Genomic DNA, 135,000 nt, shown 5'->3' on the forward strand with positions numbered 1-135,000 from the left:
GGGGGGCGGGGCCTAGAGTGGCGAGTGCGGCGGCCGCGGCGGGGCCACGACCCAGACATCTAGGACTGTTGTTGTTCTCTCTCGGTGGGACCGCCACAGTCTAGTCGCCCAGAGAGACCAGGAGCTGGTCTCGTTGGGAGCGGGGCGGCCGCGTCCCCCCTCTCTCCTGCTTCCTCCAAAGCTGCGGCAGGAGCTGGCACAAACATCCTGCGGTTGGTCTCTGATGCCCTTCAGTGAGGAGGGGGCGTCGGGATCCTGGTGAGCGCACGTCAAGCCCCTCCAGCTACGTGTCTTCGCCGGCCCCCCAGGCCCGCACACCCAAGTCTGGCTGCCATGGCTGAAAACGCCGAGGGGGACCTGAACTCCAACCTACTCCACGCCCCCTATCACACCGGGGACCCTCAGCTAGACACGGCCATCGGGCAGTGGCTCCGTTGGGATAAGGTGGGTATCTGGTCAGCCCGGCATCCTCCCCCTATCACTCCGGGGACCCTCAGCTAGACACGGCCATTGGGCAGTGGCTCCCTTGGGATAAGGTGGGTACCTGGTCAGCCCGGCATCCGCCCCCTACCCAGTGTACGCCCTTTCCCGTCCCCACCCGGTGCTAGGCAGGCTGTGGGGGAGATGGCTCAGGCCATGCTGCAGCGGCTAGCGGAGCCGGGCGTTGCCACCCACCTTTGCCTGGGCTGCCTCCCTGGGACCGTCTGAGCTGGGAAAGAACGCCTGTAGCCCCTTCCTTTTGCAGTGCGCGAAAGTGCAACCTCCCTTCCTCCCATCCTCCCCCCCCCCCCGCTTTAAGTGTATGTCATCCCTCTTAATCCAAAAAATGATAATAAATAATAATTAATCATCATCGTAAGCTATACCCTTAATACAACTGTTTCCTTTCCTCTTTCTTCTCTCTTGACTTCCTTCTCTGCAAATCTGAAAGTGGTTTTTTGCTCTGTTCTTGGACGCTATCTAACCGCTATCCTTTTTAGTTCTGGTCTGGTGTGTTTCCACCTTGCGTCGCTAGGTAGTCTCTGGTCTTTTATCGCTCCCTTGTATTCTCTAATATCACCTTTTGCTCTTGAGAAAGATAAGGGTTCTCTTTCTTTCTCTGGCCGGGAGTTATTTTATGGAAATATCCTATTCCAAAAATCATGTTTTCCAGATTTCATGTGATGCTCCTGATACAGAATTGTTTTTGCTTTACCCATTCCTCCTCTATTCTGCCCCCACCCCCTCCAAATCGTTGCGATGATTTCATCTTGTGCAGGCATATAGGATGGATATGTGAGAGCTAAAATTAAAATGCAGTTATTTCACTTGTAAGAGGCCCTTGGCTCCAACAGAGGAAGATAATCCAGGCTTTTGCTTTGTCGAATGCATTAAATGAATTTGTTGAAATAGAGAAGGCAACATATTTTAAATGGAATTAATAATACTGAATTAAAGAATTAGTGTGGTAATATGTGAAATCATGTTATTCAATTTCCTAAAGGATTATTAGTTTTCTTAAAAAGTTTTATTTTCACTTTGTTCAGTCATTCATGCATTCAGCAAAAAATATCCATTGAGCACTGGGTAGTGCTTCAGGGCCTTTTAGGTCCAGGGTATGCTGGTGGTGAGGAAGCTAGAAAGGGTTCCTGCCCTCGAAAAGCCTTCAGTCAGCAGATGAGGAAGACCAACAAATAAGCAATTATGAGTTATTTAGTATTACTTGATCATATGTATCTTGGACATTCTAATACTTTCTCTGGAGTCTAAACCAGTGCAGCTCAAACTTTGAAGTGCTTACAGATCACCTGGAGATCTTAAAATGCAAGTTGTGATTTAGGACACCTGGGGTGGGGCCTGAGCTTCTGCCTCATAATGAGCTCCCAAGTGATACCAATCCTGCTGGGCTGTGGACCACACTTTGAGTAGCAAGGCTCTAGAGTGTTCTGACTGAGACACTAGAGAGCTAACACCCTTTTTGTGGGATTTGACCATATATATATAAAATATGTATGTATATACATATATATTTTTTCAATCAAGTGTGAAAAATCTGTGGTATCCCATTAATTATCCTAAGGATGTGCAAAATGCAAATAACTTTAAATCCATTAGGTCACCTGGTGAGCTTATGCCACCCAACCCAAAACCTATATGACAGCAGGAGCTGAATAGCAAATTATTAGGTAGTGGAAAAACAATGATTAAAACCTAAAGCTGGCCTCCTTACATCCATAATTATTTTTATTCAGCACATTTGGAAGTGAAACCACATTTTTTTCCCCTGCCTTTTTCATGCTCTCTCTCTTTTTGCTTTTGAGATGTTGATGTATTTTTGTATTTCATCTACTTATTAGCAGTGTGGAAACTCAGTAAGAAAAGCTGAACTTTTAATTTTTAATTGCCTGCTGTGAATATAGTTCCTTGCTGTGGAAGGATACAAAAGAAGTGAAGCTTCAGAGATTGCTCTTCTACTTTTAGTTCATTAGGGAGGAGGAAGCCTAATAGAAATAAAAGAGCTAAGATTTAGCATACTGTGAAATGATATATACTACAAACTGACTGTATAAATATCTTCAGCAGGGATATCTAACTAAATTACAAATGAAAGTTATCCTTATATGTTTAATATAGTTAATTGCTGTTGTTTAAAGCCATCTGCTGTCAGTAAATGGATGTGGTTGCACTTGTGTCTCCCTAAAGTGAAAGGAAGATTTATGAACTTTAAAGACACTTGTAGAATTCCAACACAATTTAATTTACTAGTAACTACTATGGATGTCATAGCCTTTGGCCCTTCAACAATAGGAGTTTGTTTTTCATTGCCATGGGTGAAATCTTTTGTTCTCTTTAGGTGCCAGTTTTGACTACACTTTTCCTAATGGGTCTGTTGATTTGATTTTTTTTAAATGTTACCTGAATGAATTAATATTTATTAATTGTCCAGGCTATACCTAGATATTGTTGGGGTATACTAAAATGTAAAAAGACTATGAAATACATATACATGTAAAAAGATAACGTAAGGGTGGTATTGGTGGCAATTAAATGGTTTATAGGCAGTCAGTTTTTATAGTAGTTTAAAAGTAAGTGACCTGTGGACTGGGTAGTCAAGGAAGACAATAAGAAGATGGGATGCATCTAAAAAGAATAAGAGCCTTCACTGAAAGTCGAAGAGAAATTAATTTATATTTAAAGTGCCCTCTACATACAAGGCACTGGCTGAAAATCTGTGGGAGACACAAAGATGAACTAGATATGGATTGTATCTTCAAAGAAAATAGAAGGGAAAATAAAACAAAAGCTCACAAATATAATACAGGGAGCAAGTAACAAGTGCCTTTAACAGATAAACAGATTTAAATAAGTTTAATCATTATTTAATAAAAATAAGATTTACTTAATTGATCCCTCTCTTAATGAGAAAAATACTTTTAATTAGTAAGCAAAGGTATATCTACTGTAGATAGATAGTGTAGGTAAGCTAGGCTATGATGTCCCAGGGCACTGAAATGTAGAGTGCAGAAATGTAAAATAATAGATCAGACCAACAGCATTTATTGCATTACACGTGGATGGCATATGTGGCCTTCCAGCACAGAGAAACTGAGTTTAATACCTGATGAATACCTATTTATTTTTTTTATGGTGAAAAAAAGAACCTACCAAATGCCCTGATTCTTGATGACTCTGGTGAGGCACATAGTACTAAGACATAAGTTGATCTAAAGGCAACTTGCTACTTGCCCAGGTCACCAGTATTGCTAGTTTTAGCCTTGGTGGGTGGTGTTCTTTGAAATCTCTTCATGAAAGAGGTGTTATCTGTGCTGAACCTTCAGGATTAATTAAAATTTAGACTTGTCAACATTGAGAGGAGGAATATTCCAAGTAGAGATAAAAACATTAATGTGTATACTTAGAACATTTGTTTCTGCTGTAGCTTAGGGTACATAGAGAGAAATTGTTGGAAAGGCATGTAGACCAGGTCATAGAAACGCATTAGTATGTCATTAGTGGCCTTGAATAAATAAAGGTGTATGTAAGTGTTAAAAAGAAATTAGTGCAACAAGACAGGGTGTTTATTGGGGAGGTCCCAGGTACCCATTCCTGTTTCTATGGAGTGGCATTCTGTTGTGCCGATTAGTATAGTCCAGGATCTGACCCTTGTTTCCTATACCTTCAGACTAATTTGTTAGTCTGTCTTGTCTCAGGATGGACTCACCCTGCTCAAGGTTACAGAAACTGATGTCTGAATTCAGAATGCTGTTTTATTAATTTATGGTACAGTGTAATATAAATAGATTCATCTCAGTCAAGCCATTTTCTAGATGCACCATAAGGGAAGTCAAAGAATCAGAAGATTTTTAGTGATTGTGAAATCAAATCACAGGGAGTCAGATATATGGCATAAATGTTTAACAGCATTAGCCTGTAATAAGTAAATGCATCAATCTCTATGATGGGACTGTCCTACCCCTGGAATCCAACAAGTCTGTGGATCAAGGTGTTCCTCCTCCAGGCAATGCACAGATGACTCTTCTACAGTGCTCTCCCCTTCTATCTTTTAGAGCTGACTAAGGCCCCCACTTCCTTCCTACTTCTTTCTTTCACAGCTTTCATACATTCTATCAAATTACAGACAAGTCTTGCTGGCCTAGAAGCCAGGTTCTCTTTAACGTGACAACTCTCCCCTGTTTTTGATATGCTGTAAATTTTAACTTTTTGAAAACAGTCTTATCAAAGATATTAAGCACTGGCCAAATTTGGGTGTGTGAATGTATGGGTGGGGGGTGGGATGGGACCCAGGGCAGAGCTGCTCAGCCAGCTGTAGCAGCAACAGCTACATACATATTGAAAACAATGTGGAGGCAGGAATTGGCTTGGCGTTTTGAGAAATAATGAGTAGAGTACTATGGTCTCAGAATGTAGGTCTATGTTGAGAAAGAGTAGAAGGTAAAGGTAAAGATAAGTTAGTTAGGTTAGGGTTATGAAATGCCTGAAAATAGAAATAAAAGACTTCATTCTAAAGTCAGTGATTTTCAAACATCTAGCAATGAAAGTTTTTCAAGCAAAATACAGCCCAAATTGTTTTAAAAGTGGTGAATGAATGTCCTTTTAAATCATCATCGTGTGATGGAAAACACACCCATGAAGCAGCTCTACAAAGGTTGTCTAGTCCAGTTTCATTGTGCAGAGACCCAAAGAAGTTGTGGAAATTATCAGTTGTGGTGGGTAGAGCCTGGACCAGAACTTGGATCTGCCACCTAGTTCAATCCAATTTTTACAATACTGGTCTATATTACATTTTTTGTTCACATTTTCTAATACTTTACATAATTTGGCATTTAATCAATGAAGAGCACTTATCACCTTATTAATTTTGGAAAATATTAGTGCTTATTACTTGAATTTATTTGTGTAGTGTTTCAAACCTTGATGATCTGAATCATTTGATATTCACAGCAACCGTGTATGGTAGGCAGGCAAGGTAGTAGTTATCCCTATTTTTATAAGTAAAGAAATTTAGTTTCAGACAAGGAAAACGACTTGCTCAAGGACATATGGCTTTTAAGTGGTACACTTGGTACTAAACCTAGGATATCTGACCTTTACTCTCGTTTTCTTATCACTGTACTAGACTCTGTAACCTGAATATTTAGTAAATGTTAGTGACATAATAAACCAAGTTTCAAGGACCTCATTAAAACCATTTTACTGACTTTTGTGAAAGCTGTGGTAGGCTGTAATATTCTGCAGAATAAATTGCCATGGAATATTTTTTAAAAGAGCTAAATTTGCTGCTCAACAGTTGCTTTGGTTTCCTTGGCAACAACATTCTCCCTCTGTCCAAGAGATTTAGTACATATAAATAAGGGTTTGGAGATACACACACACGCACACACACATTTTTTTTTCTTTTTATTTCCAAATTTCTTACATTTGCTCTTCAGTTTCTACCATTTTATTTTTTAATTTATTTTTATTTATTTCAAAGAAATACATGCTTATGATTTTTAAAAATTAGTACAAAGGGATTATAATAGAAAGCGGCGTTCCTAATTGCCTCTTCTCATCCTCAGTTTGCTCCTTAAAAACCATTTTTAACTGTGTGTCTTTAGTTATTCTCATGACTACCATCAAAAGACTAAATAATATGCTAGTACCACTATTCCTTGATTTGTTTTGGATGTTATCTGTCAAATACATACTATGAAAAATGAGAGCTCACTAACACTGTTCTCCACCCTACCTAAACTTTTTTTTTTAAGATTTTTTTCTTTGATGTGGACCATTTTTAAAGTCTTTATTGGATTTGTTACAATATTGCTTCTGTTTTATGTTTTGGTTTTTTGGCCACAAGGCATGTGGGATCTTAGCTCCCTGACCAGGGATCAAACCCGCACCCCCTGCACTGGAAGGCAAAGTCTTAACCACTGGACTGCCAGGGGAGTCCCCACCCTTCCTAAATTTCATTATGCCATTAGTTTTAGTTATTCTTTTGAAAGCTTAAATAATGTAATCAGTGCTAACAAAGTCTCCAGAACAGTAAGCTTAGCTCACAAACACAGAGCTCCCAACTGGCCATTTTATTTGAGAAGAGATTGGCAGAAAACATACCTATGTATACAAAACCAGAGAAAACCCATACCAGCTTCCCAGAAAAATCTGTGGATATCAATGACTAACCAAGGATCAAGTTATGTAAAGAAAACAAGCAGCATGAAAAATAAAAACAAAGCAATGGACCCAGAAAGGAACTGAGGTAAATAAGGGAACATAAGAACTTAAAATCTTAAAATTAAGTTTAAAAAGATAATTATTCCATCAAACAAGGAAAGATGCTAAGGAATGATGAAAGATGAAAGATGAAAAAGGAATAGGAAAGAAGAATGAGCTCTTGGAAGTTAAGGAAAAAAAAAACAACTGTATCCCTCCACCCCCTGCCAAATGCAATAGAAAATATAAAAGCATAAGTTGAAGAAACCTATAGCAAAAGGAAATAGGAGATATGAGGGAAGCTGACATGAAGGAACTACCCCAGGAGTCCAGTGTAAAGAAATCCCAGATGACAACTGTGTAGTAGTTTGACATTGGGCTTCAAAGAAATGTGTCTTGAAAAAGAATGCAATGCCTATGCCGTAAATAATAAAAAGCTGGAAGATGTTAATGATAATGTTGAAGATGGCATGTTACTTCTGGCAACAGCAACATCAAAAAAAGAAAAGCAGTTATCCACAGATGGAAGAAAGGGAGGAAGGGGAAGAGGGAGGGAGGGGAGGAAGGAAGGAAAACAGACCTGGATAAGCAAGTTATGGTTCAAAACTGAAGAAAACTAAAACAGGGCATGATTTTGAACAATTAATTGATGGAGCTTAAGGAAACAAAAAATCCATTTGATCTCAATACCTTCAGAAGACACAAGGTGGGCCTGGTGAGAAGGAAATTTTATCCAAGCCCACTACTAGGGTCTGTAGTGAATAATATTTAGATGATCTTAACCTGGTACTTAACATTATTTTCAATGTTGAGGATCAATCTGAAGACAAAACAGAAAATTTTAATTTTTTATTGTGGTAAAAAACACATAACATAAAATTTACCATCTTAACCATTTTTAAATGTACAGTTCAATAGCGTTAATCATATTCACATTTTTATGAAACAGATCTCCAGAACTTTTTAATCTTGCAAATCTGAAACTCTGTACCCATTAAAGAAGTCCCCTTACCTCCCCTCTTTACAGCCCCAATACGAGATGTTAACAACAGGGGAAACGGGTTGGGTGGGAGGATTTATGGGAACTCCCTGTATTATCTGTTCAATTTTCTGTAAACCTAAAACTTCTAAAAATTAAAGTCCGTGAATTTAAAAAGTACTTATACTTGAAAGGGAAAGCATTCTTATTTGAAAGCACTTTCTTTTTTCCCACCTGAAAATTTCAAAATAGGTAGACTGGCTACTTCTGCTTTTTATTTAGGGGTCTTCTTTGCCCTGTTTTTTCTTTCATAAAGGTTTTTTGTTTAGTTCCTTTAAGTTTTCTACAAGGCCATTAGAAGTCTATTTGGATATATCTTTAATCTGGAATTATTTTTTCCCCATCTCCTCCTTTCCTCCTCTTTGAAAAAGCTAATGAAAAGGAATTTATCTTTATTTGGTTCTTCCGAATTATACTTATAAGATACATTAAATTAACCATAGAATGTAAATGTTATATTCTACTAGCTCAGATTTTCATGGTCCCTCCCCGGATAATCTAAATTTGATTTCTTTTATCTATCTTTGTGGAAAGACAGTATGTTTTGCTTATTTGGTTGTTTTTACCTATTTCATATGTTTAGAAACACTTTTCCCCCAAATAAAAGGTTGGTTAGTAATTTAGTGTAGATTTTACTAAAGGAGTATTTTTTTCTTAAGTCACTTAACTCTCTACATTATTGCTAATTAGTACTGAGGCTGCTGCCCTCTGGTGTTGGGAGTTAATGGAGAAAATGATTAACGCTGGTGGAAAGAATAAACAGACAGGGTAGTGTATCCAATCCTGCATGGGATCTTTTACAGCAAATAATTTAATGAGCACTATACCTTACCAAAAAAAACTATGAAAATGGTCTTACTGAATGCCCAAAAGAATATGAAAATTATAATGTAAATGAAAAATACTATGCTTCTCAGATACAAAGTCATCTTAGCTTTCGGCTCACCAGACTTAACCTTGTTAGAAAATCTCTTCAGTGTAAGTGGTAGTTTTGTTTTGTGGTTTCTGCTTCAGAATTTTCTCATGTCATTTTCCCTCTGAAATATTTCATTATTCATGTAGGTAAAAACTATAAAAAAACCTAAATGCCCACCAATAGGGGAAAGGATAAATAAATAAACTAGAACACTGTGACATTTGAAAAGAATACACATATCTACATGTATTGAGAGGACCTCCAAGATTTATTGAATGAAATGAGCAAGTTCCAGAGCATCGTGTACAATTTGATACCACGTATATAAAATAAAAAGATAAAGCAAAACTACATTTCTGTAAGTATGTAGATGTAGGTAAAGGTCTGGAAAGATACATCACATACAGTATTGGCTCCCCTAAAAGAGGGGTCTGGGAATGATAATAGTCAAAGATCTCTGTAGCTTTATTTGCATTATTAGTATTTTTTAAAACAAGGAAAGTGTATTGATGTACTTATAATTAATAATTAAAAGTAAAAATTCAAACATGAACAAAGAACAGTTAAGTGGTCAACTGTCTGGTACTGGTTTCTAAGAGCAATAGGAGTTCAAAGTCAGGAAGACTTTAAGTAAGAAGTAGAATTTGAGCTGGGCCTTGAAGGTTAAGTAGGATAGGAATAGATGGTGAGTATGGGGGCAGAAAATTTAGAGTGGGAGAAATAGAGTAATAAAATAGAATGAAACTGATCACGGAAATGAAACTGAACAGGGGACATGCAAGAACAATGAAGAGATTTTTTTTAATTGAGGTATAGTTGATTTATAGTATTATATTAGTTTCAGGTGTGAAACAGTGATTCAAAATTTTTATAGATTATACTCCATTTAAAGTTATTATAAAACACTGGTTATATTCCATGTGCTGTACAATATATCCTTGTAGCTTATTTATTTTACACATAGTAGTTTGTACCTCTTAATGCCCTGCTTCTATTTTGCCCCTCCTCCCTTTCCTCTCCCCATAGTTTTTTCTCTATATCTGTGAGTCTGTTTCTGTTTTGTTATATTCATTAGTTTGTTTTATTTTTTGTATTCTACATATAAGTGATTACATACAGTATTTGTCTTTCTCTGTCTGACTTACTTCACTAAGCACAATACCCTCCAGGTCCGTCTATGTTGTTGCAAATGGCAAAATTTCATTATTTGGGGGACTTTCCTGGCGCAGGAAAGTTAAGAATCCACCTGCCAATGCAGGGAACATGGGTTCGAGCCCTGGTCTGGGACGATCCCACATGCCGTGGAGCAGCTAAGCCCATGCACCACAACTATTGAGCCTGTACTCTAGAGCCCACGAGCCACAACTGCTGAGCCCACGTGCCACAACTACTGAAGCCCACGCACCTAGAGCCCGTGCTCCGCAACTAGAGAAAGCCTGCACTCAGCAACAAAGACCCAACGCAGCCATAAATAAATAAATAAATAAAAATTTAAAATTTCATCATTGTGTGTGTGTGTTGTATCTTCTTTATCCATCTGTTGAGGGACACTTGGGTTGCTTCCATAGCTTGGCTATTGTAAATAATGCTGCTATGAACATTGGGTTGCATGTATCTTTTCGAATTAGTGTTTTTGTTTTTTTCAGACATCTACCCAGGGGTGGAATTGCGGGATCATATAGTAGCTCTTTTTTTTTTTTTTTTTGAGGGACCTCCTTAATGTTTTCCTTAAGTGGCCGTACCAATTTACATTCCCACTAGCAGTGTAGGAAGGTTCCCTTTTTTCCATACCCTATCCAGCATTTATTGTTTGTGGACTTTTAAATGATGGCCATTCTGACCGATGTGAGATGATACCTGATTGTAGTTTGGGTTTGCATTTCTCTAATAATTAGCAATGTTGAGTATCTCTTCATGTGCCTGTTGGTCATCTGTATGTTTTCTTTTTTTTTTTTTTAATTAATTATTTTTGTCTGCATTGGGTCTTCATTGCTGTGCGTGGGCCTTCTCTAGTTGGGGTGAGCAGGGGCTACTCTTCGTTGTGGTGCTCGGGCTTCTCATTGCGTTGGCTTCTCTCGTTGTGGAGCACGGGCTCTAGGCGTGCCACCTACAGTAGTTGTGGCACGCAGCCTGAGTAGTTGTGGCACGCAGGCTCAGTAGTTGTGGCTTGTGGGCTGTAGAGCGCAGGTTCAGTAGTTGCAGCGCACAGGCTTAGTTGCTCCGCGGCATGTGGATCTCACCTGACTAGGGCTCGAACCCATGTTCCCTGCATTGGCAGGCAGATTCTTAACCACTGCACCACCAGGGAAGTCCCTGTATGTTTTCTTTGGAAAAATAACTGTTCAGGTGTTCTGCCCATTTTTTTAATGGGTTTTGTTTTTTTTTATATTGAGTTGTATGAGCTGATTATATATTTAGGATCTTAACCCCTTAATGGTCATATCATTTGCAAATATTTTCTCTCATTCAGTAGGTTTTTTTTTTCATTTTGTTGATGGCTTCCTTTGCTGTGCAAAAGCTTTTAAGTTTAATTAGGTCCCATTTATTTATTTTTGCTTTTGTTTCCTTTGCCATAAGAGGCAGATCCAAAAAAATATTGCTATGATTATGTCAAAGAGTGTTTTATGTTTTCTTCTAGGAGTTTTATGGTTTCCAGTCTTACATTTAGGTCTTTAGTCCATTTTAGCTTATTTTTGTATGTGGTGTAAGAAAATGTTCTAATTTCATTCTTTTACGTGTAGCTGTCCAGTTTTCCCAGCACACTGATTGAATAGACTGTCCTTTCCCCATTGTATATTCTTGCCTTCTTTTGCATAGATTAACTGACCATATATGAAGAGATTTTTTAAAAACTCAGGTAGAGCACATGTGTTAGACTCTTGTGGTGATTAAGAATAGGTGAAGGAAAACTAGTATTTATTGAATGCCAATATGCCAAACATGGTACTAGACGCTTTCATATCAAAAGTCTTTTTAAATCCTTCCAAGAATTGTATGAGGTAGTAATTACCTTTTTGTTTAACCTACACACAAACTCAGAGAAATGGAGAGAGTATTTGAATCCAAAAAGTTTTGAACTCCTCTGCCCTTTGAGATCTGATCCCACCCTTCCTAACCTTTACATTTGATGTAATCAGAATTGGACTTTATTGTTGGTTCTTGGTTGATTAATCTGGCTGCAGTATGTAATCAGGATGAGATGGTTTAGAGTAGCAGAGGGTAGCTTGGAGACTCTTCTAGAAATATAGATATAAAAGTTTTATATTAGGATGCTCATAGAATCTTATAAGAAACTTAAGGAAGAAATAATGAGACTTATTAATAAATTGATTTCTGTCTTTTTTAAAAACACAGAGAATGGTAAACAGTTCCCATTTTGTTAAATCACAGCATTTTGCTAACTTTGAATCAGCTCTCCTTTTTAAAGAAATAAGTTATAAAATCAGTTTAAATTTCTGTGTCTACTTCCCTGATCCCACTCTCCTCTCTTCCTCCTTTCCCCAAAGTAACTAAGGCATATTTAGGACTACTAGGGTTTTGTCTAAATTTCCTGTTTCTTTAAAAAATAGTTTTGTTTTTCTTTTCTCTTTTTTAAAATTATTTATTTATTTATTTGCTTATTTATTTTATTTATTTATTTTGGCTGCTCCAGGTCTTAGTTGCAGCATGCAGGCTCTTAGTTTGCAGCATGCAGACTTCTTAGTTGCGGCATGTGGACTCTTAGTTGCGACATGCAGACTCTTAGTTGCAGCATGCATGCGGGATCTAGTTCCCCAACAAGGGATCAAACCCGGGCCCCCTGCACTGGGAGCTCGAAGTCTTACCCTCTGGACCACCAGGGAAGTCCCTGTTTTTCAATTAAATAAAGATAACCCTGGAGGTTAAACAGCTTTAAAAAAAAAAATCCTTAGTCAAAACTATTTCAATGCCTGAAAACACTCAAATCAAAATTGAAGTATTACATTTCTTATAATATATGCTTAGTATATAACTTTTGAAAAAATGGATACTATTAACTTATCCCTAAATAGTACAGTGTAAGATTTTGAGAAGCTACAGTTCTTTAAAAAGAGAAGTCAACAATAACATATGTCAAATACACCCTAAGATGTTCTCTAAATAGAAATGTCACATTTTACAAAGATAGTAATCAGTTGTATTTGTGGTTTCTGTAAAATTAGGTTCATACTTACATAAAATAAATGACTTAAACGTCCTCTCCTCCAAATATCAAGGAACTTTTACATAATTATGAAGGAAAACTTAACAGTAAAAGAGTTGACATTATATCACAACTCACACTGACATGAATTTATTTTTTGTAATTTGCATATCCTTTTTTAAAACTCTGTTTTATAAAGCCACTGAGAATTCAAGCATTTTTCAAGTATTGTATTTTTTTTCTTTTTTGGGGTGGGGTGGGGGTGGGGGCTGTTCTGTGTGGCATGTGGGATCCTAGTTCCCCCACCAGGGATCAAACCTGTGCCCACTGCAGTGGAAGCGCAGAGTTCTAACCACTGGATCACCAGGGAAGTCCCCCAAGTATTGTATTTTTAATGTTAAATTACATTTTCCATATGTTTCGTAAAGGGAAAGGAAAAAACCATCCAATATTGTTTGTCATTAATTCATGCTTTATAAGGTAAAACACTATGCATCTGTCCTTAACCATTTTCCTCTGCTCCAACATCAGTTTTAGAGCTTTTCTATATACTTTTTTAAAAATCAGGCTTATTGAAATATAATTTACATTTACATAATTGACAGTAAATTTCATCCTTTTAAGTGTTCAATTTAAAGAGTTTTGACAAGTGTAAATAGTTGCATAACCAACACCACAATCAAGATATAGAGCATTTCTATCCTGCAGAAAGCTGCCTCATGTCCTTTTGTAGTGAATCTCATCACTCCAACCCCTGGCAACCACTGATCTAATTTAAGTCCAGTAGTTGTTTTTAATTGGGATGTAATTCACATAACATAAAATTATAAAATTCACCACTTTAAAGTATCTAATTCAAGGGGTTCTAGTATATTCAAAAAGTTATGCAATCATGGGCTTCTCTGGTGGCACAGTGGTTGAGAGTCTGCCTGCCGATGCAGGGGACACAGGTTCATGCCCCGGTCCGGGAAGATCCCACATGCTGTGGAGCAGCTGGGCCCATGAGCCATGGTCGCTGAACCTGCGCGTCCGGAGCCTGTGCTCTGCAATGGGAGAGGCCACAACGGTGAGAGGCCCACGTACCGCAAAAAAAAAAAAAAAAAAAAAAAAAAAGTTATGCAATCACCACTAATTTCACAACATTTTAATCACCCTAAAAAGAAACTCTATACCCATAATTAATAGTCACTCCTCTCTTCTCCTAACTCCTGACAGCCACTAATCTGCTGTCTCCATGGATTTGCCTGTTCTGCACCTATTATATAAATGGAACCACACAATATATGGCCTTTTATGTCCCTGTTCTTTCAACTTGGCATGTTTTCAATTTTCATCTGTGTCATAGCATAAATCAGTAATTATAGCTCATTAGCCATTTGTGCATCTTCTTTAGCAAAATGTCTGCTTAAATCCTTTGTCCATTTTTTGGGGGGGTGGTCTTTTTATCATTGAGTCGTCATATTTCTCCACTGTTCCAATAGTTTGCCTTACAGAAATCATAACAGTATATAGACTTTTTGGGTTTAGCTTCCTTCACTTAACAATGCTTGTGAGATTTATTCATTTTGTTGTCCATATTGGTAGTTTATTCCTTTTTATTGCTGAGTAGGATTCCATTGTATGGATGTACAACAATTTGTTTATTCATTCACCAATTGAGAAACATCAGGTTTCAACTATTCTGAATAAATCTACCATTAAAATTCATGTACAGGTCATAGTGTGAACATGTTTCATTTCTCTTGGGTAGATACCTAGGAATGGAATTACTATTCAGAATTTACTGAGAAATTTTAAAATAATTATTGGGTATTGAATTTGTGTCAAATGCTTTTTCTGCATCTACTGAGAAGATCATGTTTTGTTTTTTTTAATTAAAACTTTATTTTTTAAGCAGTTTTAGGTTCACAGCACAATTGAAGTGAAAGTACAGAGATTTCTCATACTCCCCCTGCCCTTAATCATGCACAGCCTCCCTCATTATCAGCATCCACCACCAGTGTGGTACACTTGTTAGAACTGATAAACCTACATTGACACATATTAATCACCCAAAGTCCATCATTTATATTATGTTGTTGGGCTGCACCCCACAGACCTGACAGCCTTATACTTGCCCAGCCTCAAGACCGAAGAAAGAGCCCAGAGTCAGCAACAGAGACATCAGTGATTTAATGGACATGAGGATCTTACATGTCTGAAGCAAGGTCCTGGAGCAACACCCCACCATGTGTGGGAGATGGCAGGCAGGACATGGCAGTAGTCTTTGCTATTGTGGAAAGGAGGGGGCAATTTACCAGTTATAGAGGGAATTGATGTCAGGTTGGCTCATCAGTTATCAGGGAAACCAGCAGAGTAGCATGCCCCTTACTGCCCCTTTGTTAAGCTATCATAGCGGAGATGTTCTAATCTGAAGATTAGAACAATCACTAGCTGGGGCTGGGGGCAAGTATGTCTCTATGATTAGGAGGGAAGGTTAGTCATGTGAGTACGGTGTAGGTGAAGCAGGCACTGGTCGAATAGGGGACGTTCAGAGAGCAAGAGAACAGCCATCTTGGGTGGCCTGGTCATACATATGTTTTAATCTTGGTGGTGTACATTCTGTGGGTTTGGACAAATGTGTAATGACATGTATCTACCATTATATTGTCATACAGAATAATTTCACTGCCCTAAAAATCCTCTATGTTCCACCTATTCATCCCTTCCTCAACCCTCAACCCCTGGAAACCACTGATCTTTTTACTATCTCTGTAGTTTTGCCTTTTACAGAATGTCATATAGCTGGCCTCATACATTATGTAGCCTTTTCAAATTGGCTTCTTTCACTTAGTAATATGCACTTAAGTTTCCTCCATGTCTTTTCATGGCTTGAGATCTCATTTCTTTTTATCACTAAATAATAGTCCATTATCTGGGTGTACCATAGCATTAAGCAATTTTTTTACTTTGAGATGTAATGAATTACATTGATTTTTAGATGTTGATTCAACTGACATTCCTCAGAAAAATACCACTTGTTATTCTTTTTATATATTTTGGTAAGGATCTTTTTGTATATCTGTTAGATTTTTATATTAGGATTATGCTGGCCTTGTAAAATTAGTTGAAGTGTTCCCTGCTCTATTTTCTGAAAGTGTTTTTGTATGATGGTATTTATTTCTTTAAATGTTTGATAGAATTTGCCACCCAAACCATCTGGGCCTGAAGTTTTCTTCATGGAAAGCTTTTTGAGAACAAGTATAATCTCTTTGACAGATAAAGGGCTTTGGGGATTTTGTTTCATTAGTTTCAATTTTGGAAAATTAACTTTTCTCAGTCTATTTAGAGTTAATATTATACCACTCCTTGTAAATTCTTGCAACATTGTTGGCCCATGTTTTATCATCAATACCACCTCCATCCTTTATCATTTATATCACTTTTTATAAAAGTGTTTTAATTTTTGCTTTAATCAGTCCTAAGCATTTTAAACATAAAGAAGGAAAAATAGTCTTTTTATATTTATCCAGCTGTCTACCATATTCTTTCCTAAAAATTCAAATTTCCAAGTAGTATCACTTCCCTTCAACTTGAAGAATTTCCTTTAGCATTTACTGTAATACAGATTCACTGGCAATGAATTATCTTAGTTTTCTTTATACATATGTTAGATTTCTTGGTATTGTCTTTTAGATCTCGGAGGCTCTGTTAAATTTATTTTTAACCTTTTTCTCTCTGTATTTCAGAATAGATAATTTCTATTGATCTGTCTTCTAGTTCATGGACCCTTTTCTCTTTCATCTCCATTCTGCTATTAAGACCATTTAGTGAATTTCTAATCTCAGATATCGTATTTTTCAGTTCAAAAATTTCCATCTGGTTCTTTTGTATAGTTTCTATTTCTTTTCTGAGATATCTCATCTTTTCCTCCATTGCAAGAACATTTTTCTTTAAGTCACTGATAATAGCTGTGTTAAAATCCTTGTCTGCTAATTCTAACATCTGGGTATCTTAGAGTTGATCACCACTAATTATCTTTGCTCTTGAGAATGGGTCACATTCCTCTAGTTCTTCATTTGTCTGGTAATTATGGATTGCATTGTGGACATTATGAGTGTTCTATTATGGAGAGCCTGGAATCCATTATTCCTCAAGAGAGTGTTTATTGTGTTTATTTTAGCATGTAATTAACTTGGTTCAACTCAGACTGCAAACTGTTTCCTGGAAGGCTGCTCAAATCTCAGTTTCTTCTTTTATCCTTAGCTGATGTCTGTCCCACACATGTAGTACAGGAGTCAGCTAGAGTTCTGGACAGAGTTTATGCACAGAATGTGGGGTTCTTCCTCTCTGACTCTCTCCTTTCTGGACATATACTCCAGTGGCTGTGGTTGCCCTGAATTTTGTGCTCTGGTTCTTCAGGCCACAAGGACCGTGGGATTTCCATTGGTATTTCAGCCACTGTTCAGGGCTCTGACTACTGTCTGCTCTCAAAAGCCATAAAAACAGGAAACATCCCATGCTGGTTCCTTCTCCCAAGTGTTAACTCCCTTTTAGAATCAAATCTGCATTTGTTCACTCTCCAGGACCTTAAGGTCTTTGTGGATTTTGGTTTTCTTTCTTTTTTTTTCAAATTTTGTCTAGAGGTTATAGTTGTTACCTGTGGGAAGGTCAGATATGGTTGGAGTTTACTTGGCTATACAGGGAACAGGTGGTACATGATATTTTTTTGCACCATTTAAAATTATTTCTTTTTCTGTTTGCTGGTATAGAAAAATGCAATTGACTTTTGTATATTGACCTTGTATCCAAAAACTCTACTATAGTCTAACATTAATTCTAAAAATTATTTACTCTTTTTTTTTAATATTTCTTTTTTATTTGCATTATTGGTTTTTGTTTTTTGTGTGTTTTTTGGGAGGAGGGGTACGCGGGCCTCTCACTGCTGTGGCCTCTCCCGTTGCGGAGCACAGGCTCGGGACGCGCAGGCTCAGCGGCCATGGCCATGGCCACGGCCCATGGGCCTAGCCGCTCCGCGGCATGTGGGATCTTCCCAGACCAGGGCACGAACCCGTGTCCCCTGAATCGGCAGGCGGACTCTCAACCACTGTGCCACCAGGGAAGCCCTATTTACTCTTTTAGATTTTTTAATGTGTTCAGTCATTTCATCTGCAAATTATGTGAGTTTTGTTTCTTTTTTTTCAATTCTTGTACTTTTTGTCTCTTTTTCTTTTGGCTAGGACTGTAGGATTTTCTTCTCCCCACCCCCACCCCCCCACCCCCGCCTTCCTCCTCCTCATAGCTAGCCATTATCAGATTCAGGAAGTTCCTTTCTATTCCTCATGTGCTAAAAGTTGAAAGGTTAAACACTTTTACTTGTATGTATTTTAGGTTGAGTTCCCTAGAAGCAAAGATAGGAATTTCTGTGCAAATGATTTCTCTCAGGAGAAACCTGTAAAGGAGTGAGGGAATCAAGTTAGGGAAAGGAAAGAACTAAGCAATGATATAGTTTCAGGTGAAGTTTAATCTCAGCTCGATTCTATGCTCTCTGGAGTATTAATCGCATAACAGAGTTATACTCCTGCAGCAGACAGTCATTGGCTATTGGCTGTAGGGGAAAGGTGTGTATAACCCTCAGGTCCTCTGCATAAGCTGCCTTTGATCATCCCAAGGCAGTTCTCCAGAGAAGGTTGCATGTGTGAACTCACAGCAGTAGTACCTATAGCAGCTAGAGAGGGACACAACCATCAGTTAAAACGATCTCTGGAGGATCTTAACAGGATCTTAGCACATGCATCCTGAGTTTGTATATATTCCTTGTTTGCTAAGATTTTATCGTATGTAATAAATGTTTAACTTTATCAGGTACTTTGTCTGTTCAGATTGTCATTTGATTTTTTTTTAAACCTGTCGATGTTGTGGATCACCTTGACTGATTTTCAAATATTACACCAACGTTATATTCTGGTGTAAATTCACCTTTGTCATGATTTATTATCCTTTTTATATATTGCTGGATTTGATTTGATAAATTTTATTTACGATTTTTGCACCTGTGTTCATTAGTGAGGTCGGACTATGATTTTTCTTTCTTATGATATCTTTGGTTGTTGTATCAAGGTTAAGCTAAGCAGAGGAAAAGAGTTGATGGGTGTACCCTCTTTTTATCTTCCCTGGAAGAGTTCTTTTAAGATTTGAGTGATTTATTTCTTAAATATACTTTTCAACTTGCCATTCAAGTCAGCTGGGGCTGGAGCTTTCTTTGCAGGAGCATTTTATTATTTAATCTCTTTCACATTTATAATTCTAATCAGGTTTTTTTTTCCTTGAGCAAAATTGTCCATTTTATCTAAATTTCAAATTTATTGGTACAAAATTGTTCTTAATATCCTTTTATCATTTTAATATCTGTGGTATCTCTAGCACTGACCTGTTTTTCTTTCATGATGTTATTTATTTGTGCCTTCTCTTTTTTCTTTCAGAACAAATTTTTTGCTTTGTATATACTCTTTTATTTATTTATTAAAAATTTTTTGTTTAATTTTTTAATATTTTCTCAGCTGCACTGCACGGCATGTGGGATCTTAGTTCCCTGACCAGGGATCAAACCTGCACCCCTTGCATTGGAAGTGCAGAGTCTTAACCACTGGACTGCCAGGGAAGTCCCTGTATATACTCTTTTTTGATGTTTATTTTCTAGTTCATTAATTTATGCTCTTCTAGTTTAGGGGTTTTCGTTCATTGTCAATTTTATTATTCATTTCATTCTTTTTTCTTTTATTAGTGGTAAGAACACTTAATATGAGATCTACCCTCTTACCACATTTTTAAGTACACAATACAGTATTGTTAACTATAGACACAGTGTGTACAGCGGATCTCTAGAATTTATTCATTTTGCATAACTGAAACTTTATACCCTTCTAAAGGCAACAACCTATTTTCTCCTCCCCCCAGCCCCTGGCAACCATCATCCTACTCTGTTTCTATGAGTTTAACTAATTTAGATACCTCATATAAGTGGAACTATGCAGTATTTGTCCTTCTGTGACTGGCTTATTTCACTTAGCATAATGTCCTCTTAGTCCTTCCATTGTTCATATCATTCTTTTTTTTTCTTTCTTTTTTAATTATTTTTTTGACTGTGTTGGGTCTTCGTTGCTGTGCGCGGGCTTTCTCTAGTTGCGGCCAGCAGGGGCTACTCTTCATTGCTGTGTACAAGCTTCTCATTGCGATGGCTTCTCTTGTTGTGGAGCACGGGCTCTAGGTACATGGGCTTCAGTATTTGCAGCACATGGGCTCAGTAGTTGTGGCTCACGGGCTCTAGAGCGCAGGCTCAATAGTTGTGGTGCACGGGCTTAGTTGCTCCGTGGCATGTGGAATCTTCCTGGACCAGGGCTCGAACCACCCATGTCCCCTGCAAAGTCCTCATTTCATTCTTAAAATGCATGTTTATATCATTAATGTTAAGCCTTTTCTACTATGTACATTTTTCTCCCTCAAACTACTACTTAGTTGTACCCATTCATTTTTCATATGTAGTATTTTCATTACCATTTGATTCAAAATATTCCTAATAGGGCTTCCCTGGTGGCGCAGTGGTTGGGAGTCCGCCTGCCGATGCGGGGGACGCGGGTTCGTGCCCTGGTCCGGGAGGATCCCGTGTGCCGCGGAGCGGCTGGGCCCGTGAGCCGTGGCCGCTGGGCCTGCGCTTCTGGAGCCTGTGCTCCGCGGCGGGAGGGGCCACAGCGGTGAGAGGCCCGCGCACTGCAAAAAAAAAAAAAAAAAAAAAAAAATATTCCTAATAGCTCTTTTCTTTTTTGACCATTGTGTTATTTAGATGTTAATCAATACCTTTATCTAACTCTCAGATAACACAAGGATTTTAGAACACTAACTATATTTACTTTTATTAGTCTATATTTTAAAAGCCCTACCATATGTTCTTTTTATAGTCAATATTTATGTAGAGTAATCTATATATCCTTTTTTCTTCATTTATCAACTCAAACCTTCCATTTGGGATCATTTTACTTCCGTCTGACATTGAGCTCTTAGTTTTTGTCTGAAAATGTCTTTATTTTACAGTGTTTCTTCCAAGATATTTTTGCTGGGTGAAATTAACACTGGCAGTTTTTTCTTTCAGTGCATTAAAGATATAATCCCATTGCCTACCAGTTTACATTGTTACTGTTGAGAAGTCAACTTAGAATGACTATCATTTCTTTGAAGGTAATTTTTTTCTACCTACTTTTATAATTTTCTTTTTGTCTTGATTTCAAAAGATTAGCTATGATGTTTCTAGGTGTTAATCTCTAGAAAACATAGACAAAGAGAAAATTGTGAAGGTAGGTAGAAGAGGAGAACAACAATTTTGCTGTGTTCTGTATCTTTCTCCTCCTTCAGAGAATCTTCTTAAATGTGTTAAACCTTCACCCTGTATCTTCTTTGTCTCTCAGACTCTCTTATCTTTCCATGCTTTACTGTTGGGTAAATACCTTGGGTTTTGGGTATGTATCTTGCCCTGTTCATTTCTTCCCTTTGGCTCTTCCTGAGTTGTGTCCTTCATAATGAACTGGGTAACACAAGTAAAGTGTTTTCCTGAGTTCTGCGAGCTATTCTAGCAAATTATTGAACCTGAGGAGGGGATCATGGCAACCCCTGATTTATAGCCAATCTGTAAGAAGTAAGGGTAGGGCTTCCCTGGTGGTGCAGTGGTTGAGAGTCCACTTGCCGATGCAGGGGACACGGGTTCGTGCCCCAGTCCAGGAAGATCCCACATGCCGCGGAGCAGCTGGGCCCATGAGCCATGGCCGCTGAGCCTGCGTGTCCAGAGCCTGTGCTCCGCAACGGGAGAGGCCCGCGGACTGCAAAAAAAAAAAAAAAAAAAAAGAAGTAAGGGTAGCCTGGGGCTTGGGATTAATGTCTGAAGTGGGGGCAGTCTTGTGGAAAATCATATATCTAGGTCTTTTTCCTTCATCAGTATTTTATATATAAATAATTTTAATATATTAATATAAATTAAACTATAATATGACATCTTTTTTTTTACATTTTTCCCTTTCCCACTTAGTCTTTTTTTTTTAATTTAATTTATTTATTTATATATTTTTGGCTGTGTTGGGTCTTCGTTGCTGCACGCAGGCTTTCTCTAGTTGCGGAGAGCGGGGGCTACTCTTCGTTGCGGTGCACAGGCTTCTCATTGTGGAGCATGGGCTCTAGGTCCGTGGGCTTCAGTAGCTGTGGCATGCAAGCTCAGTAGTTGTGGCTCGTGGGCTCTAGAGCGCAGGCTCAGTAGTTGTGGTGCATGGGCTTAGTTGCTTCGTGGCATATGGGATCTTCCTGGGTTCAAACCCGTGTCCCCTGCATTGGCAGGTGGATTCTTAACCACTGAGCCACTAGGAATTCCCTCCCACTTAATCTTTGTCTGTAAGTGTATCTAGTTTTTCTTTGCCTGTTAGCACAGTGTGCTTAAATTTTTGTTTCTTTTTCTATTTACCACAACATTTCCATGCTCATAGCGTGGAATTCTATCCTATGTAATTTTATATAGTTAAACAAATAGGCCATACATACACAAATTCAAAAGGTACTTGACTAAATACCCTCTCAATTGTTTTCCCATATCCATCTAAGTGTTCCTACCCAGAGACACTACTATTCGCTTTTTTTTTTTTTTTTTTTTGCGGTATGCGGGCCTCTCACTGTTGTGGCCCCTCCCGCTGGGGAGCACAGGCTCCGGACGCGCAGGCTCAGCGGCCATGGCTCACGAGCCCAGCCGCTCCGTGGCATGTGGGATCTTCCTGGACCGGGGCATGAACCCGTGTCCCCGGCATCGGCAGGCGGACTCTGAACCACTGCATCACCAGGGAAGCCCTATTAGCTTTTTGTACATATTTTCACAGATATTTAACCTGTCCCTTAATATAAATACTAGTATACTATCCTGCCAGTGTCCTGCGCTTTGCTTTTTTCCCCCACTTTAAATATTTTTGTCAGTGTATATATAGAACTGCTCCATTCTTTATAAGAGCTAGATAGTATTTCATTAAATTGATATCCAAACTAATTAACCAGTGTCTTACTAATGGACATTTATGGTTTTGTTTTGTTATTTGCTATTGCAGTCAGGGTAATGCTTGTAGTACACACATATTTAGACGTGTGTTTCTCAGTATCTCTGTGACATCAATTCCTAGAAACAGAATATTGAGTCAGGTTATGTGCCTTTAAATTTTGATAGATATTGCCAAATTGCCCTCCAGAGAGGGTGTACCAATTTATTCTTCTACCAGAAATATATAAAAGTGCCTGCTTTCCCAAATTCTTGCACCACAGTGTAGTATCAAATATTTTTCTTTGCCAATGTGAAAAATGAAAGCTATATTTTAATTTTAATTTTTCTTAAAAATGAGCCTGAGTATATTTAAAAGACATCTATCTGTATTTCCTTTTTTATGAACTGTCTTCATATCTTTTGTATATTTTTCTATTGAGTCATTGATCTTTTCTCTTTTTTTTATTTATTTTAAAGAAATAAACCTTTGGTTAACTTACATATTACAGATGGTTTTATTTTATTTTATTTTTTATTCTTATTGAAGTAGTGTTGATTTACAGTGTTGTGTTAACTTTCTGGTGTACAGCATAGTGATTCAATTATACACATATATGTATTCTTTCTCAGATTCTTTTCTATTATAGGTTATTACAAGATATTGAATATAGTTCCCTATGCTATACAGTTAGGACCTTGTTGTTTATCTATTTTATATATAGTAGTGTGTATCTATTAATCCCAAACCCCTAATTTATCCCTCCCCACTTCCCCTTTGGCAACCATAAGTTTGTTCTCTATGCCTGTGCATCTATTTCTGTCTTGTAAATAAGTTCATTCATATCATTTTTTTTAGATTCCATATAAAAATGACATCTATGACATTTGTCTGACTTCACTTAGTATGATAATCTCTAGGTCCATCCATGTTGCTGTAAATGGCATTATTTCATTCTATTTATGGTTCAGTAATATTCCATTGTGTGTATATATGTATACACCACATCTTTATCCATTCATCTGTCGATGGACATTGGTTGCTTCCATGTCTTGGCTACTGTAAATAGTGCTGCTATGAACATTGGAGTGTGTGTATATTTTCAACTTAGAGTTTTCATCTTTTCCAGAAAAGTGGGATTTTATATGCCTGAGAGTGGGATTGCTGGATCGTATGGTAACTATTTTTAGTGTTTTAAGGAACCTCCATACTGTTCTCCATAGTGGCTGCACCAATTTACATTCCCACCAACAGTGTAGGAGGGTTCTTCTTTCTCCACACCCTATCCAACATTTATTATTTGGGGGCTTTTGGATGATGGCCATTCTGACCAGTGTGAAGTGATACTTCATTGTGTCAGTAGTTTTGATTTGCATTTCTCTAATATTAGCTATGTTGAGCATCTTTTCATGTGCCTGTTGGCCACCTGTAGGTCTTCTTTGGAGAAATGTCTGTTTAGGTCCTCTGTCCATTTTTTTAATTGGGTTGTTAGTTGTTTTGATTACAAATGTTTTTTTTTTCAGTTTGTCTTTTGGATTTATTTATGTAATTTTTATCATGCAGAACATAATTATAATTTTATTGACAGATAATACTTGGTAGATATGTCATACTTAACATTTTCTGTTTGTTGAACATCTTAAAGTGTTTCTAGTTTTTTTCCAGTTTTATTGAGAAATAATTGACATACATCACTGTATAAGTTTAAGGTATACAGGACTACCCTGGGGTCCAGTGGTTAAGACTCCATGCTTCCACTGCAGGGGGCACAGGTTTGATCCTTGGTTGGGGAACTAAGACCCCGCATGCTGCATGGTGCAGCCAGAAAAGAAAAAGTTTAAGGTATATGGCATGATGGTTTGATTTACATATATTGTGAAATGATTGCCACAGTAGGTTTAGTAAACATCCATCATCTCATACAGATACAATAAGGTGTTTCTGATTTTTTAAAAGCTATTTTCAAGAATGCTGAGAGCATTATTTTGCATACAGCTTTTTTTTTCTTTTGGATTATTTCTGTGGCATATGTAAAGATGACATATATATGAGATAGAGATATTTAATTTCTGAGAAATGCAGTCAGACCATAATTGTAGCATGAGTTTGGAAGCATATGAAAATTGGGCCTTATTAAAAAAGAAATAAAACCCGTCTTATTGTTTCCTTCATTGATAGTTTTCATGCTGATGGGAAAGTTTCTCCTGATTGTTAGTATTTTCACCATTCCAAAATACGTATTAAACATCAGGCCATGAATCTTTTTCTGGTACAAATTAAATTAAGTACAGAATTACAGAATCTCAGTTGACAGGGACCTAGATGTCATCTTGTTTAAGCTCCTACTCAGAATTAAAATGTCTAAAGTACCCCTAATAGATAACTTCAGTGTCAGAATATCCCTGATATAGTAGGCTCTTGTCTTACTTGGGAGTTAGATTCTAAAGTCAATAAATAACGAAAATTTCATAAAGTAAAAAATTACACTTGGGATATCTTAAATTGCCTATGAACTACAGAATATGTGACTTCAAGTATCTATCTTGGTACAGTTACATTACTGTTTAATAACATATATAGTAATTCACCATATATAATGGAGCACATGCTCAAAATGTAATCTTTAGCAGTGCTTTGGGAGGTAGGGCTAAGTACATATAGTTGAATATGTGTAAGTTAAACGTATATAAAACTATACTATGTAGAACAGTATTGTATAGTAGAAGGACTTCTGGTTCTAGTAATGACAGATGAGGTAGTTTGGACAACTTTCCTCTAACAGCTAGAAAAGACAGACAAAGTATAGATTTATAGGTGTTAATGACTCAGCAGGTTAGTCAGGAATTTCCCATTCAAGATCTGGAAGAAGACAGAAATTCAGAGAGGTTGAGTTTAGCATTTAGGGCCACCTTTGACCTGTACTCATTTTCTGATCCAGGATGGGCAGCCAAGAGGTTTAGCAGTCTTTTTGTTAGCCTTGCTAGAATAGAGGGACAAGTATTGGAATTTAGGGCCTACCATAGGTGGGAACGCTGAAAATACTTCCACTTGAATATTGTGAATACCGTAAATACTTACCTGTGAATACTGGTGAACTTGAACTAAACATGCTGCACACAGACTGCATCCAGCTCTGAGTCGTTTGGAGCCTGAAAAGTGAATTAAGGGAAACCTGGATTACTAGTGTCTTCAGGTGCCTGGAAGAAGCAAAAAAAAAAAAAAAAAAATCTTCCCTAGAGGAAAGTACATTCATCCCAGGTTTCAAATTATTCCTACTAATAATGTTTCAAATATAATATTCAGTACAGAGTCAAAGATAACCAGACACACAGGGAAACAAGTCAACATGAATAAGAACCTGAAGAACCAACAGATAATAGATACTCCTGAAGGGCCTCTTTATACTGCAGTTATCAAATCCAGGCTTTAGTATTATTTTTTTAAATATTTATTTATTTATTTGGCTGCACCAGGTCTTAGTTGCAGCACACGGGATCTTCGTTGCCACATGTGAGATCTTTGTTGCAGCATGCGGGATCTTTAGTTGCAGCATGCAGGCTCTTAGTTGTGGCATGCAGGATCTAGCTCCCTGACCAGGACTCGAACCCGGGCCCCCTGCACTGGGAGAAGGGAGTCTTAACCACTGGACCAGGGAAGTCCCAAATGCAGACTTTAAAATAACTATGCTTGTCAACTTCCCAATTAAAAATTGGGCAGAGAAATGAAAATGATACAAAAAAGACATAGTAGATTTTAATAGAAATTATGGATCTGAAAAAGTGCAATAACTAAAATCAAGAATTCAGTGAATGAATTTATAACATTTCAAACAGAATTGAAGAGAGAATTAGTAAACTAGAAGATAGGTCATGGAAAATGTTCAGAATTGAAGGATGGAATGACAAAAGGATGAAGAGGAAAATAAAGAAGAAGGCATAAGACATAAGACGATACAGTGAAAAAGTTCCAACATACATTTAATTGAAATCTCTTAAGGAGAGGAAAGAAAATGAACTAGAAACAACATTTGAAGAGACAACAGCTGTGAAATTTCCTAAACTGGTGAATGATATCAATCCACAGGTAAATGAGTTTGGGGTTAATTTGTACTTTCTAAACTTTTCTCCCTGATTATATCATCCTTCTATACAAGGAAATAAAGGAATAAAAAGTTTAATGACCACTAATAAAGAACAGTCTGTTTCCTTTTAGTTTTATTTTTCTGTGCATTTGTATGTATCCATTTTATAAATTTGAAATCATATTGCACATATGGTGTATATACTTTCCCCCTTAATATATCAAGAATTTTTTCCCATATCATAGAATTCTAAAGTTATTTTTAATATACTATTCTAATGCACTGTTACATCATACTTTTTATTTAACTGGTTTTCTATTGGATATGTAGTTTGCTTATATACATATTTTACTATTACAGACATAATACAATAACAAATCCTATATACTCATGACTAAATTTTAACATGCATCTATGATTATTTCCTTGGGATAAGTTTCTAAAAATAGAATTGCTGGATCAAAGGCTATTAATATTTAAGTTATTTATGACATTGGCAAATTGTCATCTGAGATATTGTATCAGTTTATACTCCCTCTATGATAGATTGTATTTTTCAAAGATGGCTGCACCCATATATATTGTATATATGCATATATATTATATCGCTATGTATCATTTTTTGGTATCATATGCATTTATCTTTTTCGTATCATATATACATATCCCATCTCACGTGCTATAACTTTGGCACATCTCAGTTGAAAGGTAGGATCTATATCTCCTCCCCTGATACCTGGGTAGATCTTTGTAACTGTCTCCAGAAATGCAGTACAGTGGAAGTGAAGCTTCCTGACTTCCAAGGCTAGGTCATAAAAGGTAATGTGGCTTCCACCTGGCTTGCTTGCTCTTGAGATACCTGCCCTTGGAACCATGTCACAGATAGTGTATTCCTGTTGACAGCCCCAGCTAGCCCCATCCTGGCTGTGCCCTTTCTGAATTCATGACCCACAGAAACTGTGAGAGATAAATGATTATTGATTTAAGCCACTAAGTTTAGAGTGGTTTGTTACCCCTGCCATAGTAATTTATATACCCTCCATTTCCAGCACTGGGCTTATAATTTTGAAAACTCTTAATAAAGTTTCTAAGTGAAAATGGTAATTTTTATTTCCTCGGTTACTAGGAAGAGGCTATCGGGTAGGGAAGTTAATAGTTGGCATGCTGACTGTAGATATCATTTCAAATTTAGTAAATAAGTCTAATGCTGAACTCACTATCAGTCTACCCTCAACTTGTTCCTCACCCTCTACCCTCCAATTTCTACTCATTTTTCACTTCAGATATTACTTCCTCCAGTTAGGTTTCCCTGACTCTGCTCTCTATCTTTCAATCCATTCTGGGTTAGAGACTTATCTTGTGTGCTCCTATAGAACCCTATTACTTACTCCTATTTTAATATTTTTTACATTCAATGTGGTAATTACCCTTTTACTTATCTTTATGCCTCAGTAGATCTTGAGCCTTGTGAGAGCAAAGACAGGTGTCTTCTTCTTCTTCCCTATAGTGTTTCCTGTACCTAGCGCATAGTGTGTGCTTAATAAGTAGATATTTTTGATTAATTCAACAAATATTTGTTGAGTGCCTACTGGGTACCAGGTTCTGTTCTCGGTACTGAAGATATGGTAATAATTAAAACAAAGTAATATATATATATATATTTTTTTTTTTTTTTTTTTTTTTTTGCGGTACGCGGGCCTCTCACTGTTGTGACCTCTCCCGTTGCGGAGCACAGGCTCCGGACGCGCAGGCCCAGCGGCCATGGCTCATGGGCCCAGCCGCTCTGCAGCATGTGGGATCTTCCCAGACTGGGGCATGAACCCGTGTCCCCTGCATCGGCAGGCGGACTCTCAACCACTGCGCCACCAGGGAAGCCCCACAAAGTAATATTTTTGAGTGATCACGTGAAGTATATATTTGTGATTTAATTTAGCCTCAAAGAAAAACATGAAATTATTTTTCCAAAGGCCTTTATCTTAAAAAATATATCCACTTAATTAGAAAATTCATTTCAATTGGGGGTTCTTATGTTTGATTGCATGATAACTTAAACCTGTTCTGATATTTTCTTTCCGTAATATTTATGTTTCCTGAAAGAACATGGCTATTTTGTCACCATTAATGACTCATAGTCAACACATCTTCTGTGTACAAAGTACAGGTTAGGTAATGTGGGGAATATAGAGTTGTTTAAAATATGGTCACGGGGCTTCCCTGGTGGCGCAGTGGTTGAGAGTCTGCCTGCCGATGCAGGGGATGCGGGTTCGTGCCCTGGTCTGGGAGGATCCCGCATGCTGCGCGGAGCAACTGGGCCTGCGCGTCCGGAGCCTGTGCTCCGCAGCGGGAGAGGCCACAGCGGTGAGAGGCCTGCGTACCACAGGGAAAAAAAAAAAATATGGTCACTACTATCAACTGAAGGTACCCCCACCCCCATTATGTAATTGAATACTCTTTTTAAGGAAATGCCGACTATCATCTGTTAACATTTTTCCTAATACTTATTTTTGAGTTACATTGCACTTAGAATTATAGGAAAAATATAGAATAGCAAAAATGTATAGTTATTTCCCTCAAAATATTTGCCAAATAAGGACTTTGATGAATGTTGCTTTAATGTATGAATGGCAAGAAGAATGCTTGGATAGGTAGGAGAAGGAGGAATGATAGGGGATGGAATTCAGTGTTTTGAAGAAGCATTATATTGGGCGTCAAGAAGGCTCAACCTTATTTCCCATTGGGACACAAACATCACTTACTGTATTAGGGTACAGTCTAAGCTGTTATACCAAGGGCTATAAAATGTAATGGCTCAAAGCAGAGAGAAGATAATTTCTCTCGTAACACTCAGAGGTCACTGGCAGTCCAGGGTTGGTATGGGGTACCTGTGCCATCCTCAAAATGTGACTTCCACTATTGATCCAAGATGTCTTCAGCCCATGGGAAGAGGAATAAGACTCAGGAGAGTGTACACTTAATCCTTTTCAGGGAAAGACCTGAAAGTGGAACATGTCATTCCCATTTTCATTCCATTGGCCAGAACTTAGTCACATGGTCACACCTAGCTATAAGGTAGACTGAAGTATAGCCCTTAGCTGGGCGGCCATGTATGTACCCAACTGTATGATTAAAGGAGAGAGAAATATTGGGAGACCTCTAGCAGTTGGGTGCTATTACCAATCTGGGGTCCTAAGATTCCTGACTTATTGTCAAACTTTTAAAACACCTTAGGAAACTTATGTATGTGTCTGTTCATAATCCAATTAAAATTCTAAGTTTTTTTTGCTTTTGATTGGAATTAGGAGTGTGTATGGTAGTACTCAAGATATACTCAGTTCTTAGCAATTGTCCTTGATTGAAAAAAATTTAATAAATTGATGTATTTTACTGGACAAAACAAGTTCCAAGTATGAACTTTATTGGAGAAAAAGTTACATAGAGAGAGACAAGGAGTTTGAACTGTTGACTAGATTCCAAAGTGAGTCTAACAATCAAAATGTTAGGGTTTGAAGAGATCTTTTCTTTCTTCTTCTTTTTTTAAAAAAAATGCACATAGAAAAGCTATATACTAGAGTGAGATCTTTTCAGATTAAATTCCAACCCCTAAATTGTACTGATGAGCCTCAGAGAGAAGTGACCTGTCCAGGGGCTCATAGTTTATTTGATAGAAGAGACTGAGTAAAGAACTCAAGTCTTCTACATCTTAGTCTATTAAAGAAACTAACAACATTATGGAAAGAGTAAGCCCAACCAGGATACTGCATAAGCCCTGAAGATACAAACATAGAAAGTGAAGTGATTTCTTTCAATCTACCATTAAAAAAAAAGTTTTGAGGAGTATGCGAGTATTCCTCTCTGAATACTAATTTTATTAAACAAGTCAGGTTAACTGTGGTAACAAATAGTCCAAAATTTGTTGGAGTATTTGTGAGGTAGGAGGTAGAGGGGAATTTTGCTCTGTGAATCACTTGTTCCATCTTGATGCTACATACTCCTGGAAGTCCTTGGAGCCCTCTCTCTTTCGTGGGTAGATGGGGAAAGAGAGGATTGCGGGGGTAAGGGAGTGTTTAATGGGCTAGGCCTGGAATGCCACACATCTCTTCTACTCAGATCCATTGACCAGAACTCTGTCGCATGATCTCATCTAGCTCTAAGGGAGGCTGGAAAATATATTCTAACTGTGTGCTCAGGAAGAAGAGTTGAACATAGTAGACTCAGTAGACTGTGCTTTGTTAGAAAAAAATCTGTAAGTTAAAAAAAAAACTTTATGCAATCTTATGTTCCTATGACCATTTTCTTAATTGTTTTGGGTTTGTTTTTGTAGGTCCTTTTCTTCTCTTGTGTTTCCCACTTAGAGAAGTTCCTATAGCATTTGTTGTAGAGCTGGTTTGGTGGTGCTGAATTCTCTTAGCTTTTGCTTGTCTGTAAAGCTTTTGATTTCTCCATCGAATCTGAATGAGATCCTTGCCAGGTAGAGTAATCTTGGTTGTAGTTTCTTCCCTTTCATCACTTTAAATATGTCAGGCCACTCCCTTCTGGCTTGTAGAGTTTCTGCTGAGAAATCCGCTGTTAACCGTATGGGAGTTCCCTTGTATGTTATTTGTCGTTTTTCCCTTGCTGCTTTCAATAATTTTTCTTTGTCTTTAATTTTTTCCAATTTGATTACTACGTGTCTCAGCATGCTTCTCCTTGGGTTTATCCTGTATGGGACTTTCTGTGCTTCTTGGACTTGGGTGGCTATTTCATTTCCCATGTTAGGGAAGTTTTCAACTCTAATCTCTTCAAATATTTTTTCACGTCCTTTCTCTCTCTCTTCTTCTGGGACCCCTATAATGCAAATGTTGTTGCGTTCAATGTTGTCCCAGAGGTCTCTTCGGCTGTCTTCATTTCTTTTCATTCTTTTTCTTTATTCTGTTCCGCAGCAGTGAATTCCACCATTCTGTCTTCCAGGTCACTTATGTGTTCTTCTGCCTCAGTTATTCTGCTATTGATTCCTTCTAGTGTAGTTTTCATTTCAGTTATTGTATTGTTCATCTCTGTTTGTTTGTTCTTTAATTCTTCTAGGTCTTTGTTAAACATTTCTTGCATCTTCTTGATCTTTGCCTCCATTCTTTTTCTGAGGTCCTGGATCATCTTCACTATCATTATTCTGAATTCTTTTTCTGGAAGGTTGCCTATCTCCACTTCATTTAGTTGTTTTTCTGGGGTTTTATCTTGTTCCTTCATCTGGTACATAGCCCTCTGCCTTTTCATCTTGTCTATCTTTCTGTGAATGTGGTTTTTGTTCCACAGGCTGCGGGATTGTAGTTCTTCTTGCTTCTGCTGTCTGCCCTCAATGTATTTTATTTTAAAGCTTATTTTCTACTTTTGGAGTAGTTAGCATCTTTTTTTCCTGGATATGATTTTTATATTCACTCAGTGATTATTATTCAGCTTTTATTAAACCAATTATTATTAAGTAAATCTCACTTTATATGACAAGTATAGTCATTCAAGTGTTTTATCTAAGCCAATTTAGCTTATCCTAATTTCTACAATATTTTTAAAGATGGAGAAATTAAATTTAGAATTACACCAAAATCATTTTAAAGGGAAAAAAATTATTGGTTTTAAGAGAGTGTATTTTGGACTCAGGAAGCATCCGGCTTGGATAACATGTTCTGCTTCAGGACTCTAGACTTGGATCTCCAAGCTGGCTGACCCTCAGAAGTAAATGTCAGTTGCATTCACCGTTCAGATTTTCAGATTGCAGTTTCCTATTTTAACTTCTGTCTAGAAATAAACTTAATTTTTTTTCTCTGTAGTTAATATAAAACTGATATTTATTGTTTAGACACCCATCTCTGTCAGAAGCCTTTAAAAGTGTTACAGATTTGTAATTTTAGATATATTTGAGTTACTAAAAAATCAGTTTTATATGTTGTCTCCTCTTTAGATGTTTAACAATATTAAGATTTATGTTATGTTCTTTTAGATATATGTTATGTTCTTTTAGATCTGTTCTAATCTTCTAAACAATGAGATTCATATTTTAGATTGCTTTTAAGCTGTTAGGTTTAGTAGTAGAATATTAATAGAGATTCAGACTGTATAAGAATTATAAAAATACTAGGTTTATAAAAGTAGTAGGAAAGAAGATTTACAGGTGAATTCCTCACTGGCAAACTTGATTTGTTTTATTTAATGACGATTACGTACTTTTTTATATACTTTTATACACATTTATATTTGTTATGCATAAATAATACAGAAGCCCCCTAATTATTAACAGAATAGGTTCAGAAAAGCTTGGGTGAGTCCAAAATGAGCCTTCATAAGTAAACGCTAATACTTTCATTTCATGGCAGGCAGAGTTGGTGTGATTTTGGGTTGATGTGAGCTTTCTTCACAGTTATGAAAGTCTTTAAGAAGTTAAGTTTGTTAGAAGAGGCACTTCTATATATTTAAAGTGTTGCCTTTTTTGTAAATCAGTTCTTTCATGTTTTCTTTGAATTTGGGCCTTACGGACCTACAATATGGGGAAAAAAAAAAAAAAAAAACCTCCACACAGTATTATGTAAGAAGACGCTTTCTTGTCTTCAGTTCAGCCGTATAAAGTTGCAGCAATCCACATGATTAGAACCAAAGGAAAATTTTTGGTATACAGGTAAAATTTGAAAATAATGCATGGCTTTAATTCTGTATTCTTTAGTTTACTGATTCATACTAAACAACCAGCTTCATTTCTGATGAAGTATAGAACATGCTAGTAGTCACTAAAATCTCTTTGGATTTTCTTCAGGGTTACTTTTTTAAGGTACTAAAATTATTAGGATTCTAAAATATGCTAGTTAAGAGCAAATTTAGTTTAGATTGGATACATTTACTTTCTAAATAATTAATTTTCATTTTATATAGTAGGTCAATAAGTACATTTCTAAGAAGTATGTAAATCAACTTTCCTACTGACTTACGTTTTAATTTTAGAGGTGCTTTTTTTTTTTTTAACAGTTGAACAATTTTCTTCTTTTTTGCTGATAAGGCTTCTCCTACTCTCAAGTAATGAGTGAATTGTAAATAAGAGCGCACACTTAGAAAGAAAACAATAATTTGTATTTGAGAAAGCGCCGATATATGTTTTATAGATTCAGGTCTTCTTAATAGCTTTCTGTAGGTAGGAAAAAGAGAGTAGTTTGTGAGGTAAAAAGTATTCATGTAGATACACAAGTAGTAGTTTTTCTCAGCCCCCATGGATATCTATATAATTTTTACCATAAAATAAGTAATACATACATAAAATAGCCCATCAGAACCAAGACTGTACAATAAAAATAATCCTTTCTACCTCAGCATTTGCCCCTGATTTTCCCATCATAGATCATCACTATTTGTAGTGTCTTATATTTGCATGGAGTATTTCTAGAATTATACATAAGTATACATATACATCTTTTTATACAAATTTAAGCACCTTATATACTCTCCTGCTTTTCCTTCCTTTTCATTTAATATATCTTAGTTCCTTGTGGAAATAGTATTTTTTTAAATAAATTTATTTATTTAGTTTTGGCTGTGTTGGGTCTTTGTTGCTGCGTGCAGGCTTTTTCTAGTTGCGGCGAGCAGAGGCTGCTCTTCATTGCGGTGCGCGGGCTTCTCATTGTGGTGGCTTCTCTTGTTGTGGAGCACGGGCTCTAGGCGCACGTACTTCAGTAGTTGTGGCACGTGGGCTCAGTAGTTATGGCTCGTGGGCTCTAGAGCTCAGGCTCAGTAGCTGTGGCGCACGGGTTTAGTTGCTCTACGGCATGTGGGATCTTCCCAGACCAGGGCTTGAACCTGTGTCCCCTGCATTGGCAGGCAGATTCTTAACCACTGCACCACCGGGGAAGCCCGGAAATAGTATTTTTAAAATAATTTTGTAATTCTTGAGAATCTTCACATATTATAGTTTATAAAAATCATGGTTATTTGAAGATTTTAACAGCAAAATACAAATGTAATTTCATCATCCAAATGGAAAATATATGATAATCATGGTTACATAGATAGACTTTTAATTACATTTTAAATGTTTGTAACATCAATATCTAATTTAATGTCTAGCTATGAAATAGTAGAGAAATCTGCCTTTAAGGTAGATTTCAAATGACTGTCACCTAGTCACTTAGCTCTTTTTACCATAAAGATTTGCTTATTTCTAATGCATCATGATTCTTTACCCATTTTTATTTTTCTCCAATTTACAGGCTTTTTCAGAACCAGGAATTAGGTTAGAACTGGTTGTGATGTATAACAGAAAATAGAATTTTTAGGCCCTACTCTAGTAGCTGTGCAATAAATATTAGGAAGTACACTCAGTAACCTAATAGCATTCATGTCTGGTGGATCATTTTTATATTTATACAGCTGTAATAAAAAGGAATATTTTTTGCTTTGTAGCTGGAGTTAAATTATTATTAGAAGCATTATTAACCTGCCCTACATAATTATTTTGTTTATAGTGAGATGGTATAGGCTTTAGAGCCAGACCAAACTGGATTCAAATCCTGTCTAGACCTCCAATATTAGCTCAGTGTTACAAGGCTCCTTCTCTAAATCTTAATCTCTTCATCAATACAGTGGTAATAATACTACTACCAGTAATACTGCAGTGAATATTCTTGTATGAATGAATCTTGTTCATGTGAAGGTATTACTGTGGACAGAGAAATCTATGGGCCAAAAGGCATTTGCAGTTTAAATATTGATAATTGCTGCAAAATCACTCTAAAAAGACTCCCAATTTCAGTGTAACTAACTGTATGACACTGCCTTGTACCCTCTATTGTACTGAAGTTTTTCAGTCTTTTCAGTTTTTGTCTTTCTTATAACCTATTTTTAAATGTTAACTCTCTTCAAGTCTCTGGCCTCTGTATCAAATCTGGCGATATCTTAGACATTGGAATAATATATAGTAGCCCAGATAATCTTATTGTTTAGATTTTTCTCTTAATAGCTATTCATATTTTAATGTAGGCTCTATATTTGTTAGTTTGTGCCATTTATGAAATAGAGACTCCTTGAGTCAAGGCGCTCTCTCTCTATATACACATATGTGTGTGTGTGTGTGTGTGTGTGTGTGTGTGTGTGTGTATATATACTTTTTTTTTTAACATCCATCTAGTTTAAGCAGATTACAATTTCAGTTGATCAAAATTTCCATGGCTTCTCATTAGTTTGTGGCATGTCCTCTGGTTACTTTAATTTCCACTATACCCAGAATACCTTTTTGTTTAAATTATATATTAATATGATTTTATTCCTTTACAAGTACAAATATACTCTAATATTTAGCGTCTTTCAAGTGCCTTGGTTTATCATTCTGAATATTCATTGTCATTATATAGACTGTAGATGTAGACAATCTATGCAGTTAGTATGGACTAAATCCATATTATGTATGGTATGGAAGAGAGAAGTTATGCTTTACCTTCTTTTCTTATTATTTGACTCTTTCTCCTAAAAAGAAAATACTGGAAAATTCCATTTAAGTTTTATTCTTATTGTAATTGCATTTCTATTCAAAACTTGCTACTCATTTGTGAAGCACTGTTTTCAGTTATAGGCACCCTGAGCTTTATGAAAATAAGTTGAAGTATGTGCTAATGAAATACGAACCCTAAAATAAAGATGTTGGCATGTCTTGCTTCACAAACCAAATTTGGACTGAATTTTCATTCTCACTCTTAACCAAGTCCACATTTAACACTTAAGACCTTTTCCTGGTCAACTTTTGCTGTAGATAAACTGAACGGTTTTCTGTGACTTTAAAGAGCAGTAAGGCTTATCTGGCCATTTTGAATTACAGATGTTTAGGAAGTATTTGGTAGGCATGTTTTGATGGCATTTATCTAATAGCTTCCATATTTCTTTTAAAACTTAACATAGACTTTAATTGATATCATTTTTGACTAAGAGGTTTATTTTGGATCCATAGCTCTTGTCAATTTGTTAAAAAAATTCTTGAATATATTATTATTATTATTTTTATAGTGTTTATTTTTACTTGTTGACAGTTTGCATTATTTATTTATTTATTTTTGGCTGTGTTGGGTCTTCGTTTCTGTGCGAGGGCTTTCTCTAGTTGTGGTGAGCGGGGGCCACTCTTCATCGCGGTGCGCGGGCCTCTCACTATCGCGACCTCTCTCGTTGCGGAGCACAGGCTCCAGACGCGCAGGCTCAGTAATTTTGGCTCACGGGCCCAGCCGCTCCGCGGCATGTGGGATCCTCCCAGACCAGGGCACGAACCCGTGTCCCCTGCATCGGCAGGCAGACTCTCAACCACTGCGCCACCAGGGAAGCCCTTGAATATATTATTTTTAAAATATGACAATTAGAGATATGTAAATCACACTCAATAGGGTCTGGCCTCTTTGGGGACTCAATAAATGGCAGGTGTTTTTTTATTATACATACTAATATTAATTTAAAGTAGCATTGTGGAATTTATAGTCAACGTAGAACCTTGTTATGTATGAATAATACTTATTGCTTCCTCAGAAGGGCTTCATATTAGGACTCTACTTGTGATCCTGACTAAGTTTTAATACATCTTTTTTATAGAATCCCAAGACAAAAGAGCAAATTGAAAATCTGTTAAGGAATGGGATGAACAAGGAGCTGCGAGATAGACTTTGTTGCCGAATGACTTTTGGAACTGCAGGACTTCGTTCTGCTATGGGGGCAGGATTTTGCTATATTAATGATCTTACAGTAATACAATCAACACAGGTAAGTATTATAAATTATAATATGTGTACTTTTATTACTCTATTTTTTTGCTTTATAAATTAGTTTCTTTTCTTAAAAAAAAAAGAACAAAAAAAGCTTTATATCCAGCAAGATACTCTCTTGTAAATAAAAAATGTAGAATAAATTCTGACGTTTGGTCTTGCACAAAACTGATCTTAGAGGTCATTTATGTATCTTTAGAGTCACAGACTTGACTTGCTTATTGAGTTATTTTGGTTGCCATTGTCAACTTCGTGACAATGTTACTTTGCATTTGAAACCAGGAAATGGATATTGACATTTCCATTTAATACAAAGAAACAAATTTAGATAGAAAGAAGGTGATTGCTCATTTTGGCATATGGCCATTGATAAAGATTAACCAGAGTATTTGGAAAATTTAGTTGAAAATATTTCCTTTTAACATGGTTTTCCATATATTTTGAGAGTTAAGACAGTATTGATATGATACAATTTGTTTTATTTCTCCCCATTTTTATGCAACTTATTCTAGAAACAGATTACTTTTCTTTCCAGTGAATCATCCTTAGTGTTTCAAGGAACTCCACTTTTGAGGCCAAAATGCATTTAGCATATACTAAAAGTAGTTCTGAACTAGAGAATTGCTCAGTAGATATAATTCTAATTGATACTGCCAAACAGTAAATCACCTTTACCCTTATTCTGAGGGAATTCTCTAAATCCAGGGGCTAATGTAGGGGATCAGGAACAAAGGATGACAAGATGACTGAATAGGTAGGATACTTGCCTCCTCCTGCCCCCATTCCCTTTCTTTTCTTCATCCAGAAACGCTTCAGTTGGATCTTTTTTGTATGTTGGGTTTCCTTATAAGCTTTCATTTTAACTGAAGATTCCTTGACTTCAGAAAAAGGAGTGGAGGAGGTGTTTGAAAATCAATTTCTACAGAAGTGCAAATTTTTACAGGAGTTGAGATTCCATTATTTGAAGTGGAAAAGCCAGATGGAATCTAAGTCTTAAACCCTAGTTTTTTTCAGAACCTATGTATAGATGGATAAGAGAAGATGGATTTTTACACCAGAGAATGAGATTCTGTGAGGTTTTAGGATAGTATCATCATTAGAAATAAATAAGTTGGTGAAACTAGTCAATTTGGGCTATATTGCATGCATGCTTGGGCGCACACACACTTGTAGGGAGTAGGTTAGGAAGAATAATTATACTTGAAAGAACCATGAAAGAATGGTCCAGAAGTCACTGGGGTCTCATTTGGTGCTGCCACATAGTTACTTAGCAGTCCCTGCCATATAGTAGGTCTTCAATAAATCAGTATAATATAGTTTTGGTTGAATGAATGGCTTTGGGTAAGTCATTAAATGGAGCTTCAATCTTATTTTGTTTCATCTTTTTTGGAAGAAATGTTGAAAGACAGAGACAAAAATAGAACTGGTATCTTCATTTCTTTCTTTTGGGGGTTGTTGTGAGGATTAAATGTGGCAACATCCGAGAAAGTAGTTTTAAAAGGACTGTAGCAATATGAAGTGTTATTTTTACAGATGGAAGTGTTTATTAGAGTTAGCAAATCATTCATAAGATAGTTAAATGGTGTTTTGGCTTATTATTGTGATATTTTCAATATTAAATACTTCATTTCATTTTTTTTGTCACCCTTGACTGCAAATTTTCCTTGTTTATGAGATTTTCTTTCTGTGAGATTTTAAAACTAAAGAATGGGATCAGCCATCTTAAGAAATGTTCTAATGAAGGTTTATGTTGCTGATTTTAAATATTTGTGTCATAAATTAGATCAAATCTTCTGGTTAGCTTCAGTCTTATGATTTAGCAAGGCCTAATATGGTCAAAATTTTGTTCTCTAGAGCCTTAAGGCAAGAAACAATTTCTTTTGCCTCTTCTAACCAGTTTTTTTTTTTTTTTTAGCATTCTGACTCTCAGGTCCCATCTTTTTTTCCCTAATGTTTTATGTATCGTATTGGATTTAAGTTACTTAATTGATATTTCTGTGGTATTAAATGTGTCTGAAACTCCAGGAAGTAGGTGTTTATCATCTCACGTCCGAGGACAGAACATTGTTGTTCTCACATTGGTAAACATGGGCAAAAGGAGGAAGCCATTCCCTGAGAGCCAATAAGCTGCACACCACACATAAAAAGAATAGCCCTGGGCTTCCCTGGTGGTGCAGTGGTTGAGAGTCCGCCTGCCGATGCAGGGGACACGGGTTCGTGTCCCGGTCTGGGAAGATCCCACATGCCGCGGAGCTGCTGGGCCCGTGAGCCATGGCCGCTGAGCCTGCGCGTCTGGAGCCTGTGCTCCGCAACGGGAGAGGCCACAACAGTGAGAGGCCCACGTACCGCAAAAAAAAAAAAAAAAAAAAAATAGCCCTTAAGTCGTAGAAAATGCAGGCATTAGTCAGGAACTAATTTTCTGTGTTTATCTGCTTCAGGGGATGTACAAATACCTTGAGAGATGTTTCTCAAACTTCAAGCAAAGAGGTTTTGTCGTGGGGTACGACACCCGGGGTCAAGTAACTAGCAGCTGCAGCAGCCAGAGGTACAGTGTTAATTGTTTCAGAGATTAAGCTGGATTGGAATAAAACCTTGAAAAAAATGTTATGCCCAGTTGTAGGATTTCTGAAATAGGAAGCTGTCCAAAAAAATGTGATCACATGCTAATGTTTATTTTAGAGCTGAAATGGAAGCATTTCAAAGATAACCTTTGGTTTTTACAGAAAGGATTAAATTTCTAAATGTTTAGAGTTAGTGTTTAGAATGACATAGACTGTGTGATGATTTTGGCAGAGGCACTGGGTAGGAGGATTATGTAACTTGCATTCTCTCATTATAGTGCTATTTGATTAGTCTTAGGGTATTTTCACACATAGATAATCATGATGTAGTGATACTTTTTCTTCACGGGGTAAATAGGCATATTGTGTTTATCAAAGTCTCTGGTTTCACTTTCTTCCATGTTTTTTGCCTTTTGCATGTTTTATTTCTTATTAAAAGAGCCATCAGAAGATGAATGAGAAAAAAGGAAGAAATTTAAATGTCAATTCTGTTCCTTGTTACTCCTTTTCAAAAAAAATCTTATTTAACATTTTAAAGTTGGAGCATGAATCTTAAATAACTAGTGATTATAAGAATCGGTTGTATTTGCTACTGTATATTCAGAATAATTGTAATGCATTTATTTTATGGGAGGTTGGTTTTCAAAAAGTATGTAAAGCTAAGGACCAAGTGAAATCTCTTTTTTTTAGGCTTGCTAAACTCACTGCTGCAGTCTTACTGGCCAAAGATGTTCCTGTGTACCTTTTTTCAAGATATGTTCCTACGCCTTTTGTAGTAAGTGCGTTGTATCACTGATTGTACAGAAAAGATTGAAAAGATTGCTCTTGAAAAGATTTCTTAAATCAAGCAGGATTTAAATCTTTGTCATGCATATAGTTCTGTATTAAGTGATATGAGGGACCTAAAGAAAACCAGTTTTGCTCTGAATTTATTTTCATTCAACAAACATGTGTCGAACCACCTAAGAATTTGATCTATAACAAGTTGACAAATCCACAGTCATGGTGGGATATTTTAATACTCTTCTTTCAGAAACTGATTTATCAGGCAGGCAAAAATTATTACGGATAGATTTAAACACACAATTAGCGTGCTTAATCGTGTGTGTGTGTGTCTGTGTGTAAACCCTGTATTCAGTGATGGTAGGATACTCATTCTTACCAAATAGGGTCACAAAGGAAATCTCACAAATACAAGATAATTGCTTATTAAGCCATAGCCCTGGACCCCAATGCAGTAAGATTTAAAATAAAGAAGCCCACAAATCCCCATATGTTTGGAATTTTAAAAACATTCGTAAGTAATTTATGGATTAAGGAAGATATAATGAAGATTAGAAACTATAGCCATCCTTGCTTTGCATGGTAGTGCAGGACTGAAAAGATAACTGTGTAAGCTAAAACCATGCAAAGCAATGTTAGTTATCAATGGGGGAAATTTCGATTGTTCTGTGACCTTTAAAATTTTTTTGTCAAAACCTTAAATATACCTTTTCTCTTGATTAAAAATGTACAGAGAAAAGAAAAAAGTAATAAACTAATATTTATTTGCTACTCTGTAATTTAAAACATTAGAAGTGGTAAAACACTTTAGTGTTTTATTTCTTTGTAATACAATGTATCAAGACTGTGACCAGTGCTTGCTTCTTGTCATATAACTTAACAATATGAGTAAGCATCTTCTCTATGCCTTGCTGAATTATCACACTTCTTTCTAAGTCTGGATCAGCTTCCCACATTTTATCTTTTGTACTTTCTTTCTTTCTTTTTTTGGTTGTGCTGTGCAGCTTGTGGGATCTTAGCTTCCCAACCAGGGATTGAACCCAGGCCCTCGGTAGTGAAAGCGTGGAGTCCTAACCACTGGACCATCAGGGAATTCCCTATCGCTTGTACTTTCAGTATCATAAAATGTCTCTGAGAATTCCTTTTTTTACCAGTATCACTCCCTCTGGGACAGCTTCATCCCTTTCATCACAACCACATCCTTCATTTATATCCATACATTGACCTTCACTAAGCTCATCTGCTTGCACATTTAGAGTCTCTTGAATGACAGCAGTGTCAACGTTCCCGGTTATTTCTTCTATAACTCCATTTATGGTCGATTCAAATGTCACTTCCACTGTTATCACTTTTGTTTCTTTGCTGCACTTTCATCTTTTTTGGCCAGTTCCTTCTTTCAGTTATCCATTTTTGCAAAATTGTCAAATGGGTATATCACTGGGAGATGAGGCAACACAACTACATGCTTTGCTGTCTGTGAGAGAGCTGACTAACAGATGCACAGTGACCAATCACTGACAGACTTGATGACATGATTGGTTACTAATCATGATGGATCTCTTATATACATAATTATTTCAGATGGAAGAGCTAGCAGCCAGGTTTATACTTGATGCAGTTACTCACAGTATAGCATGGTAACTAAAATTTGAGCATGTTGTTGGGAGACTGGTATTATTTAACTAAAATATGGTATCAGAAATTCATGTATACTGGAACTTTGCAAAGCAAGGACTGTCTGTATTTAAAACTGAGCAACAATGAAAACAATAAATAGCAAAAACTATGGGATATAGCTAAAGCCCTACTTAAAGGGAAATTTATAGTCTTAATGAATATATTAGGAAAAAAATTTTTAGAATAACGAGCTAAGACTTTAACTTTGTATGTTAGAACCAAAACAGAATAAATCCAAATAAAATAAAAGAAATAATAAAGATATGAGGAAAAATCAATTAAATAGAAAATAAAGAAAAGAGTGTATCAACAAAAGTGAGAGTTGGCTCTCTGAAGAGACAATTAATAAAATAGACAAAGCCTTTTGGCAAGGATGCTGAAGAAAAAAAAGACAAAGAAAGTAAAAAAGTGAATAATAAATACATAGCTATTAAGAAAATCACAATATTCTGAATAACATAGTGCAAATAAATGTGAAACTTAGGAGAATTGGCCAATTTTCTAGAATAATTAATACATCAAAACTGATAAGAAATAGAAAACCTGAATAGACCTATAACCACTAAAGAAATTGGACTGGTTTTTATTTATCTTCTCAAAATAAAAATGCCAGATTCACATGATTTTGTGGACAAGTTTTACCAAATGTTTGACCATTAGATAATGTCTCTATAAACTGTTACTAGTGATTTATTGGAAATATATGGAGTGGCTCAAAGAATTGAAGGAATTTCTAAACAATTAGCTCTAACGAATGACAGAAACCAGGGAGGGCCCAGAAATGTAGAACATTTATGTAGGAGTCTGCCACTGGGTTACCATTTCCAGCTGTAACTATGTGTTGGCCTTCCTCTCTTATTGCAGGTAGATTTGCTCTAGCTGCTAGGGAAGTTATCTTTAGCACCCTTTATCACCATGTCTTTGAGTCAAAAGACAATCTTCCTTGACTACCTATAGCAGAGACATCTTAGAGAAAGACTCTGACCAGGCTTGGATTGTGAGCCAGTCTCTGAGTTAAATCATTAAGGGAATAGGTTACTCTAGTCAGATCAGGGTCACGTGTCCACCCGCCCACGGCCAGGAGGAGAGAAGTTGGATGTGATGGAAGAAGGAATATGGGGAACATCTTAGGCAAATAAATAATAACTGCAAAGAAAAAGGAAAATTCAACCTGGGAATTAACTTTGGGGGAGATGGTAAATTGACCTTTATATGCTATAGAGGCCACAGAGTATATGTAAAGATCTTCAAATTGGAAGGCAAGAGACCTAAGTTCTTCTCTTATATATTCTCCCTTATGATTATATAATGTTGGATAAACAGTATACAGTGTTTAAAATATGTAAAATATGATACATTAGATGATTTCTTAAATTTACTTCCAGGTCTAATATTTTATGATTATATTCCCCTCTCATATCTCCAGAGTCTTGTGGAGTATCTGGCATATAATAGGTGTTTGTTAAATATTTGTTAAATGAACAAAATAATTATAGGACTAAGTTAAATGAGACTAGAGAGGGAAAAAAACCATTCAGTCTAACAGTTAGGTCGTTACTGATGACCTAATATTTAGGTGGCTTTAGTTATATCCCACCCAAGGAACCTGGAGTTGATTATTGAGGTTTTAGGCTATTTATATCTTAATGTCTTTTCCAGTTATTTAATCAAAGTTATTCTTATGTCAAACGTATGAGTAGCTAAGAAACAAATATTTATTGTTATTGGTTTTTTAGCCATATGCAGTCCAGGAGCTCAAAGCAGTTGCAGGTGTGATGATTACTGCATCTCACAACCGCAAAGAAGACAATGGATACAAGGTAAACCTTGGACTACTCATCTTTGGTCATTTCATAGTTCTTATTTTATTTAAATAATATGTGCTGAGTATATTTTCTACAGTGGAGAGCAGGATTAGACATTGGGAACAGAAAGATAAAAACATTGAGGCTACCCCTCAAAGAATGTGTATCCCTAATGGCCCTTATTACGTTTCAATATGTACTATTACAATAGTCTCTTCAATGGTCTTTTTACTTCTGATATCTTACTGCCTTTGATTTCCCCAACCCATCCCAAATCCACCCTCTCTACCATTTCAGAAATAAAGTCATTTTGTACCAAGAACTTAAAGAATAAATGGGAGTTTGATGGAAGAGAGCCAGAGGAATAGTATCTTGACCTCATTCTCCTCTCCCTCCAACCTTCTGCTGGGACTCCCTATTGGCCACAGGATCTATTTGATGTGTCAGGCTTCATGGCAGAAAGCAGGGTGGGGAAGGGTGAAGAGTGGCTCTGGAGGGGCAAACAGAAGATATGGCACAGTATTGAACCAGTGTTTGGGGCTCCTAGCTGACGAGTCCATGATCTTATATTCTTTGTTCATCTTGTGTAGGGAGACTCCAGGCACACTAAGCTCTGTTTTACTGGGGAAAAGAATATTTAATCCTAATCTAAGATTTTGGCCCTGGCCAGCTAAATGGATAGTGTTACCATTTATAGAGGCAGGGAAGAATCATAATTAATTAGTTTTGGACATAATTAAGTCCGAGGGATTTGTGGGTCAAACAGGCAGCAATGACTTGTAGGCAGTTGAATATGTAGATGTGTTGCTCAGGGGAGAAATCTGCGCTGAAGTTACAGATTTTGGGATCACCGTACATATTGTATTAGAGCATATAAGAATATTTGGAAATTCTTTATTTGGATGAGCAGCCCAGAGACAGTGTAGGTTAGAAAAAGAGGTCAAGAATGGAACCCTAGGGAATATCTACTTCAAGTGAAGGGAGAAAGAAGAGGAGCTGGAGATAGGACAAAGACCGGAAGAGGCTGGTATGATAAAAACGAAAGAGGTGGGCTTCCCTGGTGGCGCAGTGGTTGAGGGTCCGCCTGCCGACGCAGGGGACGCGGGTTCGTGCCCCGGTCCGGGAGGATCCCACATGCGCGGAGCGGCTGGGCCCGTGGGCCGTGGCCGCTGAGCCTGCGCATCCGGAGCCTGTGCTCAGCAGCGGGAGGGGCCACAACAGTGAGAGGCCCGCGTACTGCGGGTTTGAAACCTATCTCTGCCACTCAGAAGCTTTGTAACCTAAGGCAAGTTACTTAATTTCTCTGTGCTTTAGTTTCTCCATCTACAAACTGAGAATAATAATAGAACCAGCATCATAGGGTGAGAGTAAGGATTAAGGGAGATGGTGCATGAAAAATGCTTAGTATAGTGTCTGGCTCCAGTAAATAATAAATGTTACCTATTGTTTTTATTCTTATCTATAGATGCACTGTCCAAGCTGATAGCCACCAGCTACCTATGGCTATCGAACACTTAAAATATGACTAGTCTGAACTGAGATGTGCTGTAAGTGTAAAATACACACCAGATTTCAGACAGTTAATACAATAAAAGAATGTAATGTAAATATGACTTGCATTGTGGCTCACATTATATATCTGTGGCCCTGCTGAGCTATAAAATAAATTTCTAGATGTGAAACTTCTGAGTCAAAGGGACTATGAAATAAAATTTGTCATTCTCTATTCAAGGTGGTGGTTCTAATTGATACTCTCACCACCAATATTAAGGTCTTTATCCCACACGGTCCATTATTGTATTATCAAACTTTTTCATCTTTGCCAATCAGATATGTGGAAATGTTATGTTTAATCTGTACCTGTCTTATGAGTAAGGTTGAGCTTCTTTTCATGCATTTATATGATATTTGTGTTCCCTTTCCTGAAAAGTCTGTTTAAGGTTTTGCCCATTTTTTCTTGGGTAGTTGCTCTTTTCCTTGTTGATTTGTAGGAACTCCAAAGTAGCTCTTGGTCATCTGTTTTTCAGATATTTTCCCCCCATATTATCATTTGCCTTTTGACTTTATTTATGATATTTTTCCATGCATGGTATTATGGTCTTTTTTTTCCATCTGGAAAAATTATTTTGGCATTTTTATTGGTATCATATTTCATTTGTACATTAATTTAGGAAGCTTCAATATTTTTGTCATATTATGGAGTCTCTTTATTCAAGAACAGAATGTATCTTTCTATTCTTCCAAGACTTCTTTTAGACCCTTCAGTAACATTTTATTTTTCTTTTAATTAATTAATTAATTTATTTATTTTTGGCTGTGTTGGGTCTTCGTTTCTGTGCGAGGGCTTCCTCTAGTTGTGGCAAGCGGGGGCCACTCTTCATCGCGGTGCGCGGGCCTCTCACTATTGTGGCCTCTCTTGTTGCGGAGCACAGGCTCCAGACGCGCAGGCTGAGTAGTTGTGGCTCACGGGCCTAGTTGCCCTGCGGCATGTGGGATCTTCCCAGACCAGGGCTCGAACCCGTGTCCCCTGCATTAGCAGGCAGATTCTCAACCACTGCGCCACCAGGGAAGCCCCTTCAGTAACATTTTAAAGATTTTTTATCTTTTACATTTCTTTTTAAGTTTATTCCTGGGTATATTTTGTGGCATGGATTTTTCTGTTACTAAATCAGGTAGGGCTACTTTCTGCTGCAGGTTCAGAAAACCCACAAAAGTGGCTTAAGCTGATAGGAATTTATTTTTCTCACATAACAAAAAATCCAGAAGTATGTGGCTGCTGGCATGGTTCTGTAGCTCAGCGTTGTCGGGTCTGGCACCTCTGCAGTTTTTTTGGCCTTTTCTTCAAGCATGGCCATTATATGTGTTGCTGTTCCTCTAGGCATCACATTCACTTACAAGGCAGGGAGGAAAGGCCAAGATGTTTTTTTCTCATGTTATATAAATTTTCATAAAGAGCTTTCAGGGCCTATTGACAGAGTGTTGTTGGTTGCTTGGAATGTGGGAGCATCCTTTAAGAGCAATTTTTGGTTTTGTTTTTTAAATTTCTGCAGGAAACGCAGGCGTTTCACTGACTGGGAGCAATTTCTGTGTCAATTTAGATCTCAGATTTGAAATTTTTTAATCACCCAGAACTTAGGAAGAAACAGACATGCTTCCTCATCATCTTTCAATAATAGTGGGCAGAACTTTTTCTATTCTACGTTTCCACTAAGAGGGGCATCTCAGTTCCAATTCCCTACCTTCCACATGGGCATTAAAACTCAGGAGCCGATATAAAAAAAAAACAACCAAACAAAAAAAAAACCCCAAAACTCAGGAGTCAGATAAACGAACAGTTCCCAAACCCCAGGTGGCCACAGCGTCAACCCACAGCTTTATCACTCTGGTTTTCTATTCTTTCCTTTTTTCCCACTGCCTGGAGTTTTCCCTTTCCTTCTTGTGAACCAAACTGCATTTTAGATAATACTTTTTCTACTTTAGCTAGCATTTTGAGGTGTTTACAGAGTGAGAATTTTTAGGTCATGTAGTCTACCATATTGCTTGATACAGAGTTTTGTACATAGTATATATTCAAAAGTATTCTTCTTTCCTTCATTCAGGACGCAGTAGAAGGGATTCATGTCAAATACATGGGAGAAGTTGGTATAGATATTCTCTAAGCAGAGTCCCTTCTAACCTTGAGATCCTGTGAATTATAGAAATACATTTTCTTGCTTTTTTGTTAACTGTTCCTACTGTCTTGTTGATCGGGCTACTTGACAAACTGACAACTTAATGAAATGTATTTTCATTAAATACTGAAAATACATATACTGAAATGTGTATGGAATAATTAGCATGTTAACTATCTTTCCTGGAATAGACTTTATTGAGTGTGACATAAATTCTACTTTAATTTATAGCTGAAAAATAATTTCTTCTTTATCATATAAAAGAACCATTTTATAATGCTAAAATTTCATAGTATCAAGTTTCATGGATACTCCATGGTTTCTTAGATCTTCTTTAGTATATATTTAGCTATAGATCTAAGATTATGATTGTACATTATGGTATATGCATATTTTAACATTGTCGTAGTGATGCCCCAATTATATTTTACTTGTATTGTTATTAAAGTATACTTCTAAATGAGAAAATAATACTGGATCATTTTATTGAAAAGTCCCTGTGGAATCATTACTATCAATATCCTTAGGTATTTATTAAGTTAGTCCAGTGTTGACATTTTCTACTTGATTAATTTGGTATGCTTCTTTTTATTTATTTATTTATTTTTGGCTGTGTTGGGTCTTTGTTGCTGTGCACGGGCTTCTCATTGCGGTGGCCTCACCTGTTGCAGAGCATGGGCTCTAGGTGCACAGGCTTCAGTGGTTGTGGCATGTGGGCTCAGTAGTTGTGGCTCGCGGGCTCTAGAGCACAGGCTCAGTAGTTGTGCACGGGCTTAGTTGCTCCGCGGCATGTGGGATCTTCCCGGACCAGGGCTTAAACCCGTGTCCCCTGCATTGGCAGGCGGATTCTTAACCACTGCACCACCAGGGAAGTCCAGGTATGCTTCTTTTTAAAGTCAAATATCTCTACTGTAGCTAAGAAAACATATGGCCAACATTTCAAGTAATTATAGCTGTGTTTACCTATCATCTAGGTTTATTGGGAAAACGGTGCTCAGATCACATCTCCTCATGACAAAGAAATTCTGAAATGTATAGAAGAATGTGTGGAACCCTGGAATGGTTCCTGGAATGATAATTTAGTGGATACCAGCCCACTGAAGAGAGATCCTCTGCAGGACATTTGTAGGAGATACATGGAAGATCTGAAAAAGATCTGTTTTTACAGGTATCCAAGTGGGAATATAGGATAATATTACCTTAGCATAAGATTAACAAATAAGAGAAAGCAATAGGGATAAAAATGTGTTGACTATTCATTATATTAAAATTATCGTTAAATACTACTATTCATAATAGTTAAAAAGTAGAAATAACACAAACATTCAAATACTCATTAACTGATGAATGGATAAATAAAATGTAGTGTATCCATACAATGAAATATTATTCAGCAGTGAAAAGAAATGAAGTACTGTTGCATACTACAACATGGATAAACTTTTAAAATAGGCTAAGTGAAGGAAGCCAGTCACAAAGGACCACATGTTGTATGGTTACATTGATATGAAATGTCCAGTGTAGGCAAATCTATAGAGATAGAAACAGAAAGTGTATTTAGTGCTACCTATGGCTGGGAAAAATGGGAGGATTAGGGTGTGGTGGCTATGGGGTATGGAGTTTTTTGGTGGGTAATGAGAATGTTTTAAAATTGATTATGGTAATGGTTGAACAACTCTGTGAATATAGTGAAAGCCATTCAATTGTATACTATCGATGGATGAATTTATAGTATATTAATTAACTCTCAATAAAGCTGTTAAAAATTATAGCTGAATATATGTATTCACTCTATATAAGGTAAGGAAATTTCCTCTAAAATTTGATTTTTCCTTACCTATTTCCATATTTCTGTAACTATTCCATAAATAGCTAACACTATTTTTAGAAAATATCATGGCTTGTTGAATATATTTTCCTTATTCTAGCAAAATAAATTTTAGCTTTTTCTCTAGATTATTTTAATTATACCACAAGTAGTGAGTTTTATGATATTGACTGAATGATATTTTCCTTTACAGGGAATTAAACTCAAAGACCACCTTGAAATTTGTACATACATCTTTTCATGGAGTCGGACATGACTATGTGCAGTTGGCTTTTCAAGTATTTGGTTTTAAGCCTCCAATTCCAGTACCAGAACAAAAAGATCCTGATCCAGACTTTTCTACTGTTAAATGCCCAAATCCTGAAGAAGGGGAATCTGTGCTGGTATATTTTTTCTATATTTAAATTATTATTAGTGTATTAAACTTTATCATATAGCTAGAACTCTTTGACAATTCAAAGATTACTTACAAAAGCAAAAAACACTTTAGTTTACATCTTTTAAATTATATTAGAGCCATATATTCTGTTTTGTTTGAAATCTCTATGGTGGATATCCCTACTTCTAGGCTTATTTTAAATTTAGCCAAACCAGATTAGCAGATGCAGACTATTATATATAGAATGGATAAACAACAAGGTCCTACTTGTATAGCACTTGTATAGCACAGGGGACTATATTCAATATCCTGTGATAAACCATAATGGAAAAGAATATGAAAAAGAATGTATATATATGTATAACTGAATCACTTTGCTGTACAGCAGAAATCAATGCAACATTGTAAATCAACTATACTTCAGTAAAATAAAGTAAAAAAAAAATTTAGCCAAACTAAGTTCCTTCTAGAATTCGTATCACTAACATAGTGCCTACATTTAGGAATATTACATTGAATTTAACATCTTCAATGCAATCCAGCTTTTTGGGTCACCATTTCAGGAACTTTCTTTGAGACTGGCAGAGAAAGAAAATGCCCGGATAGTGCTAGCCACAGATCCTGATGCAGACCGACTGGCAGTGGCAGAACTTCAGGAGAAGTAAGTAAAACCTCTTATTTGATGAAAAGCTTAAACTTTGACAAATAGTTTTTGATTTTAAGTCTTATAGGCTCATTGGAAATAATAAAAAAAAAAATAAGAAAATAAATCTCCCATAAGCCTACTATCCAGAGATAACCACCTAGATTGATATTTTGACATTTCCTTCCTATGTTATCTCTATTCAAATATTTAAGATATATTTGTTTTTTATAAAATTGTAATCATACTATATATAGTTTTGTATCTTGATTATTTCTAGTTAATATTGTACTGTGAGCATTTTTCTCTGTCCTTAAATATTGTTTAAAATATTCATTTTTAAACTGGCATAGTATCGCAACAGATTGCTTTATCAGTGTAATCATTTCCTAATCATGGTCCTTTTGGTTGCTGTGTATTTTTGCCATTATAATGTGGTGACAAATGTCTTTACATAAAGAGGACATCATATTATAACGTATTTCTCATTAAGTAAGAAAATAAAAGTAACAGCATAATAATTTTTCAAAGTACTTTGCTGCCATTCCTACCCTAAGCTCTCCCTGGTCAGTTAGAGAAGTAGTAGTAAATGTTTTCTCAAAAATCCCATACAGTAGTTTTTGGGTTTTCCTGTGTGAATGATGGTAATTTGTAGGTCCTGGGGTCAAGGAGTTTTAATGAGAAGTTATAAAGGTCTTGACTTGAATTTTCATTCTCTCTACAGTGGTGATTGGAAAGTTTTCACAGGGAATGAGTTGGCAGCTTTGTTTGGGTGGTGGATGTTTGATTGCTGGATGAAAAATAAATCAAGAAATGCTGATGTGAAGAACATTTATATGTTAGCCACCACAGTCTCTTCCAAAATTTTGAAGGCAATTGCACTAAAAGAAGGATTTCACTTTGAAGTAAGAATAGATAATATCTCTGTGCTCCTTTTCTAAACCTATTTCTATAAATTAAAGCCATCTTCCCACCAAAACTGACTTTTATTGATTTCATTTCTAATTCCCTCTTTTTTTCTAATTCTGTTAACACTTTAATCTTTTTGATTGTTTAGTAACGTTGAGCCAAATTCATCCTGTATGTGAGTTTCTGAAACTAAGATAGGACGTTCTTTAAAAATTGCCTTAATGCTTACTATTCCATACAACAGTATCTGGCTTCCATACTGAGAAAATCTGGCTCCGAGTGACCTCATCAATCACATAAACTCCACTCCAAAAAATTGTAGGTGTCATTGACTGCATGTTTAGGCTCTTCAAGTTCAGTCTTAAGAAACTTTAAGTAGTCTCCTAGATTGCAAATTAAGACCCAGTGATTCTACATCCAAAAAACAAATAATGACTCTCTCTCAGCACAGATCATTAACCTTTGTGAGCCTCGGGCAGTTAAACTGACCACTTTTATAGCTACTGGGACTGACACCAATTAAGTTACTTTTCCTCTGCCAACTTTGCCAAACATCAGTGAAAAAGTCACCTCTGGGCATTTTTCTTGAGCCACAATCAAGCTACAGGTCTTAACACTAATTGGCTAACTAAAAGAAAATTGAACCTTCCTTAATGAAATAGAACTTCCAGTCTCTGGCTTTCTAAAGTACAAATAGCAAAATAGAAGAAATTGAAAATTTATTCAAACCTAAAATTCTGAATTACTCTAATGTTAACCTTTTCCTTGTAGGAAGAAAAATGTATAATGAGCACAAAAGAGAAAAAAGAACATGATTCTAAAGACCTATTTATAAATGTGCCTCCTTGTTTTTGTTGGGGATGGGGTGCTGCAGAGATTTTTGGCTTTTTTTTTTTTCCAGTGAGGAGGTAGAGAGGTGAATGAGAAATCTTAAATTAGTAATGGAGAGCTCCAGAGTCACTGTGTATTACATGCTCTTTCTGTTGACTCTAAAAGAGTTCATGTCTTTAAAATGAACAGTAGTTCATCAGATGAAAAGTCCTCAAATCTAATTTCCAAAGAAGGACTTAGTCACTTTTTGATGGTTTTATTTGGGCCATGCTGTTATGGTAAAAGTACACTTGGTTCAAGTATATGTTGTGATAATGTTAAAAACGTATCATTAAAAAGCTTTGGGCTTCCCTGGTGGCACAGTGGTTGAGAGTCTGCCTGCCGATGCAGGGGACACGGGTTCGTGCCCCGGTCTGGGAAGATCCCACATGCCGCGGAGCGGCTAAGCCCGTGAGCCATGGCTGCTGAGCCTGCGCGTCCGGAGCCTGTGCTCTGCAACGGGAGAGGTCACAACAGTGAGAGGCACGGGTACCGCAAAAAAAAAAAAAAAAAAAAAAAAAACTTTAACGCCTTTGATTGCTCAGATGGACTAAATTACAACCTTCATAGGCACTTTTATATTAGTGCTTATAATACAGCTTAAAGGACAATTTCTAAGGAGTGTAATTGAATCCTGGCTTCATCTCTTATATGCAGTGTAATCTTGGGCAAATTTATTGAACCTCTGAGCCTCTGTTTCAGCAACAGAGTTTTTGTGAGCATTAAAAGCAGCTGTTACAGTGCTTGATAAATAGCAGATGGTCATAATATATGTGTGTATTTATGTTACTTTGTGACTTTATGCATCACCACTTATTGGATTATATATCGTGGATTACATCACCTATTTCTGTGCTCGATAAAATGGTAGGTCATCAGTGACGACAGTGTGTGTATCTGTGCCCTTTATGACTATATGTTTACCACTATATAAATCTTTGTGGTGAAGACCATAACAGAAGATCACTATGGAAGTGTTATGTGCATTTAGTGACAGACTTTTCTCATATGTATTTTTATGAGAGAGTCACTTAACTAGAATGGCCTCCTCTGCATTTCAGGAAACGTTACCAGGTTTTAAATGGATTGGAAGTAGGATAAAAGACCTTCTGGAAAATGGGAAAGAAGTCCTTTTTGCATTTGAAGAGTCTATTGGTATGTAGTAAATATTAAAATATTTGAAATTTGAATGAGAGCATTTTTTTAAATTAATTCTGTACAGAGGAGTTTTTGTCATCTGGTTTTGCATTTTGAGTTAAAAAAAAAACCACCGCGAACTCCAAAATGTGTAGATACATTTCTCATCAGGAAAAAAAAAAAAAAAAAGACCTTAAAGGTCCCCTAAATACCTGCAGTATCGGTGGGTTTCATTTATTACTAGGCTTTTAAATTCATTGGTCCTTCTGAAGAAATGTAAAACTATTGAAATTATATATAGGCTTGTGTTTTCCTTCTTTTTAAAGATGTTTTTAATTCTTAGGTTTTCTGTGTGGAACTTCAGTTTTGGATAAGGATGGGGTGAGTGCAGCCGTTGTTGTTGCTGAGATGGCATCTTACCTGGAAACCATGAATATAACATTGAAACAACAACTGATTAAGGTTTATGAAAAGTAAGTTCTACTATTAGGAATTTCACATTCTAATTTTTTTACTGTTTTGGTGCTACTTTTAACCTTCTAAATTTATTTTTGAGGAATAGTCATTCCTTTTTAAAAAGTACTAAAATTGTCTGCATTAAGGACTGCCACTTTCTACATAACACTGTAATAGGTTTGTCTTTAATACATACTTTCCTAAAGAGTGAGTTGAAATCTGATTTTAACACTTTAAATCTCTGTGCAGATATGGTTATCATATTGCAAAAACTTCATATTTCTTGTGTTATGATCCAACTACCATCAAAAGTATATTTGAAAGGCTTCGCAATTTTGATTCTCCAAAAGAATACCCAAAGTTTTGTGGGACATTTGCTATATTGCATATACGAGATGTTACCACTGGATATGATAGCAGCCAGCCTAATAAGAAATCAGTAAGTACCTATTTTTTTTTTAATTTTCAACAATTTGTGATAACTCATACTACAGTAAAATAGTTGAAGGTCAAGCCTGTGAGTTTCTTGAAACTAGGGTCCATTGTTTTTCTCCAGAGCAGTTGTAAGTTCACCAACTGGCTCTGACTCCCATACTGTCCTCATCACTCCCCCAACTGTATGCTACCCTTGTGGGTGGGGAGCGGGAAGGAGAATGAGAGAGACAGAAAGAGAAAGTGAGGGAGAGGAAAGGTGTGATGATGCTAAATAATGTTGAAAATAAAGTCTAAAAGCCCATAATTTTATCATATGATATCACTTATATGTGGAATCTAAAAAATTATGCAAATGAGCATATTACAAAACAGAAACAGACTCACAGACATAGAAAACAAACTTTTGGTTATGAAAGGGGAAGTGGGGGAGGGATTAATTAGGAGTTTGGAATTAAAATATATACACTACTATATATAAAATAGATAACCAAAAAGGACCTACTGTATAGCACAGGGAACTATACTCAATGTCTTGTAATAACCTATAATGGAAAAGAATCTAAAAAAGAACATATATATATATATACATATATAGCTGTACACCTGGAACTAACACACATTGTAAATCAGCTATATTTCAATAAAAAATTTTTAAATAAAATTAAAATTTTTTAAAATTTTAATGTTTTACCTAATCATCTTAGCACCTAAAAATAAATAAATAAATAAATGCTTATAATTTCAAAGCTATTCATCTTTCTAGTTTTAACTTCCCTTTTCAACTTTATTCCCTATACCTCCAGCCAAATGGAATAACTTATAGTTTCTTACATATATACATTAAAAATTTTTTTTCTATTTTTGCTCAGGCTTTTTCCTCAGTCTACCTTTTCTTCCTACTGCTGCAGATCCACACTTTAGCCATTTTAAGACTTCATGCAAATGTCACCTCCTCCACATACCCTCCAGGTCCCATAATCCGATATCATCCTCCTGAGGTTTCATTATATATTGTGCCTTCCTCTTGTCATTTATCACTTTCCATCTTATGTTATCATTGTCTTGTTCATGGCAGATCCATTTCTAATATAGCTTTATGCCTGTCAAAGCTCCTGCCTACATAGTGGGTGCTCAACTAATATTTAAAAGCCCTATAGATTGCTGATTATATTTATTTTGTTATTGTTATGATTACAATTATTAGCCTAAATTTCTATATATAATTTCTGATGTTGTCTCAAGCTTCTAGGCGCATAATATATTTTGGGAAATCTGCAAGCCTTTTATGTAGAATACTACCCATATTCCCTTTGTGTATTTTCATCCAGTCAACAAAAATTAGTTCTCAGTTGTTATTCGGTGTGCACATATGTGTTTCTATTTTTCTGTCTTCGTAAACTAATTGAAAAGAACCAAATTTTTTGCTTCTTTTTATTTCTCTAACGTTGCTGTGGTTGGAATAGTTCTTGGTGTGATGCTTTTTTCCTCTTGAATCCCTTTAAAGTTTATGATATTTGTTATTCAAAGTGCTTTCCTATCTATTCTCCACTGATGCTTACAACAGTTTTGTAAGACTCCTAGTGTAGATATTTGTTAATCCCCTAAGGTCACACACAGTGACTGTCAAAGACTTCCTGAGTTCTTTCTTCTCCAACTTCAGATTGACATTAACTGTGTGTTCAACAGGCATTTATTAAAACCCTTCTGTGCTACAGGCACAGGCACACTGGCAATACAGTAATGACAAAGGCACTGTTTCTACACTCAGGAGTCTAGTGGGGAAATGGTCAAGTAAACAGTGGTTACTTTACAAAATGATAAGGGCTACTGGGGGTACATAAGGGTGCCATGGAAGAGCATAGGAAAGACCCTTACTCAGATTTGAGGGGCTTACAGAGGGCTTTGCAGAGGACTTCTGTGAGCTGAGTCCTAGAGTCTGGGTAGGAGTTATCCAAATGTGGGAGGAACAGAGGATGTTTCAGGCAAAGGGAACAGCAAGTGCTATGTCTGGAGGTGAGAAGGCATGTTTTCTTTCAAAGAACCACAAGGAGTTCTCTACAGTTGTAGTGTGGAGTGCAAAGAAGAATGGCCTGTGCAGTGAGTGGGTTAGAGAGGGGCAGACTTCCAGGGAGGGAGATCAGTTAGTACGCTGTTTCAGTAATCCAGATGAGAGATGATGGGAGCCTGAATGTAATATGATAGCAGTAGTGATGGAGAGAGCCAGACAAAATTGAGTTAAATAAAGGATAAAATCGACAGGACTTGCTAGTTGATGGCCTGTGAGTGGAAAAGAGGGAAGGAAGGTCTCTGTCTTAAGCAAGTAGTAGTACCACTGACTGAGAGAGGGATCTCACGGAGAGGACCAGGCTCGCTACACCTGAGGGAAGGCACCACTGTCAACCCTTCTGCCCTAGTACAACTGCCATGGGTCCCTCGAGATACCTTCACAGACCGATTTGTGATCCAGGAGGAGCACCAGTGTTAATCCATATATTTAATGTCAGTAAAGCTTCATTTCTTTTTTTTTTTTTTTTTGCGGTACGCGGGCCTCTCACTGTTGTGACCTCTCCCGTTGCAGAGCACAGGCTCCGAACACGCAGGCTCAGCGGCATTGGCTCACGGGCCCAGCTGCTCCGCGGCATGTGGGATCTTCCCAGACCGGGGCACGAACCCGTGTCCCCTGCATCAGCAGGTGGACTCTCAATCACTGCGCCACCAGGGATGCCCCAATAAAGCTTCATTTCATGTTTTAACTTTTAGGTTAAAAAAAATACATATATATTTTGCACCCCAGTGGGTTATTTTGCCTGTCCTCTAGGATATGTGCACTCTGCTTTGGAGACTACTGATAAACTATCTGTGAAAGTGCTTTGAAATTCTAAAGCACTTTGCAAACGTAGAGGCAGTTTGGACTTTGGTACAAATAGACCTGGCTTCAACTTCTTGCTCTGCCACTTAGCTGATTACCTTGAACAGGTCGTTTATTCTCTTTGAGCCTTGTCTGTAAATTGGCAGTAATATTTACTTTGCAGGATTATTGTTGAGGCCTGGAGATCATGTGTGTAAGGTATATAATCCAGTGCCTGTACAATTATAAATGTTTAGTAAATGGTACAGCTGTGAATTATTATGCATGTAATCTTTTGTATTTTACAATTCTTTTAAATATTTTTAAATTTTTAATTGCAGTTAAAAAAACATAAAATTTACCATCTTAACCTTTTTTTTAAATTTTTATTTTTTATTTATTTATTTTTGGCTGTGTTGGGTCTTTATTTCTGTGCGTGGGCTTTCTCTAGTTGCGGTGAGCGGGGGCCACTCTTCATCACGGTGTGCGGGCCTCTCACTGTCGCGGCCTCTCTTGTCACGGAGCACAGGCTCCAGACGCGCAGGCTCAGTAGTTGTGGCTCACGGGCCCAGCTGCTCCGCGGCATGTGGGATCTTCCCAGACCAGGGCTTGAACCCGTGTCCCCTGCATTGGCAGGCAGATTCTCAACCACTGCACCACCAGGGAAGCCCCATCTTAACCATTTTTAAGAGTACAGTTCAGGGCTTCCCTGGTGGCGCAGTGGTTGAGAGTCTGCCTGCCAATGCAGGGGACACAGGTTCGTGCCCCGGTCTGGGAGGATCCCACATGCTGTGGAGCGGCTGGGCCCGTGAGCCGTGGCCGCTGAGCCTGCGCGTCCGGAGCCTGTTCTCCGCAGCGGGAGAGGCCGCAGCAGTGAGAGGCCCGCGTACCGCAAAAAAAAAAAAAAAAAAAAAAAAAGTACAGTTCAGTAGTGTTAACCATATTCACATTGTTGTGCAACAGATCTCCAGAACTTTTTCATCTTGCTAAACTGAAACTCTGTACCCATTGAACAAGTCTCCATTTCCCCCTCCTGCTAGCCCTTGGCAACCACCCTCCTACTTTCTCTTTCTATGAATTTTGCTACTTTACACACCTCATATAAGTGGAATGTATTTTACAACTCTTAAAAACAAGAAAGGTACCAAGTGTAATTGAGCTGTTGTTGCATTTGTGCATAGGTGCTGCCTGTGAGTAAAAACAGCCAAATGATTACATTTACTTTTCAAAATGGCTGTGTTGCTACTCTTCGGACAAGTGGGACAGAACCAAAGATAAAGTATTATGCAGAGATGTGTGCGTCACCTGACCAGAGGTGAGAATTGACTTTTTAAATATTATATATATATATATATATATATATATATATATATATATAAGCTTTATTGAGGTGTAATTTACATTCAGCCATTTAAAGTATACAACAATGTTTCTTAATATATTCAGAGTTGTGGAAACATCACTATTATCAAGTTTAGAACATTTTCATCACCTCAGAAAGAAGCCCCATACCCATTCGCAGTCACTCTCCACTCCCCTCCTTCCCAGCCCTAGGCAACCACCGATCTACTATTTGTCATTATAGATTTGCTTCTTCTGGACATTTCATATAAATGGAATCATACAATATGTGGTCCTTAGTGACTGGCATCTTTACTTAGCATAATGTTTTCAAGGTTCATCCATGTTAGCGTGAATCAGTACTTTATTTCTTTTTTAAAAAATTTGTTATCATGGCTCAATGATATTCCACTGTATGGATATACCATATTTTTTTATCCGTTTATCAGAGGATGGACATTTGGGTTATTTCCACATTTTGGCTATTATGCATAATGGTGCTCTAAATGTTTGTGTTCAAGTTTTTGTGTGGACGTATATTTTCATTTCACTTGGATATATATCATATATATATAAGGAGTAGAATTGCTGGGTCATATGGTAGTTCTATGTTTAGCTTTTTGAGGAACTGCCAGACTGTTTTCCAAAGAGGCTGCATTATTTGGGAACTGAATTTTAATTTTTTAGTGAATTTATATTCTTGGGAAGGCTCTCTGAGCTTTAACTCTTTTTTTTTTTTTTTTTTTTTGCGGTACGTGGGCCTCTCACTGTTGTGGCCTCTCCCGTTGTGGAGCACAGGCTCCAGACGCGCAGGCTCAGCGGCCATGGCTCACGGGCCCAGCCGCTCTGCGGCATGTGGGATCTTCCCAGACCAGGGCACGAACCTGTGTCCCCTGCATCGGCAGGCAGACTCTCAACCACTGCGCCACCAGGGAAGCCCTGAGCTTTAACTCTTGATGAACATAAAGAATTGATCAACAAGTAGTTTGTTTATTGCCAAATTCTCATTTTCTACATATAGCATGATTTGACTTAATCTGGCCAATTAATATCCTTTTAGGAGTATGAATTGTGACTAAATTAACTTGACTTTAATAATATATTCAGAGGGTATTTAAACTTTTTAAACTTTCATAAGTAGTATCTCCTATAAGGTTGTCATTGATCAATATATATTTGGGAAGGAGATTTTTTTTGGAATTGCCTTCAGAGCCCAAGTTACATTATTTACTGTTTCCCTAATCTTTGTGTTTAGGAGCAGATTTTATTTCCTTTGGGGGAAAAAAATGACCTCCTGAAGTCATTCAGAGCAGAGTGTGAAGTAAAACATATTGAATAATGCTATCTTTGGTTAAGAATGAAGGTTGATTATTAAAGTAATAAAAATTGATTTGTTGTGTAGCTTGTAAAATGACTGTGAAGGCAGTTTTAAAGAGGCATTCCTAGAAATGTTTTGGGCAGTGGCACCTCTTCAGGTGAGAACTTTGAAGGGAATACTTGCTATTTTTTTTTTTTTTTTTTTTTTTTGCATTACGCGGGCCTCTCACTGTTGTGGCCTCTCCCGTTGCGGAGCACAGGCTCCGGACGCGCAGGCTTAGTGGCCATGGCTCACAGGCCCAGCCGCTCCGCAGCATGTGGGATCTTCCCGGACCGGGGCACGAACCCGTGTCCCCTGTATCGTCAGGTGGACTCTCAACCACTGCGCCACCAGGGAAGCCCTACTTGCTATTTTTTAAACACCTCATTTTTTTAGTCACATCTCAGGAAGCCATTTTATCTTAATACCTGATATTGGTGTTCTAAGCCATTAAATTATCTGATTCAGGAGAGATCTTTAGATATACTATAACTCATCCATGTTTCATGTACCAAGGAACTCCTTTTAATGCAGTTCAATTTCAGTTTGTGATAATGGTGTTTTCTGTGTGTGTGATTCCCCTCTTCCCACCTTTGGTCTCGTTTTGTTTTGTTTTGTTTTAACTGAGGGAATTTCTCTTTCGTTTACCAGTTGTTTAATCATCCCATCAGGTATATATATGCCCTCTTAAAAAGTTATAACAACTTGAACAAATTTTAAGGCTATGAAAATAAAGAACTTCAAAATTCTTAACCTTTTTCCTCAGTGACACTGCCTTACTAGAAGAGGAATTGAAGAAACTCATTGAAGCTTTGATTGAGAATTTTCTTGAGCCCAGGAAAAATGGACTGACCTGGCGTTCTGTGTAGTGTTCACCAGTACAGCATTGCTTTGCACTGGCCCATGGAACAGAACAACCAAGAACTTCATGCATTGAACTTGAGTTAGCATTCTCTCTCTGTCTCATCTGGCCGAGTTATCTTTTTCCTTTTCCTTTCTTTCTTTTTGGTTGGCTGACTAAACAAACTGTATACATTTGAAATGAAAAGGTCTGGAGAGAAGTGATTCAAATTTTTTCATAATCTTGAACAAAAATCATTACATTAAAAGTATTATGGTAACACGTCATTCTTCCTTCAACAGAAACAAAACAATACAAATGAGTTTTCTTATTAAAGTGTGATTAAGCTTAGTTCCATATTCTTGTAATTGTGTATAGCACTTTTTTTTTAAGGCAGATAAATGCTATATAATTGTAGAATTAGTTAAGGAAATTAATCCATAGAATTGGCAAGAAAATGGCATTGTTCCCAGTATACTATGGAAAAGTGTCATTGTTACATCACAGGTATTAACTTACAAATTAGAGTATTTGAAATGAGGTATTTAGCATTTCTAGCTTAGAACAGATGTTACAATATGTGGTTTCAGCACCTTTGTTTCAGGTGCTCTTGGTGCAGTGTAAATTTATTGTATTTATTTAAAATTCTGACATTTACCGAACATAAAACAGTAGTGGCAACGTTCCTAGTGGCTTGGTTCTTGTCAAATTTCTCAGTGCCTTCTCAGGGCATGGTTTGAATTGAAATAGTGTTCTTGCATTGAATATAATTTAATCAGTTAATTTGCAGACAGTTAAAGAAAATCTTCCAAACTATATAGGTGCTTCCCCTCTATATCAAATAGGTTTGTTGATTTAAAAGTGTTATGGGGCTTCCCTGGTGGTGCAGTGGTTGAGAGTCTGCCTGCCGATGCAGGGGACACAGGTTTGTGCCCCGGTCCGGGAGGATCCCACATGCCGCGGAGCGGCTGGGCCTGTGAGCCATGGCCGCTAAGCCTGCGCATCTGGAGCCTGTGCTCCGCAACGGGAGAGGCCACAACGGTGAGAGGCCCGCGTATCGCAAAATAAATAAATAAATAAATAAATAAGTAAGTAAATAAAATAAAAGTGTTATGAATGTAGGTAAAAATCTCAATAAAAGCAGGCTCAGTGTAACTGTAGTTAAGGATCTTCATGTTAGAATTGTGTCAGTTATCACAACCTCTAAGTAAAGAAAAATATCCAAACTAAGAAAGGAGCTGTGAATTTATTTAAAAGCCTAACCTTTAAATTACATTTTTACAAGTATATTTATTTCTTTATCACATGAAGTAATGCTCATTTTACTAAGAAATAAAACATCCAGATTTTAGATCTTATGAAACACTAAAACTACATGTTTTAAAACTAAAGTCCAGTACTTCCCTGGTGGCGCAGTGGCTAAGAATCCGCCTGCCAATTCAGGGGACACGGGTTCGAGCCCTGGTCCGGGAAGATCCCATATGCCACAGAGCAACTAAGCCCATGCACCACAACTACTGAAGCTCGCGTGCCTAGAGCCCGTGCTCCACAGCAAGAGAAGCCACCGCAATGAGAAGCCCACGCACCACAACGAAGAGTAGCCCCTGCTCGCCACAACTACAGAAAGCCCACATGCAGCAACAAAGACCCAACACAACCATAAATAGATAAATAAATAAATAAATAAAACTAAAGTCCAATTTATCCTAACATCTTGCTGACTTCTGTAGAATTTCTGATCACAAGAGTACTATTTATCTTTTTTAGTGTGGAAAAAAAATTTTTTGGAAGGTCACTTTTAGTTGATTCTGCATCTTCTAAAAAAGAGTTAATAGAGAAGTGTTGTTTAATCTTCTTAAGGTGTATCCTATCCTACATAGCTCACAGAGTACTTAGTACATGTGGTATAGTTAAGAGGTAACAATAATGAGGCCTTGGATGTACGTAATTATACTAAACAAATTGCCTATGGGCGATAACTAGTATGAGAGAACTTATTTCCTAAATAATAATAATAATATAAAATTTGAACTGACTAGAACATTTATTAAATCATGGTTTGGTTTATTGCAGCTATCAGCTAACATTTGGTTGAATCCAGATAATCCAGATGTGATTTTCAAATTATTGTATTGCCACTATTGTTAATTTGTTCCTTCCTTACTTTCTTGTAGCTGAGTCTTGTGTGACTGTAGATAATAGAGCTAAATGTAGAGCACTGTTTCTGAATGAATTTGTTTTCAAAGGCTTTGCACTAAAGAAGAAATGTGTAGAATTTTTTGCTTTATTTGCTTTTGGGAATGTAGACTGTAATTTAGGAAATGGCCTATATTCTACAAAGTGGTATGAACAATGCTATATATATATATATATATATATATATATATATATATATATATATATGAAAAATATGTATATTGGGTTTTAGTATCTGTGTTTCAGTGACTGAAGAACAAAGTTGAGCTAAAATGATACAATAGCTCATTCATAATCACTAAAGTCGTGTCATACTATCATTCTATTATAAATGGAACAGTTTTGAGTGCTTTAATATAATGCAACACTTGAGTCATCTTAATCAAGGTGAAAAGTCATTAAGGCTTGGATTCTTATCTCAAAAATTTAAAAATCCAAAGTTAAAATTAACAAAATTTTACAAATGTTCCTGAAGTGTATAGGTTGAGGGAATTATTTGATTCTAGCCAAGCTCTCGAGTCTGTCTAAGCATATTTAACAAGAACTTGACATAGTGGGTGTACACTTGCCTAACAGAATAAATTCAGTAGCCCCAGCCAACCAGGAAAAACACAAGTACTGGCCAGTAGGTCTCAGCCTTAGGATCTACATTGTTTATCTTTTTGTTTATGAATAATATCATGGAAATGACTGCATTTTCATTGAGTGTGTAAATCAAAACTGGTATTTTCTAGAGCTTTGGGGAAAAGGAAAGAATTAATGGGGCAAGATCAAAGCACTGGAAATAAACAGTAGAAATAACAATAGAAAGGTCAGTAAGGTGGCACAGGAAATGCTTCTTGTGAAGGGCAAACTTATCACCCGAAAAGTGGGGAGTGAACTGGCTGTGGGCAAGTTGTTTACTTGTGTTTACTTGTTATTATGATGAGCAGATAGTGATGCTTTTGTTTTCCTTTATTAGTGACCACTAAAAAGAGACCAGGGAGGCCTTTGAGGAGGTGAGAAAAAGTACCTCTCTTACTGATTCAGTTCCTGCTAGGATGTTGTATTTTAGGATCATATGGGAACTGGGGAGGGGAGTATATAGCAGAAATAAAAAGGAATGAAATATAGACTGGGAAATAAGATCCATGAGAAGAAGTTCAAAGGATTAAGATCATTTAACTCTGGAGGGGAGAGAGCTGTTGAGATAGTTTAATAACTCTTGAGTTATTAATTGAATCGTTTATTGAAGAACTCAAAGTAGGAAGTTTGATAATATGACAAACTGTTCTCCATCTCCATCAAGGACAGAATAATAGGGAATAAGGATTTTTTTTAAATAAAATTAAACATTTTAACATTAAAGGGGTATACTAAATGGCTTTTTAAGGTTCCTTCCAATACTTTTTTTTTTTTTAATCTCAGGTTGGAACAAAGATGATGTCATAAAGAACACTGAAAGTAACATTTCAGTTTCACTCCATACCTAGAAGAATTTAGCTCACAAGATAGTTCTTGTGTATGTTGAATAGTAGATGCATGAGTGCAGTCTTTATTCATTGTATAAAGACCTGCTTAATTTAACCTGCAAATTAAGTGAGACTTGAACACAATTTTGTTCATCTTGAAGAATGTATAGCATTATAGGATAGTTGAGAGGTTTGTTTTAAATATAAATTATTGTTATTTGGATGTTGTAACTTCAGCAGACAGAAGGTTCTAAGAGATTGGATCCTTTGGAATATCTTTATATAGGGAATAGACCTCCTAGTTCTTAAGCAAGTTGCTTCTGGAATTGATGCAACAAAGATATTAGCTGGAGTTTAATGGAGAAATTGTTCTACGAACTGCTGCTATTGGTATTTCTCTTAGATGTTTTCCACTGATGTTTGTGATGCTTGAAAAATCCAAATTCTGCTTGGATAAATTTGTTTTATGCTTTTTTCTCTCTACCTCCCTCTTTCCCTAGGTGCCCTCCCACATTTTGTTACTGTGAAAAGCTGTTGTCCTTTTACCTCACTGATAAGTGATCTTAACTGTATTCATTCAGAATGCTTTACACTTATTCCTAAGCTGTTTTTGTTTATGGACTTTGGGTTATTTTGTTATTATTGTGAGAATATTTAAGACATTGTAAGAAGTAATTTTAAATCTATTGCATAACATTTTTTGGTTTGTCTGGATACTACTATATATTAATTTATTATGGCCTTTTACAATTCACTTGTTTTCTGAAATTACTCTAGAAACTGATGAAGAAAGAGTCATACTAACCTAAATGAATGGTCAATTGATCTAGCATTTTATTTCAGGTTTCCTTGTACTTTGGGCATCCAAAGCACAAGATCTGAGATAATCTTTTTGCACATTTGTCCCTCAAAGCATCTTACCCTAAGCCATAAGAAGACTAAGTGGAAAGAAGAGAATCTCTCATTGTCTGACTCTTTATACAGCCTGATTTTACTCCCGGTTTGAAACAAAGTTAGTGTTTACCATTGGTTACTTTAAATATTCACCATACTGTTACATTCATTAAGACATCTGTTTGTTAATTCACGATTCTGTACTTAAAAAAGAGAACATAGAAGAATGAGTAAAGTGACCAAGATAAGGGCAAAGTGACGTACCTAAAGTTTGCTTCTCAAATTTTTCCACCAGCATAATCCTCAAGCGAGGAGCCTGAATGTGTAGGGGAAGGGGCCTGAGAGCAAAATCAGAAGCAGCCTGCCACTCATGAAATTTCCTGTTCTGTCTTAAAAATGTAAGTGAATTTTGCATTCTCCATAATAAAACTGTTTTAGTATAAAAATGATTCCTTCAGTCTTCATGGAAGCTGGTGCTGCCAGAAAGAGGCACCGTGTTTATCACATGGGCTCTCAGTTTTCTCCCCCCAGCCCTCCCTCAGTTGCTGCATTATCCCTGGGGGTACCGCACTGACTCTAGTGTGAGAAATATAAACACATACCAAGCATATTCCCTTTAGAAGCTGACTTTTGAAAGTATTAATGCCAAATTGAAGTGACCTGAAACAGTTATGTTACCACTGAACCTTGTAATATAGTCAGAGGTGTTGGCCAGTTTGTTCTCTTTAATTCTTTGGCATTCCTTGACTAAGAAGGAGCACCTGACTATCAGCTCCCTGAGAGCGAGGATCATGGTTTATTATTTTTTCATCTCCACACCACCTAGTATAGTACCTGTTGTAGAGTACTTAATGGATGACAATAGGAATTATGGGATTTTATTTTAAAGAAACAAATAGTTTAGGACACAATTGAAAACATTCATTTTCTGATTCAGCTTTTAAAACAATTCTCAGTACTGAAGTTTATTAAGCATGCACACCCTTAAATACCCTGTTTCTTTGGAGAGAGAAGAGCATATTCCTATTTCGAAATTGTATGTAATGCCTAGTGTTTTACGCTCAAAGCAAGATGTTGGCCAAGAAGGCTAAGAAAGTGTCTGTGTAGACTTAATATCACTAGTATTAGTGCCATTATGAGCCTGCTAGGGCTGCTTTCCAAGTGAGTCACAACTAATTTGATACTGTTTGGTATATTTTTGTTCAGTGTTATGATTCATCATATATCTTACAAGAACCACTCAAACAAGAGTTGCATCTGTGTATGATGAGGCCTTGTGTTATAGGCTAAAACAAACTCTTTGTATACATCATTGAATATGCCAGATAAAATGTATGCAGTTAAGAATTATTTATTTTTTCGTGTAGCAGTAGTTCAAAATTGTGCCCTTGTTTTAATAGTTTCTGTCAACATCTTCTCATTTTTCCTTACAAAAACACCAGGGTGTATCATAAGTACTGCCTATGAGAATTTGCATTTAAGTATTTGTGTGTGTGGTTTTCGTGTGGTTTTAGCCAAATGGAGTGTTATCAGTAATAAACAGGTCTCTTCATAGGCATGAGTTTCTGTGTAATTTTTATTATCTTAGCTACTGTGTAGTTTATAAAGTTGGCTATCCAAACTGAACACATTCTTGATATATATATATATATATATATATATACACACATGGCATATATACATTCTTGATATATATACATGGCATACCCTAGAAGCTACTTTGACCCTAAATGAATATTACAGCTCATTACTCAGTAAATATTTCTTGATTGGTTCATCAACAGTCCCAGAAGAAAGGACTAACATTAAAGTTCTTTCCACCTTATTTTTCTCCTTCTCTCCTTCAGTTGACCTAATTTGTCTGCCCATGTTAGCATCAGCTAATATAATAAAAAGTTAAAGGTTTGGAAATCTCTCAAAGAAGTAACTATATAGCTGTGATAAAGTGGTGGTCATGGAATTAGTTTCCAGGGTTGTTAGGACCCTGTAGTCCTGGTCTCCAGGAAGGCCTGCCTTCCTCTGATCAGGCTTAAAGGTAAGATGAGTGAGAGTAACATTCTACAAGGTCATTTTATCACCTTCTGCATGGAATGTTCTGGGAACCATGCTAATCTCATCCCTAGCGCTTCCTCCATTTTATTGTTCATAGCACATAAACAGTATAACAAATAAATTTAAGTAGTAGTATTACCTGACTCCATAGTCTCCATGAGTGTAGCTTTTTCACTACTTTACCACTGCCTAGAACAGTGCATGGCACCATAGTAGGTGCCCAGTAAATGTTTATTGAATGGATGAACCCATCTCATGTTTCTGCCTGCAGCAGAAAAGCACTAAATTCTGCACTGATTCTGCATATGCACAGAGTTGCACATGATGAGAAATATGCAGCAGTGATACCACCAGCTTTAGAGATTTATAAACCCATTAATCAACATCTCATTCAGGCAACACCTACTTCTTGCTGCCTCTGGGTCATCTCTACCCATGTCCTCCTGAGATCTCGAGCTCATCATTTTCTTCCTGCTTTCCTGGCCCCGTATCTTCCTGGTTTGAAACCTCCAAGTCATCTTTGATTTCTCCTGCCACTGGATATGTGATATTTGACAAGTTCTTTAAATTTAACAGTCTCTGAAGGTAAGGGCAAGGCCATTGGTCTGAGACCCACCTAAAACAGGGACCAAGAAGCTAATCCCACCTAAAATAATAATAGAACTGTTATCCCCAAGGGAGAAGAGTTCATGTGTATATAAATGGAGATGTCTTGGAGGAGGGATTATAATTAAAATGTTTATTCCCCATTCTACCTCCCTGTCTTCCCCAAACTAGCACTTCCTCATTCCTGTAGTGATGTGACCATTCTCCTGTTTATTTCCCTCTCTTTACCTCTGGTTCTAATCATTAAATGGTCCAGTATTGCATGTAATTTGCTTAAATTAAGTCGTTGACCTTTATCCCTCTGCTTCATTCATTCATTTTATAAATATTTATTGACCTGGAAATATGTAGGAACCAAGAGCACTGCAGAAGGCTAAGAAGTAGGAAAAAGGACACAGCAACCAGGTTACTGCTGGAACAGCCTGTTCGGGACAGTGTTCCCACCGCCCTCACACCACCAGATCACCTTTATCTTTTCCTGATGTCTTTGGATTCAAAGTACCTGGAGAGAAGGCCCAGTGGGCTGGACTTTTGTCACATGCCTGCCTCCTAGCTGAAACTAGAGCCTGATAAGGGAAAGATGTGACCCCCTCACCTTCCTTCTGAATGGTAGCAGGAGACAGGGCACTGCAGTTACCCTTCCATCAAGACAGTGAGAGGAAGTTAATTGACCAATTGGAAATTGTGGTGCAGACAAAAGGTGACAAACATCCACTACAGTGCCAGAGGGAGTGTTGGAGAAGAAGCAAAAGCTCGGCAAAGGAAGAGGGGGGACATCTTAAGCGCAGAAGACAGCACGAGTGTGCAGAGAACCATGAGTAGTTCCGTCTTGCAACACTGGGAGTAGGGATGAGAGTGGAGAGGTGGGAGAGAGCCCTGTGTGCTGCACTGCGGAGCTTGGACTTCAATCAGCAGGTAATGAGAGTCACGGGAAGGTTTAAGCAGAAAGTCTCCAAGAGAGGGTGGTGGGGATGGGGGAGGTATGAGAGAATCCACCACTGGAAAGAACCTTAAAGGTCATCTTATCCAATCTCATCATTTTCTGCAATATGACTACCAAGTGAGGATATATATTTGAACCTTTCCAGTGACAACTTGCCAAGACAAGTTGTTCCCTTTGAAAGAAAGGCCAGTAGAGAGTTCTTTATTGTGTTCAGCTGAAATCTGCCTCCTGAAGCTTCTACTATTTGGCTGCACTTGGAAACTCAATGTTATATAAAAATCCATTTCCTTGGCACTCAAAGACTTTTCCCCTCAGTCTAAATATGCATAATTCAGCAACTGTTCCTTGTGTGACCTGTTTTTTTTTTAACATCTTTATTGGAGTATAATTGCTTTACAGTGGTGTGTTAGTTTCTGCTTTATAACAAAGTGAATCATTTATACATATACATACATCCCCATATCTCTTCCCTCTTGCGTCTCCCTCCCTCCCACCCTCCCTATCCCACCCCTCTAGGTGGTCACAAACCACTGAGCTGATCTCCCTGTGCTATGCGGCTGCTTCCCACTAGCTATCTATCTGTTTTACATTTGGTAGTGTATATATGTCCATGCCACTCTCTCACTTTGTGCCAGCTTACCCTTCCGCCTCCCCATATCCTCAAGTCCATACTCTAGTAGGTCTGCGTCTTTATTCCCATCTTGCCCCTAGGTTCTTCATGACCATTTTTTTGTTTGTTTTTTAGATTCCGTATATATGGAATCTAAATGAGTGTTAGCATATGGTGTTTGTTTTTCTCTTTCTGACTTACTTCACTCTGTATGACAGACTCTAGGTCCGTTTACCTCACTACAGATAACTCAATTTTGTTTCTTTTTATGGCTGAGTAATATTCCATTGTATATATGTGCCACATCTTCTTTAACCACTCATCTGTTGATGGACACTTAGGTTGCTTCCATGTCCTGGCTATTGTAAATAAAGCTGCAGTGAACATTGTGGTACATGACTCTTTTTGAATTATGGTTTTCTCAGGGTATATGCCCAGTAGTGGGATTGCTGGGTCGTATGGTAGTTTTATTTTTAGTTTTTTAAGGAACCTCCATACTGTTCTCCATAGTGGCTGTATCAATTTACATTCCCACCAACAGTGCAAGAGGGTTCCCTTTCCTCTACACCCTCTCCAGCATTTATTGTTTCTAGACTTTTTGATGATGGCCATTCTGACTGGTGTGTGACCCGTTTTTTAGATCCCACTCACCTTCCTGATCACCCCATGGACAATTTTCAAAGAGCTGGGTCCAAAATTAATATAATACCAGAAGAGGTGGGGTGGAAACCAACCTGAGGCTAAATCAGGAAAGCTGAATTGGGGGAGGGGTGGAAGAGATTTATTCTCAGGTGAGCAGGGAGCAAGGGCAGAAAAAAATAAAACAGTAACTGGATCATAGTTTTTTCCAATTGTTTGCCATTCCCACATATGCATGCTTCCCCTGGTGGGTAGGGATCCGTGTCCCGTGAAACAAACTCAGAACCTCTGCCCTGGAAGGAACCCAAATTCAATGCAAGCATCTCTCTTTACAGTGAGGAAAGCCTGAGGGTCAGGTTGGAGATCCACTTTGAGTCCACAGAGTGGATTTCTGCAGAACCCAACTCATCTTCCCAATCTGCTGCTTTCTCCCCCACGACCTGGTTAAAATTCATTCAGTGAATCTTAGTCTTCAGCCATAAGGAGTCCTCCCTCCTTGTAATCAGGAGTAAACTAAGGTCCAGAGAAGAGAAGTGAGCCCCTGAGTCACAAAGCAGTTCAGGGGCAAACCTGGGACTAATACTCAGGTCTCCTGACTGGTAGTCCCTTTCTCCTTCTGTACAAATATTTAGTAACCTACCAGGAGCAGGACAGTGAATAAAAAGTTGATAAGATGTAACCCACATCTTTAAGAAGACAAAAACAATTAGGATGCAATAAAAGTGCAGTTGTAGAGGTAAGTATAGAATGGTGCAGAAATAGAGGGGCATCGTTGCTGGATCCAGGAAGGGCTCTAAAGAATGTCTGGGGGCTTCCCTGGTGGCGCAGTGGTTGAGAGTCCGCCTGCCAATGCAGGGGACGCGGGTTCGTGCCCTGGTCCGGGAAGATCCCACATGCCGCGGAGCGGCTGAGCCCGTGAGCCATGGCCGCTGAGCCTGCACGTCCGGAGCCTGTGCTCCGCAACGGGAGAGACCACAACAGTGAGAGGCCCGCGTACCGCAAAAAAAAGAAAGAAAGAAAGAAAAAAGAATCGTTGGGACTAGAGTGGAGCCTTGAAGGAAGAGCAAGGAGCTTGTCAGGTAGAGAAAAGAGAAAAGACCTTGCAGACACAGCAGACAGCAAAAAGAACGCAGGAAGAAGCATCCTGCGGAGGCTAGATAATAGGTTTCTGATCTCAGCCAACGGCATTTCCGATTTTACACTCTTTTTCTGGATGAAATTCCCGAAGTTCCAACTATCACTCTGAAGCTGACGACTCCAGGTCTATGTTTTTAGGCCAGACCTTCCTTCCAAGCTTCAGAGCCACACAACAGTTTTCAAGTCATCTCTACCTGGATGTCCCACAGCACTTCAAACTTAAGTTGTCCAGGCCTAAGCTTTTTTTCTCACACCTGACTACCCCACCACCCCACCACCTGGTGCCAGCAAGCTCGCTCCTTCTCCTCTATGGACTGTCTCAATGCGTCGTCGTTCATTATTTCTTCTCCCTCCCCACCCCTCCCCCACACTGAAATAAGCACCTGGAGCTGCCAATCTTACTTCTTAATGCATGAAAACCCCTTACTGTAACAGGATGGAGGTGAGGATTTTTTTTTCAATTAAAACTGAATAAAATATGGAATCATATGATTACTAGGGTAATGGAGCCAGCCTGAAGTTCTGGAAGTTTGGTTGCACCATCCAGATCTATCTAGCCTTTCTAAGCCAGCCTAAGACATGGCTTAGAAACAATTCCTGGTTCTAAGGCTGTTTGGGACTGGAATGGCAGCAAGGATTCTGGAACTTGCCTGGTTAGTTGACATGCATTCAGTCAGCTTATGTGGGGAGATTGGCTCAGTAGAAAACTGGGAACCCTGGGACCCCATTCTCTACTTTCCAGTTTCCAGAGTTGGGGTTGTCTTGTCGTTTACCCACTGAGCCTCGCCTTCACTTCCAATAACTCTAGCCCAGCCAGGATTTGAGATCCAGCTGTAGTTGTCAACTGAATTCAGTTATTATGGAGTTTTGTTGTACAGTATCTATAAAACTCCCCGTTTTTCTTCTTTACCTTGTAGTAGTTAAGAACCAGGTTCTAATTTCAGAGCGCCCAGTTTCAAAACCCCCCTTTCTATCTGTTACTAGCTATGAGACCTTGAGCAATATGAAAGCCAGCCTCCAAGAGGGCCCCCAATAATCCCTGCCTGGCAGAAGTAATGCCATCCTACTTCCAAGATTAGGTTATAAAAGACTCTTTATCTTACATCTTGGTACTCTTTCTTGGATCATTTACTCTGGGTGAAGCCAGCTGCCATGTCATGAGCAGCCCTATGGAGAAGCACATGTGTGAGCTTGGAAGCCCTGACCATTCCTGTGGAATAGGAGTATGGGCGCTGCTTAACTGGTGGTTCTGGCTCCGTGTCTCAGTGAGATTGCAATCAAGATGTCAGCTGCGGTTGCAGTCATGCGAGGTTTAGGATCAGCTGGGGCTGGAGGATCAGCTTCCCAGGTAGCTCACTCACATGGCAGGAAGCCTCAGCTCCTCACCACATGGGCCTCTCCCTAGGGTTGCTTGAGGGTCCTCACAGCAAAGCAGCTGGCTTCCTCCAGAGTGAGTGATCCAAAGAGAGAGCAAGGCACGAGCCACAGTGTCTTTTATGACTTAAACTCGGAAGTCGCACGCTGTCATTTCTGCAAAATTCTGTGGTCATACAGATCAATCCTGATACAGTTTGTGAGGGACTGCGCAGGAGGTGGGGATCATGAGGGCCATCTTGGAGACTGGCTATCATAGACAGAAAGATGAAGTGACCAATTTTGAACATGCTATGTTTGAGACACCTGAGAGACATCCAAGTGTAGATGACAAATAGGCAATTGGAAATATGAGTCTGGAGCTCAGAAGAGAGGTCTAAGCTAGAGATCTAAATTTAGAAATTATCAACATATTTAAAGCCACGGACATGAATATGATCACCTAATGATAGTATGGAGAGGAGAGTCTTTGCCTTTTGGAACTTCCACATTTACTCTTTTTATATTAAATTTAAAGTTACAATTTAATTTTGCATGATAAAGACTTTAAAATAAATAAAATTAGAAAGATAACAGCAAACACCCATGTACCCACCACCTAGAACAATAAATGTCAATACTCTTTCTCATTTGTCTCATATATTTTCCTTTGCTATAAAACCCCTACCCAATCCAATTCCCTGCCTTGACTCTTATATTGGTTAGATGTCTTTCAATTGGTTAGTTTTTGCTAAATAATAAACTACCCCCCAAAGGATTTGGTGGTTTAAAACCAGTATCTATATAGCTCACAATTCTGCAAATCAAGAATTTGTGCTGAGCTCAGCTGAGTTGTTCTTTTGGTCTTGGCTAGGTTCATTTCATGGGTTGAAGTCAGCTGCCAAGTTGTCTGGGAGCTGGATGGCCTCTGCAGGGATGGCTCGTCTCTGCTCCATGTGGTCTCTTGTCTTCCAGCAGGCTAGGTCAGGTCTGTTCACATGGGCGGCAGGACAGGATTTCAAGAAAAAGAACTGAAACATGCTTTTGAGGCATCTTGAGCCTTAAGCATGCCTCTGCTTCATTCCATTGGCCAAAAATGTCACAAGGCCACTTCAGATTTAAGGGATGGAGAAATAGTCTCCATCTTTCGATGAGAGGAACTGCAGTGTCACAACTCAAAGAGTATGGATTCAGGGAGGACTGAAGGATTGTGACCATTTTTATAATCTACCACAGTATATATACTCTCTAATTATTCACATTCCTCCCACAGGCAAAATATGCTTACCTCCATTCCAGAACCCCCAGAAGTCTCTTGCAATTATGTCATCAGGCTCAAAGTCTAGGATCTTATCATCTATATCAGGTTTGTAAATGACTTGATGAATGTTGTTCTTTCTGACCTTGATATCTGTGAATTTAAAAGATAAGTTATTTGCCTCCCATACACGTAGTATGCAATGAGGCAGACAGGGTAACATCAATAGACATTTCCATTCAAGAAGGAGAAGCATGAAAGGTACATAGACATCCTTAAACAGAGCAATCTTGGACTCCACGTAGATGAAGGTTGTCAGGTCCCCTATCCTGGGAGAGGGAATATTCCTTGCTCAGGCCTAAATTCTACTCCCTGGGAGTCGTTCCCTAGTCTACTGATCTCTGCTTCTTTGCTCTGCTCTCTGAACTATCCTTTGTCCATCACCTTCCTTGGCTACTTCTGACAAAGTGGCTCATATTGGTAGCTGAGTGGCAATTTGAACTATTTCAGTCCCTTTTAGTCCTGGCTGGTGGCACTTTCACATGTGCAACTCATTTAAAAATTTTGTGGGTTTTCTATGTATCTGATTATAGTCTACTCCATACTCCAAATGACACATACACAATTGTTTTTGAGACATCTCTCTCAATTTTATCAGTGCTATTTTGGAATTAGATCTCTGTGGATATTGCTCTTAAGATTCCAAGAAGTCTTTTTGTCTAGGAGTCTACTAGACATCACTTTAATTCTCTCAAAGGTCTTTATAAAGTGTGTTACAGCCACACCTTTGATGTGATTCACATCTCCAGGCTATAGTTCCTTGTAAAAATTTTTTGCTGGCTAGAGAGCCTCAAGATGAAGAAAGTTTTATTTTTTAACATAGTAAGTCCTGCCCCTCTCTATTCTCTCTAACTTCATGTTTCAAGCAGGCCAGTCCTTTCTTTAGCTCATACCTCTCTACCTGTTATAAAGTTATCATACCCAGCTGGGAGAACCCAACTGACACTTTCAACATTCTGCTTAGAAATCTCCTTAGTCAAACCAAAAATTTTTGAGCATTTTTCCTCCACCTTCCAAGTTACCATAGGCAACAGTTTTGCCAATTGTTTTGCCACTGTAAGACACAGATTACCATTTTTCCAGCCTCCGGTCACAATTCCCTCACCATTTTCTGAGACTTCACTGTTTGCTTGCCATTTTTCCAATCTTCATCTATCCCTGATCCCAAAGCCAATGCCGTGAATTTGGGGTTTTTTGTTAAAGGTAGCATTTCAGACACCAATTTCTGTAACAACTTTTACTGCAAAACAAACTACACACAACTTAGTGGCTTAAAACAGCAAGTATTTATATATATCACAGTTCTGCAGTTTGGCAATTTGGACTGAGGTCAGCAGGCTGGTTCTTCTGGTCTTAGCTGGGTTCACGTATAGGTGGAGGTCAGCTGCCAAGTCGCCTGGGTGCTGGCTAGTTCAGGACGGCCTCGGCTGGGTTGGCCGAGCTCTGCCTCACGTAGCTCCCATGTTCCTGCAGGCGAGCCCAGGCTTGCTCACATGGGTGCCCGTGCAGGGTTCCCAAAGAGAGGGCCAAAGCATGCAAGTGTCCTTGTGCTCAAAACTGGCACCCTGTCCCTTTTGTTGCATTTTATTGGCTAAAGAACGAAATAAGGCCTTCCCAGATTCAAGGGGAGGGGAAATTGACTCCACTTTTGTGTGTGTGTGTGTGTGTGTGTGTGTGTGTGTGGCTGTTTTGGGTCTTTGCTGCTGCATGCGGGCTTTCTCTAGTTGCGGGGAGCAGGGCCTACTCTTCGTTGTGGTGCGGGGGCTTCTCATTGTGGTTGCTTCTCTTGTTGTGGAGCACGGGCTCTGGCATGTGGGCTTCAGTAGTTGTGGCACGTGGGATCAGTAGTTGTGGCTCACAGGCTCTAGAGCACAAACTCAGTAGTTGTGGCCCACGGGCTTAGTTGCTCCGTGGCATGTGGGATCTTCCAGGACCAGGCTATATACATTGTTGCTAAGTAAATGGCGTTTGACAAGAATTGTGGATTTGAGTTAGCTTCTAAGTTCCACCAGGGGGCGCGATAGGAATGCCTCAGGTTTCTAAAAAAAAAGCAAGTAGAGTCTTTCCAAGGAAATATGATTTTCAAAGGTGGTGGTTTCTGTTTTGTGTTTTAATAAACTACCTATTCTGTCCATTTGAAAGAGCTGTAACTGAGCCATCTGTGAGTTTGAGGACTGAAGTAACACCTGTTGGTGTCCATTTTATACCTGTAGCGGTTCCTCAACTTGGAATCACAAGAGCTTTCAAAAACATGATTTAATTTATCTCCCACATGAACTGTTGGAAGCCAGGATAGGGGTTGTTATTATTAATTCCATCTTAAAAGATGATAACTCTAAGGGTCAAGAGGTGAAGTAATTTTCCCAAGGAATCACAGCTGGTAAATACCTAAGAATCTGTCTTCCAAATTCAAATGTATTCATTCACTAGAAATAGTATATATTGAGTTCACAGCTCTGTAAAAGATGATAGAGATACAAAGGCATGCCCTCCAAATTTAATGTCTTAGAAGAAAAGACTGTCAAGCTGGAGGGAACTTTGGAAATCACCAAATTAAATTAAATGTGCATAAGCATCTCCTCAAGAGCCTGTTAAAAATGCAGATTCCTGGACTTTGCCTCCTCGTCCCCTACATTTTGATTCAGTGAGTCTGGTAGGGCTATGGACACTGAATTTTTCATAAGCACATCCACTCTTCCCCCTATGATTCTGATGCAGGTGTACTGTGGACCACAGTTTTAGAAACATCAATCCATTTGTTTAATCCTTTCATAATACAGAGGAGAATAAAACTGAGAAGTGAGAAGTGAGTATCCCAGAAACTCTTCCTGGGTATCGGAAGGAGGCTGAGCCAGGAGCTGGTGATGAGCAACACCAAGTAATGATGCAGTGGAAAGAGTACTCAGCCGAGAACTGGTTTCAATTTCAGGCTTTACCATCTTGCTGTTGAATCACTAACTTCAATGGTTTTCCCAACCATAAAATGCAAAAAAAAAATACATACCTTATAGGCTTATTGTGAGAATAAAGGAGATAAATATTAGAAAAGACTTGGCAGAGGACTGGCACATAGAGGACCCTCAATAAAGAGATTGATGAGTGGGATTATTTTGAATGCTCCTTTTGCTCTATTTATTCTCTTTAAATGAGTACCTACTATTGCCTGGCACTCTGCTAAGCTCAGTCCGGCCTATATGAAACTTATGATCTCGTAGAGCAGATTGACATGAATTATAGAAATAAGGAATTATAATTGTAATAAATCCTACCAAGGGAAAATATAGGGGGTGTTTTGAATATTATGGGGATTTGAACCTAATCTGCAGACAAATAAAAGATCCTTGAGGAAATGACTCAAAGGGTGAGTAGGGGTGAGTCAGAAATTACTCATGAATCAGGAAAGAGCTTGGCAGGAGCATGAAATGAAAAGGCCAAAGGCCAGTGTGGCTGGTGTGGAGTGAGCAGGGAAGAGGGGCATGACATGAAGCTGATGCTGTTGATCATTTATGGAAAAGCCTGTCTCTCCTCTGCCTTGATATTTATTTGAAAATCATGATCTTTTCCTTGACCCTTTTATTTCTACTTCAATTTTCTATTTTTGCATTAAAAAACCTAATAGTAACATTTCCTCAAAGCTAACATGCATTTTTTAGTTTTTAACGTTCAGAAATAGGAATTGTCTAATAACACAGGTCAAAAAATAAACAAACAAAAAAACCTTGCTGAGTACCAAACAGGAACATAAGTTGAGCCTCACAAACTTAGCTTTCTTGGAAAATATCTATTCTATTGTCACACAATTATTTGTACTTGTAGCATAATTTAGTTAAAATTTAGTTTGGTTTTGGCTGAACTTGGAACTCCGTTGTTACTTAGAGTGACTTCAAAAATTCCTCTCTGATGCAGAATTAAAACAAAATATAAAAGCGTAGGAAATTCTGGTTGTGGGATGATGTCTTGCCCCCTGAATGCATCTATAAAACCTGGACAGAATCCATGGAACAGGCATTTGAGGACTCTGCAAAGTAAATGATAGCAGTTAGATTGAGGGGAAAGACCAGAATTTGAAGGACCACTGAACTGGCAGTGAGCTTCCTCTTTTTGATCCTCAGCAACCTTAAACCTGTAAGTGGGCCCCGGGTTGAGTACTGAGAAAGCTGCAGGGGAAGCCCTCTAACTCTGGCTCAAGAAGAGGAAAAGAGGACTCTCACATTGAGGTTTGGGGGTGGGGGGGTAACATCCAACCTTTCTTGTCTGTTGTTCTCTGTCCTCCTGCACCCCTCCCTCCAGGCAATCCCACAGTGGTGGCCACAATGGCAGTGGTGGCAGTGAGTGCCTATGGCCACCTAAAACTTCAATTTATCTTATGTATTACATCTACGTACACTGAAACCATATCAAATAATGTTGTAATTTTTGCTTTCAACAATCCCAGTAGTAGGGAAAACCCCCACTGATTTTTTTTTCTACCTCTATCCTCCTGCCACTTGGCCCTAGATACATGCAATCATGAAAAGGACACAGCAGAGAAGAGTAACTGAACCCCCAGGTTTTTGGCCAAAGGACTGAAAAGTGGGGGGTTCAGAAGACTGGAAAGTATCAGAGAAATCACAGAGAGTGAGGAGTTCAGGAGAGCAACCCCATAATTTGTGACCTCACCCCTGAACTGTGCAGGCATGGATCTGATGCTAAGTAGCATACCATACACCTGAGTACTGAGGTATACAACAGACCACTGTCCAGATCTAAGACTGGCCATTGGGTGGCATACAACTGGGACAGATCTGAATAGCATTGCAAAAGCTTTGAAAACTGAACCGACATTGGAACCACAACCACAAAGGCAGGTCAGTACTTCTGACTCAAACTGGATGAGCTGTATGCTAAAACGAAAAATATTACTATTATCCATAAGATTTAAACAAGATCTAGACATTTAAAGCGTAACATTCAAAATATCCAGTATTTAATCCTATGATACTCAGCATACAAAGAATCAGGAAAATCTCAATTAGTATGAGAAAAGACAATCAACAAATGTCAAGGAAAAGATGACACAAATGTTGAAATTGTTGAAGATTGTTACAAAATGCTCCAAGAAGTAAGGGTGAATACTCTTGAAGTGAATGGAAAGGTAGAAAGTATCAAGAAAGAAGAGATATAAAGAGGAATCTAATGAAAGTATAATAACCAAACTAAAAAAACTCACTGATGAACTCAATAGCAGAATAGACATGACAGAGGAAAGAGTCAGTGAACTTGAAGATAAATTCATTAAAATTATCTAATCTGAACAACAGAGAGAAAAAAAGATTAAAAAAAAATTGCCCACAGCCAACATCGTTCTCAGTGGTGAACAACTGAAACCATTTTCTCTAAGGTCAGGAACGAGACAAGGTTGTCCACTCTCACCACTGTTATTCAACATAGTTTTGGAAGTTGTAGCCACAGCAATCAGAGAAGAAAAAGAAATAAAAGGAATCCAGATCGGAAAAGAAGAAGTAAAGTTGTCACTGTTTGCAGATGACATGATACTATACATAGGGAATCCTAAAGATGCTACCAGAAAACTACTAGAGCTAATCAACAAATCTGGTAAAGTAGCAGGATACAAAACTAATGCACAGAAATCTCTTGCATTGCTATACACTACTGATGAAAAATCTGAAAGAGAAATTAAGGAAACACTCCCGTTTACCATTGCAACAAAAAGAATAAAATACCTAGGAATAAACCTACCTAGGGAGACAAAAGACCTGTATGCAGAAAACTCTAAGACACTGATGAAAGAAATTAAAGATGATACAAACAGATGGAGAGATATACCATGTTCTTGGATTGGAAGAATCAACATTGTGAAAATGACTATACTACCCAAAGAAATCTACAGATTCAATTCAATCCCTATCAAACTACCAATGGCATTTTCCACAGAACTAGAACAAAAAATTTCACAATTTGTATTGTGAGACAAAAGACCCTGAATAGACAAAGCAATCTTGAGAAAGAAAAACAGAGCTGGAGGAATCAGGATCCCAGACTATACTACAAAGCTACAGTCATCAAGACAGTATGGTTCTGGCACAAAAACAGAAATATAGATCAGTGGAACAGGATAGAAAGCCCAGAGATAAACCCACGCACATATGGTCACCTCACCTTTGATAAAGGAGGCAAGAATATACAATGGAGAAAAGACAACCTCTTCAATAAGTGGTGCTGGGAAAACTGGACAACTACATGTAAAAGAATGAAATTAGAACACTCCCTAACACCATACACAAAAATAAGCTCAAAATGGATTAAATCTAAGGCCAGACACTATAAAACTCTTAGAGGAAAACATAGGCAGAACACTCTATGACATAAATCACAGCAAGATCCTTTTTGACCCACCTCCTACAGATATGGAAATAAAAACAAAAATAAACACATGGGACCTAATGAAACTTAAAACCTTTTGCACAGCAAAGGAAACCATAAACAAGACAAAAAGACAACCCTCAGAATGGGAGAAAATATTTGCAAATGAAGCAACTGACAAATTAATCTCCAAAATATACAAGCAGCTCATGCAGCTCAATATCAAAAAATCAAACAACCCAATCCAAAAATGGGCAGAAGACATAAATAGACATTTCTCCAAAGAAAATATACAGATTGCCAACAAACACATGAAAGGATGCCCAACATCACTAATCATTAGAGAAATGCAAATCAAAACTACAGTGAGGTATCACCTCACACCAGTCAGAATGGCCATCATCAAAAAAATCTACAAACAATAAATGCTGGAGAGGGTGTGGAGAAAAGGGAACCCTCTTGCACTGTTGGTGAGATGTAAATTAATACAGCCACTATGAAGAACAGTATGGAGGTTCCTTAAAAAACTAAAACTAGAACTACCATACGACCCAGCAATCCCACTGCTGGGCATATACCCTGAGAAAACCATAATTCAAAAAGAGTCATGTACCACAATGTTCATTGCAGCTCTATTTACAATAGCCAGGACATGGAAGCAACCTACGTGTCCATCAACAGATGAGTGGTTAAAGAAGATGTGGCACATATATACAATGGAATATTACTCAGCCATAAAAAGAAATGAAATTGAACTATTTGTAGTGAGGTGGATGGACCTAGAGACTGTCATACAGAGTGAAGTTAAGTCAGAAAGAGAAAAACAAATATTGTATGCTAACACATATATATATGGAATCTCAAAAAAAATGGTTCTGAAGAACCTAGGGGCAGGACAGGAATAAAGACGTAGACATAGAGAATGGACTTGAGGACACAGGGAAGGGGAAGGGGAAGCTGGGACAAAGTGAGAGAGTGGCATGGACATATATGCACTACCAAATGTAAAATAGATAGCTAGTGGGAAGCAGCTGCATAGCAGAGGGAGATCAGCTCGGTGGTTTGTGACCACCTAGAGGGGTGGGATAGGGAGGATGGGAGTGAGACACAAGAGGGAGGAGATATGGGGAGATATATATATATATATATACATATATATATATATATAAATGATTCACTTTGTTATAAAGCAGAAACTAACACACCATTGTAAAGTAATTATACTCCAATAAAGATGTTAAAAAAATTCAAAAATAACAACAACAACAAAAAGAGTGAACAGAGCCTTAATGATCTGTGAGCCAGTACCTAATTTATGTCATCAGAATTCCAGAAGATTTTCAAAAAGAAATATTTGAAGAAATAATATATGAATATTTCCCAGATTTGAAAAGACATAAACCAAGAAGTTCAGTGAAGCACAAATAGCAAGGTGAACCCAGCAACATATGAACAAGATTTAACCCAGAATGCAAGGTTGGTTTAACAAACAAAAATCAATCATTATGGGACTTCCCTGGCAGTGCAGTGGTTAAGACTCCATACTCCCAATGCAGGGGGCCTGGGTTCGATTCCTGATCCAGGAACTATATCCCACATGCATGCCGCAACTAAGAGTTCACTTGCCACAACTAAGGAGCCTGCCTGCCACAACTAAGGAGCCCGCCTGACGCAACTAAGACCCAACGCAACCAAATAAATAAGTAAATAAATATTAAAAATCAATCATTATAACACATAATATTAAGACAAAAAAGGATAAAAACCACATGATCATCTCAATAGATGCAGAAAATGTACTTGACAGATAAAAACACTTAAAAAATTAGGAACAGAAGAGATCTTCCTCAGCCTAGTTAAAGCATTGACAAATGCACAGCTAACATCATACTTAATGGTGAAAGACTGAAAATTTTCCACCCGGGATCTGGAACAAGACAATGATATCATCTCTGGTCACTTCAACATTGCACTGGAAGTTCTAGCAAAGTAAATTAGGAAAAAAAAAAGAAAGAAAAAACATCCAGATTCAAATGGAGGAAGTAAACTCTCTCCATTTTCCAATGTTTTAATCTTCTATATATAACATTATAAGGAATAAACAAAAAACACGATTAAACATAATAAGCAATTTCAGTAAGGTTACAGGACACAAGATCAATATACAAAAATCAACTGAATTTCTATATACTAACAATGAACAATTTTAAAATGAAATTAAGAAAATTCCATTTATTATAGTATCAAAAGTGGAACCATTTATATGAATTGCCCATAATAGGTAAATCCATATAGATGGAAAGTAGATTGGTGGTTGTCACATGGGAGGGGGATGGAGAATGGCAGCTAATGGGCATAGGGTTTTTTTTGGGGGGGTGCAAGAAAATATTAGTGGTGATGGTTGCACAACCTTGTGAATATAGTAAAAATGAATGAATCGTACACTTTAAAAATGTGGATTTTATAGTTTGTAAATTATATCTCATTTTTTAAAAGAAAAAATACTTAAGAAAAGTTTAACAGGGTTATATATAATTACGTAGTTCTGTCTGCTGAAAGGACCTGAGAGCAGAGACACTACAGTTGCAATGAGCATACTTAGCACCCAGACCTTAGTTTCTGAATACAAGCAACCAGGGCTCATGGGGGAAATGCTTGATTCCAGGACAGGAGCAGGGAAAGTACATGGCGATTTGGAATACCTTGGAAGTAACAAATTATGGAAGTGCCCAAGGAATGAAGGGGACATATCAAAAGGACACAGGAGCCAGATTGAAGAGGCTACCATTGACTAACTCTAGGGCAATATGAGATTCAAAATAAGCAAAGTAATGAATTATAATTCATTCAGTAAAATTCATGAGCCCATACTGATGTAAAATAAATGAATAAGTAAATAAATGGGGCATCTCAGGATCCTTAATCACACCTGCAAAATTCCCTTTGCTATGTGAGGCAACATAGTCACAGGCTGTGGGAATTAGGACATGGGCCTCTTTGGGGGGCCATTATTCTTCATACTACAACCCTCAACCTTCTATGGGCAGAAAGCAGGCTAAGATGACTACTCAGTTGTAAGTACAGACCCTTGGCCATTCCAACATGCCCACCATAAGGGGAAGTGTAATGGAGAGGAAGTCAGAGTGGAAAGAGAAAATTGTCATTAAAATAGCTTTATTTTGCAAATTTTACAAATACATATAACAATGTGAACATATTGTTAGGTTCTGCCACCCCTCAATCCTGAGGGTGTTGGAAAGGGTTTGTGCAAGTTAGGGGCCTTGAAGCTTAAGCTTCAAAGGCTTCATGGTAAATCTGCCTCTGGTAGCAATTAAGAATATGGCACCCCCCCCCCAAAAAAAAAAAAGAATATGGCACCTGGATCCACACCACCTGGGTTCAAGTTCCTGCTCTACATTTACCAGCTGTGTATGTTGATTGCATTGGTGTTACAGATCGGGTTCTCCAGAAGCAGATGCTGAGATGAAGTTTGAAGTGCAAGATATTTGTTAGGGATCAACATCTGTGAAAGGGACAGGAAGCAGGAAAGGGCAGAGGAAGAGGTCAAAGAGGCTTGACGAAGCGTTGATTAATGTGGCAGGAGGGCTAGAGCTAGTATTGCCTGTCAGAGCTCTCTCATGTTGGGCTAAATGGCTGGGCCTTTATTCCCTCACCTTGCTCAGTCACTGGATGGCTATTAATGCCACCTTAAGAACTTCCACTGGGGGACTTCCCTGGTGGTCCAGTGGTAAAGAATCCACCTTCCAAAGCAGGGGACATGGGTTCGATCCCTGGCAACTAAGCCTGTGCGCCACAACTACTGAGCTCGTGTGCCTCAACTAGAGAGCCTTTGTGCCGCAAACTACAGAGCCCACGCGCTCTCGACCCCGGGCACCACAACTACAGAGCCCACGTGCCCTGGAGCCTGCGTGTGCCACAACTAGAGAGAGAAAAACCCACACGCCACAACTAGAGAGAAGCCCACGTGCCGCAACGAAAGATCTGCATGCCTCAACGAAGATCCCGCGTGCCGCAACTGAAACCCGATGCAGCCGAATAAATAAATTTTTTTTCAATTAAAAAAAACCCTTCCATTGAATTTTCATAACAGGCTAAATTTCTTAGTATGACATGCAAAAACACGTCACAATCTGACAGGCCCAACCACAAGGAACTTTTCATCATCTCTGCACCTCAAACTATTTTCCATCTCCGAACCTTGGCATACATAGTACCTTCTCCAGGAAAGCCCATCCCTCCCTTGCCCGACATCTTCCAGACAATTCCTTTTCATCCTTTTGGACCTGCACACGTTGCCCCCTCTGTGAAGCCCTCTCCACCGTCTATGCATGGGGATGGGCTCCCTCCTCAGAGTTGCCCTTGCTCACTGCACAACCCTCGGTTACCCTGACAGCACTTTGTGGTTATTTGTTTACATCTCTGTCTCCCCTTATGAGTCCAGGGTTGGATCTGCTATTTCTCTTTGTCCTCAGCACAGTGGAACAGGTGCTAAATATTTGTTAAATGAACGAATGAGTGAATAACACTGCCTGGGAAAGAGGGGGAAAGAATAAGTAGTAGGATATAATAATAATATTTTTGTTTGCTTCAGTGATCATGGGTATGTTGTGTAGAGCAGTGACCCAGGACCCCAGAGTTTGTGGTTGTATAGGTCCTAGATTTGTCATGCGCTGACCCTAATGGCCTTCACCCTCTACCTCCTGTCAAAATTCTACTCATCCTTCAAAATGGTTCAGACGTCAAGTTCTGTGTGAAGTGTTTTCTTCCCCTCTGGTCTGTCACAGCTCTTTACCCGCACCGCTGTTACCATACCATGACATTTACTCTCCCGATTTCTCCATCAGAATCCAGTGATGTTTCTGCATTTCCACCCCCTGATCCAGAGGGGTGAATATTTTTGGATGGCGTTGTACAGCCATAGACTGGTGAATTCATGCCTCACCACACCCGCTGCCTCAATTTCCCCAAGTGTGAAATAGACACAGTGGAAATGTTTTCCCAGGGCTGTGATTTAGTGGAGGGCGGGCGGACACTGAGGTTGCAGGCAGCCCACACGCAGTCTGGGGAGCTAGGGGGCAAGAAGGTGGGAGGTGGAGAGCGAGGGGAGGGGTCAGAGCGAGGAGGAGCCGGGGGCGGGCCGGGGTGGAGCGTCGGGCGCAGGGCCGGACTGGAAGGTCTGAGAGGACGCGCGCCAGCGCCGGCGATGGGCCCCGCTGCGCGGCTGGCAGCGCTGTTGGCGGTGCTGGCGCTCCAGGCAGGGGACGCGGCCGGGGTCGCGGCGCGCGGGGACACGTTCTCGGCGCTGACCAGTGTGGCGCGCGCCCTGGCGCCCGAGCGCCGGCTGCTGGGACTGCTGCGGCGCTACCTGCGCGGGGAGGAGGCGCGGCTGCGGGATCTGACCAGGTGAGGGCACGGGGGTGGGGTCTGAGTAGGGGAGACCGAGTCAGAGGACGAGGCCAAGACACCGTGCCACGGGGGTGGGTAATTCTTAGGTTCATCGACACCCTGCCGGGACCTCACATGCGGTGTCTCACCGTGAGTGCGATACCATGGCCCAGTGTGACTCCCCAGATACACCGTCATCCTGTGTGGGACCTCAAGACACTGTGTCACACTGTGTAGGACCTCTGACTCTGTCCCTCACACACACACAGTGGCACCCCAATCCAACATCACACCGCCAAGTTGATACACTGTGGAAAAGTGTGGAGCAGCGACTCCGAGGTGGAGTAGGGCCGCCCAAGGTGCTGGGTCAAGCTGTGTGGGCCCCCAGGCTCTGTGTCACAGAGACACAACAACATTGCAAGAGTGAAATGGAGAGAAGAGTGACCCTGTAGCCACACGTGTGTTGACCGTGTGACCCAGGGAACTGATGTTTAGTATGGGGTGACATTCTGTGACCATGTATGAGATTTACATGTCATTGAGACTGGGCAGGCATGACACTATGGGTATCATAGTCTGCATGTGAAGGATGCCGAATAATTGTCCAGGTCACTGTATGAATAATGCTTTGTGTTCATCAGTTTATTCAACACGTATGTTTGAGTGCCTTCGATGAGCCAAGCACTGTTCCAGGCACTAGGGAGAGAATGGTGAACAGGACCAAACCCTGCCCTCTAGGAGCTCGGAGTCTGTAACATCATGATTGTTAATCTGAGACGTCCATCCTTCCCCTTGCTTTCTGCCCTCCCTTCTCTTTACACACGTAACAGCTCTAAATACTATAACTGAGATGTTATATGAATATGAAAGTATTTGACACCAAGAAAACACTGGGCAAAACCATAGTTGATGCTAGGGGATGCTGAGTGTAGTACACAACGGCAGATGCTCGGCCAATGTTGTTCTGCTATACAGTCAAACTACTGTAAGACTTGGAACACTGAGGCACTGTCATCATGTATCGACTCTGCAGTGCCAAACAATGAAAGATGAATGGTTGGATATGATACCCTATGTATGAATATGTGCTGTGCACCTTCTCCTGGGACACTGAGAAGCTCACAATATGAGAAACAGAGGTGTAACCACATAGTTATCTGAATATATTAATACTGTATTTATATCTTGTGACCCTCAGCTGAGCTGAGACCACAGAGAGCTATCTCACAGTGTGCCGCTGATAAAACTGTGAGCGAGTGTATACGGTAGTAACACTGTTTCCAGGCCATATGGGAAGAAGGTGTGAGAGCCACTATGGCTGTGTGGGAGAGCCCACGTAGAAGGGAATCAGTTTGTGTGAGGAAGTGTATGTGAGAGATCTTATTTGTTACTTAATGGTGACTGAATGATGATGTAATTTGGTACATGGTCTTAAGTATGTAGTTTGCTTATAAGTGGTTGTATGCATGTTTAAATTTACTGTTAGTTTGAAATAGCATGATGATACACACATATGTAGAGTATACGTAAGCGTGTATTAATTAGAACAATAAATGATGAGAAGTTCAATAATTCTTGTCACTCTTTGGAGTAGCATAGTTGCCTAGTGTTCTGTGGGCCTGTGCTTACAGAGCAAAATGATATAATTTTGTTCATTGGTGGAAGTAGAACAGACTCTTCTCTTTGATTCAAGATGCCGTCCTGCTCCCTGCTACTCATGTGCTTGTTCTCATACCACTAATCTCTTTATTTGAGTGGCTTAGACGGAGATGGGTGTCAGAATCCTAATGCCGGGCCTCTTGGGGAACAGGTTCAGAAGAGAGAACTTGCAGTGTTGATCACTTCTTTGAATTTCTAAATTTAGAAGTGAAATATTTTTGGTGTTGAAACTACTACTCCCTACCTCAAGTTAATGAATAAAAATTATACTAGTTATATTGGGTTGGCCAAAATGTTCGTTCGGGTTTTTCCGTAACATCTTCCAAAAACCTGAACGAACTTCTTGGCCAGCCCAATAATATATACAGTTGTATACTAGTATAGTATTATGAATACTAGTTATATACTATTTAGCTAACCCCTACCTTTTTTTGTTGTTGCAGTTTAAAAAAACCACCAAGATTTAAAAAGTAGTATAAGCAGCAATTATTTCTGTGCTAGGAATTAAGCATTCAGAATATCTCAGAAGAACTGAGACAAAGCCATTTCTGAATTCCAAAGGAGAAACATATTGAATTAAAATAGCCCATGTATTGTGGTTGGGCTATGTTTAATGCAGGGATTGGGTTGCAAATTTTATGTGCAGATTTTTGAAGGAAAGGATTTGATTTTCCATTCTCAGCATTTGTTAAAGCAAAATGCCATTTAGGGAACCCTGAGGTTTGAATTCAGCATCCAGTAACTCGGTCTCTGAAAACCAGCTATTTGCTCAGAGGCTGAGCATAAGGCCAACGTTTAGATTCCAAACCAGCCTCAGATAGCAGTTGATAGGTCTTTTTTTCTTTGTGTGACAGAAAGATGACATACCTGAACACTGAATTGAATTGTGTGCTGCAGTAGAGATCAAACCCCTGCCCTAAATAAATTGACACCATAATACAAAGTGGGATGTGAAGAGAACAAGATGTGGCTTTTGATCTGATGGGTGACTTGGAACAGATCTTCACCTCTCTGTCTTGCTTCTTTCTCTTTGTGCCACAGTTTCCTCTGATGCCTGTTATACATTAGTTCTCAAGCACCAGATGAGGAATCTGTTTATTCAGTTGTGGAAAAGGTGATGGAAAGAAATAATAGAATGGTTGTGCCAAAAGGATTCATAGAGATATTCTAGACTAGACCAGTTCTGCCATTTTATAGAGGAGGAAACTGAGGGATAGTTGGAAACTGGGTCAGGATACCTCTCAGGTCTCCTTCCAGCTCCTCCCTATTCAACTGGCTTATAAAATTCCTGCCCACTCAGCCTCAGTTGTCCCTGGACACTTACCCTTCAGGCTGAACTCAAGCTCAAGTCTTTGCTTGTAAGTGTTTTTCTCTAGCAGTGGAATATCTTTCACTAAGTAGTTCCATATGGAGCTGAAGCAGGAAATAATGCGTAGTAAAACAAAATCCCACACCCTGGAGGCTGGTTTAGTTTCAAAACCCTAGAGTAGCTGCTCTCAGATACCCCTGTCTTGGGGATCAGAGACGTCCTGGGACTTGACAGGCTTCCCATTTCCTCCCTGGGGCACCCAGGTGCAGATCCTTTTTCCTTAGCTTATGCTTGAATTGAACGTTTGGCTCGCTAGAAGCACCTCTACCCGAAGCAAGTATTCTGTTTCAGGCTCTGTTTATAGTTGAGGTCCCCTTGAGAAATCCTTAGGTCTGACTGTTTCACTGGATTGAAATCTGCCACCACCCTGCCACTCCCTCTATTCGTCACTTCCATCCCTTTCCACTCACTGAAGTCCTCCACTTTGGCCAAAGGACTCTTCTATTCTCACGTGCTCTTGCATGCATTCATATAAATCCATATCCTTTTCACTTTGCTCACACTTCCTTTTTAAAAAAATATTTATTTATTTATTTATTTATTTATTTTTGGCTTCATTGCTGCACACAGGCTTTCTCTAGTTGCAGCGAGCGGGGGCTCCTCTTTGTATGTGGGCTCAGTAGTTGTGGCTTGCGGGCTCTAGAGCACAGGCTCGGTAGTTATAGTGCACGGGCTTAGTTGCTCCGTGGCATGTGGGATCTTCCTGGACCAGGGCTTGAATCCGTGTCACCTGCATTGGCAGGCAGATTCTTTTTTTTTTTTTTTTTTAGCTTATTTATTTATTTTATTTATTTATTTTTGGCTGCATTGGGTCTTCGTTGCTGCACGCGGGCTTTCTCTAGTTGCAGTGAGCGGGGGCTACTCTTCGTTGCGGTGCGTGGGCTTCTCATTGTGGTGGCTTCTCTTGTTGCGGAGCATGGGCTCTAGGCATGCGGGCTTCAGTAGTTGTGGCACATGGGCTTCGTTGCTCCACAGCATGTGGGAACTTCCCGACCAGGACTCGAACCCGTGTCCCCTGCATTGGCAGGTGGGTTCTTAACCACTGCGCCACCAGGAAAGTCCCCACACTTTTTTCTTTTACTTCCATTGTTGTTATTGTATTGTTTTCAAAATTAATAATTTTAAAACAAAGGGAAAAAAGTCTTAGAGGGCAGGACTAGAACTCTTAAGTCTGCCTTACTATAACTAATAACTTTCAACAATATAAATCCTGTTAGAGGGTTAGCAATGGAATAACCATAGTATGCCAGGAAAGGAAACAGCATCTTTTGCTTGTATGAACACTCTTGTAGGACATCGAGGAGGAGAGAAATTAATGAGAAAGATGATCACTTCTGGCCCAAACATTTCTGGCCATTTTCTGCAAATGTTGGCAAACCAGAAAGGTTGGAAGCATGCTGGATAACCCACCTGTTCATTCCCCATTACAACCATCACCAGTTTCTATATGATCTGCTTCCTAAATATCTTCCTTGAAACCATCCCATTCTCTGCTCCCACTGTCACTGTTATGGTCTTTCCGCCTCTGGTCACTTCCACTTCTAACCCCTCCTCCTCACCTTCTCACAGATTTATATATGTAACGTATCATAGTGCATTCCACTCTCACTTAAAACCTTTTGCTGCTCCTAATTGCACGCAGGGTAAAAACCAAATTTCTCAGCAAGGTCTATGAGGCGCTCCTCACTTCTCCAGTCTAGTCTCCCCATCCTCCCAATATACCCCGTGCTCCAGCAATACTAAACGGCTTGTAATTTCCCTGTTTCTCTCTGTACCTTTGCATATGTTGAACTGTCTCTGCCTGCCTTGGAAGGAAGCCTCCTTCTCCCTTCCTCATTATTTGCATTTACCCATCAAGTCAGTTTATTATCTCCTCTGTGAAACCTTCTCTGACCTGCTCTGGCCAAATTAATCACCCCCGTTGTGTACTCTCCACTAAACCTTGTTCTTAAATCTGGTGTTGCACCTGTAATGTAATTATTTGTGATCTCAAAGGCTGCAAGTCTTTAAGATGAAGGTTATTGTCTTATTCAAAATTTTGTTCCTAGCTCCTAGAAGAATGTATTTCATTTATTCTTTCATAGAAATATATATTGAACTTAGGAAAAGAGTGTGATGAGAAATCAGCTATTTTCTTGTCCATGAAACCCTTGATCGGACTTCCCTGGTAGTACAGTGGTTAAGAATCTGCCTGCCAGTGCAGGGGACACGGGTTCAATCCCTGGTCCAGGAAGATCCCACATGCCGTGGAGCAACTAAGCCCGTGAGCCACAACTACTGAGCCCGTGTGCCACAACTACTGAAGCCTGAGAGCCTAGAGCTGTGCTCTGCAACAAGAGGAGCCACTGCAATGAGAAGCCCGCGCACCACAATGAAGAGTAGCCCCCGATCGCTGCAACTAGAGAAAGCCTGCACGCAGCAACGAAGACCAACACAGCCAAAAATAAATTTAAAAAAATAATAATGATAAATTCTCCTTCTCTTCTCCTTCTTCCTCTCCCTCACCCTTTCCCTCCTCTTCCCCTCCCCTTCCCTTTCACCATCCTTTCCCCCTCCTCCTTATTAAAAAAAAAAAATCCTTGATCATTGGACCCTGTCTTGCCTGTTTATCCTCAGCTTCCAGCATGGAGTCTGACATCTAGCAAGTGACTTACTGAATGATCAAATATATGTCAAGCCTCTGTGCCTTTGGACACTTTGGTCTCTGTTGGCTCAATAAAACTACTCTCCTCTCTTCTTTGTTCTAGCTCCATGGGAAACAGTGTGGTAAAATCAGCCAAGAACCCCAGCTTCAGAGTCAGGCAGGCTTGGGTTCATTCCTGGCTTTGTTGTTTACCAACAGGTAGCCTTGTTGCAGTTTCTCCTCCTGTAAAAAGTGCATGATAAAATCTATTCTAAGCATCATTGGGGGGATTAAATGAGACAATATGTTTAAACCACTTAACAGGATGCCTAATACATGGTAAGTGCTCAATAGTAGCTATTGATATTTTAACTAATCCTTCGGAACACAGATCAGGTGGCATATCCTCTGGAAAGTCTTCCCTTACACCTTCTAACTCCCACCTGGGTTAGGTGCCCTACCTACAAATTGCCAGAGCATTTCATAGCATTATATGCTCTCTTCTCTCATAGCACATATCACAGTTTTCATAACTAATTCAACAATGTTTTTGAGCTTCTACCAGATTCTAAGTTTTGATTATAGAGTGATAAGAGAAAAAAGGATTTTCTTATTCGTGACCTCCTTGAGAGCTCCACTCTCTCTTGCCTTTGGGTCTCAAGCATCTAGCATGATAGCTGACGTACAAAAATTGACCAGTGGAGACTGACTCGCTGAATGAACAAATGAATGGACCTACTTTTGTTGTGTTGATAGTTTTCGTATTCTTTGTGCTTATTGCTTAGAATATTACATGAGTCTCAAGGGGTTCAGCATTTCATTTTTAACTACTTTAAATGTGCATACACCATGCCAGCCTTCACTTGGTAGAGTGGTTGTATCAGTAGGTGAGATCATTCTACTCCTCTCTTTCAGATTCTATGACAAGGTGCTATCTTTGCATGAAGATTCAGCAACCCCTGTGTCTAACCCTCTGCTTGCATTTACTCTCATCAAACGCCTACAGTCCGACTGGAAGAATGTGGTACATAGTCTGGAGGCCAGTGAGAACATCCGAGGTAATGAGGAGGGCTGGAGGGTGAGAGAAGATTCTATCTCCTGACTTAGTGGAAAGGAGAGAGATTCTGAAGGGATGTGATGAAGGATAATGAAGTGGGTAGGTATTACTTGATCTCCTTAGCTCTAACTATTACAAAGAACTAGGTCCCTTTGTTAATATGTTTATATGATTATAATTAGAAAGCACTTTTTTCTTTTTTTTCAGTAAGTTTTTAGTTTAGTTTTTTTTTTTTTGGCTGCACCACACAGCATGAGGAACTTCCCTGACCAGAGATTGAACCTGCGCCCCCTGCAGTGGAAGCGCGGGGTCTTAACCACTGGACCACCAGGGAAGTCCTAGAAAGCACTTTCATATCCATTATCTCATTTGATCTTCACTCCAATGCTATGAAGAACTATAGGTTATATCATCCCATTTACATACATGTAAAAGTGATGTCGTCTTCTTTTTCTTTTTTAGATTTTTTTTTTGATGTTGACCATTTTTAAAGTCTTTATTGAATTTGTTACAATATTGCTTCTGTTTTATGTTTTGGTTTTTTGGCCGCGAGGCATGTGGGATCTTAGCTCCCCGACCAGGGATCGAACCCACACCCCCTGCTTTGGAAGGCAAAGTCTTAACCAGTGGACCGCCAGGGAAGTCCCTAAAAGTGATGTCTTCTAATAATTTCTGTTTTATTAAGTTGCCACTACAGTGTGATCTGTAGTAAGATCACTTTCCTAATTTACTCTACTTTGTACTTGAAGAAGTTTGTTGACTTTGGGGAAGTTAAGAGGAAGAAGAGTTTGTCCCCCAAAAGGCAAGACTCCTGGAGACAGGTAGAATGGAACAACATGATAAAGGTGCTTAGTTTTTACTCTAGAGTGTTTGTTCCTCATTCAGAAGATTTTGTTACCCTGGGAACAAAAGCAGATAAAACATTATCTTTGCTCATGAAATATTATGAGCCTCATGATTATGGTGATTAAGGTGATGATGCCTTGCTGTATTAAATGCTCACCGCCTGTTTTTTGAATGGTAGATTGATGCTTTCATGACCTTTACAGCTCTGAAGGATGGTTATGAGAAGGTGGAACAGGACCTGCCAGCCTTTGAGGACCTTGAGGGAGCAGCAAGGGCCCTGATGCGGCTGCAGGACGTGTACATGCTCAGTGTGAAGGGACTTGCCCGAGGCGTCTTCCAGAGAGTCACCGGCTGTGCTGTCACTGACCTGTACAGTCCCAGACGGCTTTTTTCCCTCACGGGGGATGACTGCTTCCAAGTTGGCAAGGTAATGATATTCAGAGGGAGGGCAAATTGCTCAGCTCTCTTTCTGGGGGACGAAATCACTATATCCTGATTCCTTTTACATATTTCTAATCCTGACAGCAAACTTGGAAATTTGGTATTATTCCCCATTTTGAGATGAAGAAACTGAGGTTCACAGAGGGTAAATAACTTGCCTAAGGTTGCACAGTTTTAAGTAGCAGAACTAAAATTTGGACCTGCATCTTTTAACTCTGAATCCCATGCTGTTTCCATAATAAGGAAATCACATACTTAGGACACTCTTGAGAGTGAAGGAGGTGTTATTAGCCAGGATGACAGACATAAAATGGGACTGTCCTGGGAAAAATGGCCCTATGGTCACCCTAAGTAGAGCACCCCGCCAGTAGATGAACAGCCAGGTGGAAAGGAGAAGCAGGGTCAAAGGGTGGGGGAAAGGAAAGGAAATGGTGATGTGAAGGTCGATCACGGAAACTCAGCCTCCTGAGACTTTGTGAAATCCCTTGCAACATTTCCTAGGCATTTATAAATACTAAATTAAAGTAGTGCCAAAACACAGGCCACTTGGGACTTCCCTGGTGGTCGAGTGGTTAGGACTCTGCACTTCCACTGCAGGGGTCACAGGTTCCATCCCTGGTCGGGGAACTAAGATCCTGCAAGCCGCGTGCTGCGGCCAAAGGAAAAAAAATCATCGTTTTAACATTGCTTGAGAAAACAGACTTCAAGAACCTTCCATATGAGATATTTAACTGATCTTTGATCACAAGTTTTAAACACTCTTGAGGTTATTTTACAATATATTCTTTGTTAGCCTTTGCCCAAGAAGTAATGGAGTAAATCCTTTTTAATTTTGAAGATGCATATTGCAGGAAAGTGAATTTTTCCCAGCCCCTGCAGTATTCATTAGCTGATATAAGAGGGGGCCTCATGTGTCCTGGATCCAAGTTTTGAGAATCAGTCTTCCAAATTAATGTGGAGAGGGTTGCCCTAAGCCTCTCCGTATGCCATTTTTCCTTTTCTGAAATCCTGAATAGAATCAGAGCTGAATCATCATGTTCATTGCTAATTTAAATTGAAGCCAGTTAAAACAGTTCCATGTATGGTACCAATATATGCTTCCTTAGTGAGGCTTTTCTGAGACCAAAACCATATGTTGAAAATTCAGTAAGTCGCTTCCTAAAAGTCTCACTGGCAATCCTTATTTCTGTATTTATTTACTTATTTTGAAAGATAAAATATTTCAAATATAAGAAAAGTACACATAAAATAAGAAGCAATTATATCTATATTGAGATGAAATATATGTTCAAATTTTGCTCTATTTGTTTCAGATTTTTTAAAAAGAATTTACAGATAGCTAAATACAGCCCTGCTCCTTTTCCTTCTCACCACTCCCACCCTTTCTACTCTAACCTTGCCCAGGTGCCAGGTGACCACTGTCCTAAACCATACAAAGTGCTCTTGAGTCACTCGGCACGTTGTATCTGTGAAATTCATACATGTTGTGGCATTTATCAGTAGTTCATTCCTTTCTATTGCTGAGTAGTAGTCCGTTGTTTGAATATACCACAAACTATTTATCCAATCTCATGTTGATGGATACTTGATTTGTTTCCAGCATCAGCTAGAATAAAGCTGCTATTAGCATTCTTATGTACGTGTTTTTGTGGACATGTGTTTTCATTTCTCTTGGTTAAATACTTGGGAGTGGTATTGCTGGGTCGAAGAATAAACTTCGATAATTATTAGCATGTAGACAAATCTGCACCCTCCTCCATGGATTATTTTAAAGCAGATCAATCTTTCTATTTTCTGAAATTCCTAATTGTCTAGTTTTACTACCCTCCTGTTGTGTTGGTTGACTCTTGTTCATTATCAGTTATTTCCTGATATAGTTTATCATTTTTGATTGTGAGCTTATTTTTAGCAGGACTTTTTCCCCCCTAAGAGCCTTTTTCTGCCCAGAGTTGCGGGAATATCCCTTCATAGTGTTTTGGGTTTTCTTCTTCCAGGTAGTCTGGTGGTATCACTAGCCTTAGATACTTTTCTTTTCCCCTGTACATTACATCCCCATGACTTATTTATTTTATAACTGGAAGTTTATACCTTTTGACCCCTTTCACCCACTTCGCCTACCCCCTATCCCTGGCCTCTGGCAACCAATCTGCTCCCTCTATTTATGGGATTGGGGTTTTTGTTTGTTTTTGGTTTTGTTTCTGTTTCCACATATAAGTGAGATCATACAGTATTTGTCTTTCTCTGTCTGACTTATTTCACTTAGCATAATGCCCTCAACGTCCATCCATGTTGTCACAAATGGCAAGATTTCATTCTTTTTAATGGCTGAATTATATAGATCACATTTTCTTTATTCATTCATCCATTGATGGACACTTAGGTAGTTTCCATATCTATTTCTCTGAATAGAGGCCAGACAGAAACAAACCAACTTTCTTGTCTCCTTATGACAGTGGGTAGGTTTTTTTCTGGTCTACTCTTTTCCCTTATAGTGTAGTTTTTCATGGGTTTCAGTTTTATGAGTGTGTCTTAATTCCAATTCCTAGGTTTTGGGAGGTCTACAGAAGGCTCACATACTGTCCTCATGTGGGTATTATAACCTAAGGTTACTAAGTACCAAGGTTACTAGAACCAACCCCCACCCTGTCCTAGGCAGCTTCAGCATCTGCTCATAAGCTTATTACTTGGATTTTCAACTCCTTTTTTACTTCTGGTACCTGGGTATTTTCCAATCTTTCTTGAAAATATATAATTAAATGCTTTTTATATTTTATTCAAAATTTCTAAGTCTTTGTGGTTGGAAGTATTCCAGTTATCTCAATCTGCTGTATTGCTGAGACTTAAAGTTCCTCATGGAAATCTTAATTAAATAAATTGTTAACTTAACAGGAAAAGTTCAGTCATTTTTTATTGTTATTCTTCAACTCAACGTTTTTACAAATAGAAAACTTAAGGACCAGAAAGATAACACAGCAGGCTAATGGCAGATGGGGGATACGAATGGACTTAACTGTTTAGGTGGCAGAGTTGCAGTATCTCTAGATTCTGCCCTATTTTTCTGCCTGCTGGATATTATACCTGAATTAGAAAGAGGCCTTCCAAATCTGTGACTTCATAATTCCCTGCTGTCTCCAACATCAACTTGCAGGAAATTCCACCTGCAGTTCTGGTATTCTAGTTAACTGTAAGCTATTAGGAGACAGGAGCTGTGTCTAGTGCGTGTTGCCATATTCCCCACATTCAGACATTTAATAGAGGACAGATCCACTGAACTCTCATAACGTTCCAATGTCTACCTTCATTAAGATGTCTAATGCATTAGGTCACAATTATTGGTTTACTTATGTGCCCCTTGATTGATTGTAAGCTCTTTAAAGGCAGGGACCACCAGGTACATTGTAAATACTCAGTAAATATTGAATAAATAATTGAATGCTTTTAATCCATTCCTCACATTGCTACCAACAGCATCTTCCTAAAAACATGACAGTCACACTCTAATTAGCTTAGCCCCTATTGCCTTTTTATGTTTATTTCCTGCCTCTCTTTGACTTAGACTATAGCCACAATATACTGCTTGAACACATTCTTGGTTTTGGCTTCTGTTTCTACCATTCCCTCACCATTAAATGACCTTCATTCCAATCTCTGCTCATTGAAATTCTTTTCCTTCTTCAATGAAGGCTCATCTCAGATGGCACTTCTTCCGTGAAGCTTTCTGAGATTCTCAAGCATTCATGCCATTCTGCCCAGTGTTATAATTACTTGAGTTCATATCTCACATCTCCCCAGATTATAAATTCTTTAAATGAAAGAACGCTTTATATTCTCCATGCCTAGTACATTGTCTTGTGTATAATAGATGCTTAATATATTTAATTTAAATGAATTAGAGAGAAAACTTGCCTTCTTGGGTTCCAAAGGCCCTCCACTCTTTGCAGTATCATTTCCTTTCTCTACCCATGGACTAAGGCTTTAGTGATGGTATTTATGCTCCCTGCAGGTGGCCTATGACATGGGAGATTACTACCATGCCATTCCATGGCTGGAGGAGGCTGTCAGTCTCTTCCGAGGCTCTTATGGAGAATGGAAGACAGAGGATGAGGCAAGTCTAGAGGATGCCTTGGATCACTTGGCCTTCGCCTATTTCCAGGTAGGGGAGTAAGCAGGAGGCTCACTGCTTTCATCACAGTAACTGTAATGCTTTATATCTGCTTTACAATTTTCTAAGCATTTTCATGTCTCTTAATTTATTTCGTCTTCCCAACAGGACCAAATGTGAGTCAAGAAGGGCAGTTCTTTTGTTATTTCCCTATTTCTCATGTGAGTAAACTGAATCTCCAAAGAATTCCTAGCTTGTCACAAAGTTCACAGAGCTGGGATTACAGCCCAAGTCTGTCTGATTCTTCGTTAGTACTCTTTCCAATGTACTGACTACTTTAAAGTCATCGTCTCCCATGTAGGAGGCAGTCTCTCACCTGTAGCAGCAGCGGCTGCATCCACAAATGTTTAATAGCTTCATAGTCAATGCAGATCGCTCTTTTGCCCTCTCAACATTTCATAACTCGTCACAGATATTATGCCATGATACTGCCAATGTCAGGACGAAGTTTGATTGTTATCCTCTCCCGTCTGCAGTCAAGTCTAGCTGTGACGTGAATAGTGTCTGGATACACAGCTGGTGCCATTGGTCCAGAGCATCAGCTCAGTACCTCCTCCAGCTTTGTTTTTCTTTGGCACTGTTGATCTATAACCTGTTGTGCCCCTCATGAAAGCTCATTTCCCTACATGTGGGAGCTACATCCTTTGTGTAGCTAATCCCATTTCCCACCAGAGTTGTACAGTCTTCAAGAATAGGCTGGAAAAATCACTACAGAGCCAATTCCCTAGAGTTTCTAAAACTAATAAACCATTTCTGCTCCATACATTCCTTTTCCTTTCTCCCTTTTCCTGAGAAAAGGGAGGAGGATGTGCGTGGTCCAAACCCATGTGTTGCTGCCAAAACAGCAGTGCAGCAAATAGTCCTGTTCCAGTACAAGTTCCTGGTAAGTGGCTCTTTGTTGTAAAACTTTCCAAGGTGCTCTTCCTAACTCTGCTGCTTAATTGCTACATACTAAAGCTGAAACAGAATCCCTGTGACGCAACAAACGGCGAGAAGTTATTGAATTTTAATAGAAGAAGAAAGTGGAGAATTGATGTGGAGACTCACAGAAGATAAACTAAAGCAGCTCACCCTGAAAGACAGAGTTTTAAATACAGTGTCTGACTAATTGTTTTGGTATTTTTCCCCTATGATTACTTAGATTTCTCCTCTTCTCACTTGTAGACTCTCCCTTTCCACAATCGTGCTTTGGTACATTTTATTCATCTTACTAGGTGTAGCTCAAATGTCACCTATTTCGTGAAGTCTTCCTTAATTCTCCTCAGACTCTCCTTCTTTGTGCTCTCATAGTACATTTTTTTTTTTTTATCCCACAGGAATAGAACACATTGGCATCGTCTTATGGACAATTTCTGGTCCCCTTTTTACCCTTAGTAAATTAGGGATAAATGTCCCTCCATGGACCTTACATTATCATATAAAATTATATATCTATATATACCATGAAAAGTATAATATATATAATATTATATATAGTGCTATTATTATTTAATTCTTTTTCATGATAAATTTTAGTGAAAAATCATTTCAGTAACTACTAATAATGAGAGACAGTAAAGTGTAGTAATTAAACCATAGGCTCTGAAGTCAGGCAGACCTATGTTCAAATTCTGTGAAAACTTGGGCAACTTACTTAACCTCCCTGGACCTTAATTTTCTTATCTTTAAAGGGGGATAATAATGATGCTGTAAGAGTGTGGAAATAATTTTCCGAATAACCTTCTGAGTTTTTGTCTGAGACCTCCCTGTAATGTAAGACAGATTAACAAAAGGAACAATAAACATAAGTTAACTAACATGTATACCTCCTGTAGACATGGGAGATATTGGGGCTGGGAGGGAGGATGAGTAACTCTGAGGGGATCTAAACCTCCATCTTTTTTTTTTTTTTTTTTTTTAAATTATTTATTTATTATTTATTTTTGGCTGTGTTCGGTCTTTGTTTCTGTGCCAGGGCTTTCTCTAGTTGCGGAGAGCGGGGGCCAGTCTTCATCACGATGCGCGGGCCTCTCACTATCGCTCCCTCTCCTTGTGGAGCACAGGCTCCAGACGCGCAGGCTCAGTAGTTGTGGCTCACGGGCCTAGTTGCTCCGCGGCATGTGGGATCTTCCCAGACCAGGGCTTGAACCCGTGTCCCCTGAATTGGCAGGCAGATTTTCAACCACTGCGCCACCAGGGAAGCCCTAAACCTCCATCTTAAATACTGTATTCAGCTAAAGACAAAAGAAAGAAGGTGTGGGGAGAGCCAGTTCTGGGAGGTGACCAGGCATAGCAAGCAAGGCTAAGATTGTTATGTAGATTTAAGTGGGTGCCTTCTCCATTGATAAGATTCTCCTCTGATGTAGAGTCAACCTTTTCTTCCGGGTACACAGGGGGAGACACCCTCACAAATGGAGATTTCCTTTATAAATGTAAATTTGCCTTACAAAAGGGCAACTTCTACTCTGGTTTGAAAAACTTCTCCTGTATCTGTTGTTTCTCAAAATAATTAGCTCAAAATAACCTTTATGCCAAAGAGGCATACTTTAGGTTGGCATATTCTGCTACCCTTCAATGCTTACCTCAAAGGGTTGTCATGAGGATTAAATGAGCTAATACATGTAAAGCCCTTAACACAATTTATGACACATATGCACTCAATAAATGTAATCTATTTTATATTATACACAGTATATATTCTCTTTTTTCATTTAACATGATTTAGTGTACACATTTCCAAAGGAATTTAACTGGGACATCAAAAGTAACTCTAACTTTGTTCTTGATAAAATATTTTACCTTGTGATAAAGCCCTTGAGTTTTAAAAATATGTAAATTTGTATTTTAGTTCTCTTCATCTCAAAAGGGTTTGAAAATCTATAACCCTGGGTTAATATCTGACATTATAAGATACTAGTAGATTACTTAACTATCCCTCTGTTAAGTACAGAACAGAGTAATTCATGATATTAAATAATTAGAAACAATCTATATGCCCAAACAATAGCAGAATGGTTAGATTGTTTGTGATGGAGCTTCTAGATGGAATAAAATGCAGCCATTAAAAATGCTGTCTTGGGGCTTCCCTGGTGACGCAGTGGTTGGGACTTGAGCTCCCAATGCAGGGGGCCTGGGTTCGATCCCTGGTCGGGGAACTGGATCCCACATGCATGCTGCAACTGAGAGATCGCATGCCACAACTAAGGAGCCTGCGTGCTGCAACTAAGGAGCCCACCTGCTGAGGCTAAGAACCGGTGCAACCAAATAAATAATTTAAAAAATGGTTAGGATGGTAAATTAAAAAAAAAATGTGTCTCTCTTGTACATCCATGTTCATAGCAGCACTGTTCACAACAGCCAATAGGTGGGAAGCTATCCAAGTATCCATCAACGGATGAACGGATAAGCAAAATGTAGTGTATACATACAGTGGAATACTACTGAGTCTTTAAAAAAAAGGAAATTCTAACACATGCTACAACATAGATGAAACTTGAGGACATTATGCTAAGTGAAATAAGCCAGTCACAAAAAGACAAATACTGTTTGATTCCATTTATATGAGGTATCTAGAATAGTCAAATTTATAGAGACAGAAAGTAGAATGATGGTTACCAGGGGCTAAGGGGAGGGGAGAATTGGCAGTTGTTTTTTAATGATTAGAGTTTCAATTTTGCAAGATGAAAAAACTCTGGAGATTGGTTGCACAACAATGTGAATATATTTAATATTGATACTACTGAAACTATACACTTAGGAATGGTTAAGACGGTAAATTTATGTTTGTGTTTTTTACCACAATGAAAAATAATAATTAAAAAATGCTGTCTCTGAAGACTATGTAAAGATATAAAAAGTACTCCTGATTACACTGTAGAGGGAAACAATCAGGATATGAAAATGTATAAGAAGTATGATTGTAACTATGTAAACACTATATATTATCCAAAGTGCTTGAAATGCCTGGGTTTCAGTGTAACATTTTCCCCCTATTTCTCATGTTTTATAGTGTTCTTATTGTTACTTTTATCATCAAAAATGAATTTTTTCACATGCAAAAATAAAATGATCAGAGGGAAATACAGTTCTAGCAGCTCATCATCATTCCATGGCACTCAGAGCAGGATCACAGCCCACCCGCCCTGGGTTCTGTTCCCCAGGTTTGTCTGGAAATCCCCTGTTTACTTTTGACCACGTGTAGCCCAAGGTTGAATGGCTGCAGGGAGAGTCATTACTATGCAGTGGGAACGGTTCAGGTTTAGTTCTTCCTTTGCCTTCCTCTAACTTTGTGGACTCTCAGAAGTACTGAGCCTGGAGAGCAAATTATATTTTTAGTAGGGTTTTTATAATTCTGTATTAATTTTAATAATAAAATATACCAAAATAACAACACTCTACAATTACATGGTTTTGCATGCTTTGAAAGACTTGAGGGCATTTTAAGACAGTTTATTTTCATTTATTTTTCTCCATTCCCTGGTAAGGGTGTTAATAAGTCATTTGTAAATGAGGAAACTGAGGAGACCTGATTTGGATCAGGGCTCAAATCCTGAATTAGGACAGAGAACCTCTACATTTTAGTCTGCAGCTCATTTCAATGAGTCTTACTATCTACTCTTAGTAAGAATATTTTATAGTTTTTTTAAAAATCCATGTAATGGTTCGTCAGAGGAGATATCTTTAGTGCAGTTAACTCTTTCTTTTCCTTTTCTTTCTTTTCTATAGGTGGGAAATATTTCCTGTGCCCTCAGCCTCTCCCGAGAGTTTCTTCTGTACAGTACGTAACGATAAAAGATAACTACGGGTCTGACTTACTGGAAACTCCCTCCTGCTCTTGGCCTTTAGTCCTTGCAAATGAAACACAGCTGTCTATTTTTATTTTTCTAATTTCATAATCCAAGGCACATTTCTAATTTTTTATTAAATCTTACATACTGATCAAGAGCTTTTAAGTTAGTTAGAAAGCTAAGAAAAAGATATCAACCTGTCCCCTTCCTCCTTCACCCCCATCCAGTCATATATATTAGCGTTGCTTCAGTGGAGAACAAGTCCGAGATTGGGAGCCAGTTTCTTTAGGGACATTTGAAGATCCGGGTTTCGGGAGCAGACCTGGGAACGAGTGCAATCAATGAGAGCTGTGTGTGCAAGAAGGAGAGCGACTCAGCAGGGATGTTCACTTTGGCTGCTCATAGAAAGATAGCAATTCTTCTCATTAAACCGGAGCTCACTTTGCTATGCAAGCATCCTGCCAAGTTGGCCACAGAGGTCAGCTTCAACCCTTTTTAGGCAGCGCCTCACCAGAGTAAAACTGGGAGGGAGATTTACTAGCTTAGCTCTACTTGAATATTTTTGCTTAAAATGTTGGTGGTAGATGGCTTCCCAGGTTTTCTTTTAATAAGATAGTTAGATACTAAAGTAATATATATAATCACTATTATGTTTTAATATTTATGAAGTATTTCGTGTAGGATTTCACTGTCACTTACTAATGAATCCATTTAGTAATGTTATTCCTTTCTGATAACTTGGCAAACAGTAGGATAAGGAAGTAGCTGTATGGTCTGGAAACACGTAGACAGTTAGTGGTACAGATTGATAACCCAACCCCTCTTTATTTCTTTGTGCTTTATCTATTAAAATCTCTGCTTCTCCCAGAGAACCCAAATTGTGCACTATTATAGGTGGATAAGTAGGACACAGCAAATTGAGATTCCTGGTTCCATAAATGGTTTTGCAGTATTTTTGTTGGTATTTTGGGCTCATCATTTCCATTCCCCCAAACTTCATTTCTTTTCTGGTTAAAAAAGGATGGTAATTTCTGTCCCCTCCTTTGCCAGAATAATGGTGATGGTGGCAGTGGTGGTTAGAAGGACATTGAGCTCCTCAGAGAAAGATGCTTTGTGAGCCTCACAACAAGTCAGCACCTCCTTCTGAGATGCACTGAGAATCATGCACAGAGGCTAGCAGGCCATGGGTAGCTCCAATCCATGGGGGATCTGCAGCCAAAGTGGGCACAAACAAGACACAAGACCCGTGTAGGAACCTAGGCTAGAACCAACATCTAGAACCCCTTTATCCCATACTGCTCTGCTATGTCTAGGCCAGTTAGGGATTTTTTGAAAGATCTGGTAGAGCTGGGAATAAATTAGCTTCCAGTTCTCTAGGGAAGAATAGATCGGGTCTCTCTGCTATAGGCTTTGGCTCTTTGAACTTCTGTTTCATAGCACTTCCTTGTTGTGTTGTGTTGTAAGTAGTTAATGTGTCTTTTCTCCATTAGACTCTCAACTCTGGGAGGTTAGCCTCTAGCACAGTGTCTGGTACATAGTAGATGTTCACTGGAGAGTTGGTGAATGAATGAATAAAAGATTGAAGCTTCTTCCCTCTACGTAAAACTGACCATCACACCATCCTACAGCCACATCCTCATGATCCCTTGGTCTAAGAGTGTTCCTTCAGATCTACCAGGCCCAGTCTTTTCTTACTGCCAGGTACTCTCCTGGGAGTGAGGGCCTTACAGTCTCCTGTGCATGGACACAGGGAATTATTTAGGTGTCCAGTTGCTGATCACGTGTGACAGTGAAGCTATAGGAAACCTTGGTGGCACTCTCTGGGACCACCGTTTGTTAACCTGTGTTATTCCCTGCTCTGATTTCTTCCAGGCCCAGATAATAAGAGGATGGCCAGGAATGTCTTGAAATACGAAAAGCTCTTGGCAGAGAGCCCTAACCAGGCCGTAGCTGAGGCTGTCATCCAGAGGCCCAACGTACCCCACCTGCAGACCAGGGACACCTATGAGGAGTTATGTCAGACCCTGGGTTCCCAGGTAGGATTTCTCAGGGAATGAAAAATGGAACAGGCTCGGATAGAGGGAGAAAAGGTAGAATTGGGACGATATGAGGGGAAAGGCTGATGCACTAAAAAAAAATAAAGCGTACTTGGACAGCGTCAGTGACTGAATTCTGAATCTCCTGCATTCCAGGTTTTTTATGCTGTAGTTCCCCTAAATCCGTTTCTGCTCCTAGACCCTTCTTCTCTTAAGCTGATCCTAGTCTTTCCTTTCAGCCTACTCACTACCAGATCCCCAGTCTCTACTGCTCCTATGAGACCAGTTCCAGTCCCTACCTGCTGCTCCAGCCTGTCCGGAAAGAGGTCATCCACCTGGAACCCTATGTTGTTCTCTACCATGACTTTGTCAGTGACACCGAGGCTCAGAAAATTAGAGGCCTTGCAGAACCCTGGGTGAGTGTCCCCAAGGCCTGCCAAGAACTTCCCTTTGTTTCTTTATATGACTGGTGTTCAGAAGTGTGAGAATAGGCAGCCTGAACAACTAGATACTTCATCTGTTCAGGAGTTCAAAATACCAGCCATTCCATAAAACTAATCAATGGTGAAAAAAATCACAGTAGTGGTTGCCTCTGGATGGTGAGGACTGGCTGAGAAAGGATACAAGGGGATTTTCTGGGGTATTGAAAATGTGCTGTCAATGTCTTGTTAGGGATGTGGAGTGCCTGGCTGGATGCCTTTGCCAAAACTCAGCAAATGGTATTCCTGAGATCTGTTCATATCATCGCATATAAATTTAACCTAAAAAAATTAAAGGGGGCTTCCCTGGTGGCGCAGTGATTGAGAGTCCGCCTGCTGATGCAGGGGACACGGGTTCGTGCCCCGGTCCGGGAGGATCCCACATGCCGCGGAGCGGCTGGGCCCGTGAGCCATGGCCGCTGAGCCTGCGTGTCCGGAGCCTGTGCTCCGCAATGGGAGAGGCCACAACAGTAAGAGGCCCACGTACCGCAAAAAAAAATAATAATAATAAGAAATAAAATAAAGGAACCCCCCTCCCCCAATATCAGTCATTCCATATACGTGGAAGAGGTCTACAACAGCAGTAGAGGTCAGCTTCATCCTCCCATTGCCTGTCTGTCTTGGGCTGGCTGCAGCTCCGCCCCGTGCTGTCTTCCTCTGGGACCCAGCCCAACAGAGCAGCCTCTTTTTGGAACACTGCTGTCTCATGCGAGAGGAAAAAGGCAGAGATGGCAAACTACTAGCTGGTTCTTAAAGCTTCTGCTTGAAAGCACCAGGCATTACTTCCATCCACGTTTCCCTGGCTAAGGCACAGCATACAGCTAACACTGCAGTCAGCAGGGAGAGTATATCTTATTCTCCCATGGAGAAGGCTCTACAGTCACCGCGCCAAGCTTGATGTTGATGCAGAGGGGAGTTTAGTCCGTCAGGAAGTGTGGCAAATATTTAGAAAAATCATGCAGTCGACCTCACCACTATAAGCATGTTGCCTCTTTACAAACGGTACATTAAGATGGTCTCAGAACTACTGTGTCAAAGCAGACATTGTGGCCTTCACGGTGTGCTATTCACCCCGGCAGCCAGGCCATCACAAACCTGCTGTGTGCCAGATGCTGTACCGGGTGCTTGGGCTGTTACGAGGAGGTTAAGTATTGCTCGCTCACATTTAGGAGCTTCCTGCAGAATGGGGAAAACATATTTACAATGCACTGTGCTACGTGCTGTAATAGAGGTGTGTGAGGGAGTTGTGCTACGGCAGCCTAAAAAGGTGAACCTTCCTCCGAGGGAAAGGCAGTCGGGTGAAGAGCAAATGGGGGAAGGGGGAGAGTTAGAAACAGAGAAGGCTTCTCTGTGGACCTGAGATTCATCAGAGTGAAAGGTGGCAAAGGGTATTACAGGGAGACAGACAATCTGTGCACGGGCCTGCTGTGTGGTGTGTCCAGAGAGTGGGGGGAAGCTCGGGGGCTGAAATGTGCAAGGGAGGGGGTGCGAGGTGATGGGAGATGAGGCTGCAACGTGAGACACAATTAGAAGCGCTGGAAGTACCAAGCTGGGGAGTTTGGATTTTATCTCAAAGGTAGGCGGGGAGCTGTGGGACAGTTTGAAACAGGAGTGCCCTGATCAGGTCTGCAGATTTTGAGGAAGTCTCTGACAGCAGACGTGGATTGGAGGGAGAAAAACAGCAATAATAATTTCATCTAAAAGCCCTTCAGAGAAATCTGGAATCTTTGTACAGAAGGTTTTTGAAGCGATTAAGCTCCCCTCCCTGGTGAATTGGAACGATGTATTTTCAATAGCTTTGGCTTCTCAGTGAGCCAGCGGGAGCGTTTGGCCGCAGCTCCTTTTTCCTCAGGACAACTCTGTTGCTGTGGTAACAGGACAGGCGGCCCACTCGGAGATGTTCATTTAATCCCTTGTAGCCAGGTCGTCTGTCTGGCACGCACAGATCTTGCCACTCTCCCTTCCTCCAGAAGCGTCTCGCTGGGGGTTGCTGATCCCTGTCTGGTCTTTGGTTCACCCAGGAATAAGCCCTGGGGGTGTGTGGTAGTGGCTGCCCCATGGGACACAGCCACCTCAGTGGCTTGTGTTGAATTTCTCTGCTCCTCTTCACTGTGTGTTTCTCAAAGAAGCATTTCTCTGCTGTCTCATCACTCCTCCCCCATCTGCATCCTACGCATCCTTGAAGACTCAGCTGAAACCCTATGCCTCTCTTGGCCCCTATCCCTGACCACTTTGGCCCACTTTCATAGATTCTTTCAGGAGGAACATTTTTTTCAGAGCACTTTTTGGAGCCACATACAGTAACCTCCCTCCTCCGAACTCAGTTTTTGTCTCCACCTGTTTGGTACTTTCATTTATTCTGCCATTTACGTGTTGTCTGGAATCACGATCAGTTTCATGGGTAAGCATCCTGTCCCCCCAGCTAGACTGTAAACTAGCAGGGATCATATGTTGTCCTTGAAATGCCTGGCTCCGTATTAGGCCCGTGGTAGCCGAGCAATTTGCAAAGGGTCACATCTGACTGAGTCAAGCCCTCACTTAAACTCTTTTTTTTTTTTTTTTTTTTTTTGCGGTACGCGGGCCTCTCACTGTTGTGGCCTCTCCCGTTGCGGAGCACAGGCTCCGGACGCGCAGGCTCAGCGGCCATGGTTCACGGGCCCAGCCGCTCCGCGGCATGTGGGATCCTCCCGGACCGGGGCACGAACCCGTGTCCCCTGCATCAGCAGGCGGACTCTCAACCACTGTGCCACCAGGGAAGCCCACTTAAACTCTTTAATGGGTTACTTTTGCTTTCAAATGATTACAGAGCTCCTTGGCCTGGCTGCTGCCACTCCCTCTGCAGCATGTTCCCATTATACTGACGCCCTAGCCACCCTAAACAACTTGCCTCTCCATGAACAGGCAGTGCTCTCACTGGCTCCCCACACACTCTTCTCTCTGCCTGAACCACTCTTCCCTTGGCCTCTTTTCACCTGTGTGATTCCAGTTGTCTCTTGGGCATCCTGGGAAGCCTTCCTGTCCTTCATAAGAATGGGCTAGATGCTCCTTCTCTGTATTTCCATAGCACCCTGTACTTGTCCATTAGGGCCCCATTGGATGCCTTATGTCTGGTTTCCTAGGTTGTATTTACAATGCATAGCACAGTGCTTAGCACAGAGAACGACCAATAAGTATTTGTCCCCCCAAATGAATGACTTGTAGGTGCACAGTAAATAATTCTTAAAGGAATTAAATGCAGTGTGGCTCTTTAACGGAGGGGGCAGGCAGGGTGGAGTGGAGATTCCCTGGGATTTGTTTTTAAACCATTGATGTTGTCCGAAAAGAACAGAAGGGACTATCTCTCTATGAATCTCTCCTCACTCCTCTATGAATGGCTCAGGAGAGGATGCTGGCTAGAGGACTAGAAAGAGACAATATCAGTTACTTACCGATTCCCTGCATCCTAGTATTGTAGAGGGAGAGGCTGAGAAGGACTACAAGAATGTATTGTTCCCGTGCTGCGTTTTATAGCTGGGGAAACGGGTCCAAGCAAGGGAAGAGCCTTTTCCAAGGTTGTCTACCTGGTTTAGCAGCAGGAATAATAATATTGTAGAAGCCTCTGAGAAGGGAAAGGGTTTCTGTCACGTGCCCTTTGTTGCTCCGTGCTCTGCTGTGACTGCATGTGAAGTGCCGGGGCTGTGTCTTTAGCCACAGGACTCTGGTTCATTCACTCCTGGGTACATTTCACCAATATTGAGCACCTACTCCCTGCCGGGCCTTCTTTGCCTCCTGGGGATACAGCACTGAAAAAAGACCAAGTCCTTGCCCTCCTGGAGCTGACATTCTGATGACAAATGCAGAAGTAGATATCCTTATGTAAATAATATTTCTCTTTCTGTCCCTGGTACAGTACTTTTGCAATTAGAGGCCACTTTATTTAAAAATAATTTAAAATCTATATCTAGACATTCAGAACAAAATAGAGACATTCAGTTAAATTAGTGACTTCAAACCTGTTTGGTTGTTTTTTCCCCATAACCAAGGCAGCTGCAAACAAAACAGATTTTGATTCTCTGTAAGGAAGGGCTTTTATTAGAATTGTTCAGAAGTAGCGGGCTGCCTCTGAGGGTAGAAAGTGTCCTGTCACTGGAGGTGTTCATTTAATTTGACGAACACTAAGTCAGAGCTTAACTTACCATCAGTCAGGCCCTGCCCCAAACACTGGGATATAAAGATGAATAAGAAACAGCCCTTGTTCTTACAGAACTCACAGTCTTGCCGATGCAAAAGGGATTCAAAACCACTTGTATTTCAGTTCTACAGACCTTTTTCAGTTTTTACTATTTACCAGATATGAAGCTAAAGGTTATTTTCAACTCTGAGCTTTTATGTCACTTAAGATTGATAGCTATCACTAAATTAGTAGCATGTACAAAATATCCTTTAATTAAGGAGAAACAGGTGATTGTTAGGTTTATGCTAAGAGAGAAGCGTGTCTATGGAAGTGAGAGCCCTTCCCTTTGCATCATAACCACTTGGACTTTCTCTTACATCCTTCACACCAGCTACAGAGATCTGTGGTGGCATCAGGAGAAAAGCAGTTACCAGTGGAATACCGCATCAGCAAAAGGTAAGAGGGGTCCTTTCTTGGCAGGGACTCTGGTCCTGCCTGCTGGCCACCCTTGGGCCTGTGGCACAGGTGACTGAAGGTCAGCAACAGCCATTCAGGTGCCATTAGAGACGCCACTGTAGTTCACGCCTACATCTGTACATTCTCATTGAGAGGGAGCAGTTTCCGCTCCCCTTACCCAAGGGCCTTTCTCAGGTGGTTACATCTTCTGAGCACTTAACTAGGAGGCTATTAGGGAAAGACTTGAAAAAACTCCTATGCCCTAGACCGAAAATTAAGTGTGTAGTTGTTCTCCTAACCAGGATTGCTTTTCCAGGGAACAAGTCCTGTCTCTATTTGGAATTTGACTTTACCTCCTGACTCATATTCAAAGCATGACTTGCCACCACTCAGGCAAGACGGATGGCCAGAATCTCTGGATCTGATACCTTCTGTAGTTGAGAGCCCAGCCGTATTCCCTCCCCTCCAACCCTGCTCCCCCTCCACTGCAGCCCTTGGTTTGTGCTGTAAGGACAGGATACCGTAAGAGGAGGGTCCCCACCGGAGCCATGGGAGATGGTGATGACATCCTTGGGGAGAGGCCAGACCTCAAGCTGGGTGGATGGTTTTGTTGTCTGGGAAGCGAAGTGAGTGATGAAAGCTTGGATTCAGAATCATCTGGCTTAACTTATTTGGTCTGGTACGTTTTGGGGACCTTTTACATTAGAAGTTATTTTCTAAGTTTTGAAAGGCCCATCTAACCTCAGCTTCGTTGCTTTGCTAACTTTTCTGATATTGTAGTGTCAAGGAGAAAATTCAACCTTCTGTTTAGAGTCATTGCTTTTAGGGGAGTAGGTGATATTCTCTTTACTTTTCAGGTAAAGAAACTGAGACCCTTATTGCCTCCTCTCACTACCCACCCTCCACCACAGTGCACCCATTTGAATTTTGGTTCTGTGCTCACAACTTCACTGGAACTGGTCCCTCAAAGGTCACCTATGCACTCCTAATCACTATCCACAAAGACCAGGTTCCCGACCACAGTGTCCTCAGCTTTCTACAACATGCCCTGAGCCTACTTTGCTAGCATTATTTCCCATTACTTCTCTCATAGACTAAATGCTTTCTTGCTGACACACACTGTAGTATATCACCCCACCATGTCTGTGCTTATGCTATTTCTTCAGCCTGGAATATCCCTATGTCTTTTCCATCTATTGAAATTTTATGCACCTTTCAAAATTTGGCCTACGTGTCCATCTTACCTAAGTGCCCCAGTCAGAATTAACATCTCCTTCCTCTGTGCTCCCCAGAACTTTACTTTAAGGGCTGGTTCTTATTTTTCACTCTACCTTGATTTGTGCTCAGTTGTATCTGTGTATATTTGTGTGTCTCCTCTCATGAGCTCTTAGAACACAACAGCATTGTCTTGGGTATCTTTGTAAACCTTAGAGCCCACAGCATAGCACTATGCATGCACTCCATACAAAAGAATGAACAAATTAATCCATCATTTATAGACCAAAGAAGTGGTCTTCCCAGACATGCCAAGGTGCTTCCCTTAAGAGCCTTCATCATCTCCCCAGGAGGCTCACTGGCTTTGCTTGGGGAACACTCCCTCACTTCCCAGGGACCACATTCTGATCCCAAATCCTCCACTTTATCAGAACCTCAACAAGACATTCAGGAAAAGAGACAGAACTTTGCTCTCTGGTCTTTGACCTATCCTGGTTTGTCCTGGAGTAGAACAAAAGAGCAGAGATTTCTCTGTTTTACAGCAATCAATAACATACAGCTTACAAAACATCTTCATAAGCATTGTCTGTCACAATCTTCAGAAGTCTGTGTAGTAGATATTATTACCATCCCCATATTATAGGTGAATACACTGAACCTTAAGAGAGGTGAAAGGTTAAGGGCCTGACCAAGGGTCAAGCCGAGGATCCGGGACTGGTCTTACTCCTCTGAATCCAGAGCTTTTTCCATTGCACCCAGCTTCCTCCATTGAGATGTCTCTAAACATAGCATTTTTAAAGACAGGGTTTTGTCTTCTCTTCCCAGTGCCTGGTGATGTGAACCTTCACTCTTCACACACCTAGCACAGGGTCTGGCATACAGTAGGCCTCAGAGAATGTTTGTTGAATGAATGTGTGAATGTTAAGATAGAGCACAAAATGGACTGGGCCGACTTAACAGGAGGAGTGAGTAGGTAATTAGGTATTTGTGTCTATCTTCCTGTCCTCCTTGCCTTCCTTCCTTCCTTCTGGCAGTTGACATCATTCATTCATTCATTCACAGATATTTAGTCATTTCTGGCATCAGATCACTGATGCTGCAACCTGTGGTGTGTTTTAGTGCCTGGCTAAAGGACACCGTTGACCCAGTGCTGGTGACCCTTGACCATCGCATTGCCTGCCTTACAGGCCTTGATGTCCAGCCTCCCTACGCAGAGTATCTCCAGGTGGTGAACTATGGAATCGGAGGGCACTATGCGCCTCACTTTGACCATGCTACGGTAACCATGGGGTCGGTGACAAATCTCGGGGGGTAGGCAACGAGGGGGTTATTTATTTCTCTGAGACAGAGCTCTTATAGGGCCCCCAGAGAATACTGCGTGAAATTTTAGAACAAAGGTTCTCGTTCTAGGTAGATTGAAAGCCTTGGTTTCAAGCTGATTGCTGCTGACTCATCTTCTTTTTACTAAAACTCACTGAAAAACACTCTTACAATGATTGAATTTTATGACATGTAAATTATATCAAACTCTTCTATGACAAAAAACTGTGCCTCTTTGGCAAATAATTGGGAACTCCAGTCTTATGACTTAGTATTTTTACAGAATAATTATGTAATATTTTATATGTTAATTTATTTCACCAAGAACCTGAAGGTGCAATCAACCCCTCACATAGTGCTTTCACTACTAACAAGCAGTTTTGTTTGATTAGTAGTATACAGTTCACTTATATGAGTATCTAATAAAGTGGTAGAGGAAAAAAGTATATTGAGTACCTGCCAGCAAAGAGAGGCACATACCTGACTAGGTATAGCTCAAGGCTATATCCCATCTGTGACTCCTCCATTTTTCTCCTCCCTGTATTATGGTGGCATCCTGGCTGTTACTCTGGTGCCATCTGCATAAAATAATGATATGTTCTATTTTTGTCTCAGTCACCAACCAGCCCACTGTACAGAATGAACTCTGGGAACCGAGTCGCAACATTTATGATCTACGTGAGTCTTCCTCTGGAGGGACCAGGGCTGCTTACTTAATGACTATTTACATCTCTTTTATTTTACGGTTTTCAAAGCAATATCAGATACTGATTTTATCTGAATTTCACAGCAGAAAAATCTCCGGGATGTTTGTGAATTTCCTACAGCACTCTTGTTAGGCACTATAGGAGAGATAAAGAAATATCAATACAAGTCAGTTCCTGCCCTCAAAGAGCTTACATTGTGTAGACCTAAATGTGACCTTGTCATTGTCAGTGATTAGGATGGGAAGTGGGGTTACACCGAAGGCCAAGAGATCCTGGGACCTGAACAACACAGGAAGGGGATGTGAGAGTCTCTGTCTTTGAGGTCCCATAGACTAGTTGGTGTTGAAAAGCATGGACCTATAGATGAGGTTGTGGAGCTGTGAGGGGAGAGAGGAGAGAAATGAAGCAGCTGGGAAGAACAGAGATGCCTACAGAGAAATTCAGTAAGTGTGGCTCTCTCATATGCGGTGAAAATTTTCTTCCTTATCTCCTCATAAACTCTTCACTAAAATCTACATTATACCCCCTTAAAAAAAAAATTGGCCTCCTCTCCTAGTTTCTGACCTGATCCTATAGAATTCGGACCCAGTCTTTATTATCTCACCTATCCTCTTCCCTTCAGATCATGTGGGTTTACCTCCTTCTCTATGGACAAGTCATAATTCCAGGCATCTGTCACTTAAATTTTAAGAGGTGTATTACTGTTAAATGAAGGAATAAACATGCCAAATGTAAGTCCTCTACATAACACCCTAAGATGAAGGCCTGGTTTCAGGCTCAGTAGAATAGCAGACACCTACACCCTAGCATTCCCTCTTTCCTTAGTCCTGTTAACTGGTCTCCACAGTGTAGCCAAGAAAGGACAATCAGAGGCCAGCACTCTGTAGTTTTAATGCTGGCAATCCCAACATGTTTCTTCATGTGGCTTGGTTTTAATTTTATGCAGAACTGGAAGGCTGCCATTGCCAATGGTGTCTGGCCTCTCATGGTCATTCTGAGCATTCTGATCAGGCAGAGGGATGGCTGATGTCAGCTCTCTGGGCAGGAGACACAGCTTGGATCAGCTGCTGGTACATCTCTGGTTGATGACTCAAGCTGGCATGGGAGGTCACAGGCAGTGAAGTACATTGATCTCAACCAAAGAATAGGACATCTAGGGGCCAATATCTCACTGTTCTTTATCCCCCTAGTATCTTCTGTAGCTGACTCCCTGATTACAGAGGCCCAGTTACTATGGTAAGGGTACTATGGTAAGGGTAGCCCAGCAATTTTAAATGACAAATGCAAGAGTGTGTATATGTTTGGATTTTAAGCCTTTGATACAGAGTGGAATGTAAAGCGTTTGGGGTTTGGAGTCAGTTGGTCTAATTCTCGTTCTGCCACTTAACATGTGGCCTCAGCACAAATCACATCAATTCTTTGAGCTTGTTTTCTTGCTCTGCGCCTCCTCACAGGGCTGTCATGAGGATCTGATGAAATAATGTAAGGGGATATCTCTCTGTGAAGTTTCATACAATATGTTTCTCTCATGTATCCCAGAAAGCAAGCATAGGACCCCATAAATGGGATCGTGGGACCTAGGAAGTGCTAGGTTATGCCCAATCCTTTCATCTTCAGGTTGGTGTTAAGACCATCATAAACATTTCTGAACATAAGAGATAAGGTTTATGGAGAACATAAGAGTAATATTATATAGGGAGAAAATAATCTGTAAGAAGTATTGGGAGGATTGAGTTGAAATCAGGTTAGTGATTTTCTACTCAGACTGGACATAAGATCAGTCCCAGTACAAAACAGTGGAAGGTTTACAGAGGGAAGATTTCCCTCCCCTCCACCAATCTTACAATCCATGCCCTGCTCGTGAGCTTCATAGCACACAGATCCGATTCTCTTTTCAATTTGTTGGATAAGTCCTTCCTTCCCACTATACTGTGAAACCACAGGTAGAGGAAGGCAGGAAAGTCCAGGTTCCCTCTGTTGTATCTTGCTTACACCCACAGTGGCTGACAACAGGGGTCTGAACAGAATCATCCAGTTTGTTAGTTATTTGAACACAAGGAGCAAATTGTTGCTCTCATCACCCTTCCCAAAGGACTACAGGGGGAGCCAAGATGTGCTAAAAATCACCACTGCCTTTTCCAGGTTCTGAATCGCCACGTCAGTTGTTTCCTCTAACAAGTGCTAACATCCCAACTCCCATAGCCCTTGCTCTGTAACATAGGCAAATATGGCGGGATCTGTGAATGTGCTGGTAGACAGTTAGCCAGGGTGACACTCTGTGTCATGCTGCTGGTGAGAAAATAATTTAGCAGTATGTATCTAAAGTATTGAATATTTGCATATACTTTTGACCCAATACTACTAATGCTCAGACTCTTTCCTAAGAAAACAATCTAAAACGCAAAAATGATTTTACTTGTTAAGATGTTCACAGTGTTGTTTATAATAGTAAACAGTGGGAAATAGCCTAATGTTCAAGAGTGTATGTAGCATAATGGTTATGAGCAGGGACTTTGTAGTCAGACAGCATTGGCTCAGCTCTTGTCCTGGCTCAGTCACCAAGGAGTTATATGACCTTTTGTAAACCACTCAATCTCTCTGAGACTTGGTTTCCTCATCTGTAGAATGTAAATAATAACAATCCTAACTCACAGGAATAGTAAGGATGATATATTTGTTGTGAGGAATAAGTGAGATAATATATTTGTAAGGACTTAGTGTGATGCCTAACATATGGCCAGTGCTCAATAAATGTCAACTATTACAGTTAAACCATAACAGTGCTTTTTTCTTTTTCCAGTTGGTAAGATGAAGAATAATATTATTTTAAGTATTTTAAAGTATTTTCCAGTATTTTTCAAAATGTTTAGGTTATTACATATTTCTTTGACAATCAGAAAGAACTCTTCAAGTTAAGTAAATACATCCATAATTCTAGAATATACCAGTGGTGAAAACCTTTAGCTGAGATTACCTAGAGAGGGTCTGAGTGATCTGGTAAACACACCAAAGGTGCAATCAGTAGTTCCTATGATGCCCAGCTTTCAAAAATAATCATTGTAATCTAAACAGTGTTTTGTAAGCCACTGGTCATGATCCATTAGTGGGCTGTGAAATCAATTTAGTGGATCTGGTCAGCATTTAAGAAATCTGAACTAGAATAGAATAAAATAAAATGGAAAATAACAGAGGGCATCTGATGTAGTTAAGAATGTTTTATGAGGGGCTCCCCTGGTGGCGCAGTGGTTGAGAGTCCGCCTGCCGATGCAGGGGACATGGGTTCGTGCCCCGGTCTGGGAAGATCCCACATGCCGCGGAGCAGCTGGGCCCGTGAGCCATGGCTGCTGAGCCTGCGCGTCCAGAGCCTGTGCTCCGCAACGGGAGAGGCCACAACAGCGAGAGGCCTGCGTACAGCAAAAAAAAAAGAATGTTTTATGAAACTTACTTCAGGGATGTGTCTGTGTCTTGGGTTGTGACATAAACTGTATTTCTTCCTGAGTGCCTCAAAGTTCGAATCTACTTATGGCAACTCTCAATAAGGATGTTAGCTCAAAGGGTAAAGAAAGGGGACATTTCTAAATGTTGCCCTCTTGTGGCCCTGCAGGCAAATACTGATGCCACTGAGTAGGCTCTCTCAATTCCTAAATTGGGTGATTGTATTTCCATAAGTATTTCTCCCAGAGTTGAAAGAGGGCCACACAAGAGGGAATTTATGCAGAAATGACATCAGACGTCATGGGAGGCAGAGTAGGGCCGTCGGGCTATTTCAACCCTGGCTCTTCCTCTGGCCTTGCAGCTGAGCTCGGTGGAAGCTGGAGGAGCCACAGCCTTCATCTACGGCAACTTTAGCGTGCCTGTGGTCAAGGTGAGTGGGGGTCTGGCCCCAGCAGGTGGTTTTAGCAGTGCAGAACTAACACCCTAGCGTTCATGCTGCCTGTGCTTGCAAGCTTATTCCTGGGAGAGGGAATGAAAAGAGGTCTACCCTCATTCCCAGAATCAAAGATAATCCCTCAATTTTCTTGACTCCTGCATTTACTTGTGCCTCTATTTTTTATTTTATTTACACTTATATTACAAGAGGATGATTACATGTGTGCCTTCCCATTACAATAGAGCTCCTCAAAGGTGAGAGTCCCCTTCGGATCCTTGACAACAACTGGTCCCCTCAGTCATTTGTTTTGTAAACACTGGGGGCTGGGGGCACTGAGAGTACCGAGGAAAACTCATAGTCCTTGCCTCCAGAAGTCAACATAACAACGTATTGAGTATAACGTCAAGCAAGGCACAGAGGGCGGCCAGTGTGGTAAGAGGTTTGTTTAATGAATTAATATCTCCCCCAAATGTCAGATCAATCAATCAGGGATGACAGCCCTTACTTCAGGAATGAAATGAAGACAAATAATTGAGATCACGCCTCATAGCACTTAGCACAGTACCCAGCACATCCTAAGCATTCAGTGAGTAAATGCTGGGTATCTTATCAAAACTCAGGGGGTTGGCCAAGGTTAAAGTAAGCATATAGGAAAAAAAGCTGGGGATGGGGGGAAAAAGAACATATACGATTTGGAATCAGAATGCCTGGGTTTGAGTCCTGACCTTGCTGCTTCTTAGTTGCATTATTTAAAGCCCTTTAAATTATGTGCTCACCTTTCCCCTAGTACTTGTCACACTGTCTCATCTTCTTGTTTTTATGTCTGTCTCTCCCACAAGACTATGAACTCCCTGAGAGAACTGGACATGATTTGTCTCTGCATCCTCAGGGCCTAGAGCAGAGCAGGCCCTCCATAAGTGATGCATGAGTGAATGAGTAAATGGCAGCTTATACCATTTTGTGGCAGTTTATGCATGCCTTGCCCCCAATCTGCATGGACAGTTTTCTTGTTTAATGACATGCATGTCTTTGTGCTCAGTCAAGTGCTTCCTAAGGACTCAGATTCTGGGCTAACCTCCCCTGGGGCGGGGTCTGCTTGTTTTCAGAATGCAGCACTATTTTGGTGGAACCTGCATAGGAGTGGTGAAGGGGATGGTGACACACTTCATGCTGGCTGTCCTGTCCTGGTAGGAGATAAGTGGGGTAAGGCCTGCCTTTCTGGGCATGGGAATTGGGTGAGGGGTTCAGGGTAAAGTGAAATAAGGGATGGATGGAAAATAACATAGCCTTTTCATTCCAAAAGCTTAACAGTGCCACATTATATTGAGGTGATCAGATTCTGGATTAGTTGCCACCAGTACATTGGGAGCCCATAAGGGCAGGCTTTTGTCATAGAGCAGGTGTCAGTAAAAGTTTATTGGCCTGACCAGATGGGCCTTGATTCCTGAGCACAGCTAAGGAATAATATGTTGCCAAGTCCCAGTCCTCTATCCCACGGAGAGAACCATCAGGTGCTTCCCCATGAGGAGAGGGTCAAACAAGGAAGAGATAAATAAGTAGGGGATGTGTTTATGTCATATATGTGTCTAAGAGCACTTAGCTCTGAAGACAGAAAAAGAAGTAGAAGAGGGACTCTTGTGCTGAGGTGGACTTTGCCAGGAGAATCCATCCCTTTTCTCTCATTACCCTGGAATGGTTCCCTGGGGGAGGTGGGCTTTTAGGAGCTACATGAAGGGTAAGTGACCACAGTACCCACGGGTTTGAAAATAAGTCTGTAGTAGCAGGAGCTGTCAGGGACTTTTTCCAGGTGCCACTGTCCTTTTTGCTCTTTACTGCTGCTGAAGCAACATCTTGTAGTCCATAGTAGGGCTGGGACCAGGGTGAGGCAAGTGAGTTGCCAAGGGTGTGGAATTTAATGGCCCTGTGAGTGAGCATCGCTGCCGTCTGCTCCACTGAGCCTGCTCTTCTTCCTCCCCATTTCCCCCAGTGGCCAACAAGTGGATACACGAGTATGGACAGGAATTCCGCAGACCTTGCAGCTCAAGCCCTGAAGACTAAAATGTTGGCAGAGAGAAGTTGGAGGAGTCCTTTGGCTTTCCAGAGAAGCCAGAAGCCAAAAGCTATGGAAAGAGAGGAGAAAGGAGAGCAAGCTTCTGGAGGAGGGCCTTTGGCAGCATTGCCTATTCCTTGCAAATGGAAAACAAGGAAGTGGTCTCTAGCAGGGAACATCTGAGAACTTACAGTTTCTCCTAAAGCCGTGAGTCACAGTAGAGTGAACAATACAAAGGAGGGGGCAAGGAGGCTGGAGAGAGAAGTTTCTGGAGCTCAGACACTCTCTGCTGGGAACAGGACATATCACCAGTCTCCAGGGTTTGGTCATTGGGGCTTTTGCTACTTGAGCCTTGACCACGGGGGCCCAGACGTGGCAGTGAGGACGCCTGCAGGTGGTGCCTGACCCCCATATGCCCTTCTGCCTACTGACTTCTGGTGAAGGCTGAGCAGGGGGTGTCTCTGTATCAGGAGTGTACCTCATGTGATGATTTTTTTAAAGCAGAAAATAACTTTTTAAAAATATGATTTTTTAATACAGCCATTAAAAAATTTTAATACATTAAAGATGTTTACAAATCATTTTTCACAACCAAGAACATTCTTACATTGTAATAGTGAGTGGAAAAGGCAGAGTATAACATTTTATTTATGTGTAATCTCATCTTGGCTCCCCTCTCACTACATTCCAGACACAAGACATTCTTTATATTCCTCAAAACCAACGTCGGTCCTGCTCTTCAGGCCTTTTGTGTTCGCTGCTGCTGCTGCTGCTGCTGTGGCTGCTGGTCTCACCGTTCCACTCTTGGCTCAGTGTCGCTTCCGAGGCCTTCTCTGACACCCAAACTTCCAGCCACTTTTGTTCACATTAGCCAACTTTGTTTTCTTCCTAACACTTTTCTTGAAATTACTTTATTCATTTAATTGTGGCCAGTGGCCTTCCCTGCAGGGTGAATGCTTTAAGACCCCTCTATACTTTGTAAATGCCTCTACTGTAGCCCCCATCTCGCTGAATTTCACTATTTGTTTATTTGCCTGGCTGCCTGCACTCCTTATACCTCTTGGTATCCCCAGAAAAAGGTCTGTTTCAAATAAGTAGGCATTCAGCAAATATTTTTGGATAAATGAATAAGAAGGCCTCCTTTGAGTTGTACTTTGGAGGCCAGGTAGAATTTTTTTTACAGGCAGAGTCTAATGAGGAGAAGCATTTCCCAGCAGAAGGACTAGCATGAGCTAAAGCTGCACTGATGAGTGACTTGTGCAAAGAGAACATTCCAGGCGACTTGGCTCAGGTTCCTCAACGGGAGCGAGGGCGTGTGCCTTGCTCACAAAGAAGCCACACAAGTAAAGGACTAGGTGCTTAGACACTGTGCTGCCTCCACCCCCTCCCTGCACCATGCACGTCAGGGTTTCTGCCTCCCAGAGCTCTGTGGGCCCCAAGGAAAAGGTTCTGGTGTGCTGATATTCAGGTTCCTGAAGAGCCTCCATGAGCACCTGGTCACATCCCCAGTATTTCCGCTGAGTGCATCAGGACTCTGGAAACCCTCTTACTAAATTACTGTCATGTAGGGAAGAAAAAGTACTTTCCCCCTACCCTTCTGAGTTCTTAGCTGAAACCTGTGTAATAAAAGACATATTAACAAAAGGAAACCCACAAGCTTAGTGACATGTATATATCATGTATACATGGGAGATACCCAGAGGAAAATGAATAACTTCCCGAGGTGGCTTAGAACTTGGGATGAAATACCATCTTAATAGGGAAAGGGGGGATGTAGCCCTCTTAGGTTTTTAGGAATGATAAATGGGCCCTTAGAGTACAGCCCATAGGTGGGAGATGTGATGGTGACAGTTTATCTAGGTGTGGTGTCCACTTGTAGTCTCTTCTCCTGTGGTAAGGATCAGTCTTCCTTGGTTGGTGAAACTCTTGAGGAGGGGATTTCTAACAATTGAGTTCCTTTTGGAGCATCTGTCTTCAGGCAGGTGAGAGCAGTTCAGGGAAAGTGGTGTGTCTGTGAGGCCCCAAAAGCGCTTAGTAGGTAGCTATTTTTAAATAGGACTGACTGTGGCTTGGTACATAGCTAGTTTATAATTTTGTTTCTTTCTTGCATGCTTCTTCAACTGTTTTTCTGACAGCTTTCTCCAACCTGGGTTCCTGGTGTTGCACTCAGTATCTCTCACAAGATTCACTACAGGGAAGATTCTTTATGTTAATGACTATTATCATTGTCATTAGTAACATACTGACCGTTTACCACTGGCCAGGCACTGTGCTAAGAACTCAGGTGTACTTGTCTCCTGCAATCCTCATGATGAATAGGTACTATTATCTCCATTTTATAGATGAGGGAAACTGAGGCAGAGAATGTGTAACTTGCCTGAGGTTACATAGCTATAAAGTGGCAGAGGCAGGATTTGAATGAATACAGGTCTGCCTCCGAAGATCTTTTTTTTTTTAAATTTTTTAAAATTGAAGTATAGTTGATTTACAATGTTGTGTTAATTTCATGTGTACAGTGAAGTGATTCACATACAGTATATATGTGTATATATATATTCTTTTTCAGATTCTTTTCCCTTATAGATTATTACAAGATATTGAGTATAGTTCTCTGCGCTATACAGTAGGTTCTTGTTGCTTATCTATTTTATATATAGTCGTGTAGATGTGTTCATCCCAAATTCCTAATTTATCCCTCCTCCCCTTTCCCCTTTGGTAACCATAAGCTTGTTTTCTATGTCTGTGAGTCTGTTTCTATTTTGTAAATAAGTTCATCACTTTTATCATTTTTTTAGATTCCACACATAAGCAATATCATGTGATATTTGTCTTTGTCTGGCTTACTTCACTTAGTATGATAATCTTTAGGTCCATCTGTGGACCTAGAAAGAAACAGAAAATATGAACAGACCAATTACCAGTACCAGTACCAGTACTGAAACTGAATCAGTAATTTTAAAACTCCCAACAAACCAAAGTCCAGGACCAGATAGCTTCACAGGTGAATTCTACCAAACGTTTAGAGAAGAGTTAACACCTATCCCTCTGAAACTATTCGAAAACGTCGCAGAGGAAGGAACACTTCTGAACTCATTCTATGAGGCCACCAGCACCCTGATATCAAAACCAGACAAAGAGTGGGAGGGAGACGCAAGAGGGAGGAGATATGGGGATACATGTATATGTATAGCTGATTCACTTTGTTATAAAGCAGAAACTAACACACCATTGTAAAACAATTATACTCCAATAAAGATGTTAAAACATAAATAAATTAAATAAATAAAAATAAATAAATAGGGGCTTCCCTGGTGGCGCAGTGGTTGAGAGTCTGCCTGCCAATGCAGGGGACACGGGTTCGAGCCCTGGTCTGGGAGGATCCTGCATGCCGTGGAGCGGCTAGGCCCGTGAGCCACAACAACTGAGCCTGCGTGTCCGGAGCCTGTGCTCCGCAACGGGAGGCCACGATTGTGAGAGGCCCGTGCACCGCGATGAAGAGTGGCCCCCGCTTGCCACAACTAGAGAAAGCCCCTGCACAGAAACGAAGACCCAACACAGCCAAAATAAATAAATTCATTAATAAACTCCTACCCCCAACATCTTCTTAAAAATAAATAAATAAAAAGATACTAAAAACAAACAAACAAACAAACAAAGATACCCCAAAAAAAGGAAAATTACAGGCCAGTATCACTGACGAACATTGATGCAAAAATCCTCAATGACATGCTAGTAAACCAACTCCAACAATACATTAAAAGGATCACACACCACGATCAAGTGGGCTTTATCCCAGGATGCAAGGATTTTTCAATATCCGCAAATCAATCAGTGTGATACACCACATTAACAAATTGAAGAATAAAAACTATATGATCATCTCAATAGCTGCAGAAAGAGCTTTTGATAAAATTCAACATCCATTTATGGTAAAAACTCTCCAGAAAGTGGGCACCGAAAGAACACACCTCAACATAATAAAGGCCATATATGACAAACCCACAGCTAACATCATACTCAATGGTGAAAAGCTGAAAGCATTTCCTCTAAGATCAGGAACAAGACAAGGAAGTCCATTCTCACCACTTTTATTTAACATAGTTTTGGAAGTCCTAGCCACAGCCATCAGAGAAGAATAAATAAAAGGAATCCAAATTGGAAAAGAAGAAGTAAAACTGTCACTGTTTGCAGATGACATGATACTATACACAAAATCCTAAAGACACTACCAGAAAACTACTAGAGCTCATCAGTGAATCTGGTAAAGTTGCAGAAAATTAACACACAGAAATCTGTTGCATTTCCATACACTAACAACGAAATATCAGAAAGAGAAATTAAGGAAACAATCCTATTTACCATCACATCAGAAAGAATAAAATACCTAGGAATAAACCTACATAAGGAGGCAAAAGACCTGTACTCTGAAAACTGTAAAATGCTGATGAAAGAAACTGAAGATGACACAATCAGATGGAAAGATATACCATGTTCTTGGATTGGAAGAATCAATATCGTTAAAATGACAATACTACCCAAGGCAATCTACAGATTCAACACAATCCCTATCAAATTACCAATGGCATTTTTCAGAGAATTAGAGCAAAAAAATTTTAATTTGTATGGAAACACAAAAGTCTCTGAATAACCAAAGCAATATTGAGAAAGAAAAATGGAGCTCGAGGAATCAGGCTCCCTGACTTCAGACTATACTACAAAGCTACAGTAATCAAAACAGTATGGTACTGGCACAAAAACAGACGTATAGATCAATGGAAAAGCATAGAAAGCCCAGAAATAAACCCACTCACCTATGGTCAATTAATCTACAACAAAGGAGGCAAGAATATACAATGGAGAAAAGATAGTCTCTTCAATAAGTGGTGCTGGGAAAATTGGACAGCTACATGTAAAAGAATGAAATTAGAACAGTCCCTAACACCATATACAAAAATAAACTCAAAATGGCTTAAAGATTTAACATAAGATATGACACCATAAAACTCCTAGAAGAGATCATAGGCAAAAAATTCTCTGACATAAATCATACCAATGTTTTCTTAGGTCAGTTTCCCAAGGCAATAGAAATAAAAACAAAAATAAACAAATGGGACATAATCAAACTTACAAGCTTTTGCACAGCAAAGGAAACCATACACAAAACAAAAAGACAATCTATGGAATGGGAGAAAATATTTGCAAATGATGAGACTGACAAAGGATTAATTTCCAAAATATACAAATAGCTCATACAGCTTAGTATCAAAAAACCCAATCAACCCAATCAAAAAATGGGCAGAAGATCTAAATAGACGTTTCACCAAAGAAGACATACAGATGGCCAATAGGCACATGAAAAGATGCTCAACATGGCTAACTATTAGAAAAATGCAAATCAAAAGTACAATGAGGTATCACCTCACACCAGTCAGAACGGCCATCATAAAAAAGTCTACGAATAATAAATGCTGGAGAGGGTGTGGGGAAAAAGGAACCCTCCTACACTGTTGGTAGGAATGTAAATTGGTGCAGCCACTATGGAGGTTCCTTAAAAAACTAAAAATAGAGTTACCATATGATCCAGCGATCCTACTCCTGGGCATATATCCAGAGAAAACTCTAATTTGAAAAGATATATGCACCCCAACATTCACTGCAGTACTATTTACAATAGCCAAGACATGGAAGCAACCTAAATGTCTATCAGCAGATGAATGGATAAAGAAGATGTGGTATATATATATATAATATATTACTCAGCCATCAAAAAGAATGTCTGTCTCCAAAGATCTTAACTAGCCCTCTGTTGTCTGAATTACATGTTATTTTGCTGTGGTTGCTTTGCTCCCATTAGCAATTATGTCTTTTGGAGCCAACAGTTTTTGAAAGGAGTCTCCAGCCTTTTCCTAGGCATTGAAAAGATCTTTCCTTTGTGCCTCTAATGCCTAATGGCTAAGAGCCCTGTCAGATGTAGGTACTGAATACACGAACAAATCACCTCAATTCCACAGATGTAAAGAGAACACCTATTGTGGGACCAGCCCCATGCTTGGTGCCCCATGAGATTCCAATAAAATGAGGAGGTCTGCTCACTGCCCTTAAAGCAAAATTAGCACATGCCCAAATATAAGAATAAAGAATTATATATAGTCAAATAGAAAGCTGTGGGCTGCTCACCGTAAGGATCACAGGAGTTGGGAGAAAGGGGAGAACCCTATGGCTGGAGTGGGATGAGAGGTCTTCCACATTGGGACCCCAGGAACACAGAAAGAGTGAGAATGTGCCTGAAGAGGGCGGGGAGCAGCTGCCACCTCACCTGTCCCCCATTCACGCACAAGGGGGCAGGGAGAGCTGTCTGGAAGGAGGAAGTGAGAGGGTGTTGATTCTGGGGGGCCCTTATCCAGCAATGCCAAGAGGAGCCAGCACAAACTGCCCTTTCATGGAACCACTCAAAGAGTCCCCTGTTCGGGGGCCTTGGTTGCTCAAGCTGGGAGAAGCCAAAGGAGAGGGGGTGAGGTGGGGACAGAGGGACATTTGCCTGCAGACTGCTGTATACTCAGAAAAATGAGGAAATCAGCTAAGGGCTGGGGGAGGAGACAAACATTTATACCTACTCTGTGCCAGCTATTTTATCTCCCTTATCTTATTCACAACAATTATCATCCCTTTTGGCAAGAGAGGAAAGGAGGCTCAAAGAAAAGACCTCTGCTAGAAGCAGAGCCGGATTTGGAGCTGGGAGTTCTCCCGCTATCAGCTGCTTCTAACCTCTCCTTCCTCACATTGGGATCCCCACAACTTTCTCCCCCTTAGGAAGTAGAGCCTGCCTCTTTCTCTTCTTCCCCTCTGCCCCATCCTCTTTTATTCCCTTTCTTCATCACGTGACCCTTCCCATCAAATGCTTGATAGGCCTGCTCCCCCTAAGGTCTGAGTGACAGGGTCCTGCTATCCCTGCCAGGGGCATATCTGCATTTTAAATGGGTAGCCCATGGTGAAATCAAATATAATTTCAAAGGAATGAGATGTCTTTTTGGTTAAGGATTTAAGGGCATGGATCAGATGGCTCCCCATAGATAACTACTGTCTCTCTCACCACATTTTGAGATGAGGCATAACTAAAATAATGACCATCATGCCTCCTGTCCAACTGCTTATCATCTTATGGGACCAGAGGGTGGCAGTTACTTTCCCTGGCCCAGAAAGTTGAAGTGACTTGTCCATAGTTAAACAGTGTGTCAGTGGCAGAGCCAAGACTAGAAGGCAGATTTCTGGGCTCAGAGACCCATGCCTGTCCGCTTCTTGGAACAGGAGCACAGCGGGCAGATGATGGAATCAACCAACCCTTGATGGTGTTTTCATGGGCACAGATTTCATGTGTGGCTGTCACTCATTCATTCAACTAAGCTTTACTGATGTTGCCTCTGTGCCTGGCCCTTTGCTGGGGCTGGAGACGATGACTCTGTCTATCCTTGAAGAGCTCCCAGAGAAGAAAACCCACACAATGACAATACTAGTGGAAAGGGGACACGCAACATGTTACATGTCCGGAAGGGATATCACTACATCTCTGGTGTGATGGGCTCATGTGACACTTGATTTAGGCCTTGAACGATAAGGAGGTTCGTGTGTGTGTGTGTGTGTGTGTGTGTGTGTGTGTGTGTGTGTGTGTGTGTGTGTGTGTGTGTGTGTGATGGAGATGTGGGAGCTTATCTCCCTAACTCACAAGTGTATAAAAAAACTCAAAAAATCCATACCCTTCTGATAAATCTAAAAATTTCTTTAGTCTTGAAAATTCAGACATCATTCAGGAGAGATTTTCTCTAACTTTGTGTTCTTTAATCTGTTTCAGAAAACAGATTTTTTTCCCCCTTACCATATCAAAAATTATATTAAATATTCTTTTAAAAATTACACACTGTTCCCTAGGGGATGCCATCAGCCTAGAAATTCCCACAATGCTCTCCAGGTTCTAGAGTTCTGGAATTTCTATTTTTAACCCTCTTGCAACAAAAAAGGAAATAGGAACTGTCAGTGGGCTCATCCTGGAGGAGCAAGGCAATCTATCCTGCTGCCTCTGCTCAATCAATTCTTTCTCTGGTTGCCACTGAGCCTGTTAGTCCTCTGGTGCTTGAGGCCAGAAAAAGCCATCCTCTCTGTCAGCTCCCTGAGTCCCTCTGGCTCTTGGGGTTGTGGACCTGGGGACAGGCAGGGCCAGCCTCCAGTGCCTGGGCCAGCCAGCATCAGTCCACATTCGTAATTCCAGAGCCCTCTATGGGGGCTCTGCCCGGGGTCACCTCACTCACTCTCTCCTGCATCTAGCTGTCTTGGAATACAAAAAGTACAGAAGCACAATGAAGTACCACTTCACACTTACTAGTATGGCTATAATTTTTTTTTTTTAAGGAAAAATACTAAGTGTTAGGATGTGGAGAAATTGGAACCCTCATGCATTGCTGATGTTGCAGCTGCTATGGAAAATGGTTTGTCAGTTCCTCAAAAAGTTAAACATGGAACTACCACAGTACCTGGTAATACCTCTCCTAGGTATATATCCAAAAGAACTGAGAGCAGGGACTTCAAAATAAATATTTATACACCCATGCTCACAGCAGCATTATTCACAATAGCCAAACAGTGGAAACAACCCAAGTACGTATAACAACAGATGAATGGATAAACAAAATGTGGCATGTACATGCGATGGAATACTATTCAGCCACAAAGAGGAATGAAATTTTGATACATGATTTAACACAGACGGATCTTGAAAACATTATGCTAAGTAAAATAAACCAGACACAGAAAAACAATTATTGTATGATTCCACCTATATGAGGTACCTGGAACAGACAAACTCAGAGAGACAGAAAGTAAAATAGAGGTTCCCAGGGGCTGGTGGCAGGGAGAAGGGGAGCTGTTGTGTGACCTTGGGCAAATCACTTTCCTTATCAGAGCTCTCATTTCCTCATCTGTAGGGTGGCACTGCTAATCTGTCTGCCTTACCCACTCCAGAGTTGTGAGGTCTCAAAAGGCTGTAAATGTGTTCTGTAAATGGCACATACTGTATTGTGTCAATTATTCTAAGTTTACATTCGATTAGCCATTGATATGTGGTATCGTCATTGATCATCAGGAAAAAACTTTCTCCCCCCATTGCTCATCTAACTACCCAGTTAACTGTTCCCTCCATCCACCTGTAAGAGGCCAGCCACTTGACTAGTCTCAGGTTACAAGGTTTCACCTGGCTACAGGCTGGGGTTTCTAGCAAACTGCTGGGAGAGGAAGCCAGCTCTAGGAATATCAGAGCCTCTTGAGTTTACATAACTTTCTGAGCCCGGAACCCAGACTGAGAATGTGTTGACTCTGGCCGCTGATGGGGCAGCCAGCTGGGGCAGAAGAGTTGGCTCGAAGATTACAAACAAAACACTGTCCCTGCAGGAAAGAGTATGATTGCTGTTTGCTTTCTCTGTTCCTGTTGTAGATTCTCTTCTTGCTTTCCCCTTGTTAAAAGTTGTGACCTTTTAACTCCCCACCCCCAGTTCTGATGGCAGGACCTTGAATCCAGCTTAAGGGTCCTTGGCACCTCACTGTCCAAATCAGTTTGTCTTGTTCATTCCATCTCTAAAACCTTGAGCCTTTCTCCTTCTCTCACCCTGCAGCCACTGTCTAGTTAAGTATACCTTTGCCTTTTACCTAGACTACCACTGCCTCTTTACTGCTCTCCCTGCCTCTAGTCTGGTGCCTGCCAGTCCACCTACATGGATACCAGAGTGACTTTCCTTAACCTCTGGCAACTCCCCATCTTGCCACTCAAGGCCTTTATAACCTGCCTCCTGCAGCCTCTCCTGTTACAGCTTTTACTCCAGCCATACTAATCGTACTAATCTACCAGCTGTATCAGACTGACTTTCAAGTCTCCTGGGCTTGCGTACGCTGCCCCCTCTTCCTGCAAAGTATTTCCCTTCTTTCTCCACCTCCATTTTGTGATGATGCTTCAAAGCTCAACTCAGATGCTACCTACTTTGTGAAACTATCCCTGACCTGTTTCCAAAGAGGTTTACCTGTCCCTTTCCCTTTATACAATGTGGGCAGTGTTTCTATAATGGTCTCTCTAGACTATGAGCTCATTTGAAGGGTCTCATTATTTATTTATCTCTGTCTCCAGAGTCCACTGGAGGCTTGGCACAGAATAACTGCTCAGGTTGGCTTAATCAGCAAATAAATGTTCATAACTGCAGGTTTAGAAGAGGGTAACACCAACAAGTCATGTCCAACTCTCCTCATGCCTTTGAGTCTTCTCAATCTCAAGATTCTCTGCCCTCAACATTAGATCTGTGTCTACCCATTTGCCTACCTTCTCCTTTCGGGCATTTCTCCTTGGACATTCCTTAGAGTGTGTGTCTGACAGAACGGCCTCTGGTTTGACCAAAATATGTTCCTTCTGGCTCTGTAGAACTCCTTCATTCAAAGGGTCCGAGGGTCTCCTTTATTTTCTTCCTGAGTATGGAGTGCTGATCTGTAGGCTTCACAAGGATGTTGTGACATACGGAACATAGCAGGTGCTCCTTAAAGATACGTTATGTGAACATATGAATGGCCCCTTCTCTGCTGGGGTATAGTGGACCACTCAAAGATGCTGCCATCTCCTAGCCATGTCTGTAAGCAAGTCATTTCACATCTCTGAAATTCAATTTCCTTGCCTTAGAGAGAGGAGATATGGGGATATATGTATATGTATAGCTGATTCACTTTGTTACAAAGCAGAAACTAACACACCATTGTAAAGCAATTATACTCCAATAAAGATGTTAAAAAAATTTCCTTGCCTTTAAATTGGGGAAATACTGGACACCTACATGTAAAAGACTGAAATTAAAACATTCTCTAACACCTCAAAATGCAGTAAAGACCTAATAAGATAAACTCAAAATGGATTAAAGACCTAAATGTAAGACTAGATACTATAAAACTCCTGTAGGAAAACACAGAACACTCTTTGACATAAATTACAGCAATATTTTTTTGGACCTGTCTCCTACAGTAATGGAAATAAAAGCAAAAATAAACAAATGGGACTTCCCTGGTGGTACAGTGGTTAAGAATCCGCCTGCCAATGCAGGGGACATGGGTTCGATCCCTGGTCCGGGAAGATCCCACATGCCGCGGAACAACTAAGCCCATGCGCCACGACTACTGAGCCTGCGCTCTAGAGCCCATGAGCCACAACTACTGAGCCCGCGTGCCACAACTACTGAAGCCCGTGCGCAGAGAGCCCGTGCTCTGCAACAAGAGAAGCCACTGCAGTGAGAAGCACACACACCTCAACGAAGAGTAGCCCCCGCTCACGGCAACTACAGAAAGCCCACGCACAGCAACAAAGACCCAATGCAGCCAAAAATATATAAATAAATAAATTTATTAAAAATAAAATAAACAAATGGGACCTAATTAAACTTAAAAGCTTTTGCACAACAAAGGAAACCATAAACAAAACGAAAAGACAACCTATGGAATGGGGAAAATATTTGCAAACAATGCAACCGACAAGGGATTAATTTTCAAAATATACAAACAGCTCATAGAGCTCAATATCAAAAAAAACAAACAACCCAATCCAAAAATGGACAGAAAATCTAAATAGGCATTTCTCCAAAGACATACAGATGGCCAACAGGCACATGGAAAGATGCTCAAGGTCACTAACTATTCGAGAAATACAAATCAAAACTACAGTGAGGTATCACCTCACACCGGTCGGAATGGCCATCATCAAAAAGTCTACAAATAATAAATGCTGGAGAGGGTGTGGGGAAAAAGGAACCCCCCTACACTGTTGGCAGGAATGTAAATTGGTACAGCCACTATGGAAGACAGTATGGAGGTTCCTTAAAAACTAAAAATGGAGTTACCATATGATCCAGCGATCCCACTCCTGGGCATGTATCTGGAAAAGACAAAAACTCTAATTCGAAAAGATATATGCACCCCAATGTTCACTGCAGCACTATTTACAATAGCCAAGATATGGAAGCAACCTAAATGTCCATCAGCAGATAAATGTATAAAGATGTGGTATATGTGTGTGTGTGTGTGTGTGTGTGTGTGTGTGTGTACAATGGAATATTACTTAGCCATAAAAAAGGAATGAAGTAATGCCATTTGCAGCAACATGGATGGACCTAGATATTATCACATTAAGTCAGACAGACAAAGACAAATATCATATGATATCACTTATATGTATAATCTAAAAAAGAAAATGATACAAATGAACTTATTTACAAGACAGAAATAGACTCACAGATATAGAAAACAAATTTATGGTTACCAAAGGGGAAAGGTGGGGGTGGGGAGGGATAAATTAGGAGTTTGGGATTAACAGATACACACTACTATACGTAAAATAGAAAACAACAAGGACTTACTGCATAGCACAGGGAACTATATTCAATATCTTGTAATAACCTATAATGGAAAAGAATCTGAAAAAGAATACATATACATGTGTGTGTAACCAAATCACTTTACTGTACACCTGAAACTAACACAATGCTGTAAATCAACTATACTTCAACTTAAAAATATAATTTATGTGAACTTTAAAAAAATAATAATAATAAATAAACTGGGGATAATGCCCATACTTCACAAGGATACAAAGGATAAAGATGTAAGTAACTAGAACAGTATCTAACACAAAGCTCAATGAACATTTCATTCATTCTCAGTCTCCATCCATCAAGGCTGGTCATCATCCTCTTGCCAGGTATCTGCACCAAAAAGAACTCTGACCAGGGTCCCCTATATTGTCCAAGAGGCAGCGTGAAGAGGAAACAACCTAGGTTTGAATTCTGACACCACCACTTCTGAGCTATACAAATTTGGACCTAATGCCTACCTGTAAAAGGAACATAACATCACTTACCTCATAGGGTTGCCGTGAGGATTAAATAGATATGTGTAAAGTGAATTAGCTGATGATCAACTTTGATGACTATTATGACTTGCCTGGTGAACAAAATTGTCTGATGTGTGTCCCTGAAAACCGTGTATTTGACTATGCTGCCCCCCTGTAGACAGAGTGCCCACAGCCCAGCAAAGAGACCTTGGCCTGCTCCTTTCCCCACCCCACCCCCAAAGGGCTTGGTGGGAGGATGCAGATCACACACAAGGCACTTTTCTTCTCTGCTAGGGAGCTCATGCTTTACTCAGAAATATTTAGTGAACATCTAAACCAGAACTTCTCAGTATTAATGTGCCTGTTGGAATGCAGATCAGTATCGACTCAATAGGTCTGCGGTAGGGACAAAATCTTTAACAAGCTTCCAGATGATACTGATGCTACTGGCCCACAAACCACTCTGAGTAAAGAAGGTCTTAAATATAATATGGGATTGACATGACAGGAACTATTTATTAAGTGCCTACCCTGTATCAGTTACTGAGAGAGCCACTTAACCTATATTAACTTGCATAGTCCTCAAGACTCTGTGGCATAAATACTATTGATCTCCATTTTTCCGATGAGGAAACTGTAGCACAGAGAGAGTACGTAGCTATCTCATACAGCCAGTAAGGGATGGGCCTTAGGTTCTAATTTAGGCAGCCTGGCTCCAAAGCCTACTAGGAAGAGGACTCCAACAGTATGTAAAGGATAACCAGGGGAGGGGCTGAGGCAAGGCAAGGAGACATCATAGAACAAAGAATGGACAGGGTTTGGTGGTAGACTGAATATGGACGTAAGAGAGGGTGCCATCTAGGGCACTTTGGCTGCCTGGTTTGGACAAGTGGAGAGATGGTGGTATCTGTCACTACTGAGCTAGGAAACGTGGGTAGAAGAACAAGTTTTAGGGGGAAGGTGAGTTCGGTTTTAGGAATGGTCAATGAGTGGCTTTTGGACATCTGGGAGATATGGAGAAGTAGATGGACCTAGAGTAGGTATCTAGTAACTCTAGAAGTATCCGGAGTTCAGGAGATACCTAGGTTGTAGACAAAGTTTGGGTGTTGGCATATTTGAAGCCCTGAGTGCCTGAGGTCATGTGGACGGTGTACAGTCTGTCCTGTTCTGGGCCAAAGTCAACACAGCAAATAACTGGAAGAGATGGGACTGGAATATGGTCTCCCGGGCTGCAGTGGAAGCTGGTTCTGTCCATTCCACTGGGCATTATGGATCTGGGGAGCAGGCAGAGCATAAGATGTTGATAGGCTACAGGAAAGAGGTTTTTCTGGTGCTCTATGGTGACTAAATCCAGTGAAATGTTCCCTGCCCCCAGATCAACAGAAATAAGGACAACTCCATAAAGACCAGATAGATAAAGGTTAGGAGATTTATTTTCTTTAAACAAGATCATAAATAACAAAGAAACAAAGTAGGTCCCAGACTTCAGACCCTGCAGCAGGACAGGGATAGGAAGTTGTTGGGTCCAAAGGTGGAGGGGGCTACGCATCACCTAAGACAGTCACAGAAAAGATGGGCTGCAGGAGACTGCCCCTCCCTGCCCTTGGGAACGGCGTGCCTGGGCAGCAGGGGGAGGCTGAAGTGCTGTGATGAGGCAGCTGGAAGAGGGCAAATATTGAGGATGCTGGGCTGTACTGTTTCTATGAAGAGTAACATGGAAACCACAAATGGCTAAGATAAGCTGTGGGTCTAGAAAAGGCAAGCGGGCACTCTGCACACCTCCAGGGACCAATTATGAAAATGGTTCAATTTGATTCTTAAAAACAACTCCACGGGCCTTAGCCTGTGGCTTTGTGCGTGGGCTGTATTCAACCTGGGTTGCCCTGTGGCAGGTGAGAGCTCAAGAGACCCCTGGAGCAGCCTGGCCTCAGCCCAGGGCAGGTGCCCAGACATGTGGGAGTGGGACCGTGGGCCCTCCCCAGATGGGAGGCCATGTGCTTGGACTGGCCGGGCCTGATTTTCAGGCTGGTTTCTTGTGATGCTATCCACCCCCCACCCCTGTACCTAAGGATGAGATCCTGGCCTCCCTGGGTCTTCCAAGCCTAGAATAGTAAGACGGGGATAAAAAGGTACCTGACTGGTATTTTATTTAAAAGGGAAAAATAAGGACCATCCCACACGTGGTCCATCCCATGAGGTAGGGCAGGACCATGGCAAGAACAATCTCAAGGAATGGAGGTCCCTGAGCCTGGGGAAACATATGGATGCAGGTGCATTGCCTAATGCCAGGAATAGGGGCCCAGGGTGGCAGTTCTGATGGAGGCTTCACCCTAGGCAAGGCAGGGAGGACAGGCAGGGGCTACCCCTGAACAGGGAAGGGATAGGAGCTGGGAAGCCTTAAACTGGGGAGACCAATGTTGGTCAAAGGCCCTGGAAAACAATGCTTTCGGCAGGAATACACGAAAGGGTTTGTACATCTGGGGATGCCCGTCTATAGGAAGCCGGTGTCACATGGTCGGGCAGGATGGTGAGGAGGAGACAGCGGCATCACAGTGGCCTCTGGTGCGATGTATTTACAACAGAGCTCAGTGTTGAGGGAGGGAAGGAGAGCAGGTCACTAACAGCCAGGAAACACACTGTGAAGAGTAGAAAGAGAGTGGAAAACAATGTGACCGTCACTAGCTTTCCCCTTGCTTACCCTGTCTCATCCAGG

At 39.8% G+C, this 135,000-nt stretch overlaps 3 protein-coding genes across 3 annotated transcripts in view; 2 read left to right on the forward strand and 1 right to left on the reverse strand.

Moving 5' to 3' along the window:
• Positions 1 to 321: 321 nt before the first annotated feature.
• PGM2L1 (phosphoglucomutase 2 like 1) lies at positions 322 to 61,260 on the forward strand. The gene is made up of 14 exons (XM_079707894.1): positions 322 to 444; positions 37,504 to 37,671; positions 40,112 to 40,218; positions 40,925 to 41,009; positions 44,431 to 44,514; positions 49,145 to 49,338; positions 50,192 to 50,381; positions 50,941 to 51,038; positions 51,745 to 51,925; positions 53,861 to 53,954; positions 54,280 to 54,409; positions 54,642 to 54,831; positions 58,857 to 58,990; positions 61,140 to 61,260. Exons 1-14 carry the CDS (start codon positions 334 to 336, stop codon positions 61,240 to 61,242), a joined length of 1,869 nt encoding a protein of 622 aa, XP_079564020.1. The 5' UTR covers positions 322 to 333; the 3' UTR covers positions 61,243 to 61,260.
• A 24,740-nt stretch (positions 61,261 to 86,000) lies between these two features.
• P4HA3 (prolyl 4-hydroxylase subunit alpha 3) lies at positions 86,001 to 119,952 on the forward strand (the record flags this gene model as incomplete). The annotated part of the gene is made up of 13 exons (XM_079707543.1): positions 86,001 to 86,200; positions 92,749 to 92,891; positions 93,940 to 94,163; positions 98,181 to 98,330; positions 103,044 to 103,095; positions 104,978 to 105,141; positions 105,381 to 105,557; positions 110,165 to 110,229; positions 112,564 to 112,723; positions 113,380 to 113,442; positions 117,268 to 117,336; positions 118,449 to 118,545; positions 119,330 to 119,952. The coding sequence occupies 13 exons, from the start codon at positions 86,001 to 86,003 to the stop codon at positions 119,398 to 119,400; spliced, it is 1,635 nt and encodes a 544-aa protein (XP_079563669.1). The 3' UTR covers positions 119,401 to 119,952.
• A 13,416-nt stretch (positions 119,953 to 133,368) lies between these two features.
• The window catches only part of PPME1 (protein phosphatase methylesterase 1), a gene marked incomplete at both ends in the record, with an annotated part of 75,012 nt that continues 73,380 nt past the window's right edge, over positions 133,369 to 135,000 (reverse strand). Inside the window, 2 exons of the mRNA XM_079707798.1 lie at positions 133,369 to 133,561; positions 134,352 to 134,389. Of these exons, the coding sequence (XP_079563924.1) occupies positions 133,369 to 133,561; positions 134,352 to 134,389 (231 nt within the window). The remainder of the gene's footprint in view (positions 133,562 to 134,351; positions 134,390 to 135,000) is intronic.

Source organism: Hyperoodon ampullatus (assembly GCF_949752795.1).
Source record: "Hyperoodon ampullatus genome assembly, chromosome: 7".
Lineage (NCBI taxonomy): Eukaryota > Metazoa > Chordata > Mammalia > Artiodactyla > Ziphiidae > Hyperoodon > Hyperoodon ampullatus.

Coding starts and splice junctions, on each gene's coding strand:
- PGM2L1 (XM_079707894.1), top strand. CDS start 334: ATGGCTGAAAACGCCGAGGGGGACCTGAACTCCAACCTACTCCACGCC. Junction 40,219..40,924: donor AGCAGCTGCAGCAGCCAGAG/GTACAGTGTTAA, acceptor TCTTTTTTTTAG/GCTTGCTAAACTCACTGCTG. Junction 51,039..51,744: donor GTGGCAGAACTTCAGGAGAA/GTAAGTAAAACC, acceptor TTCTCTCTACAG/TGGTGATTGGAAAGTTTTCA.